This window comes from Pogoniulus pusillus, chromosome 4 (assembly GCF_015220805.1).
Source record: "Pogoniulus pusillus isolate bPogPus1 chromosome 4, bPogPus1.pri, whole genome shotgun sequence".
Taxonomy (NCBI): Eukaryota; Metazoa; Chordata; class Aves; order Piciformes; family Lybiidae; genus Pogoniulus; species Pogoniulus pusillus.
The window spans coordinates 25,785,536-25,899,223 of record NC_087267.1 but is presented as its reverse complement, the minus strand read 5'-3'; the positions used below and the strand labels follow the sequence as shown (position 1 = coordinate 25,899,223).

The 113,688-nt window shown below is 40.4% G+C and overlaps 3 protein-coding genes across 7 annotated transcripts; 2 read left to right on the top strand and 1 right to left on the bottom strand.

Moving 5' to 3' along the window:
* Positions 1–5,641: 5,641 nt before the first annotated feature.
* On the bottom strand, positions 5,642–32,725 carry MLC1 (modulator of VRAC current 1). 2 transcript variants are annotated; one of them, XM_064142425.1, is made up of 13 exons: positions 32,317–32,725; positions 27,785–27,922; positions 26,905–27,088; positions 24,736–24,825; positions 22,189–22,242; positions 21,997–22,098; positions 15,313–15,414; positions 13,624–13,695; positions 13,038–13,154; positions 12,047–12,103; positions 10,581–10,703; positions 8,765–8,932; positions 5,642–7,092 (listed from the first exon to the last, which is right to left on the bottom strand). In XM_064142425.1, exons 3-13 carry the CDS (start codon positions 27,082–27,084, stop codon positions 7,018–7,020), a joined length of 1,140 nt encoding a protein of 379 aa, XP_063998495.1. In that variant the 5' UTR covers positions 27,085–27,088; positions 27,785–27,922; positions 32,317–32,725; the 3' UTR covers positions 5,642–7,017. The 2 variants fall into 2 exon arrangements, with proteins under 2 accessions (XP_063998495.1, XP_063998496.1); XM_064142426.1 differs by lacking the exon at positions 22,189–22,242 and having other exon boundaries at positions 21,997–22,083.
* Positions 32,726–32,966: 241 nt separating this feature from the next.
* MOV10L1 (Mov10 like RNA helicase 1) lies at positions 32,967–64,031 on the top strand. Its single transcript, XM_064142424.1, has 27 exons — positions 32,967–33,048; positions 35,323–35,507; positions 36,142–36,298; positions 36,681–36,793; positions 37,480–37,670; positions 40,208–40,345; positions 41,404–41,645; positions 41,756–41,957; positions 44,702–44,896; positions 46,123–46,234; positions 47,319–47,496; positions 48,562–48,632; positions 49,462–49,553; positions 50,759–50,817; positions 51,332–51,444; positions 51,697–51,793; positions 52,751–52,929; positions 53,411–53,557; positions 54,141–54,262; positions 55,052–55,151; positions 56,086–56,250; positions 57,354–57,527; positions 58,171–58,320; positions 59,825–59,932; positions 61,587–61,724; positions 62,486–62,577; positions 63,033–64,031. Exons 2-27 carry the CDS (start codon positions 35,340–35,342, stop codon positions 63,040–63,042), a joined length of 3,513 nt encoding a protein of 1,170 aa, XP_063998494.1. The 5' UTR covers positions 32,967–33,048; positions 35,323–35,339; the 3' UTR covers positions 63,043–64,031.
* A 21,289-nt stretch (positions 64,032–85,320) lies between these two features.
* Positions 85,321–105,659, top strand: PANX2 (pannexin 2). Of its 4 annotated transcripts, XM_064142429.1 has the most exons (5): positions 85,321–85,765; positions 86,293–86,608; positions 100,494–101,945; positions 102,893–102,966; positions 103,820–103,908. In XM_064142429.1, exons 2-4 carry the CDS (start codon positions 86,383–86,385, stop codon positions 102,922–102,924), a joined length of 1,710 nt encoding a protein of 569 aa, XP_063998499.1. In that variant the 5' UTR covers positions 85,321–85,765; positions 86,293–86,382; the 3' UTR covers positions 102,925–102,966; positions 103,820–103,908. The 4 variants fall into 4 exon arrangements, 3 of the variants coding, with proteins under 3 accessions (XP_063998499.1, XP_063998497.1, XP_063998498.1); XM_064142427.1 differs by lacking the exon at positions 102,893–102,966 and having other exon boundaries at positions 85,326–85,765; positions 103,820–105,659; XR_010302109.1 differs by lacking the exons at positions 85,321–85,765; positions 100,494–101,945; positions 102,893–102,966; positions 103,820–103,908 and adding exons at positions 96,403–96,535; positions 96,969–97,071 and having other exon boundaries at positions 86,519–86,608.
* The last annotated feature ends 8,029 nt before the right edge of the window (positions 105,660–113,688 follow it).

The following is a 113,688-nucleotide window of genomic DNA, read 5'->3' as shown; positions in this document are numbered from 1 at the left end:
ATTGCTGATTCCAAAAATTTTGCAGAATTGGATACACACTTGGCCCACTTCAAGACAGATCACTAATATAAATCTACCATTGGTCAAGTTTGTTCAAGAAGCATTATGTGGAAATAACAGTTATGACAGGTCTATCACCAGACACACCTAAGCAGGCAGACAATTTTGTGACTTGTCACTTAGGAGCTAAGGCACAGAACTTCACATAGGTTTCTACCTTGGCTACTTATTTACAGATGAGCATGTCAATGCCTAAGCTACAAGGCATCTCCCTGTCATATCCACTCTGGAGAAGTTCTAGACTTCTGTGGAGTACAAGAGCCACATTCTCACTACATTTTGCAAGAGCAGTCTGTTGGTCTCACCAACACAGAAATGTGTATTTTATAATAATAATTTGAGCTGTACTGAGATCATGAGCCATGGCCAACACAGTCCTATAGCTCCTCTTTTAGCTTAGTGTGCAGTCATACTGCCTTCACCAGGCAGCAGACATCATACCTCAAGGCCATTCACATGAACCACAGGACAGCTGAGTGTTTATAAATTAGCACCTTCTTGTCAATTTGGGCAAGCCGTGGAGCAGAGCTTTGTGGTGTGCTACTGTCATTACAACAAAAATATTCACAATGATTCAGAACTACTTGGGAGCTGCACTTTCCCAGTAGCGTGCCTACATCTCCTGTCCAGCATGAGACTGTGTGGCTCTCCAGGGTAGGCACTCAACAGAGGGTACCAGCAGGACACCTAAGTCCCACGGAGCCCCAAGACAGGTTAGTGAAACGGGAGCTATCCGATGTTCCTGTATACAGCATGTTAATACTTCGCTGTCCAAAAATATTCACTCCTTATTTCATCTACGTGATCCAAGGGGACTCCCACTCTCTTCCCCAACCCTGTCCCTTTGCTATAAAAATGACAAGTATTCAACAATGTCAAATATAACAGTAGATAGCACCTTAGGAGCACTGGAAAGAAAAACAAAAAGAAAGCAGGGCATTTGGCATCAATAGCAACTGGATTAAAACCAAATAACACACAACTTAGATCCTCTAAGCACATGAAGGAAAAGGAGGTTTTCAGGAGTAGTTAATATGGATTCACCAATGTGATAGCCTCATTCTCAGCAGAACTGGATGTTAGAAAACATTTATTTACTAAAAGAGTGGCTAGGCATTAGAATAGGCTGTCCAGGGATGTGGTAGAGTCACAATCCCTGGAAGTGTTCAAAAAAAGTGTAGATATGACATTTTGGTACTTGGTTTAATGGTCATGGTGGTGTTGGGTTGACGGTAGGACTGAAGGATCTTAAAGATCTTTTTCAGATGAAACAATTCTATGACTCAGTGAAAAATTGGCCCACTATGACTGTATAGCAATAAAACCCAACACTTTTACTAGGAGGGGAAGATTAAAGAGAGTTATCATGACAAATAGGTAGGTAACAAACATATACTTCAAAATAGAAAGCCTACAGACAGGTACATAACCTTACCATTAGATTACAACTGTCACGTGGTGCTTCTTACTGCAAGGTATTTTTCTTACTAAAAAAAAAAAAAAAAAAAAAAAAACAAACAAACAAACAAACAAAAAAGAAAAAAGAAAAAAAAAAAACAGTTAAATATCAGTGTTACACTATCATTTGAAAGTCTACCAGGGAAATCTGGGAACACAATAAGGGCAACTCTAGAGGACTAAGAAACAGGCAAGAGACTGACAATTGTTAAGACATTGTACAACAGAAGCTATGTGTTGCAGGTCAGTTCAGTGTATCTCTGAGCACAGAGAAGGAACCAGGCTGCTTTTATCATAGAGATGGAATGGGGATAACAATGCCTTGGCCAGACTCAAGCATTTTCTCTGAGGGGAGAACTACTGCTTGAACCCCTGCGTTAGGAAAGAACTACCAAGCAAGCATCCTAAACACATCAAATAATTTAGAGAGGGCAAAGATGGTGTTCTATGGCTCTGGAAGAAACACACACACCATGAGATCTGCTGTCCTATGTACATTTGCCTGCTTTGAAAATTAGAACTATTTTGCCTTGAAAGAGATATTAGGTGTTTGATTTTCCTTAAGACTGGTTCTGTCTACATCAAAAAGTTATACTGAAGGAAGAGACCAAATTCAAGTTGTGTGGTTTTACTTCTGAATCAAGCCAGGAGTATTTCACATATACCGTGTTAAGTCTTATGGTTTTCCCACGGAACAGTATGCAGATAAATTTGTTTGTTCTGAGTAACTCTTCTCTAAGGCAAGCAGATGTTTAGAGCAAAACTCATTTATTACCACTGACCTTCCCAGACTCTTCCCAACTGTGAAGATATTCTGTATCCTAGTCATCTCAGTTTTGCTTCCTAGCAGCTACTGTAGGATGGTAATGAGAAGCTAAACTACATTCATTGTTCTGTTCCTTCTATACCTTGTACCTTCTGTATTTGATTATGATATTCAAAAAAAAGGAGGTTAACACACAAGAAATACTGTACACAAAGACACCAGTAGTTTCTAGAACTGAAAGTAACCCTTAACCCTCTGGAAGGACTGAAATGAAAACTCCTTTCCAGGTATCAAAATTTCACTGAGGTCAGCAGAGTAAGATTTCCAATTTCAGACTGCATTAATACCAAAATCAAACAAGGAATAAAAGTTGAGTAGCAGAAAGAATAGAAGCTGCTTCACATCATGTTTTTTCTCATCATGTCTAGGAAAACCCTTTCCTAGAAAAGCATGGACCAGCAAATGAGAGTGACATGGGAAGTTAGATGCCACTTGTGTCAGTCTTTACAATCAATAAAGTGATGCAATGCAGACCTCAAAAAAGGGCTTGAAAATGTTTTAAGTGTCAATAAGACCAGTATTGGTAAGATAACAACATATCTGCTGTCCTGTGCTGTACCATCCCAATCCTTCAGCTGAACATGTCTATCCACAGTGTAAACTGAATAAAGAAACCAATGCATCTTTAAAACTTCTGAGCAAAGAGTGATTTTGTGTGATTTTTGCGATTTGGAGTTTTTTAGGCAGATTATTCTCAAGTATCACAGGTGTCCTGGTGGAGTTCAGTGTAGTAGCAGACAGTACAGAGTAGGCTCAGATTTTAATGCTCTTTTTTAGCTTCTCTTTTCAACCTTGAACTTCGGTGTTTATATAGTGCAAATAAAACCATTCTGATTTTATGTAAATGAGATGTTGGAAAGAACATAAACACAAAAAAATCTAAGATGAACCATACTGAAATAAATGAGACTCTTTCCATAGCCTTCAATGGAAATGGGTTAACGAGCAGCAGAATATGACGAATAATTTAAACCACGACTGTTGGCAGAGAGTATCCTGAGTTGAGCCTGAGTCAAGGCCTCTACCTAGAAAAACAAAATTGGACTAGTTGTTCTTAATCCGGGTTATTTGTTAAATAACAAGCTTGGGAACAATCAAGAACCAATCAGGATCCATGCACCATCAATATAGACCAACAGGAAAGAGAGGCTACATCCTGTACAGACAGCACAGAGGTACAGAGGCAGGAGACAGCAGAGGTAGGAGGCACTCCATCAGTATCTCCCCTCTGGTGGAACTTCAGAAAAGAAGCAATGCCAGGGCACCCTCTAGCAACTCAGCCCTTACAGAAGCACTCAGCCTCTTGTAGCTGCTGGAAAGCAGGGCTGGTAATACAGAACACATTTCCAAGTTCCTTCTGGATGATTTAAGTCTCATGGCATAAAGCACAAGGCTATGCAATATAAAAGAGAAAATCACCCAATGTATACAGACATTTAACGTTCTTATTTTTCCTCTCAAGAACCCTAATGAACTTTGGACATCTGGATTTCACCCTCCAGGGTTCACAATAAGGAGAACAGAAAAGAACAAGGCTTCTTTAAACCTAAACGTTTTGCACTTTGAAGAAATGGCTGCTACCAAGCACCTTTATAAAAAGTGTTTTTTGGATTGGGAGCTACATCAGATTTTAAACCTGACTCAGGGCATTTTTTTTTTTAATAAACTATTATCTGTTTCACAATTTTTCTCCAGAAACAGTTTATGTTTACTTGACAAAAAGGAATAATTATAACCTGTTCACTAAAGGGATTACAAGTTTTGAAAAAATGAAACAGAAACATTAAGTAGAAAGTAAATATAGAAAAAAAAAATCAAGAACTCTGATAAGTATTATGCAAGGGTATTTTATATCTGTAGACCTCTCTTTTCTTGAAAAAGTACAAAATGACACCAAGCTGGGGCAGATGTGGCTGGGTTGGAGGGCAGAAGGGCTCTGCAGCGGGACCTTGACCGCCTGGACAGATGGGCAGAGTCCAATGGGATGGCGTTCAATAGCTCCAAGTGCAGGGTGCTGCACTTTGGCTACAACAACCCCATGCAGAGATACAGGCTGGGGTCGGAGTGGCTGGAGAGCAGCCAGACAGAGAGGGATCTGGGGGTGCTGATTGATACCATGAGCCAGCAGTGTGCCCAGGTGGCCAGAGAGCCAATGGCATCCTGGCCTGCATCAGGAATGGTGTGGTCAGCAGGAGCAGGGAGGTCATTCTGCCCCTGTACTCTGCACTGGTTAGACCTCACCTTGAGTACTGTGTTCAGTTCTGGGCCTCCCAGATTAGGAAGGACACTGAGATGCTTGAGCGTGTCCAGAGAAGGGCGACGAGGCTGGTGAGAGGCCTTGAGCACAAGCCCTATGAGGAGAGGCTGAGGGAGCTGGGATTGTTTAGCCTGGAGAAGAAGAGGCTCAGGGGTGACCTTATTGCTGTCTACAACTACCTTAAGGGTGGTTGTGGCCAGGGGGAGGTTGCTCTCTTCTCTCAGGTGGCCAGCACCAGAATGAGAGGACACAGCCTCAGGCTGCGCCAGGGGAGATTTAGGCTGGAGGTGAGGAGAAAGTTCTTCACTGAGAGAGTCATTGGACACTGGAATGGGCTGCCCAGGGAGGTGGTGGAGTCGTCGTCCCTGGAGCTGTTCAAGGCAGGATTGGACGTGGCACTTGGTGCCATGGTCTAGCCTTGAGCTCTGTGCTAAAGGGTTGGACTTGATGGTCTGTGAGGTCTCTTCCAACCTTGGTGATACTGTGATAAAGCAGTTTTTGCTTATATTTGATGGTCATAACCCGGTATCAACAAAACACAGATTAAAATTAACTAGCCAACACTAGCCTGTTTCCACAGACATCTCTTTCTTCACTGCTTAAACCTAGCAGGCATGGTTTCCCCTCACATGAATCTGATTCATCATAACGTAGTCAGCTCTATCATTATTATTTCACTCCTTTGCTCTTTTTCCTATAAATATAGGGGAGAAAAATAGTTCACTGTGAAATACCTCACATTAGTATTAGACAGATAACACCAGATCAAGGAAGAGAAAAATAATCCAAATCTCAACTTCTGAAGACACTCTAAGATACTACTATTCATAAAATGGGTGGCACTTACATTTTCTTCTGTCAGCTTCTCCCTGAGGGACTTCCCACTCAGAAATGAGCAAAAGTACTTCTATCATTTGAAAAAACAGGAAATCATTACAAAACCACATCAGTTGCCAGGGAAGCCTGACTACTTTAGTTTCTGAAACTAATTTAATTATTTTTATCTCATGGACTCTCTTCATAAACACAAGAGACTCAGATCACAACACACAATTTTTTATTTCAGAAACTCATTTAACTCCATTTGTAACTGACAGTGATCTACATACAAACTGATTACATGGTCAATCTGAAGTTGTCATTCCTGGCATGGACCATGTAGAAATGCACTTTTTCAAACAGGGAATGGAGATGAGAAAGGGCCTAAGACCCAAAACATAGGCAAGGGAAGGCACAAAGGAAGTACTAAGCGAAGACAAGTACCATCGTCTGTTGATCTGTGCTCACTGAGGTAGAAATCCAATTCTACCTCGAGTTGGTATGAAATTATTGAAGAGGACCACTAGATGTTTACAGTGTGCTCAACTGGTTAACTTAACCAGCAGGCAACTATTCACTTTTTGTAATAGATACATCTTCTGCCAGTTTAATCAGACACCAGTCACAGCTAGCACAAGGAGAGAGGCCAGAGGAAACAAGCCCTTTCAGAACTGCGTTAGATCAGCTAGTTCACCTTGTAAAAATCTTTCTTTGCAGCTGCTGGAGACAAGTGGTAGGAAACATTACACCCAGCTTTAAAAAAGGGTGAAAAAGAGGACCTTGGAAATTATCATCCTGTCAGCCTCACCTCTGTCCCTGGGAAGATTCATGGAACAGGTCCTCCTGGAAGCCACACTGGAACATATGGAGGACGGGGAGGTGATTCAAGACAGCCAGCGTGGCTTCACCAAGGTCCATGTCCTTCCCGTGTTGAGGGTACCAGAGCTGGATGTGTTGCTCCAGGTCTTACCTGGAGTAAAGTGGCAGAATTACCTGCACACTCAGAAAAAAAAACAAAACTCTCCCCTTTAACAGCCCAGAAATGGAAACTTAGTGTAAAGAAATATTGTAGTTCTACCTCTCCAATTAGCATATTAATCCACATTCCTGAGTTTCCACATAATAAAGACTTTTTTTAATTTATATATTTATATAAAAGCAATGAGACACAAAACAACTTTACAACTCCTACAAAAGTGAAGTATAAGCAAAAATATCAATTATGACTTGTACTCATAACTTTACAAAAGCATTTATCAGTTACACTGACCGTGTAACTGCAGTTATAACAACCTCCTGCAACCACACAAAGCCTGCTACATACCGTCATATTTTACTTTGCTATCAGCATAAATCCATGTGACAAATTAACTTTTTTTCTAAAGGTTTCTTCTAAAGCAACACCAGAATACAGACATCAACAGAAAAGATAGATAAGTTAAAATATTATCAGTATACTTCAAAAGTATTAGAAAGGCACATTATTTACTGTGTTATTTCTTAGCTCCTTCTATATTGCTGTTTATAAATTGAAGACTTCTTAAGCCTTAGTTCAAACAGTTGATTTACTGTATTGGCTGCATTTGCACAATCCAAACTACTGAGCCATCTGTACCACAACTGCTTTCCAGGCCTTGTCTTTGTCAAAATCCTTTAAGGTGTTATTGGGAACCTAAAAGTAAACAAGTTTCAGACAATGGAAACACAAAATAATGTTTTGGTTAAAAAATAAAGTTCAAGCAACTACATATCTAAGAGAAGCTAAGAGAATATAAAAACAAATAATTACAAGTAATTACAGTCAGAGCAATTAAAATATTCTATTCTGTAGATTGTATGGTTTTGTATATTGAATCATATGCATTTATGATATAAAAAATAATAGTGTAAGTTGTGTAACACTTGAGATATGAGTCAAAGAAAATTGGCCAAATTCCTATTTTAAACCTGTTACTTAGGACATTTTCTCAATATTTTCATCAAAATGTGATGGAAAGCCCTAGCACCTAAATCACTAAGGCAGAAGTAGGCCCCTACAGTGCAACTGAAGCAAGATTTGTCCATATGTACTCAAACTAAGATCTTTCCTAAGAACAGTCCTCCAAGAATGTAAAGGGACCTAGAACTTCACCTGTATTATTTCTGTGTTCATATTGTTCGAATACTATGAAGCATGCAAAGAGGTGTTGCTTTTCTGGACAAAGTGCTTTTTTTAACATTTAACACACACTCAATTTCTCAGTGACTCACAAACTAGGAACACTTGTGTAAAAAAAATTGCTCAGCTATGCTATGACCTATGCTCCAAAATGTGACTTGCCAGAGTGAAATGCTGCTGTATTTCACCAATTTCATAGAATGCAACTCTAAGGACATAGATTCAGAAAATAAGCAACCTAAGCTGAGTACCCTCAGCATCCTGAGAGGACATAATCACTTGACCAAATTTCACTCCCTGCTCCCAGTGCTTTCTATTCAGCACTGTTTCAATGCAGATGCTCTTGCTAGAACAGGGCCTGAATCCAGCTAATCTAAGCTACTGTCTCCTTGTCATTAAGGATACAGCATTTCATACAGCAGAAGTGAGGAAAGCTGTAAGGACTACAGGGCTGTGATAGAAGACAGATGTATTTAACCTATGCAGGCTGATGAAAGCTGGGCTCCTCCCAATTCCTGAAATAGTATTTTAGCCCTGAATGAAGTGCTATTAGTAATACTGGTTCCACCATGCTTTAAAAATGTAGGTGCCACTTCTGTATCTGAAAAGCGCAAGAGTAGGAGAGAAATAGCAGTTCTGATCTTTATCACCAACTTTGGTAGTATAGTTAGGACATGTAGAGACCTGGGATTCCAGGCACTTTCCTCTGCACACTACGTCACACCATCCAGCATGGGCACCCACTCACTAAGCTCACCAAACTTTGTTCTTGCAATTCAAGTTCTTAACTCTTCCCATTGAAAGTCTAGGGAACTTCAGAGAATCAATTGAGCTTAGCAAATTCATTTGTCTTTTCTATAACTTTAAACACATAAATAGTGATTAGCATTCTGTGGAGTACCATTTTATCTCAGTACAATGCTGAACCTTGCCTGTGATGGAGATAAACAGAACCAAAAAGGGCTTTAACTTCACAACTCTTCACAGGATTTACAGATGCTGCATTTGTTACTGTCATTTAACCAGCAAAATATGATCTTTTTATTACAAAATTCACCACTGCCTTAACATCTTTGCAATTATAAAGAGTTTTTAATTGTAATCTAAATCAAGTAACACGAAACATTAACAAAAAAAATCTTCTAAATATAGATTTAAAAATTTTATATTGGGTACAAATATTTACCTCTGTTGTTCTGTATTCCTGCTTTTTAACCTGTGATGCTGTCCATGATGCATCATGTAGTTTCATTTTTGTCTTGTAATTTACACACTGTATTACAGTTCCAATAGTAAGGCATGCTTGAATTAGTAGCATCAACATCAGAAGCAATAGGAGTACATCATAAGATTGCTGAAAATACAGATATTAATATACTGTTAACTACTTGAGTATTTTCTGCAGCCCCCACCCCCATATCCTTGGGATTTGTATCTAGATTTCTTGTTAACTCAAATTACAATTTAAAGTTTACATCAGCATGAAGCTAGAGTTAATTCATTTCAGTGCCTGAGTTTGCTCAATGTAGAACAAATCAATACTTTTAAACAAAATACTCATTTACCAAATGGTCTTTTCCTCTAGAAACAGAACAGAATTTAGGAAACCATCCTTTAAAACACAGATCTTCACTACTGGTTATGACCTGAGCAACGTCACAGCTATGTCTGCATCTGGTCTGCTGCCTTGATGGCTCTGACCTTGCCCTGCTGACCTGAATTCCTGGCTGACCTTGCATCTGCCTCACTATTACAGACTTGTCTGGCAATCACTGAACTACTGGCTGAACCTGAATACCATGGCCAGACCTGTCTTTTTTCCTCTCCCCTCCCTCCCCAGCCCCCTCTCTTTTTTGGGTACTGTAGTACTGCTCTCCTTGCCAACGAGAACGCTCTGCCTTGATCTCACCTTCTACTCCACTGTTCACCTTCCTTCGCAGAGCAGCCCACTCTTGCTGTGTCCAGACACAAAGGAGCATAAAAATGTAAGAAATGCCCTGCAGGGTCACGCCAACTGTCTATATACAGTCCAGTCTCCTGTCTGTGTAACAGGAGACGCTATATCAAAAGGACATGTAAGCTGTGACCACTTCCTGAGGTGCAACAACATATTATGCTCTTCCAGAATCAGAACAGGAATTCATACCCAAAAGCTAGTTTTAAGTCACTGAGGCCCCAGTTTAATAAACATCTTGCCTCTCTTCTAAAAAATCACAAGACTACTTAAGGACTAGGAGATACTAGGAATCAAGACTCTTATTGACATTATTTTAATCCACACAAATGGTCATTTGTGCATCACCACAGACTGCTGAACACCTGGACTATAAAGTCCTAGAAAGCTCTTCAGCAATGCACTGATAACACTTCATATTGAAATGCAATATGATCTGCTATGATCTGCAAACCCTCTTTGTTCTCTGCCCAAATCTAGCTTTTGAATGAATCCAGGTGTAACCTTACAATCCCAACTGTTGGCAGAAATCCTAAGAAGTAAACCCAGAATCTTTAATTTATATACTACAAATGTATTAAAACATACAGAAGTCCAGCGTATTATCTATTATTTTTACTGATTATATGAAATAACATCCATTTTTTTCACTGTGATGGTGAGAGAACACTGGAACAGGCTGCCCAGAGAGACTGTGGAGTCTCCTTCTCTGGAGACATTCAAAACCCACCTGTATACGTTCCTGTGCAACCTATTCTAGGTGATCCTGCTCTAGCAGGGGGCGCTTGGACTCTATGATCTTTTGAGGTCCTTCCAACCCCTAACATTCTGTGATTCTGTGATTTTTTTAAAATACAATTCCAAGATGGTAATAGATTTAACATACTTTAAATCATAACTTAAGAGGTTTTAAACAATTTCCATAACATTTTATTAAGATTGCTTAATAAGGCAGCACCTCGTCCTCTTACACTTACTAACTCATTCTTGTGTTGCCACTGTAACTGACAGACGTTAACTTTTCATTTGCATTAACATACATACATACTTTAACAGCAGGCGGATAATTTTTAAAGATGTCAACAACTTGCATGATACTGAAGGATAAGTATGCAGAAGCAGTGAACAACAATGGAGAGGTAACACTGCTGATGGCAATCAGGACCTCAACCTAAAAGAAAAGGAAAAAAATAATTAAAAAGTTAAATAAGGGAAAAAAAAAACAAGTAAGTTAACACTGATTTGTGAGCTTTATCTCCCTAAAGCAAGCACAAGAAAGTGTGTATCAAATATTACATATATAAGACAGAATATTAAAAGCCATCCACACTGTGTGAAGATACAGATGCAAGCTTTGAATAAGCTGTTTCCTGTCCAAAATACCATTTTAAAATCAATTTTCCATTTAATACAGATGATGGGGATTTTGTCTGACTTTAAAAGTGCTTTTCATATGCAGACAGAGGAAGCAATACCCAGTTTAGAGAGACACTACAGAAGTATGACCTATTCTTCAATTTTTATGAAATAATGAGAGTTAATAGCAGATACTGCAAGTTTACAATATAAAATAAATATTGTGCCTTTCTACCTTAGTAGCAGAAAGGAGCCTCTCACGTCCCCTGGTGGGCAAGAGGTATAATTGAAACTAAGAACCTCGTTTCAGTTTTAATGTTTGCATCTGCTAGTTATTCCTGAAAGTGTTCTAGTTTTGCCTGTTCCCTACATATATAAACATCCAAACTGTGCATTTCGAACATTGTAAAGAAGTTTTCTGTTGAGATTTAATGTTAATAAACAGTTTTCATAGTTATTAACTATGTTATCCAAGTTATGCTTGGATATCAAAATTAATATTGATTATTAGTTTTGCACAATTCGTAACTATGCAAATACAATTTAGTGCTTTGAGGCAAATTTATTCTCATACAATAGCAGCCAAGGTTTCATTTAAGTATCATCCCTACTGACTTTCAGTTGTGGTCATGATTCATTATTGACTTACACATGGTTGCATGACTGTAGTGTAGAACAGATGTTTTAAGGAGTCTAAACTACACATCTGGGACAGTCAAGGGAAAAAGGCATTCTACTGAATATTCTTAGTCCTTGTTGCTAGTCATGAAATCAGGAATTTAGTTAAAATTGGCTCCAGGTCCAATGCAGTCTACACATCTAATTTTCCTCTTACAGAAACCACAACTCATAATGAAAAGGACCTCTCTGGTCAGAAGCATGGAAGCAGTTCCAGGCATACCACATGACAGATGTTATTTTCCTACAGTAATATCCATTCCCAAAGACTCAGAATGAAAAACCCACCAATTCACCCTTAATCATTTTCTAAAATCGGTGGAATTAAGTCTCCAAAGATTTCTTTCCTTTCAGCTTTAAATTATGCTTCATATTTCTGTTACGCTTTGCTGCAGGTAACTGAATACAAGTAAATACAAGCAGTATCAAATAACACAGACAGGCTTTCCCAGCATTATTCCAGGAATTTTACACACTTACCAGACATTTACTTGGATATTCAGCAGCTACATGACTTGCAATAGCACTTGGAAAGCACTAAACACAAAAGCACAACAAAAGAAATATTTACCTACTTCAAAATTACAAAAATTATAACTGAGTTAGAGTGATTCCCACTAGTCACAGAACACATCTTGAATTTCCTAAAAAGGTAATACTGTACAGACTTGTTATGACAGTGTTAGGAATCAACTAGTCAAATGGAAATAAAATTAATCCTCATTTAATTTTCATTTAATTAGTAGTGTGTATTAATTCTATACATACTGAAATATGATTATCCTCAAAACTTGACACTTCTACATAAAAACCTAATGGACCCTACTGAACTTTGGGAATTTCAAATGCTGAAAAACTTTTTCATTATCTTTTTTCCCCTTCATGGTGAAGGATTTTTCAGATATAGGAGCCATACATAAATATAATGTTCATTGTTTTCTCTCTCAGCTGGGTAAATTTGCAGTAAGCAAGGGTAGCACAGCACCCTCTGTAAATCCATTGCTCCTAGGCACAGTGATAAGAGTTACCAGTTAATTTCAGGCTCTTAAGACAGTTAAGGCTAACAGACTAAAGATGAAATGCCAAGGATTCTACCATGCTGTTGCTAAACTGAACATTTTGTTTTGCAGCCCAAAACATTCTAAAACCTAGGACTTGTCTTACAAAGCACTTCACTTCTAGTACCTTTGTTTTATTACTCATTTCCATTGTATGGAATTGAGGCCTGAAAATATATCAGAACATTTCGTAAGAACCAAAGTATTGTAATTCAAATTAGAACAACATATTGCATAAATACATTAAATATATTGAAGCACTAATTCTTTTGTTAAGCTGGAATTGTCAATTAGTATTAGTGCCAAGTAAGTATTCCAGCAGGGAGGGAAAAAATTATTTTAAATTAAAATTTTATACATGTATAAATCAAATACAATGCTTTCAAAGAGTACCTTCATTCTGCACTACTTACAGCAACTAAGATCCAAAAGAATGTTACTGAAAGATATGGACCTGAGACTAAAACATCCATATTCAAAGCAATTATTCCACCAAATACTGATGAAATTCCAATAATCACCTCAATTACCTAAAACAAAGAAGAGCAATCAAGTTATTAATAGTGTATTTGAACACCAAATTTCCTATTTGCATATAGAAAGGAACTCACTGGAAAGAAACAAATATATTTATGCTGTTAGCTAGCATGAAATCAATATTTTTCTGATCTAAAATATGGCAGAACTCCAGCTGGCTTAAGTGAAAGCAAGAGCAGTTTCATTATACATATTTATACTCTCATTTATTAGCTCAACTGAACAACAGTTCAGTTTACACTATTTATCATTAAGTCATTAAGAATCTATTACACATGGCAGTTATCATTTATCCTGCAATATTCTAAAAGGAAACATTTTAAGATATAGCACTCATTTCCGTCTTTATTCTTCCAGCTCTTACCTACACTGATCTCTTCCTGGCTTTAAAGGAGCTTAGCACATAGCACTTAGAAAGATGAAAGAACAAATTGATTTGATGAAAGAAAACAACACACTTACCGAGTATGACTTTAGAATTCGAGTAGGAAAGCTGACATTGCTCAGAATGATGTTACTCTCATATGCAGCATTCTAAAGAATAAAAAATCATGATCAAAAAAATAACACAATGTAATTCATTTCTTTCTAATACCCTACACAACCTGTTAGAGATTCTAATAGTGGCACACAGTGTGTGGTTGGCCTGTCAGAGATGACAGTGACAAACTGCAGTGTTCACCACTGTCGGACCACATCAATCACATTAAAAACCAATGAGGTAGTCTCAGATCAGCTGTTACACACTAGCCCTTACACAGTGAAATGTGGTCATCTCGTTTCCCTTTTCCACATACTTCCTTCCTGAGCTTCCAAAGTTTATTCATGTGGGTAAGCAGTAACTGAGGACAGTACACCACGCTACACTTTATCTAGCAAGCAGTACTTTCTCTGAAACACAGAATGGCACAGCATGTTTACTTCACTGCTACCTAAAAGAAATGGTCTTGTAAAACAGTAAGGGTCAGATGTTGGAGAGTACCTGGGACTAAAGAAAATTTTATCTATGGCCCCAAACCCTGAAATCAATAGTCATTGTCCAGATATCATCAAACTGACAAATACTTTCATAGAATCATAGAATCAAGCAGGTTGGAAGAGACCTCCAAGATCATCCAGTCCAACCTATACCCCAGCCCTATCCAATCAACTAGACCATGGCACTAAGTGCCTCATCCAGTCTTTTCTTGAACATCCCCAGGGACAGTGACTCCACCACCTCCCTGGGCAGCCCACTCCAATGGCAAATCACTCTCTCTGGGAAGAACTTCCTCCTAACATCCAGCCTATACATACCTCCGCACAACTTGAGACTGTGTCCCCTCATTCTGTTGCTGGTTGCCTGGGAGAAAGGACCGACCCCCACTAGGCTACAACCTCCCTTCAGGTAGTTGTAGACAGCAACGAGGTCACCCCTGAGACTCCTCTTCTCCAGGCTAAACAACCCCAGCTCCCTCAGCCTCTCCTCACAGGGCTTGTGCTCCAGACCTCTCACCAGCTTCGTCACCTTTCTCTGGACACGCTCCAGTATCTCAACATCTTTCTTGAACAGAGGAGCCCAGAACTGGACACAGGACTCAAGGTGTGGCCTGACCAGTGCTGAGTACAGAGGAAGAATAACCTCCCTAGTCCTACTGGCCACACCATTCCTTATACAGGCCAGGATGCCATTGGCTCTCCTGGCCACCTGGACACACTGCTAGCTCATGTTCAGCTACTATCTACCAGTACCTCCAGGTCCCTTTCTGCCTGGCTGCTCTCCAGCCACTCTGTCCCCAGCCTGTAGCACTGCTTTCTCCACACAGGCTTGAAAAAATCATTGCTAACATGCATGAAGATCACAATATTCTAGTGTTTCATATGCCATTTGTTTTCATTCTGCAAAACAGACATAGAACATTTGCCTGTTCCTAAGATATGCGAACAACCCTGTGCTGTATAATTGCAACAGGTCATTTTACAGAGGGTTCATTGTACTCTTAAAAGAGGATAATACTGTTTATTACAGTATTTGTATTTATTGTTCAAATCTAGCTTTACCCTGTAGTATAAAGTTATATCCTAGAGTTGCCAGTAACATGTTAACATATGTAATACAGAAAAAATGCATTTAACACAGAAATAGCAGTTTTAATCCTTAATGGTACCTACTTTCTTTCTTGTACAGCAGTCTTCAGTAGATCTAGCTGAAATGATCACAGTGGTTGCCATGAAAATTTCCAGCAAAATGAGTAGAATCAAGTTGAAATTTATCTGTCAATAAAATCCCAGACACAGATAAGTTGCATCTTACATAATGAGATAAAAAGGATGGGGCAGTATTCAGCAGGCTATTTTTTGTGAGACTTAAGAAATACCTATTAATTACATAATTGTTAATTGGTTTGATTCTCTATGGATTTCAAGGATAATGCTTGGCTGTCCTCGTAATAGGCTGAGAATGCCTAAACTAAGAAAGAGACATTTACTTCACTTATGGGAATAATCTGCCTGAAGATTTTTATCACTGTCTTCCAGAGGAGCACTAAATGACAAAGGGATAATTGCTGTGTACGTCTGTATTTTGCAGGACTTTCCATGTGAAAGAAGAATGCTGCAGCAAATCGTAGGATATTCATAGGAACAGAAGGAGGACAAACAAAATGTGGTGCTTAGATGTGGTGCTTAGGTATATGGTTTAGGGTGAACCTTATAAAGTAGGGATATCGGTTGGTGATCCTGGGGGTCTTTTCCAACCAGAGTATTTCTGTGAATTTATGACAAACAAGACTGATTAGCCCAGGAGTTAAGGAAAACCACTGTGAACAGGAGGGCCCCAAGCACCCAACTCCTATGCTGCAATTCAAATGGTGATATACAATGTCCAATGCTGAATGAAAAGACACTCCAAATAATTGGGCCCAAAAATCCTAGCTCTGTGCTCTATCCAGTGCTAGTAGAGCACTGACAAACAGTCTAACAGACTACATTATTGTGCAAAAACACAGATGCTGCCATTCCTGCTGTCACTGCTCATCTGTCACTGCTCATCTTCAAAAGACAGGTAAGTGAATGGAATACTGACAATTTCTTTTTGGTTACTTCTTATCTCATGAAAAGAGGTAGATACTCACTATGCATGGCCTGAATCTATATCTAGGAACACACAGATTAGGTGGAGCGGATCTCTCTCTCTTCACAAGCACCATATCTTACCACTGGCAGCTGAAGAAAACATTTGGTGCTTAGATTAGGCCATTGACAAAGCACCAGAATTTTAGACACAACTGACTCCAGTCAGAACATACACAATTATAGAAAATGTCTATTCAGTAACTTAGAACAGAATTACATTGTTTCTTCTCTTCAGACCTGTTTTCTACATGATCAGATTCCAGTTTGAAGTTTCTTGCAGCACATGTTTTGAAAAAGATGATAAACAGCAGAATTGAGAGACTTTTTGGTCACTAAACTGGAAAAAAATGGACTTGATGGGTGGAGCACTCGCTGGATAAGGAATTGGCTGGATGGCTGCACACAGAGAGTGGTGGTCAATGGCACAGTGTCCACCCGGAGACCAGTGACAAGCGGCACCCCTCAATACTGGGACCAGTGCAGTTTAACATCTTTGTCAGTGATATGAACAGAGGAATTGAGTGCACTCTCAGCATGTTTGCAGATGACACCAAGCTGTGTGGCACAGCTGACTTTCTAGAGGGCAGGGATGCCATCCAGAGAAACCTGGACAGGCTGGAGAGGTAAGCCCAGGCCAACCTCATGACATTCAACAAGGGCAAGAGTAAGGTCCTGCACCTGGGTCAGTGCAATCTCAAGCACAGATACAGGCTGGATGGCGAATGGCTGGAGAGCAGCTCTGAAGAAAAGGACCTAGGGGTCTGGGGTGATGAAAGGCTTAACGTGAGCTGTCAGTGTGCACATGTAGCCCAGACAGCCAACCGTGTCCTGGGCTGCATCAAGGGAAGCATGGCCAGCAGGGCAAGGGAGGTGATTTTCCTCCTTTACTCTGCTCCTGTCAGACCCCATCTGGAGTTCTGTGTGCAGTTCTGGAGCCCTCCACACAAGAAGGACATCAAACTGTTAGAGCAAGTCCAGGGAAGGGCCATGAAGATGATCAGAGGGCTGGAGCATCTCTGCTATGAGGACAGGCTGAGAGAGTTGGGGCTCTTCAGTCTGGAGAAGAGAAGGTTTCGAGGAGATGTTATAGTGGCCTTCCAGTATCTGAAGGGGACATACAGGAAGGCTGGGGAGGGACTATTTACAAGGTCTCGTAATGACAGGACAAGGGGTAATGGGTTTAAACTTGAAGAGGGGAGATTTAAACTACATGTTAGGAAGAAGTTCTTTACAGTGAGGGTGGTGAGACACTGGGACAGATTGCCCACAGAGGTTGTGGATGCTCCCTCCCTGGAGGTACTCAAGGCCAGGCTGGATGAGATCTTGAGCAACATGTTCTAGTGGGAGGTGTCCTTGCCTATGGCAGCGGGTTGGAACTGGATGATCTTTGAGGTCCCTTCCAACCTAAAGCATTCCATGATTCTATGATTCTGAGCACTGAAATTCATCCTTTTTAGAAAACCATAACTTGAACTGTGTGCCTTGCAGTACAAAATGGACTGTACAGTAGTACTAGAGACACAAACAGCAATAATTGTTGTAGTGGTAAGTTTCTAGGGAAAGTGCTAGCATGAAGAATAAATACATTATTGGCAAAAGAAGAGGTGTCAAGCACATGATGTGCAGAACAATTTCATCTAGCCTGTAAATTCCCATTATTTGGACACAGGGCTGGTACTGACATGGGCTGGCAAGGACACACTACACAGTGCAGTGTATATACAAGTCTGAGTCCAGAAGCACTGTAATTAGCAGATGGACTAGCTCATTGTGTGAGGTATAAGAAGTAAATAACAGAAATTTTTAAAGTAATAGTAAATAAATTGTATTTTTTAATTTAACCTTTTATTTTCCAACTTTTTTTCCCAGTATAACACATCTAGAATATTTGATAGAGCCTTCCGCTTATAAAATTAATTCAATAACTCTATGCCAAAGAAAAATAATTTCATCTCTAGTTTTGGGAGATTAGATTTTTTAAACTGAAATACAGGTAAAGCTAGAAGTAAGTACCTGTTAATGCCATCTGTAACAACAGGAAATTCAGTATTAGATTTATAAGCACCAAAGAAAATTATCTCTACAGTCACTACTGCACATAATATCTATCACCAGATGTAGAGAATCAGGTAAGTTGTGTCCCTAATCACCTTTTGTGATTAAGGAACACACAAGTGCAATTGAGCAGAAAGTAAATTAGCACAACCTTAATTCAATTTGCTCTAGAACCTGCATCAAGTACTAAAAATGCAGTTCACTGAAGCTGTATGAAAAGGTTGAATTAATTTCAAAAATAAATAATAAAAAGTTCAATACAGTTGCTTAAATGCCTATTTTTAACATTACTTAAGATATCCTACAGACACCTGCACAGGTCTGACAAATAATGACAGAGGACCTAAAGAATACTGATGCCCTCTTGGACCTTGGACCAGTGGCTGAAGGAACACAGGACAAGCCAGCACATACCTGGTGGAGACATGCTTATGATTTAGGTAACCAAATCAAGCACCTATATTCCAGTATGTATGTGCATCCACACTGCCTATGCTTTCACAAATGTTAGTGGAGACTTACTCTATATAAAGAGAAGCAACCCCAAAAGCAACTAGGTAAATCAGTTGCTAGAGGTATGGTTTGATTATATTTATGCTACTACTGATGCTCGAAATACTCAAGCATACTGAACATGGCTGCATGAATGGGATGTATGACACAGGACTGGGACTCTCAACTATGTAGAGCAAAAGCAGCAGTCAAACAGAGTATCTCACAGCACTTCTGAAATAAGAGATGTCTAAATTCTGGCCTGAACTGCAGTAGCCATCATGAAAAAGTTTCCACTCGTTTTTGTTCATCAGCCTTCTTGCTCTGAGAGCTGGGAAGAAACAGGGTGCCAGAAATGGCAGTTTGCACCCTTTATGCATTGCATCCTTCACATTGATAGTATGCTAATGACAGAACTACACCCTACTGGAGTAGTGTCACAGAACCACGGTCTAGGACATGGCTTGTATTTTATATTCCAGTTATCTATGTAATGTAGTCCTTTCTAAGGGAGACTGGGGGAGGGGGGGAAGGGGAACTAAGTAAGAACTTTGCACTTGAACATAACTAAATTTAAGCTCTTGACAAAAGGCCAGCTCAAAGCTTCTCAAGAGCATAATTAAAAATTATTTTGTCACACTGGGGTTCATAACAAAGCAACTACTTATTATGGTGACAAGATGAGTCTCTTGGGCCTGCCTTTCCTTGGCAGACCCTAGCCCTCCACTGACCTGAGAGTACTGTGATTCTGTCTACCAGGGAAGGGAATGCAAAGGGCCTGGCAGTCTCTAGTCACATTTCGCTGTTGTTTTCTCTAAAAGTACTTGGATTCATTTCTAGTATTTGAACTCTCTGTCAAGGAAGGGAAAAGGAAAAAGGTAGTACCACCAGTCCCAACAGCGTAAGACACTGCAGCAGTTAATGCATGAGAGATCTGCTACACTAGCAGTAAGATAGCAAAGGCTGTGAAAAGAACTGACTGGTGTAAATGGATCTGAAGCCAAGGGGGCATGACATTATCCCCTCGAATGCCGGGCAAAGTCGCCCAGATCTAAAGCCAGTAGTGATGAATTCAAGTGATCTGACTGTCCAGAGTGTTAAATCTCCACAGCTCTGATTGACTGCAGTAAAGAGTGCTTCACAGAAATGTGAAAATAGGCTTAGATACCTAATTTTTGAAGTTGATTTGTAAATATTGGCCTAATATACTGGACTTCCTAAAGGAAAGTAAATACAGTTCAATAAGAAGCTCTGCATTACTGAAATCTGGAGCTAAATGGACAATATTAAAAGAGCATGAATAACTCCAAAGCAAACTCATCTATCTGTTTTTCCACTAGAAAAGGCATTTGTTAATAATGCTCATTCAAATCAGCTATATTATTATACAGAGCCATTGCTACTGATGTGCTCTCAGTATCACAATAGCTGATGTGATAGTGGAGGAAGAACTGAACATGAAAGCAGCCATCAATCTTGATACAAAATGTATGATGTAGCTGTATCAATTACTGCTATTCTGTGATAGTCTATCATTAATAGTCATCAATGGTAATCACAGTATCATCAGGGCTGGAAGAGACCTCACAGATCATCAAGTCCAACCCTTTACCACAGAGCTCAAGGCTAGACCATGGCACCAAGTGCCACGTCCAACCTTGCCTTGAACAGCTCCAGGGACGGTGACTCCACCACCTCCCCGGGCAGCCCATTCCAGTGTCCAATGACTCTCTCAGTTAAGAACTTTCTCCTCACCTCCAGCCTAAATCTCCCCTGGCGCAGCCTGAGGCTGTGTCCTCTCGTTCTGGCGCTGGCCACCTGAGAGAAGAGAGCAACCTCCTCCTGGCCACAACCATCCCTCAGGTAGTTGTAGACAGCAATAAGGTCACCCCTGAGCCTCCTCTTCTCCAGGCTAAACAATCCCAGCTCCCTCAGCCTCTCCTCGTAGGGCTTGTGCTCGAGGCCTCTCACCAGCCTCGTTGCCCTTCTCTGGACACGCTCAAGCATCTCAGTGTCCTTCCTAAACTGGGGGGCCCAGAACTGAACACAGTACTCAAGGTGTGGTCTAACCAGTACAGAGTACAGGGGCAGAATGACCTCCCTGCTCCTGCTGACCACACCATTCCTGATGCAGGCCAGGATGCCACTGGCTCTCTTGGCCACCTGGGCACACTGCTGGCTCATGTTCAGGCGGGTATCAATCAGCACCCCCAGATGCCTCTCTGTTTGGCTGCTCTCCAGCCACTCCGACCCCAGCCTGTATCTCTGCATGGGGTTGTTGTGGCCAAAGTGCAGCATCCTGCACTTGGAGCTATTGAACGCCATCCCATTGGACTCTGCCCATCTGTCCAGGCGGTCAAGGTCCTGCTGCAGAGCCCTTCTGCCCTCCAACCCAGTCACATCTGCCCTCAGCTTAGTGTCATCTGCAAACTTGCTGATGACTGATTCCAATACCTGTTGCTATGTCACTTACATGTGTAATACTCTTATGTAGTATAGAGGTCTCAGAACATTCTACCATAGTTAAAAACAAAAAACCAAACAAAAATTTTAAAAAAAGACAGACACAAAAAAACCCCAAACAATAACCCCAAAAAACTACCCTGTACTTCTGTTTGTCTCAAACTATCAAAGGCAGATGTTAAAAAAGGTTATGCCTCAAATTCAGGGAGCAATTGCTGCATTCGCTTTGTTGACGATATACAAGAAAACCATAAAATATTCAACTGAAGTTGAACAAGAAGCAAAAATATCCATTAAAAAGGATCCAGGAAGGGATTTACTTAATCTGATGATGAAATGTGCTAAATGTAGCACTCTGTGGGACACTGCCTCAGTGCAAATAAACCCTACGAACTCTAATCTACAGACAAGCTCATTAATATTCATTTTTCTCCTCTGACTTTGCTCTTTCAAAAAAGTAAAACCCAAACCCAACAAAACTTGCTACAGTCAATAGAAAAGTAAAGTAGAAGGAACTGGATCACATTTGAATATCTAATTAATGGTTACTGCTAGATGATCTCACATCAAAGACCCTCATAGACAAAGCAGGAATGCAGAGGTATCAACAACAATGTGATTACATATGATCTCCATTCAGCTCACCTTCTTTTAATTTTTTTTTAGCAAAGGTAAGTGCAGCATAACTTAGTAATTGTTTTAGGAACTTACATTTATAGCTGATGGATTGAGGACAAGTTTGCATCCAAACCAAACTAAACACGTTGTTGTAACAGCAAATGTAGAAACAAACAGAATCTGAAAATTTGGTATCTGAAAAACAGTTCTGAAATTAGTTTCTCCCTCATTTTAATAACATAAAAAAAAAAAAAGTAGTGATTACCAATACATTTTTATACTTACCACATTAATTTTATTCCTGGCTATAGCAAAGCTCACAACTGCTGAAGGAATACACTGGGAAAATTAAAAGAGAAGACTAGTGGGATATTCTGCACAAATGATTTTTTATATATTTCTATACATGTATTTAATTTGGTCTGAATTCATATTTCAGTTAACTTAGACAAGCAGAAGATCAGAAACTCTGAGGAAAGTTTGTTACTACTGTCTGAGCTCATAATTTGCAACTGGTATCTGAGGACTACAGGAGGCTTAAATAGTCTCCCACATCTTGCTGTTTTGAGTAGCTACTCAGCACAATGTGATGAGTAAAGACAGTCTTTTCATGAGGCATTTCATGCCTTTGTTAGTTTGAATTAACACTAGAAGGCCAGAGATCCTTGAGTAGAGAAAGAAAAGCAGTGCTACTCCCAAACTGGGCCTCCACATTCCTCTAAACAAAGTCATGGCTGTGTAAGCTGGCTGGTCTCAACACAGTTCTGAAGGACCTTGCAAAAACTGCTCTGTCAAATTACCCTTTAAGATTTATACCGAGGATCTCCACTGTGTTCACTTGGAACCGTTTTTCTATACTTCAAAGCAGGGCTAAATGAAAAAATTATGCATAAATGAAAAGCTTCACAAAGTAACTTTTCTATCCCTTAGCTGTTCCCCAGCACAATAGATACGGTACCACTACAGATCTAACTCTTAGAGAAACACATAATGTTACAACATTCTAATAAACTAAAAAATACATTCAACTTAAATTAGTAAAAATGTTTATGTATTAAATAATTAATTACATAACAAGCACTGCATTTCTTTACTAATTATCTTTTCACACATCTGAGAACTGAAGGCTTAACAATGGAGCCATTATAACTAATTAAATATGGACGTTTAAAATTCTTGGCAGCACTTCATTAACATTTAAATTACCTGTATTTAACATAATTAAAGCATCCTTTTATGTCCCAGTACCCAAAAAGATGACATGACTATGTTTAGGCAACTGAACCCTACACAAGATGATTAAAAAAGTCGAGAGCTATTCAATTCATGCTAACTAGACACCTGGTGGTCAGTTGACTTTATAACTATCTAGGCTCTTCCAACTATGCTGACAACGGTATGTGTAGTAGGAGCTGCAACACCTTGCTTACACACAGACGCTCAAATGGACACCTCTTCGACCACAGCAAGCCTTTCAAATCCAATGAGATAACGTTTTGCATCTACCTGATCCTTGGAAATTCTCAACAAATAGAAAGTTCAAGGAGGCAAGACTTGGGGTACAAAAAGAAACATCTCAGTAACTAATGCTATTGTTGCAGACAATAACACATCAGTGAAGATAGTAACTTCAAAGGCTGCTTCACCTTTATTCTAACCGCTCTAGCAGAAACCAAAACGACAACTCATTCACAGAGCAACTCGTGGGACTTATTTAAAGTAAAGCATGAGTCTTCCACCCAACTTAAATCTGAAAGTCAAGTTGTGACACTAACAGTGACAGAATAGAATCCTGGCATGAACAAAGCAAGAACATCAGAGTCTTTTAACACACATGTATTTAAAGTGTAGGTTAACAATATACAATATAGTAGAAAATCAAAAAAAAAACCCACTAAAATATAGTAAAAATTACTGGACTTTGGGAAATGTCAGATATTTTTAATGTACAAAATAATATTCCAGAGAACTTTACTCTGCTTTGGTACTCAGATATGGCAAAATAAACTGAAAAAGTAATACGGTGAAGCATAATCTGAAACATATTTTAATAGTACTTAGTCAGCAAATTCCCTAAATATGTAACAACACCTTTTTTTTGTAAAATCAAGCACAGAAAAAACATTCATGCAGATAACTACTGCATGCAAGCAGGGAATGAAAATGGTAGCACAAACCAGTTGTCTTTATGACAACTGCTATTCCCTTAACATGAATGAACATGGGATGAAAACCCATTTAATGAGCTCTTAAAAAGAATTAAATTTTGCATGGATGTTGGGAACTGGCTGAAAAATGGGGGGCACGAGCCCCTAGAAGCTTGTACAATCAAGCCTTGGATGTGAGGTCTGAGCATTGGAGCTGCAGTAAACCACAGTGCTGTGTGTGAAGAAGTTCAGAGGAATTTGTCCTTGAGCCTTCTGATAAGCAGCTTCTGTGTAACTGTGTCCAGAGTAGGAGGGAAATAGGAGGAATATGCAAATTGCAGTATCTAGGTGCACTAAATGCTTTTGCAGTAACCACAAGTAGGGAGGATCATGCATATTCAAATATTTAGATGCGCCAAATGCTAGTGAGCAGTACCACGTTGCATGCTGCGTGTGCTCACTTTTCTCACCCTAACTGAAGTATGTGCTTTGTAATTTGAAGTCTGATGCTCTCAATAAACCACAGATTGCTTGGACAGCTAACTCACATTGAGTCATCTCCTTGCTTTCCCATTCCCTTCCACGCATGGATGGAATTATTAGTAAAAAGACAGAAGACAATAAATCCACAAAAATTTACTATTGGTTTTGCAAACTTCCACATCAAATAATTGAGAATGCTTACTGAACCTGCTGCACAACGTAAATAATCCATTTCAGATGGAAAAATATTTCCCAGATATAGTGAAAATCCAGAAGTAATAAGGAGGCAAGTCTGCAAAGCAACAAGTAAAATAAATTTATGTGAATAGAACTATTTTTTTTAAAAAGCAACTAGTCAGACAGAAACCAGTAATGTCTTGCAAATTAATCTACCAATGAACATTTTTAAATGGGGTCTTTTGAAGAAAAATGTAAAAGCTCTTAAGTTGTTTCACTCATTTCCAAACCTTAATATTGATCAATACGTTCAAAATGTTTGAATCAAGCATTGTGCTATGACTTGGCAAAATATTTAATAAAATGCTCAAAAGGTAATCACAGTGATCAGTGGCAAAAATGTTTCAGAAACATCAACTAAGCCTCTATTTTGCATTCTTTGCTTGGCTCCACCAACATTCATTATGCATATGGAAAGAAGGGCACTCACCAACTACAACAAAGTAACAAAAGTAGTGTTAGGATAAATCGATGAAGATTTTTCCACCTACACTCCTGCCTCACTTCAAACCCTCTTCCTGCTTTGGTCTAGTGGCATATACATAAATGTTCAACTCTTTCTACTCCTTTGCTAGCTATTTGTTTTTTTCATCATTATCGAAGTCAAACTCTCAACAATAAATTATTAGCATAGCTAGTAAAATGTTTTCTTTTTGCTTGTCATCCCTCTAAGTAGGCATTTCTTGGAAGGAGCTGGGGAGAATGAGAGAGAATGACTCTTATTTTATTTGGGTGTTGTTTTTTTTTTTAATAGTACAAAATTATGAAAGTCTTTGTCAAAAAAAACCAGAAAATAAGGATCGCATACATGTGTTTATAAACACAGATACAGCAAATTCTGGCAAACCTGAAGAACAGTATTTGTAGAACACAACCTGAAACTGTGCTTGAAGCACACTGAATCATTCCTATGAAAGAACATTTCATCCTAGCAGCCACTTTGATGTCACTCTGTCACAGTTTGCAACTTTTCCCTGAAGCAGATGGCTCTGTTCACTATAACTTCTATTACTCAGCATGCAGATTGTCCTTTCTGGACAGTCTTTCAGAAGAGTTGAGAGAGCTTAACCACTTAATACTTGGGAGAAAAATCTGAATGGAATACTTTGGATTAGCTAATTAATAAAATTCCACTTTCATTTTTCCATAAAATTTGTGCTTAACACAGTTTCAGCAAATGATCACTAAACTTTAGTACTTCAAGTCATTCACAATTCAGAAAAAGATCTTAAGACAATTGCCCTTTCTGACAATTAAGTTTGAGAAAATTTAACGCAAAGAGAGACAGCTCTTCTTGTGCTCTATTTTTATATAGCAGTATACTTGAAAAGAAATCCAAGTTTTGCAGATTGCCAAAAATGAGAAAATCTTCAGCTATTTCCATGAAAATAAGGCAGTACTTCTATTCACTGTGAAGAGGAATATCTTATTAACACTGAATGATTTTTAGCTCAATAAAATATAGTCCTCAAAACACACAAGCTGACAGAAAAAGATCAAATTCTAATTGCTTTAATAAATTTTAACTTGGCTCAGAACACAAAGAAGCATATGATGTAAACGCAACATGTCCTATGACTCTAGTAGTGACACAGAAATTCAAATCACTGTGACATTCATTTAAGACACACAAGTATATACCTCACAACATAAGGATTTTACCAAATCACTACATGACTATTGAACCCTGAATGATACATGCGGCAACTCAGTACCATGTAAACTATGTCAAAGTAACTCATAATACATATACATATAATAATGCATGTTAAAGGAATATGTGTGATCAGGATACTTCACGTCCTTTACCAAAAGGCACTTCTTATACATACAGGTTGTTATTTACCTCTACCACTTAGTCTCTGTTTATGCCACATGATTAATATTCAAGATAAAAATCAGCCTTCGTATAGTATCTTTGATTACTGAGTAGAGAATTATCCAAAGAATACCATTAGTCAAGGGTTACATCCTAAAATTTCTATGTTCTTTTCTGTACAAATGTTTATATTCAATACTTCAATTTTGAGTCCTTAAATGATGTGAAACAGAACAGATTAGTGGGCACTAAGGCCTCACATACATTGTTTAATTTTGCATCATTTACTTTATCAATTACTTGAAAAATACTTACTCCCATCAGCAAAGAAAAGATCCATGTTCTGTACCTAAAACAAGGATGTAGCCTCTTTGACAGCTGAAGGTCACTGGATTTGGTATCTGGCATATAATTTCCATTCTCTTGTTTTCCCCGTTCCAAAGTTGGCATCCTATCATAGCTGAATTCTTCTCTGTAACCGTCTTCCCTGGTCATAACACTTCACAAAGGCAATTAAATAATAACAAAGAAATTGTAAATTATGAAGAAAGACCACATATATAACTTAGTTCCCTAACATGCTCAGATCAGACTCAAGCAGGATTTCTTCTACTTAAGATAAAATAAATAAAACCAGTATTTAGTTATGAACAGTAAATACATTTCAAACAGCAAGTATTTTAAGAACTTACTGGTATACCGTAAGTAAATGACATCCTCTAGCCACAGTTCATAATAAATATATAAATATCAACAAAATGGAAGTGTTTCTATCTATGATACTTCAATAGTCTTTTATTTCAAGATATAAGAATCATTTTGAAAGTTCTGAGTTTGACCGTAAGTCTATAAGCAAAACTCTGCTCTTGTGGTTTTTTTTAATGTGCCTTTTTTTTCAGTCTAAGGAAAGAGATTTAAACATTTTTAGATTTCAAGTTCCAGTTGATTTCAACACTTCTTATTAAGTAGCTAAAATGACAGACTTCACTACAAGTCCAGTGAACTCATAAATTCACAGTAACTCAGTCATAGCAAACTGTTTCTAATTTACCCAGTATCAACCATTTCTCTTGTTCACTTAACCCTTTTGCATTCATCTCACTGCTTGACAATCTGTTCAAATATCTTGAGGAGTATCTTATATTAAAACTAAGTTACTGTGGATTTTTCAACAATTAAAAACATTCGTACTTACCTTCAACTGAAAAGTTAACTGTCAGTTTAAAACAGTCCTGTGAACACAGCTGCCTGTACACTTTGTGATATTCTCACCGTTCAGTGAGTCATGCCGTCTTTGAAAAGTTCTCCCTTACACTTTGGCTTTCAACAACATCTATTCAGATACGGAACAAAAGCACAGCAAAAACTTCAGTTAAGCCAAGGGAACACGAAAATGCCTCCTGAATTTTAATTAACAGAACACACTAGAAAATGACTGTACTACATTCTCGTACAGCTGCTTCCAAATCCGACCAACACATTTTAAAAGTTTCCAGTCTGTTTCTCATTTGAGTACTACTCCTTACTTGGCATCTTAAAGCCTCCCTCACACTGTATCAGCTTTAGTTATTATAATAGCCAATGATAAAGTGTTCAACAATCCAGTTCTTGTTTCAAAAAAGCAAATGCTACTTACAATGCAGTATCCTCCTAGAATAAAATTACAGATAAAAACTCAAATACCCCAACAGATTGGGAGGTTAGAAAGTTGGAGGTTAGAAACCTATCAAGAAAATTGTTTTCACTGTAGAACTCTGCACTACTTTTTCCTACAAACTCTAGTTTTCTAAAGTGTTCAGACAAATACTGTACACTTTGATCACACTGACATTCATACTTACAGAACACTGTGATGACTAAACACATTTTAAATCTAGCAGGCAGCAACGACATGCAATGGGCAGCGTACATTGGACCTAGTCCTGCTTATTAAGCAGTGAAAAAAAGAAAAGAAAAAAAAAAAAAAAGAGAAAGAATGCTTTTATCTTGAAGATGTTGGCACCTTGACAACTACAGCAATGACAGGGTCTTTTGTCTAAACTTTAAATACTCTTGTAACCAAAACACAATTAAATCTTCAGTACTTTGAAGGGCATCACCTTTAAAGTATGCTAGAAAAAATTTAGAGCAGCATTACTTCTCCGTTTGTACACTGTAAATTCTTCTCTTCTCATAATGTTGGCCAATACTGAAAAAACATTAGAATGTTGCAGTTGTTTTAATAGACTGAAACATGGAAATGAATACACCATAAACACCAGTAGACTTATCTCTAATCTGTGCAAGAAAGGAAGAAAAAAAAAGGAACTGTGTAGCCAAGCAAAACGGCCATAAGTAATTAAGGCCTTCTGTTCCTCTGTTCACAGAAGAAATGCTCTGCAAATACGCCCATTACATGTAATGTCTCAAAGACTAGGATTTAGTGGAAAATAGGTAACACTTCACATCTTTTTCAGTGAATGTTAGGTACCAGTTTGGTGTAGTATCAACTACTGTAGATATAAAACAGAATCATATTTTATCCCTTTTACACAGATTTATGGAGATTAGCCTAATTTTTACATAAAGCTGATGACATATTCAGGCATTTACTTATCTAATCTTTTATTAGTAAGAAGAATTTAAGAAGTTCTACAGCACTGAACAAAGCAGGGTTCAAACTTATTCACAACTCCGAGTGCTTCGGCAGCGCACCTGAAAGCTCCCCTGTTAAGCATGGCACTAGAGTGTTTTCTCCGGTTATGCTGAAATTCCTTCTGCAGCCCCTGTGGTGCACTCTCAGTATTTGACTTTTTCCTCTTCATACAGTGATTCACCACAGTTCCTGCATCCTCTGTATTTGGCATTCACACCAAGAACATCCAGAAAATTCAGTTCATTTTCTATTCTAAAAACTTTCAAAGGCCCTTATTTTAGGCTCCTTTCATTTCGCATTCCTGATTCCATAAAAAGTCTTGAGTAATTTTTTGTGTACACCACAAGGCAATACCAGATAGCCAGAGTCAAATTCACAGGCCAAAACCTTATGATGCTAGCTGAAGTACAAACAGATTTCTCCCAATTCTAAAGAGTGTGTTGGAAATCCATACAAAGACTGCAGGAAATATAACGATGTCAAGAGAACATTTAAGGCTTCTATATTCACAAATCCACAAATTAAATGCTTTTACTCTAAGCTTGGCCAAAAGATATCATGGGATGACAAATCACATCAAATCATGAGAGGCTATGCAGAACCGCTGAAATGACCATCAAACAAGTTCAGACCGCCTGAAGCAAATATAGCAGATAGTAGGTCATTTGTCACTGCAGTGCCATTGAAGCATCACCTACCAGTAACTAGCAAAGATAAAAAAAACAGATTCACAATTATAACTGATCTGCCAAAGGATGATATGATAAAAAGGTTCATAAACTTCTACAGTGCCTACTTCTGTATCAGTAATTAATTTTAGAAAGTGCTTTTTTTCCTGGACTAGTTTCCCTAGGACTGCACCCAGGCTCATGCTTTAGGTGTTTCCAAATCTAAATGCAAAAAAAAGCATCTGAAGCTCTGGCAAAAGTTTTATTTACCATGCCTATCAATCCTTCTTCAGGTTTTTATTAGCTATACTACCTATATGTTCTCTCACACAATATATAACTACACTATTTTGGCCATTATCTGTATTCCTTGCTCAATATTTTAATCTCTCTTAAAATCAGCTCTTTGAAGCATTTTATTTATCTGTAACTGACTTCTCAAACCTCATTTCTCAACTCATGTTTCGAGGCAAGAGCAAAATGTAGGCCAAATAGCTCCAAAGGTACGTCATGCTCCCCTACTGTAATACAGCCTTTTTTTTTTTATTTAGTCTTTAATATGAAGAGTCACCTGAAGAGCTTAAACAGCTTTGGACATCATATATATTTACCATGGTATGCTACTAAAATAAAAAACCTTTCTAATTTTATGAATAAACAAATCATGTTAAGATTTCAAAGATTGAATACTGATCTTTGTTTCTTTTGCAGCAAGATTCCCTAGAAGCACAGCCTGGAAGGCTGTTATAAATTACAGGATCTTCATCCATGTCAAACCTCCAGAAAAACAATTTCTTTACCTGTCACATTTTTTGCTTACCAACATTTCTTTGCTAGTGCTTCACAAGCATCTTACATGGGAAAAAAAGCTGCAAGATATTTTAAATCAATGTATCTAAAATTGGAGGCTGTCGCTCCCTCAGCATTTTTTCTAAAAGGATCACTGACTACAGACAACTCTCATACATTTCTTCTCCCAACACCATCACCTCAACTACTTCAGAGCAAGGCATTAGAATATGGGTGTAATTACTGGCAACCAGGATTTCTTCTAGTCTAGAAACTACAGAGAGAATCATAGAATCAACCAGGTTGACCTCCAAGATCATCCAGTCCATCCTAGCACGGAGCCCTATCCAGTCAACTAGACCATAGCACTAAGTGCCTCATCCAGTCTTTTCTCACAGACCTCTGTAAAATTGTTAACAAACTGCAATCTACTCCTTGCCCCTCTTTGCCAAAATTAGGTAACCATATGAGCAGAAAAGGTTGCATGAGACAACAGCTACTGTAGTCTCAATTTAATTACAGACTACACTGTCTTTCCGCGACAGTCATATAGTACTTTCCCACAAAAGTATGGATCTCCCTGCCCAAATTCCTGAAGTCACATCCTCCAGCAGTATTATGTGGCAGTTCCTATTGAAATTACTGGGACGTGGAGCTTATCAACAAAATTATGCTTTGTGAAATGCTACTTGCTAAACAGAAAAAACACAATGGTTATACTAGACACTCAAAGTATATTGTGCTAAGAGTAGTGGCAAAATTATCACAGTATCACAGTATCACCAAGGTTGGAAGAGACCTCACAGATCATCAAGTCCAACCCTTTACCACAGAGCTCAAGGCTAGACCATGGCACCAAGTGCCACGTCCAACCTTGCCTTGAACAGCTCCAGGGATGGTGACTCCACCACCTCCCCGGGCAGCCCATTCCAGTGTCCAATGACTCTCCCAGTGAAGAACTTTCTCCTCACCTCCAGCCTAAATCTCCCCTGGTGCAGCCTGAGGCTGTGTCCTCTCATTCTGGTGCTGGCCACCTGAGAGAAGAGAGCAACTTCCCCCTGGCCACAACCACCCCTCAGGTAGTTGTAGACAGCAATAAGGTCACCCCTGAGCCTCCTCTTCTCCAGGCTAGACAATCCCAGCTCCCTCAGCCTCTCCTCGCAGGGCTTGTGCTCAAGGCCTCTCACCAGCCTTGTCGCCCTTCTCTGGACACGCTCAAGCATCTCAATGTCCTTCCTAAACTGGGGGGCCCAGAACTGAACACAGTACTCAAGGTGTGGTCTAACCAGTGCAGAGTACAGGGGCAGAATGACCTCCCTGCTCCTGCTGACCACACCATTCCTGATGCAGGCCAGGATGCCACTCGCTCTCTTGGCCACCTGGGCACACTGCTGGCTCATGTTCAGGTGGGTATCAATCAGCACCCCCAGATCCCTCTCTGTCTGGCCGCTCTCTAGCCAGCAACAGGTTCTCTTCAGAGCCACAACAGCTCCTACATTAAGACATATTATTAAGCCAAAAAACCACCCAAAAACAGCCTTATTTTTGCCGTTAGCCAGGTTTACAATGTTCCAGTTTATTATTTTGAAGCTGGCAGCTACTGAGCTACTAGGGATTTAACAACATGCCACCTGCCTGTGCATACTCCATTTCATCGTGCCGAACTCCGTGCCAGACCTATTCCCAGGGCCACTGAAGCGCGCTGCGGGCGGTCAGCCCGCGTAAGACGGCAGCCTGCCTCGTGGTTTATCTGCTCAGTACCCCTCGCTTTCAGAAACGTGGGAAACGTTTAATGTGTCATGGACAGAGATGCAGACAGCAGCTCCATCCAACAAGCTGCATCCTCTCCTGTAACTTTTTTTCGTAAGGGTCAGCGCGGGGCGGGTCAGCGACAGAGCGGCTCTTTCGCGGGCGGGAGCAGGGGGCTCCGCGGCTGGCGCGCCTCGAGCCTGAGAAAAGGCGCTGAGGCGGAGTGAAACAGCGAGCGGCCTCCGGCCGACGCCGCGCCGGGGCGCGTCCGCCCCAGCGCAGTACGAGGGCCGCCGCGCCCCCGTGCGCTCGCAACCCGCCCCGCAACCCGCTCCGCAACCCGCGCACCGGCGGCGGCGAAACACCAGAAACTTCCCCTCCTCGCGGCACGCGGCGCGGGCACTTTCACGTGACCAGAAGCGAGCAGCCCAATTGGCCAGCCGCGGCGCAGGAGCTTGAAGCGCGGCTGCAGGAGAAGGCGCCGGGGGTGCGTCTAGTCGTTTGCTGAGGCTCGGCGGTGTCGCTGTGGCGCCATGCTTGGGCTCTTTTCTAGGGTGCTCTCCTATTTCTGGAGACGTGCAGACGACAAAGAAGAAGAGGAGAGGTGGGCAGACTCAGGTAGATTCCTGGGCTCGTTATGGGCTTGCAGTGCCATATGCAGGGCTTGCGTGTAGCTTCAGGACTCTCAGAGTGTTGGTGGTTTCGTTATCCACGTGAGTGGGGCTGAGTGAAGACCTGTTTCCTTAAGAACGGAAATCATGAAAAGAAGACAGTTTATTTTACTAAAGAGCATGTGGGATTGCATCTAGCAGCACTCTTTTTGCTGTGCTTTGTGAGTAGACAGATTACTGTTACTGCCTAGGATATAGGGCAAGATACAAGAGAAGAACTCCGGTGGCCTGTGAATGCTTTGGGTCTCCTTTTGTACCACTGTCTTTAAATTAAACCTTCATCTTTCTTAGGTTCCGGAATGGGATAAACCTTCATCTTTCTTAGGCTCTGGAATTGAGATAATAGTGTAGCTTTGATATTTTGAGGCTTCAAAATGGTCTATGGTCAAGATTCTTTTAGTAATGTTATTCAGTGTAGCAAAAACTGTGGTTTATGTTTTTTAATACAGAAAACAAAAAATATTACTTGCTCTAGTAATCGTTATTGTGTGTGTAGCTAATATGTTAGAAGTTTTAACTAGCATACTTTAAGCCTGAAGTTGCAGTGCTGTACTGTTGAATAAAGTCTGTGTGCTATTTAAGTGGAGTCTGCTCCAAATCCAGAAGACTCAAAATGCCTAGTTATGCAGAGAAGCAACACCACATCTCTGTGAACCCGAAGAATTACTTTTTTTTATAATTTCTTTACCTTTCCTGTGTTCTCAGTGTGAAAATCTGAACTCAATGCTGAGAATTTTCTTTTGCTGTGAAAAATCTGAAAAGTAGTTATTGACCCAGAGGCTTTTCTGGAGAAGCTGCTTAGCTAGTTGGTATACTAATTCCATTGTGTGTGTGTATACATACACACACATATATTCTTTCTTTATAAAGAATCATTTCTTTATAAATACACTAACAACAAAAGGAGGGCTAAGGGTAATCTTCGTCTTCTATGGGATGAGGGGAGAAATGTAATGACAAAGATTGAGGAAAAGGCTGAGGTACTTAATGCATGCTTTACTCCAATCTTTAATAGTAAGATTGTGTGTTTGCTGTGTTCCCACAACTCTGAGCTGGAAGACAGGGAGGAGAATGAAGGCACTATTAACTCAGGGGAAGTGGTTAGTCACCTACTGCACCATTTAGGCGTACCCAAGTCCGTGCAGTCCATCCTAGGGTACTGAGAGAGATGGCAGAAGTACCAAGCCACTTTCCATTATTTCTCAGCAGTCCTGGCTAACGAAGGAGATCTTGGTGGACAGGAGAATTACAGCCTTCTCCATCTGATCCCAGTGCCAGGGAAGGTTAGGGAGGAGGTTATGTTTTAGCCATCTTGTAGTACCTACAGGACAACCAGGTAATCAGGCCTGGTTAGCATGGGTTTATGGAAGGGGAGGGCTATATCTTTTGACACTGTCACACACAGCACCTTCCTAGGAAAACTGGCTGCTCATGGTTTGAACAGAGGTACTCTTCACTGGCTAAAAAGAGCTGGATGGATGGCTGGGCCCAAGGCGAAGTTTGTGAATGGAGGGTAAACCAGTTGGTGACTGGTCACAAGTGGGGAACCCTGGGGCTCAGTACTGGGGCCTGTTCCCTATCTTCATTGATGAAGGTGATTTAAATTCCCTCATCAGATCAGTTTTGCAGTTTACACCAAGATGGGAGGGAGTGCTGATCCACTTGAAGGTAGAAAGGCTCTGCAGCATGTTTCAGACAGGCTGGATTAATGAGCTGAGGCTAGTTGTGTGAGGTTTAATGAGGCTAAGTGTTGGGTCCTGCACTTGGGTCACAACAACCACATGCATACTGCATGCTTGGGAAAAAGTGGCTGGGAAGCAAGCCAGTAGAAAAAAAAATCTAGGGGCATTGATCAGTAGCCAGCTGAGCATGAGCTAGCAGTGTGGCCAGGTGGCCAACAACAGCTTGTCTTGTATTGGAAGTCATATGGCATTAGGACTAGGGAAGCGATTGTTTCTCTGTACATGACATTGGAGAGGCTGCACCTTGAGTACTGTGTTTAGTTTTTGGCTTCTTACTAGAAGAAGGACATTGAGCTGCTGGAGTGTGTCCAAAGAATAGCTTAAATGTTTAAGTAATTAGCTGGCAGCTGTTGGTATCTTAGTGGAATAAGAGAATGACTTTTTGAAAGAAGGGATAGCGCTCTTAGTAGCATTCATTTCTTGTTGCAGTTATTTAAACAAGTGATTTGCGTGTGTCAACACTTTTCCTTTGGATGCAGGTGACAAAGAATTAAAAATGGTGCAAGGAGTAGTGACTAGATTTTGCCACGATTATGGGATGATAGATGACATGATCATCTTCACCATGGATGCTGTTACAAAAAACAAGCCGCTGGCTGTTGGGCAGGAAGTTACTGCCACTGTTGAAGAGGATAGAACATCAGGTGGCTTGAAGGCCATCAGGGTAAGCTGTGAAAATGCATGGTAGTCTCAATTTTCTCTGTAAATTCTGTCAGACCTTTTGGAGGTTATTATAGTTTAACCTCAAATTCTACAAGACAAATTCTTGTGTTTGCAGAGGGCTTTTTAAGCAAGCAGTTTGGGGTGGTGATAGGGAGGCTCCATAAAAAGCATTTCTTTGTATTATTGTTTTAAATCTAATTATTAAAGAATGACTAAGGGGCTGTGAAACACATAGTGTTTGTGAATAGAATCGTGAAAACTTGCTTTCTGCAGTGATGATGTTCTAGTTCCATTTGTGTACAAGCTGGTTGCTGAGTGGGGGTATCCTCTTGTCAGTATGAAGAGAAGTCTTAAGTAGACGTAAACCAAGGGAAGCATGAGAAAGATTTAACAAATCAACATGTAATTTAGTAGCTGTGAGTGTTGTAGCACACAGCAGACCTCTTAAAAGAGAAATTGCTGTTTGTTACTCATGTTTTCTGTGTACAAAAATGAATAGGTACAGTGAGGGTAGAGTTGTCTGATGAGGTGCTTAACTTCCATATACAGTTGAAATTCTGATATGTATTGTAGGAGTAGATGTTTAACTTGGAATTCTAAGACTCAGCTGTTTGAATGTTCATTTGTGCTAATAGGTAGATGCTGTCCAGAATACGTGGGAAAGCTGCACTTCTACTTATGATGCTTCTGAACTAAATATGAAGATACTAATCGGCAGTATTACCTCTCTCTCTAAGGATGGTGGCTATATTAATCAGAATACTTTTTTTGCAATGGAAAACGTCTGTGAAGGTGTGTAGGGGCTTTCTTGTTTGCTTTTCCTTTATTTTTTATGTATGATAGAAATATCTTCTTATGAACTTGCAGTCAGCATCCAAAATAGGTTCCAGTAGAGTATACAGAGTGAAGCAGAGGGATTTGAGTGAAGAATGCTACCTGTTCATTCTCACTGAGCTTATGTTTACATCACTACATGAAAATTGTTACATGTAAGCAAGCATCTCTTGTGTAGTTCGTCATAACCTGCTGGAGGAAGAACTGCAAAGGGAAAATTGAATTCAGTGGATTTGAATAATGCATGGTTCTGGCTAGAAATTTTATGTAACTTATGTATGATAGTTGCACAGACTTCATCAATAGCAATTCAGCTTCAGATATGTTCTGTTTCACTTAGGCTTCAAACCTTATGAAGGTGACTGGGTGCAAGCCAAGTATTTTATTAACCCAACAACGTGGAACAGTGAAGCAGTTGATGTAAAGCCTTTGAGATACAAGCGAGTAGACAAGGTAAATGTTCTGTTCATTGATTTTTGGCAAGAGGAATCTCGCGGGAGGTGATATTTAGAAGGTGGATTTAAGTTGCTAAAGTTGGTAGATCTTCTATAACGTGTTTAATTAAAATGTTAAACATATCAACTCAACTTTTTATAGGATTATTTCTAAAATACCAAAACTTAAAAAAAAAAAAAGATACATTTTGGTTAGAACTTACTAGATTGTGGACTGATATGCTTACTGTTGGACGTTAACTGCTTGTAATGAGGATGCATGGGTTTTCAAAATGTTTTAAAGAACTAATTACTGTGGAATTTAGTATTTTTGTCTGCTTAAAAACAGCCATTGTCCTTATAGGTAACAATTTACTTTCGTTAAAATATTAGATTTATTATATGTTGTATTTGACTTAACTGTGTAGATTGAATATTTGCATGTCAAACATAAGAAAAAAAATACCTTGTGACTGTATTGAAGTATAAATTAGATAAGTACTTGTGTTTCTTTACACTTTTTTAAAATCTAAAGGCAAGCAGGGTGATTCCTAGCTTAGAGCTGTATGTTTATCTCCCATGAACAACTGAAACCACAGAATTCAACTCTGTTAATGCTAGAATGACTTTTGCAGGGGAAACTATGTAATGGTCATGTGTGTGTTAGCTTAATATCAAATAACACTGAACAGCCAACTGTTACAGGTTCGGATTTCCAGCATCTGGGGAAGAAGTGGTACAGTAGATGAGAGTATGTTTTTCACTCTGGATTCACTGCAACTTCCTGATGGCTATTCACCTTGTAGACATGATCTAGTGAACACGGTTGTGGTGGAGAGCCATCGGTCCTGTTATATTTGGAGAGCTCTTTGCTTGGTGCCGGTCAGCCAGCATGGGTAATATTCTTTGATTCTTTCCACTTAACTAAAAATTAATTGTTGCAGCTTATATTTTCTTGTGTCATAAGTAAGAAACACTGTGAATTCTTCACTAGTTGAACAGGAAGCATTGATAGATTATTTGGAAGACAGTGTATGATATGACATGGCCCTTGCTTTTTGTTCCTTTCCATAAGGTGGGGACACCTGTGCTTACTAGCGAGGCAAAAGTAGTAGCAGCTGAGTACAGGGCTATCACTAAGAGAGGAAGCAAATTCACCTACTTTTCTTAGAAAAATGCCAGGCTTGCATTCTTTCTTCGGTTTTCAACATAGATTAGAGGAAATACATTCTCAGCAAAACTGATGTAAAATGGATGTTTCTTTAATCCATTTTGCTTAAATCATAGTGATTCTTCATATACCTCTCCTAAACAATTATTTAATGACCTTAATAGCAGAGGTTCATTTGGCTTACAAATACCAAACTGCAAAGATCTGCAGGTGTTTTACGTGGTATATGTCACGTGAGGAAGATCTGAATACATTGCATTAAAGGTTGGGAAAAGTAGATGATACTCAGAATGATGAAGCAGCAGAATTTTGTGAAATAAATTACTGCTCAAATGTAAAATGGACAGTAGCAGTTCTGCAACAAGAATCCAGAGTTGAGCTTAAGTGACACACTCAGACTTAAGCACTGAGAGTGACAGTATCTGCAGGTAATAGCCCTCTTTGTATACTTTTGAGCTGTATTTGTATATTTCACAGGGTGCTTGGCTCCAACAGGGCTTTCATAGGATTACCAAGTCTGATTCTGCAGGAACTGTTGACTAATTGGAAAGTCCAAAAAAGAGCAAAAAGGGTATTTGAATACCTCTCAAATACTGTCTGTGGAAGAACTTGCCTTGTTCCATCTCTAGAAAACACAGTACATTTCAGAGGAGCTATGTAGAATGAAATAAGCTGTTTTTCACTGGAGATAACATATAATATATTGAAACTGTAGCTAGGTGAAAGTTGAAGTCTTTACATGACTTTGCATAATTTAGTACAATTTGTTCACCTGTTTTATTTACTTATTTTTTCAGTTGGACCTATTTTTCATTATTAATTTTATATAGATTTATTATTACTGAAGCCAAGTTACAAAAACAGACCTTGGAGTTGATGTCTCACTTCTAGCATATTTCCTACTATATCAGAAAGTTGAATCCGGTTCAGCTGTGCTGAGAGACATCTAGTGGGCTTTGTTAGGAAATTGAGGCAGCTGATAAAGAACAGCTACAGTCATTTTCTACTTTATTAGATTAGATAACTAAGGAATATTTAAGATTTGTAAATACTAGAAAGATTATTAACATATTTCCATGCCCCTTTAAATGAATATTTTCTTAATTGTAGAATAGAAACCATTTTTTCAAATGGTTTCTAGATACAGCTGACACTAAGGCTTGGAGTTCTAGTCACTGTCTCTGATAAGGAAGACCATTTTGTTTAGCTTTCATAAGCATTTTTCATCAATAGGGTGTGTGATAGAAGTCTCAAGGGTACTTTTTGCTTTTCAGCTTTTTAAAATTTCTTCTGTGTTTGCTGCCTTCAGATGGTATCAGTAAGAACACAAGTGCTTGGTACATGTTGGAACATTTCCAGTCTAGTCATTTTATCTTTTAAGCTCCAGTGCTAATCAAGTTTCTTGCTAAGAAGCTACTCTACATTGTGTCTTGGATCAGCTCCCGGAGAGATCCATCACATTCAGCTCTCTGTGATGGTTTGGGTGTTCCCCGCCCCCCCCACACTTTATAAAGCACCCAGACTAGGCTCAGTCGGCTCTGGAAATATAAGTGAAGCTATTTATTTACAGCTAGCACAATATACAAGCAGATGTTTACAATATATACAGTTATATACAAAAATATACAAGGTAAAAAGTAATACAGAAACACAACTCTCATCCCAGAAACCTGAGTCTCCAGGAGGGGCACTCAACCACCCCTGCACCTTCCCCCTGCCCCTCTCAACCTTATCCCAGTCCCAAGGAAGAATAGAGGTTCAGCCAAGAGGTTAAGAAGCAAAGGTGAGTGGAGGGTGTGTTAGAGAGATGTAGCTCAGTCAGAAGCCCAAGGCAGAGAGAGTGGGGAAAAAAAATGGTGAGAGTGTTATCTGATGTTTTCCTTTCTTCTTCAGCAAGACTCTGAGGGGAGTAGGCATCACCATTGTTTTCCTTTCACAGCCTATGATCTAGTTCTTCTCACCAAAACATTCTAGCTAGCTTCAAACTAGCACACTCTCCAAGCCAGACTAACTACCTTCTCAATTTTAGCTTTTTGCCCAAAGTTTTTTGAGGGTTTATTGTGCTGATGACCAATTCAGCTGTTTAAGTTAGAAAAAATAATCTAATTGCCTTGGAAGAATAAATAGCTAAGAAAAAGACGAACCCTCTCACGTGCTTCCTCCTAAATACTGTGACTGTGTGTTGGTATAGTGTTTCTTAAACTTAGGATGAACCGAAATCTATTTATCGTTCAAAATTGCTAGCTAAAATTCTTTTTGCAGACAATCTCACTCTAACAGAGTCAATTTGGATGACCCCTATGAAATCCTAAGGAGAGACAAAGGATTGGAAGTACCAAGAATGACTGATTTTGGAACACTGAAGCAGGGGGAATGTAAAAGAATGATCATTTGGATAGAGTAAGCCTTTCTGATTTTTTTTCTGAGATAGCTTTCTTTCCATCACTTTAGAAGGTACCCCAGCTAACTCAGACGGGCTCTGGGAATATAAACGAAGCTATGGTCTAGCCTTGGGCACTGTGGTAAAGGGTTGGACTTGATGATCTGTGAGGTCTCTTCCAACCTTGGTGATACTGTGATACTGTAATATACAAGCAGATATTTACAGTATATACAGTTATATACAGAAATATACAAATGAAAAGTAATACAGAAACACAACTCCCCTCCCAGAAACCTGAGTCCCCAGGAGGGGCTCTCAACCACCCCTGCACCTTCCCCCTGCCCCTCTCAACCTTACCCCAAATCCTAGGAAGAAAAAAAGAGGTTCAGCCAAGAGGTTAAGGAGCAAGGTTAGTAGCAGTGAGGTTAGGGAGATGTAGCTCAGTCTGAAGCCAAAAGCAGAGTGAGAAGATGGTGAAAGTTATCTAATGTTTTCCTTCTTGTTCCCATACATCTCAGCGAGACTGTGAGGGAAGGAGGCATCACCAATGTTTTCCTTTCGTAGCCAATTATCTACTTTCTCTCACCAAAACATTCTACCCTGCTTCAAACTAGCACAACTTGGTAGTCTTTAAACCTGTCTCTAATACAGAAGCCTCTCACAGTTGAGTTTTGTAGTTCATAGTCTTCAGGTAATCCTCAAATACTATGAGGTTAAAGACTGTTTTTAGGATAGTATTTTTATGGATAGTGCTTAGAGACTCACCATTCCAGTATCTGTTTTCAATCCTTATAAAATCCTTTCTGAAATGAGAATTTAAGTAAATGTTTTACTTTGAAGCCTGTTTAATGAAAGATGACAATGTATTTGTGGTTTTAAAGGTCCCTTGTGTTAAGAGCTGACCACATTTTTTTTTTTCTATTTGCTTTGGGGTTTTATTGGTTGCTTTGGTTTTGGGGATTTTTTTTTTTCAACATCGATGCGCACAGTTGTATTTGACTTCAGGTGGAATTACACCTCTCAAGAGCATTAACTACATATTTAATTATGGAATAAATCATGTAACTACTTCTAGGAATAAAGGAAGTATTCCACAGTCCTTAATCTGCTGCAGATTAGCTGGATGGGTGAAAGACAAGCAATTCAGTTTTCAGATTCCTCAAAACTGTGAGAACAGTCCAGAGGCCCATCTCTCATCTTTTCCAATAAATGAAGAAACCCTTTCAAAAGCTGCAATTAATTCATATAATGTCAGTGGAGAAGCAACATATGAGTCATCGAATAATGAATCCGTTATGAAGAATGGAGTCATTCCAGGTACAGCAAAGTATTGCCATTTGAAGCTGTTATCTTCTCAGCACCTATAAATTTCAGAAGACTTCTTTATGTTAATGAAGCAATTGTGGTAACAAATTTTTATCTGTTAGCTACAGGAGGAATTAATTCTCAGGATACACATTTATCAAGTGCAAAAGAAAACTTCCCCATGGTGAAATGTGAAAATCTACATGATGAAAACAGTGAGCAAAGAGATGATGTGGAACAGCCAGTAAAACATGTTGATATTTCCAAAGAAGTTGTTGTACCACCAGGTGGAAAGATACCCATAGTGATCATATGCACAGCTGTGTAAGTATCTTCCCATTGGTTCTGAACAAGATAATGACAAGAAGTCAGAAAAGCTGACTTGGTTCACATACTGTGGGCACAGTTCGTTCTGGTGTAGGATGATTTAAGCTAGTACATAATAGTAAATTACATGGAAACATTAGATCTTGAAGTTAGTTTTTAATGCTTGATTCTGACTTTTGCTGAAGCAAAACTATAGTAAATGAAGAAATAACAGAGTGGATAACTTCTCTGAATTCCAGAACTCATTGCTCCAAGAGCCATAAAGCTAATATGAGGGCTGAGCCCAGAGAGTGGTGGTGAATGGTGCCACATCCAGCTGGCAGCCAGTTACTAACGGTGTCCCTCAGGGATCAGTGCTGGGCCCCATCCTTTTTAACATCTTCATAGATGATCTGGATGAGGGCATGGAGTCACTCATCAGCAAGTTTGCAGATAACACCAAGCTGGGAGCAGATGTGGCTGAGTTGGAGGGCAGAAGGGCTCTGCAGCGGGACCTTGACCGCCTGGACAGATGGGCAGAGTCCAAGGGGATGGGATTCAATAGCTCCAAGTGCAGGGTGCCGCACTTTGGCCACAACAACCCCATGCAGAGATACAGGCTGGGGTCAGAGTGGCTGGAGAGCAGCCAAACAGAGAGGGATCTGGGGGTGCTGGTTGATACCCACCTGAACATGAGCCAGCAGTGTGCCCAGGTGGCCAAGAGAGCGAGTGGCATCCTGGCCTGCATCAGGAATGGTGTGGTCAGCAGGAGCAGGGAGGTCATTCTGCCCCTGTACTCTGCACTGGTTAGACCTCACCTTGAGTACTGTGTTCAGTTCTGGGCACTCCAGTTTAGGAAAGACATTGAGATGCTTGAGCATGTCCAGAGAAGGGCAACGAGGCTGGTGAGAGGCCTTGAGCACAAGCCCTACGAGGAGAGGCTGAGGGAGCTGGGATTGTTTAGCCTGGAGAAGAGGAGGCTCAGGGGAGACCTTATTGCTGTCTATAACTACCTGAGGGGTGGTTGTGGCCAGGGGGAGGTTGCTCTCTTCTCTCAGGTGGCCAGCACCAGAATGAGAGGACACAGCCTCAAGCTGCACCAGGGGAGATCTAGGCTGGAGGTGAGGAGAAAGTTCTTCACTGAGAGAGTCATTGGACACTGGAATGGGCTGCCCGGGGAGGTGGTGGAGTCGCTGTCCCTGGAGCTGTTCGAGGCAAGGTTGGACGTGGCACTTGGTACCATGGTCTAGCCTTGAGCTCTGTGGTAAAGGGTTGGACTTGATGATCTATGAGGTCTCTTCCAACCTTGATGATACTGTGAATATCACACAAAAACTTTGAGGAAATCTGTTTCTTCCAGTCTTGGTACTTTGATGTCACATTCATATTGCTTCATGCCTTGACCTGAAGCATGTCATAGGTCCTGACATATTAAATGGAGGTTATGTATGCTGAAATGATGAAAAAGCTTTATTCCTTGAAGGCCTAACTTATGGAGGAAGTGGCTTATGGATGTTAGAAAAAGCTTGAAAACCAAGAATCCTTTGTACAAATTACTTCATGGATTTAGTTAAGAATAAGAAGTCTTTGTGGGAGCTCCTTCAGAATTCAAGTAGGAACCTCATGCTGGAAAGCTCACTTTCATGTACTTTTCTGTTGCTTTGAGCTGTAACTCTACAGCCACTGATCATAATGTAGAAGTTGAACGGAGGAAAATAAGGTCCAGTGATTTAGTTCATCAAAGTAAGACTGCATTAACTTTCACACTACTTTTGTTAGTATTTTTAATAGGTACAGGGTAGAAATTTTCTAACAGAAAAATCTAGTACAGCACAATCCACAGGAAACTCCATGGGAGGTTGCACCATGAAGCTAACAAGTGCTTGCTGGCCACTTAAGAGACCACAGAGACTCCAAATTCAGGCCATAATTCTGGACAGTTCAGTGTCTGTACTGAGTTTGTGTATCAGGGTAAGCTAGGATATATCTTTGACCTGACGTGAAAAAGTGGTACTCCTGACAGAGTGGAATCCTTCTGGGATGTGCTTGTTTCTGGCACATAGTAACAATGTTGGACCGTGTAGTTAGCACTGAGGAGAGAATTGGGCTCTGGGTACTCCTGAGATGAGTTATTTTTTTGTGATTTCAGAGCAGGGAGTCTGTTAGATGTCTAACATCTGAACAACTTGTTCCCTCTGAGTTGTTTTTCCCTCTGTCACTCCCCATCACTGCTTACATATGTAATGCATTTTTCAGAAATAAAGGATCTTTCCTAGTTCCTCTACTTACATGTTTACAGTCACTGTTCAAGTCTGTGTAGCCTTAGGCAAGGTGGAGCAAAGCTGTTGCTGTAGGAAGTGAAGGCCTATGCTTCAGGTTCATTTGATGGAAATGTTTGGATAATCTTTTACAGTAACATTAATTCCAAGGTACTCATTGGGAAATAAGTATTCGTGCTGTACCTGGTACGATGAGGGAGTTGGACCTTGCTGTTTACCCAAGATTTTGATGAAATTGGAGTGGATTTTTTTTCATCTGTTTGGGTTTTTTTGAGTTTTAATTATTTTTTTTGTTGGTTTTAATTATTTATATCTGATTTGAACTCAGGGTGGAGAGCAGGTATCAGGAATTGCCCTACGTTACCATTTCTCATATGTTACTGAAATAATCTACATTTTTATTTAAAAAAAGAAAAAAGTTATAGGTGTAGAAAATCAATTGTGAACTTGATGGTTTTAAGAACAATTTCTGCTTACTTGAAGAAATCCTGGGTACAGTAAAGAACTCCTGTTGCTTGGTTTTTCTGACGTTACTGTTGGACACTGTATTGAAGCCACTGTAACAAATGAAGAGGAATTACTAATAGCACCCGTGAAACCATTTGCTCTGAGAAGGCCTAAAAATAATCCAGAACCTCAGCCAAGCAAGACAACAGTGATCGCCCCTAAATACAAAAGGTACTATGTATTAGAGGAAAAATAACACTTACCTAATATTGGTGCATTTGATACTGTTATATCAGTGTAATGCTGAGAGAGAATGTAAAATTGGGAGACTGTAAATTGTATATTGTAAACAAGATGATCGTGGGCATTACTGATAGAAGAGAATGTTTTAGTAATGAACTGCTCGATTTCATGTATAAAATGATACAAAGTGTCTCAGGTGCTGCCTTGGTGGAAGGAAATTGATGCTTGCAGAAAGGAAAGAGATTTTAAATGGTGGTTATGAAGCAAAGTCTTAAGTGAGGGAACTGCATTGCCAACAGCTTTCTGTGGTTTTTGTTGTTTTATTTAAAAAAGTAAATCTGCTGGCTCTTCAGATATAGAACTTCAATAGTGATTGTAACAATAAAAGCAATAATGGAGACCTGTTTAATCTAGGTCCGAGCAAGCCCATCTGAACCAGAAAGTGCAACTGAATGCAGTGAAGGAAGGCATCCAGTGTGTCCAGAGATCTGCCATTCTTCCTATGGCAGGGAGATTGAAGTAGATGATCTCTAAGGTCCCTTCCAGCCTAACCTGTTCTATGATTCCACTGAGGAAATGTGATAAATAAGACTAACACTTTCATAGTAATCGACAAGAAACAACTGTGTAATTAAGAAAATAAAGGAAAAACAGAAATAGTTTTCTGTGAGTTAGTGTATTAGCTCATAACTGTGTGAACTGTTTACAAAGGAAGTTTCTCAAAAATGTAAAAGGTATCAGCCCTTAAAAATATATATGGAAAAAACCCTAACCTTTCCAATGATGCCTAAAAAAGTGAGAAAAAGAAGAATCTTTGATTAGCTTCTGTAACGTCCCCGTATTAATATATTTCTACTCTGAAAGTGGAAGTGAGAAGTGACACTGAGAAGGTGTCAAACTTTTATCAGATGCCAGTGTTTCCTATTTTTCATTCAGAACTTTTCCTTTTGCAAATAAGCTTCCATTATATCTACAGTATTTGCTTAGTTAGGAAAATAACCCTAAATTCGAAATATAGGCACATATTGTACTGGAATGCTTTATTTTTCTTCCTGATACAGCAAATTTCTCAGTTGTCACTTTAAAGAAATTATTTGGTCTGTCATGTTTCATGTGGTTTGGTTTTACAGCCTGGTGAAGCAGCATGTTAAGTAACTGGGTTGCACATATCATTCAGCATTCTGAAGTTGTATGTCATATACTTTTTCTTTCAGAACTTTCAGAAAGTTGCCAAGCTTCCTCCCACATTATACCATACCAGATGAGTTAAGAAAATGTGTGGAGCAGAGGTTAGACATACTGACCTTTCAGCCTCGCCTAGCAGAGGTATGCGGGTGTAGGTTTGTACATTTTAAGTATGTTTCTTCAAGCTGACCTTAATTTAACAAAAACTCCTAGCCCTTACTGTAACAGAAGATAAGTAATTCCGTTACCAAGTAGATTTAAGACTTGAGTCTGTATCTTGTAACTTCTATGGCTTTCAGTATGTCACAGGATCCAAGCTTACAAGAGTGTGGAAGAGTAAATGAACAACTGAAAACAGAGTAGAAATATACTAATACGGGGGATGTTACAGAAGCTAATCAAAGATTCTTCTTTTTCTCACTGTTTTAGGCATCATTGGAAAGGTTAGGGTTTTTTCCATATATATTTTTAAGGGCTGATACTTTTTACATTTTTGAGAAAGTTCTTTTGTAAACAGTTCACACAAAGCCTGAGTTCACAGCATTAAGGTAGCAGATTAAGTGATCCTCCTTCAAAAAAGAAATATAACTCTGCAGGTGCTGAAATACTATACTGATAGCCTGTCATTAATGGTGGCATTTTTTAACAATACCATGTTCTGCCTAGTACAGAAAGCCCGACTTACTGGCCTTGTGTTTGAGTGAGAAGGTGTCAAATAGAAAGCATTTGGTTCCAGTAGTCGTCGTTTAGATAGAGCTTTTGTACTGTTGGAGAATGCCTCCTCAGAAAGATGCATTGATCTTTGAGGGAGCAGGTTCCGGTTCTTTCAGGTTGCTGTAAGTTGCATAATCATCAGCTAGGGCAAAGACAGACAACTCTCTCTGCCCTGTGTATATAGATTTCTGGGATTGCTGAGCATAGAATTCACTTTGTAGAGAGCTCCTGGATTCAGGTGTTGAAACCTGCCATTGGAATAGAACAGACTTTCCTAACTCTTCAGCTGACTGGCTATTGTGTCTGAGATCCAGGGATGATGCCGATTCGACTTTGACTGCTAGGGGAGTATAAAATATTAGCTAGTGTATAAATCTGTGTATTTAGGTGCATTAATTGTCAACCCTGTTGTACAGTCTGTCTTTAAAAGGTGTTTTGCATAGTGTTAAAAAGAACTGATTCCATATCTTGGTGTGGAAGCTACAACAATGTGTACTGTTCTGTTTTTCAGCATCTTAGTCTAGACAATTATAAACCCAACTTTTCTACTCTCTTGTGGCTTGAAGAGATCCGTGCAGAAATGGAAATAAAAGACTTCAACATGAGTGGGGTTACTCTGAAAAGGAACGGAAACTTCCTGGTGTTGGAAGTGCCAGGAGTGGAAGAGGGCAGACCTCACTTGGTAACAGGTAGTAGAGATAAATGTGAGATGAAACTAAATGTCACTGAGGCACTTGGAGTTAGATTTCTAGCTCAGACGTTAAAAAAAAAAAATTGGAACAGAGAAACTTAGAAGTGGAAGAGTATTGGAGTCTCTGAATGGAGAGAGAAACATTCCAGGGATAGGCCATAAAATGGCAGCAATGGGTAGGTTAATATAATTTCATTGGAGCATCAAAAGCTTTATGGGGAAGCACAGCTTGTACGTGCTTTTGCTGCTTCTGCTACGCCTACTGCTGTCTTTCCCCACTGCTGTTTTGGCTGCTGCTTTGCTGCTTCGCCACCACTTGACCCCATCCCCATCTTCTTTAAGGTTATTATATTCTGTAGTAGTTTATTGTCCTTATACTGTTATATTTAAATTGTAAAAAAAAAAGAATATTTTTTTCTGACTTTCCAAATTCTGAGTTGTAGTGAGTTTACTGTACTGGGAGGGGGGGGCCTCTAACCCATCTCAGGCATGTAGTAATTACTGTGAGATAAAACTAAATGGCACATTGATCAATATTTTCAGTGCAATAAAACTTCCTTATTCACTTTTTTAAGTAAGTCTTTCACAGAGTTATTAATCTAAGCTGGTAGACAAGGGAACTGCACTTAGTATCTCAGTGTGAGTCTTACTGGCAGCTGTCTCAGGCAGCATTGCATGTGTCTGTCTCTATGCATGTTCTAATACTTTGGTATTTTTTATGTACAAAAATCAAGACTATTAGCGAAAATGTGCAATGTAGCAATAACTTAAAAGACAATATGTTTATCAGACAACCTGGGAAAGTAGTTAAAACCAAATTGAAAATCTCAGGTAATGTGCAAGATACCGTTTTCTTGCAGTGCCAATATTAGGTGCCTTTTAAAATGCGGTATACATCTGTATATGGCATTTCAGAGCAGGCACTTGAGGCTGAAGTAACTGGTGATGTTAGTGAGCATCTCTCATCCTGCAAATTCCTAATTTAATCATGCAAAAGTGCCGCAATGAGAATTGTACTGCTCCTTTTAACAGTATGCTGTCTTTTAACTTTGTTTGCAATTAGGTGACAAGGTGATACTGAAAAGTCAGGTTTACTCTGAGCATGCAATAGAGTATGTTGGCTATATTACTGAGGTAAGCAAGGTGTATCTCCTATTGAAAATACTGTTCAGAGATTACAAAGGGCTGGCAGTTTATGGATCTGAGTAGTTTAATCTGACTCTTGAAACTGGATTTGTTTCATCTATACTGAGTGATACTTTTATAGTAGTTTTGACTTTTTAAGACTTAGGCTTTCCTGTTCTTTCTAGATCATAATCCTTACATGATCTGAAAGCACTCAATCTAGATGTGTAATTGTCATCAACTAAGTTGAGCCTGCTGCTGTTATTCATATGTGCTGCAGTCATATCAGCTTCAAAAAAATGAAAGTACTAACTGGAGCAAAGTATTATGGGGCTTGAAGTTCAGATTGCAACATGGGAGGCTTTTTGTTCTGGTTGCTTGGTTTGGGTTCTTGTATATTAGCTTCTTTCTGCAGGCATGGTGGCAGAGCAGGTGGAAGTTGGGCAGCCACTTTTGGATTTCTGTTTTATGCTGGGTTTTTTTCCTGTATTTCACTATGTTATTTCAGCATATAGGCTAAGATAAGGTAATCATGCATTGTATTAAAAGATTAATTGATTAATTCAATTATTAGCCAAGGTAATGAAGTGTTGTGATTTATGACATCTCTTGTTACATTAAACTTTTATCTCAACTCTGAGTTTTCTGTGTTACTTTTCCCCTCACTTTTGTGTTGGGCAAGCAGGGAGTTTAGCCCTTGCACTAAACCAATACAGTAATATGTTGCTAGCAGGCAAATCTAGATATTCTTTTTGGAGATGTTGGGGGAGCTTGATGCTTTCAGAGATTCTTCTTTGTGTTTAAAGCAGATTTTTTTTTTTTTAAATGTTTACAACAGATATGTAATGAAGATGTTACTCTTGCACTTAATGCAGACTTTGAACAGACTTACAACTTGGAACCTATGGATGTAGAATTTGTTCATAGCAGGTATTTTTTTTGTTTCCAAAAAGCATTTAATGATTCCTCTAGTAAAGTGTGGTGGTTTGGTGTTTTTTTTTTTATGTATGTGACTGTCAGCTGGTTGGTTGGATGGATACAAACGGTGAAGATCTTTCACCTGTTTCTCTCAACACATTTTTGCCGCTGCATTTATTGGTGAGAGACTGCAACCATAATCACTATGTACAAAGAATTCCTCTCATAATCCTTTCTAGATGATTATGTGAATGCCAGGCAGTGAAATTGCAGGGGGAGGGTGGAGGGATGATGAGGTGAGATGTTCTCTTCTTGGATCATTTTTGTGGTGTTTTTTTCTTGTGGGAGTTACGGAGCACAAGAAGATGACTATGATGCAACAGTGTGCCCTTGTGACTAAGAAAGTCAGTGGCATCCTGGGGTGCATCAAGAAGAGTGGCAAGCAGGTCAAGGGAAGTTTTCCTCCCCCACTACTCTATCCTGATAAGGCCTAATCTTGAGTACTGTGTCCAGTTCTGGGCTCCCTGGTTCAGGAAGCACAGGGCACTGCCTGAGAGGGTAAATCAAAGGGTTGCAAAGATTATTAGGGGACTAGAACATCTGTCTTGAAAGAAAAAGCTGAGAAAATTGGGACTTCTTATCCTAAAGAAGAAAGACTAGGGTAGATCTTATAAATGATTATAAACACTTAAAGGGTGGATGTCAGGAGGATAGGGCCAGGGTGTTTTTAGAGATGCCCTGCAACAGGATGATAGGATAATGGGTACAATCTTGAATATAAGAAGTTCCATCTAAACATGAGGAGGAACTTTACTTTGAGGGTGGTGTAGTCACAGTCTCTGGAGTCATTCAGAACCTTCTTTGATGCCATCCTGTGCAACCTGCACTAGGTGACAGTTCTGCTTTAACAGTGGATCCCCTCCATCCTCAATCATTCTGTGCAAGATTAAGTCCAGAACACTGGTCCTTCTTTGTCGCACTGAAGAGCAAGAGAATATATCTATCAGTGGTTTTCACAGCAAAGCTGTTTGACACCTGTGTCGTGTATTTCTGAATAGATGCTTCTTTAAAGAGTTGAGTGTTTTCATGCAAAACTCCTATATTTATATACACTGGCACACAGTAAAAAATACCAGATAGGTTGTAGGTGTGTGCTGCTGTAGTTTATGAAAATGTAAGCTTGTACTTTAATCTACAAATTTATATTCTGACAACAGGCTTCCTAGCAGGAGATGCCACTTGGCAGTTGAGCAAGCCGTCCACCTGGGTGAAAAAGGTATGCTTCAGTTGACTTAAGCTGCCTAGAGGAATTTGTAAGGAATCTTGTTTTGTATCGCTTTTGCATCAGAGTATAAGGAGAAGGCGACGTTGTAGCTTGTTCTTAGAGGAGTTTTTTGTGGGTTTGGGTTTGTGGAGTTTTTTTAGTAAGTGTAAAGTTGGTGTCATCAGAATGATTTCCTTTGGCGATCATGGGGGACAAGAGTGGAAACAAACATTTGAAAAATGCTTGAGCTAATAGTTCTGTAAAAACAGTACTGTTAAAATAACAAAGTGGCATGTGATGTTTTGTTACGTCAGTTTATTAAAAAGCACTGACTTCCTCTTTTTATGGTTGAGTGGAACAATCTGTGTGAACTTCATGGGCATTCACCAGTTTCACATTCTAATGAAACACTTTTGGTGACTTGAACAGCCTGCCCTGTCAGTACTAATGTGGTCAGTGAAATATGAAAACTGTTTGTGTGGCTTTCACATTTATCTGCTTTCTCATTTCTCCTCTAAATATGAAGTGTTGTTTCCAGAAAAGCTTGTGTTAAAATCACCACAAGCTGTCAAGACCCAGAATACTACTGAGTATTGTGGCATTGATGACTTTCAGCAGTGTTCCCAGCAAGAAAGTAAGGTATCTATTTTGTAAATGTTCCTTAAAAAGCTGAATACTGTGCAGATGAGTACACATGGCCTCTGCAGCAGTCGTTAGAAAGGAATTACATAATGGAATATCAAAGAACCAAAGTTGTATGCTGCTACTTTCTTACATGCTTTCGTTTGTTGCCTGGGGACAGCAATGTTGATGCTAATGATGATACAATATGCTGCAGTTCACTAACACTTTATGTTTATAAATGCATTTATCTTCACTTGCCATTTTCAGGTCAAAAAAATGCAGAACAAACAGGCAAAATGCATGGCATCAAGGGAGATGGACATAACAGACGTGACAAGAATAGCTGCACAAGAAAACCAGTTTGGTATGCTTCAGTACTTAAAGTATTAACAGTTCAAGACTGCAGTCACTTCAATAAGCCAGGGCTGAGTAAAATACCTTTTAGATGTCCTCATGCTGTCTTCTAAAGCCAGTACTTTTCTAGAATTTGTCAAGTACTCCTTGGAGATTTTTTTTTGGTAGATTATTTAAACATCTCTAGGTTACATAGTAATAGAATAGTTTGGGTTGTAAGGGATCTTTGAAGATCAGCTAGATCCAGTGCCCCTGCCGTGTGCAGGGACACCTTCTGATAGAACAGGTTGCTCAAAGCTCCATCTGACTTGGCTTCAAAACATATGGGGAGAGGCCAGCAAAGATCTAGTGATACATTCTGTACTCCTAATTTATCATTTCCTTGCCCTTTACTTGTAAATCTTTGCTCATGTTCAAAATTATCAGTTCATAACTGGAATGCTGGCCAAATAAGGTAATTTTTATCACTTCTTAATTTCTTTCAACATCCTCCTGCTGTAGAGTGGGTTACCTAGAATGTACTTCTGTTCAAGGGTTGCGGAATACTGAAAGAAGACAAATTCAGACAGGATTAAGAAAAAAATGTCAGTAGTTCTAAGTTACTGCTGGTCATCTCATACTGGTGTGATCCCTGAGGTGTACCAATTACTGAAAGTTATCAAAACTTTGCTGTTCTGTGGCAAAAAAAGTGAGTTTGATGCTAAATTTTTTGAATACAGTTTTTACAGGTGATTGCTTATGTAATCAGGCCTTTTCTGGCTTTCAGTTTTATTACAGATTTAATGCACTTCTGAGAAGTTAATACAGTATTTTCCACATGCTAGTCTATGAAATTGGAGTTTTTGAGAATTTGTTAGTTGTTACCACAATTTTTTTTTTTTTAATTTGATGTGAATTGGAATTGCTTTAATCTGTGTATGGTAAATATTTATGTGGAGTTCTTAGTGGATGCTTGTCTTGATTATAGTTGGTGAAACTGTGACACTTAAACAGAGGAGTGGTGAATTTTTCAATCCTTTGTTGAATGAGCAACAGAAACTGGCAGTGAAAAGGATCTTGAGTGGTGAATGTCGTCCAATACCTTACATTCTCTTTGGACCACCAGGAACTGGGAAAACAGTAACAGTAATTGAAGCTATTTTACAGGTAACAGTGGATGACAAATCTGTCATCTAATTTTTTCAGTGGTGGAACATTTAGAGTAATTCTGCAAGTATTGTCGCATCTTATTCCCAAGGAGTTTTCAAAGTACTCTAACATAAGTTTTTATAGCTCCATGAAAGGAAAAAAATTTGTGGATTCGACAGAACTGCTGAATGGTTTATGTGCAAGTCTTTTTGTCTTTAAGGCTTTAGTATCTAACATGATTATAGTAGTGCATGATACATTAATGAAGCACAGGTACGCACCAACGTGGTAGCCATGAATAAATGCTTCTGTCTGTAGTCTCAGCTTCAGACTACTTAGCCATGACTTCCAAGACTGGTGTTCTCGGACTGCGAAAGGATGAATGACCCTTATGTTTATGCAAAACTCTTTGGGTTCTGTGTTCAGTGAAATAAAATGGGCATGTTTGAGCTATTGCTGCTGCTCCAAACAACCTTTTATATATCCATCTTCAATGTAGATACATCATAATCTACCAGATAGTCGAATTTTGGTTTGTGCACCATCAAATGCTGCAACAGATCTGATATGCTTGCGTCTGCATGAAAGCAATATGTTACAGCCAGGAGCTATGGTCCGAGTTAATGCTAGCTTCAGGTCAACAGAGGTAAACATTACTGATATCTACCACTTAATATTTCCATTTTGCTCTTAAAGTACTAATTTAGTAATTAGACTGGTTAGCCACCTTTAGGATTCAAAATACAAACATACTACTTCAGTTTTTCCAAAATATGAACTGGAAAAAGTTGATTATAGTCTCCAATTTGATTGTATGAGCTTAGAATCTTAACCTCTTCCCTGCAGTGCTTAACTGTGGTAAGGTGCTTTAACTTACAAAGCAATTCCAGAATCTGTTACTGAAGTCAAGCCTTTGTCTCCAACACATCAAAAATTAAGCAAGTAGGCTTGTCGTCCTTGTGTAGTACAGGCATTTTGTGGTTCTTTCATGTATATGTATAGATTTATATCTGTATATGAAGCACGCAGATCTTCAGATTTCATCCTTACAATAAAGAAAACACAGATGTCTTGCATATGTACTACTTTGTCAGGCAAACTGAGAGTTCATTTTGGCATTTTAAGTGTGTTGCTCAGCTCCTAAAACAGTTTTCAGTGGGCTTTTTTAAAACTAACAAGTGTTTGAGTAGAAAGGGGGGTTGTTTTACAAAACTTTTTTTTTTCTGCAGCAAATCGATGACAAAGTGAAACCTTACTGCAAAGATGGTGAAGATATTCAGAAAGCATTGTTGTTCAGGATAATAATTGTCACATGCAGCAGTGCAGGAATGTTTTATCAAACAGGAGTAAGGTAGAATACTATAGCTATGCCTATCACAGAGATAGTTGGATGCTACAAAGTCTGGAGTTTTTGGATAATATTTGTGCTGTAACTTGAGCTGGTTTAATACAGTTTGTTGCATGTGCTGCCTCTGTTTTGAAGTTGTCTTTCTAGTAAACCACTAGGTTTTGGTAATGCTTAGACACTCTCCATGGTAAATTTAAGAGTTATTTTGAATAATGATAAAAAATGTTGATACTAACTTACCCTACATTACCAGTGGGAGCCTTGGAAATATATTGTTAAGTGTCACTTCAGCTCAAAACGGTTGTTACACTAAAAATTACATTGTGTTTGGCTTTTTTCAAGTCATCTTTACTAACTGTAAGCAATCACCATGTCAAGTGCAGTTACCTGAAGATTCCTCTAATTTTAACTTTTTTAAAAGGAGACTGAAGCCTAACAGTCGTTTGTGAGAAGCAAAGCTTGGAGATTGCCTTTGCTACTCCAAGTGTATTCTAATTCAACAGCTCAAGAAAATTGAGTGTGAGGAAGGCTTTTCTTAGTGTCTTAACATTGATATGAATCTTGCTCTAAGGCACCAACTAATAGTGTATGTCAGAGTATGTAAGCAAAATCAAAGTTACTGTGTGTGCTTTTTATGTTATCTTGAAAACACCCATCTTTCTTGGGTGGTGGGGTGGAGGCATGCATGGTATACTTGATAAGGGAGTTAACAGAATTGCTCTGAAATACAGGGTGGCAAAATGAAATAATCTGCAAACAGCCCTGTTTTGGGTTCATGTTACTTAATTCTAGGCTTGGACACTTCACTCATGTGATTCTGGATGAGGCAGGGCAAGCAAGTGAACCAGAGAGCTTGATTCCTCTTGGATTGATTTCAGAAGCTAATGGACAGGTAGTTATTGTCTACTGGTAACTGATATGAAAAAAAGTTGTTTCATGTTTTTTTGGTTTTGTGTGCTATTGTGCTAGTTTGAAGCAAGCTAGAATGTTTTGGTAAAAGAACTAGATAACAGGCAGTGAAATGAAAGCAATTGTGTCTCTTTGCTCACAGTCACGCTGAGAACTCTGGGAAGAAGTAAAACATTCTCCGTTTTGTCTTTCATTTCTGCCTTTGCCTTCAGACCTAGTCACATCTCATTAACTTTGCTCCCACTAACCTTGCTCCCTAACCTCTTGGCTGCACCTCTATTCTTCCTGAGAACTGGGGTAAGGTTGAGAGGGCAAGGGGAGGTGTTGAGGTGGTTTGAGAGCCCTGGGGACTCAGGTTTCTGGGAGGGGAATTGTGCTTTTATATTGTTTATTCTTTGTATATTTCTGTGTATAATTGTATATACTGTAAATAGCTGCTTGTATATTTGCTGCTGAAAAATAAATAGCTTCATTTATATTCTCAGAGGCCGTCTGAGTTAGCTGGGGCAAATCCAAAAGTGTGGGGGGGCGGGTTAATGCCCAAACCATCACAGCTGTGTAAAATGCATGCAGTCATTTCCTACAACTGCATATGGAATTTTGAATGCTTAGTAATAAGTAGTACTCCTGCACAACATCCATGTCCCATACTTAAATTGTTTTGCATGTTAAATGACTGCATTGCTAAGACATGATTTGGTGTGTGGGAGATGTCAAAATAAAAGTAGCCTTCAGAATTTAAGACAACAATGTACTTCTGTCCTGGGTCTAGCCCTCATTGCAAACAGATTCCTCTTTCCTTGAAACATGTCATACTTGATATAAATTGACCTCGGAATTATGAAAGGTGTATGTTATTGAAGCTACTTTTTAAATAAATGTTTTAATGAAAGATGTTTTTTTAATTGCATATGCAGGTAGTTCTTGTTGGAGATCCAAAGCAGTTAGGGCCAGTAATAAAATCTCAAATTGCACTGGCTTTTGGATTAAATATATCCTTGCTGGAAAGACTGACTTCAAGAGAGCTGTATCTGAGAGATGAGGATGCTTTTAGTACCTGTGGAGCATATAATCCTTTGTTGGTGTGTACAGTGATTCTTTTTTTTTTCCCCCACCTAAATCAAAAAGGAGAAACTCTAGTTTCTGCTGTTTCTTTACCACCTTTTTGTTTCCTGATGCTTAGTGATGAGACTAGCCTAAGCATTAGTTCTCCAGGAAGTCTTGATTATCTCGAATATATCCTCTGAATAATAATACTGAGTCCTTCAGCATCTTAAATACCCCTCTTTGAAGTAATTTTCTATTAGGCAGGAGTCAAATATGGTACACTAAATAATGGCTTAAAATTTTCTTCCACCTCTGTCCACTTTTACCATTAACTTCATCACTTAATTTTCCACAAATAAACAAGAACAACAAAAACAAAGTCTTTTCTTTAAAGAAAATATTACTTCTGCAAATTTGGTTCAGAAAGGGAGAAATAAACTGTTTCTTTAGCACCTCTTCCTCTGAAGGATAGCTTCCCAAAACTCTTGTGTAATGAAGTATCTAAAGTCTGTGGGAAGTGGCAGAGATAGCGTAATATATCAGTGAACACAGATGTTTCATCTGCTTTTAAGTTTTGGCTGAGTCTGAAATACAAGGCTACAGGTAAACTACCAAGATGACTAGATAACCAGAGAAGTCAAGTTCAACCTTCTGAAAAAAACTGATGTGCTTGCTCCTAAAATCTGTTATCGCAAACTTGAATTATTTGGTCTTTATGCAGTGCGTAAGATGAATTAGCATAAATGAAGGCAGGAGGTGTGAGGGCTTTAAGGATGCCATTGGACTTGAGTATCATGTGTTTCTCTTTCAAGGTGATTATTACTTACTGGAAGGCTCCTTTCAAGGCCATTCTTTTATTTAAAGGCAAATACATTTCTGATTTCTAAGGCTACCTTCTGTCAGCCTTTCGAATGCTCTTTGTCAAGACTTCCTCAAAAAAAAGTTTACATCCATGGAAACCACTTTTTATTTGGTATTTGAAGATCACATCTGTGGTTTTTGCCTCTAAAACAGTTCTTCATCAGCTTCAGAAAAGCGTTAGAGAATTATAAGATAGTATCACTTGGGAGCTATGTACTATGAAGTCTCATGTGTAATTATTTGTTTCAGCTATGTGTTTTGTTTTCTGTCTCTGCAGATCACAAAACTTGTAAGGAACTACAGGTCACATTCTGCATTGCTTGCCTTGCCATCTAAATTGTTTTATCATAAGGAACTGCAAGTTTGTGCAGACAATTCAGTAATAAATTCTCTGTTGCACTGGAACAAATTGCCCCGAAAGGGATTTCCATTGATTTTTCATGGAATAAGGGTATGTTAAATGTTCATGTAGTGAAAGTATGAATAAGGAGGACTGATAGATGTTTGATGATGATGTGGATGAGTTAAAGGGCTAGGAAAAATGAACTAAATTTGTTTTGCAATATTGTAATTTCCTGACCATCTAATCTTAGAAACCAACTATTTGAACAGCTGCCCATTGAAGTGTGTTGTGGAGCCATTTTGATACAATTTTAAATTCAAAGCACTTTGACCAAGATGGAGCTACAGTAACCTGCCTTTGGATTGCTTTTGATGAGTTTGTTGTATTAGAATGGACTCAAGCCGCTAAAATTGGAAGATTATTAAGTTTTAAATAGGTAGGGCGAAAATAGCACTTTAGGAAAAGTTTCAGTATTCCAGTGGTAATACTTGCTTTTGAATTCTTCTACCTTGCACAAAAGCAAGATACCAACTTAACCTAACACTTTTAAATCTCAACTCTGATTAAGCTCCTTTGCACACTTAAAGTATTATTGCCATACAAATTGCCCAGCTTAAAAAAAATTTAGGTGATGCTTTTTTTTGTCAGAGTATTTAGTAAAGAACAGGATGTAATTTATTAATTTATTAATAAATATGTAGTCATTTCTGTACATGGTCTTCATCATCTTGTTTCCTTTCCTCTCATACAGGGCAATGAAACACGTGAAGGTCGCAGTCCCTCGTGGTTTAATGCAGCTGAAGCAGTTCAGGTAATGCGGTACTGTTGCCAGCTTGCTACAAGTGAAAATGCTGCAGTGTCAGTGGCTGATATTGGAGTGATTACACCATATCATAAACAGGTATAACTGATGTCTAAGACCTTCAGAGTTGCTGCATTTCATCTTGTGGTTTTATATTGTGGCTGTGGTTTAAGGCAGGGAGGCTTATCTCCAAACTTCATTGCTACATGTTGTATTACAGTGTATTCTCAATTATAAATGATGTTTCTATTGAAACCTAGAAAAAACAGCAATGGCATTCTACTTTGTTTTAAAAAGCAAATCTTTAGAGATCTGCTGGCCTTTTTGGAGATGGAAGAAGATTTTTCAGTTGTTGGGAGTAAGGAGTGCAAGTCAGGAATTTATTAGCCAACAGCTTGAACAGCAATCTGATTCTGTCACTTTCTGAACTGAGGAGTGGAACAAAAGGGGAATGTAATGAAGTAGGTCTCATGTCACCTTGTTATGGCTTTGAGGAAACTAGAGGAATTAGGACTTCTTAGCTGTTGTGTAGTCAGACTTGCGGTTTGTGCTGCTATTTAAACTTGTAGAGGATGTTGAATGTCAACTTCAAATGTCATGCTTTGTTTTTTAAAACAGTCATAGAGTGGTTCTATTACATATGAGATGTCTGCTTTCATTTTAAACAGAAGAGTAACTCTCATTTTCATAGGATGCTCTGGACAGTGTGCATATTGATTTTCTTGATGCTCACATTTCCATGTTCATAACATTGGATGCTTGGGGGAAACAGGTGTGTGGGAAAGATCAACCCCTTTTGATGAAATTGCACTTGCAAATTAGTGAACTCCTTCACCTATCCTATTGGTCAGGTGTATGCACCTGCCCATGTTTACAGTTACTTGTTTTTCCAAATATTTTGTATAGTATTAATGTGACTGAACTGTTACACTCCCTAAATATTTCACAATATGTGGTAGGATGAGCCTGTCATGTAAGACAGATAATGTCTGCTTCACGCAAGTCAACTTGTGTTGCAGGAATGCTGGTTAGAAAGTAGTCATTGACTATAGTCCTCATCTTGCAGACAGGCAAATTCTTTGGTAAATTCTTTGGAGCGCTTAATGTACAGTCTCCAAGCAGCCTGTAGCAGATGGCATGCTGATCCTGCACATAGCAGCATTCCCATGTGCAAGACTCCTTGTTTTCCTTCCTTTTGGGGAGGGTACTTGAGGTCACATCTTACCTCTGCCTTCCACTCAGCATGATGCAGCTGGCAAGCAAACGTAGAATCTATGCAGAGACATCTTGAGGGGTTGGGGATAGCTGCCTGCCTTTCCATATGTGGTAATCAGCATTTGGATGCAATGCACACTAAGATCTGGGTTATTAAAAGTCTGATTTTCTTTAGAATGTGAAGTACTCATATTTATATTTGTGTGATAGTATTCTGGAAAAGTTACTGCTTTAATTTACACTATTACTAGTGAACGATGGCTAACCTTGCTGTGGGCGTTGCCTGTGACATCTGTATTATATCACATACTTGTCAATGTGCTCTGTTTTCAGTTTTGAAGGAATTTGCTCAAATAAAAATTCCATCTCTTTTCTTTTTTTTTGCTAGGTGGAAAAAATTAGATTTCTTCTGAGAAGTATTGATTTGGCAGACATTAAAGTTGGCACAGTAGAAATGTTTCAAGGGCAGGAGTATGCAGTTATCATCTTATCAACAGTATGTATATTTGTTGTGGTCCTTAGAGAGTTTTTGTATGTGTATAATTGTTTTGGTTTTGATATAGGACTTTGCACAATGAAAAGCTCTATGATGCAGTCTTCTGTGACATTTTGATGGTGCACTTCCACTACTGCTCTGGTTGTATTACAGGGATACTAAGTCTTTTCTACATGCTGTGTTTTTGAATGTGGAGCTATCGGTGTGTTTGAAAAAAAAAAAAGGGCCTGGAGGAAAAGAAAAATCCATGCTGATTTTTCTGCTCCATCAGTGCACTAGTCACAGGCCATCATTTTAACAGTATGATTTAGACTTGGTTTTGGTTGAGTACATCTATATGAATATGGAGGTATAAGGCCATAAACTGCATCTCTGGAGATTTTTAGATAATCACACAAATGCAGAGGCGTTTAGATTCACTCGTAATAAGTGGCTCTTTCCGAGAAGTGCTGACAAAAGGGAGCATTCAGGAAATATGGGAAGATGCAGGTGTTTGGCAAGATGTATGTGGATTTTTGTGGAGCCCATACCTTGCATTTGACAAAGGGGAAAAATGCGGTTATGTCACAAAGTACTGGGAAAGAGTTGCTCTTTGTGGAAGTTGGCAGCCCTTGTCTCTCACCTTTTTGCAAACTTGGTAACCAATACGCTTCAGCAGATTTCTGTTTCCTAATGTCAGATCGAATGCAGATGAGACAAAGATGTAGTCATGGTTTTCAGGCAGTTGACTAGAGTATGGAAATCCTGTCTCTAGCAACTGAAAAATTATGCTTCTGAAGATGCAGAGATTAGATGCAGATGTGTGTCAGCAGCCTCTCAGGTGCTAGATACTGTTCCAATGTATGCATACATCCCTTGTATTTGAATTCACATGGAAGCCCTATAATGGGAATAACTACAACAGCTTCTTTATGTCCCCTTTTTCTGTCCTTTGCATTCTCAGGCACGTAACAATATTGTCTAGGGCTCCTGGTGGGGTTTTATTTTGTGCTTCTAAGGAGGAATCACTGTGAAGTTGAGAAGTGTAAGCAGCTGATAAGTCAGCTGGTAGCCACTGAGGCTTACTGCAAATAGCGTCTTGCTAACAGAATATGTGATACTAATCCTTCATGTTCTGAGACAACATCCATCAAATATGCTGTTGTAGACACACTGAGCTCCTGGATGTGAGTGAAAATCTCTTCTGGATTAGTGGAAAAGACAGTTTGGGAAATTAGAGAAAGGCTAACTCTTCATCCTTTTGAACATCTGCAAGTGATACCAGTTCAGTATACACAATTCTGTCTGAGGATTTAGGCTTTCCTTGGTGGGCATTATTGGCCCAACACAGCTGTGTTTCTGCAGTGTGGAATTCAGTTCAGAAGGCAGAAGTCTGCATACACTAATTTTACAGATGGTAATGTGGTTTTGGTGCAGTAAGTGCTTAGAGCATGGAGTTCCAGAGATGTTTGTGACTGTCCAAAAGTGTACAGTACAGACAAAGCCTGTGTAAGACTGATGGGAAATAACTAGCTGGCTGTCATTTGGGCTATGAAGCTAACTTGTGCATTGCTGACACTGAGCTGTGGATTAATACAGTAAGCAAATACCATATTACTTACACTAGGTATGTTGCTTTCTTACTCTTTCTAAAATTATTCATAATTAATTTTAGGTGCGATCTCAGGGAGGTCTACTTGGCGATGACAGACGCTGTTTGGGGTTTCTCTCTAACCCTAAGAGATTTAATGTAGCAATTACTAGAGCAAAAGCTTTGCTGATCGTCGTGGGAAATCCTCACGTTCTTGTGAAAGTAAGTTACAGGTTTGGATCTTTGAGAGGCATGTGGTGTTTGCCACAGTAAAGGCATGGTTTGGAGAGTTAATCTGATGTGAGGGAACATCGGGCTAGGATACTAACAACTAGTATGCTGTCCTTGGTCTGCATTTGGGAATAGCCGAACTCCATATGTTCCTATGAGCATGAACAATTCAGGCACCCACACAACAGGCTTTCAAGCACAAAGAAAATCATAATGCTTATCTGTGCGTACAGGGTCCTGCCTTCTTTTTCTGTAGAAGGGGTCAGACCCTCACTGCTGAAATTCAGAGGCCTGTAAGTCTCATAAGCATGTCCTGAATAAGCTTAGGCAAGCAGATTCTTAACAAAATGCAGTTGCCCCTTTTTAAATGGAGGGCGGAGGAGAAGTGATTGTTTCTAATAAATACGACAGTCTGCCAGTGAGGTGGTCTCCTTTTGAGCCTGTCCGGGGTCCTGCCATAAGAATAAGGTAAGCTTTTCATAAGCCATGACACATCTTATTAGATATTAAGTTGTTAAACCCACAGAAAGCTGTATTCCAGAAATTGTCTGAAGAGAAAGTTTAGTCTCCTTGTATCTATGTGCAACAACTGTAACTTAAAGCAGCCATAGATACCTTCTTCCCATGGCACGCCACACTTGCACCATTTGTTCTGGTTTTGGAAAAGATCTCCTGAACTCATGTGCCATGTCAATCGTTTGAAAATTGCCTTCAGAGCAGTGTGATTTAAACTAAATATCCTTCTTTTGCAGGATCCCTGTTTCTGTGCACTGTTAGAATACAGTGTAACGAATGGAGTTTATGTGGGTTGTGACTTGCCTTCTGAGCTGCGACACTTGGAGCAGTGAGTGTCTGGTCTTCACTTTGATAGCTATGGATCAGTTAGCAGTATTTTTAAAGCGAGTATCCCTTGAAAGAATGATAAATACAATGACTTGTGATATCACAGTAGATTTGATTTTCACATTAAGTATTGTAAAACATAACATGTAATGTAACCATGTTTTCTCTCATTCCATAAGAACTATTGTTGACTGGTATTCCACATATCCCTAAATAATGCATTATGTATTTGACAATAATAATTGAGGAGAAATTTTTTTGGGGGGTGGGGGAAGGAGGAGCAGGGGAAAGGTTTATGGTAACTTTATTGTAATGAAGAAAGTTTACTTAATTAGAACATGTCACTAAAAGGGACATTGCTAAATGGGTATTGTCTACTAGATGAACCTTCTTAATCAAAACTGCTGTTCATGGCAAGGTAAACAACATTTTTATCTCATTTTCTTTATTTGACAGGTGTGACTAATTTTTCAGTGTTAAAGATGTATTCAGTCCTCATCTGCATTGAAGCTACAAATACTTGACAGAAATTCAGTCCTGAGCAAATCCAGCACCTTTTGTACTTGGGAAAAGGCATGTGTTCTGCCTCCTAAAACTGGACTGTGCCAAGTATCTTGTAATTATTTTATAAATTCTTATCATATGTGGCATTTATTTTTCTGGAAGAGCTCTTAGTTTAAAGGGCAAGTAAACATTTTGAGGGGAAAAAAATGGCTGGAGTTGAAACTCAGAAGAACAATGCTTTAAAGTGCTTCTAGAGGAATGCTTGCCTCACTGATATGGCTGCACAAACAAGCTTACACTGTCTTCATATTGAACACCAGGAAGAAGGAGCATTTCTGTTCTTGCTTCTATTGTAATGCATTTAAAACTAATTTTGTGGTTTTCTAACCCTTTCACTTCACCCTGTGTGCTGCTGCCTATTAATAACTGAAAACCTGAACTGTGATACGAAACAACATTGTCATCCTTCTCTTGCAATGTTTCTCATCTTTCTGCATATCCAGATGCTACTAAAAACCTTGTTTGAAGAGAACTACCCATTGGAATCGTACAGCACTCGTAACTCAGAACAATTTCTTCTGGCAGCTTGATGGGCAGGCAGAGTTGGTTGTCCCAGAGGTGTTAGCTTCAATATGCTAGTCATCTCTTTCATGAGGACATATGGGCTGATGAGCTAGAATTAGGAAGAAGGGAGAAACCAGATTGAGTTCTTGCTATTGGTTAAAATCATCTTTCATTTTTACAGTGACAGAAATTTACATAAATTTCATTTAGGATATGTGGGGGGTGGGGGGGAAGAGGATCAGCTACTGAGTGCAAAAGTAGCAATGGAGTCACAGGAGAGTCTCTTTAAGAGGCAGTCAAATTAAGTTTTACTTTGCATGAAAACCATGTTGCAGTTACCTAGTTCTGTTTTTCTGTTTTCAGGAATTAAAATAAGAAATACATCAACTGTTGTCATGTCTGTCTCTGATTTATTAATTCTTTGTCTTACTAAGTAATTACAAAAGAGATAAGGCCTATGTCTTGAGGAGCACACCAGAGGTACATCAAGGCAGACAATACAGGAACACTATTACAGATTTTCCTTCCCCTGCTTCCCTCTAAATATTTGTATTAGACATAACAATCTTCAGAAAAGCAAGAGACTAAGAAAGAGGCAGTCCATAAAGCTGACAATTACTGAGCCAATTTAACATAAGCACTTAAGAGTTTAAATACCTTCAAAATACTTGTCAAGCCATTGGAAGAGCCCAGAGATTTCCGTGCCAGAATCAAAGCATGTGTTGCTGCACCTGTTTCAAATGGCTCTGAAGCATGTATCTGCATTGTAATGGTCTCAGCCTTACAGTGATCTCAACAGAACAATCCTGTGCCATGACAGCAAGAGTTCACTTGGATTGTCTTTGCTTTTTGAAAGAAGTACCTTAACTTGTAGGTGGCTGCATTTAGATCACAAATAGAAATATGCCCTCCTAATAGTATTTTAGAATATGGAGACTTTTCTGGTGTCTTCATCTTTCTAATTACATTTTTCTACTGACTGTTTTTAATGTTTAAGTGCCTCCTAAGTTGGTGTTACCTGACCATGTTGGTGCAATGTAGGTCAGGTTACCCTACATCACTATTTGATGCAGGAGTTGCTGGGCAAATATTTTTGTTTAATTTGTTATTTTCAGTAGTTCCACATTACTTCCAGCTGTTTAACTGTGCTTTATCTTAAAAAATATAAAAGTTACGTCCCTACCAACTATTTAGCAATATTCTGAAGGTCAAACTGCAACCCTATGAAGTGAGCCTAATGAAAATCACACCAGCTCAGTGCCATGCACACCAGACTTCATACATAGGGTATGTGTATTTTTGCATGTAGTGGGAGCTGTGTTAGTCCTTCCAATTTTCATAACCCTGAAAGGAAAAAAAGAGGCTGTAGCTGCAACCTGTATTCAGTACCTTGTGTGATCATGTTTTTTTCCATAAGGCACATTACCCTAGTGAAGACACTAGCTCAGGGCAAGAAATAGAATTTACAGTGTGCAGGCAACTACACTTGCCATTTACTGTCTTCTGCAACTTTCTTTGACAATGTTAGGAGAAAATGTCTGCTGTGAAAGTAAACCGATTTACATCTGCTCCCTGAAGACTGTTTAGATCTTACTATAGAAAAGGGCAGTAGTTATCAGCTCTGTAACTCTCCAGAGGTGTATTGCCATACTTAAAAGGGCATGCTGCTCTTCATAGTCAGCCTACCTCAGCCACTGACCCAGCAGTCCATGCTGGAAGGGACAGGTGCTGGCATCAGCAAAGGCAGGAAAGTTCAGCACCTGCAGCACTGTTCTCATGCTATCAACTGATGCAACTCATTTGACTCTTCCAGATACCTGTAGTCTTGAGGTTGTGCTGGAGTGACCTGGTATGAGACTTGATGTTTGTCAGATGTGGTGATTTTAAGGTCTAGACCCCAAAAAATTGCTAATAGTCTAGTAAACAGCATGGGACTTGTTTGCCAGTGTCTTCAGTCATATTTCTTCATCCAGTGTAATACTATTAAGCTTGTATTTTAAGTGTGTTGTACTGAGCATCTCTAATTACATAAAAAGTCATCCTAATTGCATTCCAGGTAAGTGTTACTGAAAATGGTAACTGTAATGTTACCCCTTTGCATTTCAGAGTGTCCTGAAATTAAATAATAAAAATGATCATGTGCTTACTCTAAGCATGTGTGGCTTTTGTGGTAGTGTCCTGTACATCAGCCTCATTTGTATGTGGAGTCATTGCTACCGTGACAGAAATCTAGCAAGAGAAAATTTAAAGGATGAGTTTTAAGTGACTCACTGCAGAGTAGTACCTGTAGTAAACAGATTATCATAAACCCCTTAAATTTTGGCATAACTTATTAAAAATATACTCATTATAGGCAGATTAATGCTGTCATTTGTAAATTGCTGTGTAATCTTTATCCAGATTAAACTACAGATCTGCCTGGGATTGAAGTTAACAAGATTTAGTCTGGGCTCCAAAGCCAATCTCTATTGTCCTGCAGTCTGTCTGTAGAGATAACCCAAACCATGTTTCCTCAGCATGAGAGGAAGTGTTAACAGTTCAAGATAGCTTTCCCTGCTCCTTCATAGTGTTTGCATCAATCTGTATAGCTGAGCAAGAGCAAGTGCTGCTACCTTTAGTCATAACATCCTGAAAAAAAGACTAGCACGTGATGAACAAAACCTGGCCCTGCATGCACCATGCCAGACAATATATGCTAGTGAACAGTCTCTTGGCAGTGGTTTGAACTGCATGTTAATTTACAAAATCAACATGCTTGAGACCACACTGTTTCCAACGTTTTAACAGTAAGTTATTCAAGGAAACAGCTGGAAATCATCTCTTATCTCCCACAGTAGGTACACTTAATCTCAGACAATTCATTGCTCTAAAAGTACATTCTTGCTTCTATTAGTCTCAAGTGCATCAAGCTCATCATTACTTCCTATAATGTGAAATAATTTCAGATCCTGGAACAACTGTTCCAAAAAATCTACGTTTGGGGAATTCCTTGTGCTCTTACTATAACAGAAGCCTAGCATTTCTAGGTCTCTCTATTGGTGGGTTTTGTACTGAGAAAATGTGGCTGGAAACCCATGACAAGCCATACTTTGTCTACAGGTCTGAGGTAGCAGGTGTCTGCATTAAAAAACAAAAATTCCAAATAAAGCTTGTGTCAGCAAGTTGGTTGTCAGACCAACTGCTCAAGAGATTCTGATGTCATCTGAAGATAAGGCCTAAACCCAAAGAAGGTAATTCACTCATGTCATTGGAATTCAGGCACTCCATGCTTAAAGAACACTATGACTTAAGCTTGTGAATAATCTCACGGACTTCAGGCTTTTTGAAAGTGATTTGAGAAGCAAAGGGAAACTATTTGTTTCCTTTTTTTTTCTCCCACATCTTTCTGTGCTGCAGGTAAAGGATGTTTGTGGAAGTCTCAGTGCTGTGAGTGTCTCAGAGGTAGGGAATTCATGGTATGTGTCATGGAGGCAGGGAATTAATGTGCCTGAGTCAGGAATTACAGAATTGTTTTATTTTCCTGTAGCCCTGCCCTCAAACTATATACAAAACTAGTTAGGTTTATTTACAGATTCAGTTTGGTAGGGAATTTCTTCAAAAGGATGTTATAGACAAATTTAGAGGTTTAGGAAGTCAGGAAATGGAAAAGGCTAAGCCATAAACATGGCTTTACCCCACTATCAATCAGGCTGAAGCAGAGAATTAGGGGAACAGCAGGTCTTACTCATGGAGATGAGATAAGGATTCAACAGTGATCCTGGTTGGATTCCTCTGCAGAAGCAGCCTTCTGATGCTGCAGGCAATATCCAATAGTATAGATCCATGCAGCAGAAGCCCAAGGCGAGTGGCAGAGCCGCCAAACTCAAAAATGTCTTGAGCACTTCTTCCATGAGTGGGATGATTGTGGAATGATGTTGCCTTGACAATGGCAGGGGAGAGCCAAACTGTAAGTGTCTTCCCAGTTCAGAATAGCAGCCAGGAGGTTGGCTGCTGATATGGTCTGAGAGCAGCCAGTTTGGGTGCTACTGTCAGCTCTCTCAAAGGAGCCCTGGGCTTGCCAAGCCTGCAGGTTTGCACAGAATGATGCAAAAGTGGGGAGAACCATCCACAGGCAGGGACGGTGTAAAACTGAGAACTATGCAAAAAAAGGTAGGTGCCATCCAAAAACAGGGCCAGTCCAAAATGAGAATTCTGTCACGGCAGGAGCCTGTCCTGTTAGGCATTTTATCAAGGTGGGAACCTCATCTCCCTTGCTCTATTTATGCTTTTCTAGACAAAGTGTCCATTTACCATTTTATAATAGGTGCAAAAACCCAGCCACCCACCTGATTCCAGCACAGGCTTCCACGTGGGTCAGTACACGTGAAAAAAGACACCTTTTGCTGGTCCCCCTTCAAGCCTGCAGGGTGGGGGGAGAGGAAACAGTTTCACACCTTCTCCTCATTCAAAACCATGGGGTGGGAGGGGGGTGAAGAAAAAGGGAATTTGGAGTACTCTGGAACAGTACTCAGTGAACAGTGTGAAAGTTCCATGCAGCCAGATCTGTGGGACTGTTGTTAAACACTGAGAACTGCAGAACTGAACATGAGAGCATGAGAAATGAAACCATCCTAGTTTCCAGTTAAGAGTTATCCCAACCATTACTTAAAAATAAAAAAAGGTACCTGTATGCTATTTGCAGATGGAAAATTCTTAGTATTTTTGATGCTTTGAAAAACAACTGCTTTAATACAGGTGCAGTCTCTGCATAAGGACATTGTCCTCCCTCCACTGACTGCAAAGGAAGGAATTCCATTAATGACTCAGGAATATATATATATATATGTATATTTTAATTCAGAAAGTGCATTGTGTACACATCAATGTATATTTGCATGCATGGGACTGAAAACTTTTAAATAATGACTTCTGGTCAGGTACTGATCAAATCCCTCCCCTTGTAGCAGTCTATTACAGACTGATGGTGAATTTTTTAATAGCTGCCTGCTTATTTTGTGGTAGATGTTTGCAGTGTAATAATCTATTAATGGCTGAGCGCTTCCATTAGCACGGACAGAATGAGGCAGAATTCCTCAGCGATTCTTACACCTCACTGATACCATCTGTGTCAGCAATATCTGGGGAGGCATGTACCTCCCTTTCCCTAGCAAAGTAAGACATTACCCTACAGACTGCAGTGCCTCAGACTGACCAAATCCATGGCATTTGAAGGAAGTGCAGACTTACTTAACTCCCACAGCCAGCAGCTTCACGGACAGAGTCACTGCTGCTTTCCACTGAGTGATGCAGAGCAAAGTTTACACAAGCACCTTGTTTGTTTCCTCAGGTACCCGTCAGGTTTTTGCAGGTTCAATCAAGGTAATCCTTACAGATGTTTGCCACTATGACATTTTAAATATTTTTTTTTCACTTTCATTTCTTATACTAATTTTTAAAAGTGTGTTCATACTGCAGTCAGATAAAAAAAAATACATCATGATCTAATACTGCAAAAACTACCTTTCCTTTTGTGGCTTTAGGATCATGATGAACAACTACAGCCCACAGATGCTCAAGCTGCATGCCCAAAGGGCAGCATCAGACTTTCTGCAGATACTACCTGTCTTGCTTGACCTGTTTTTCGCTTGACTTTGTTTTCTGATGTGAAATTGTTATTATATGCTAATTTAATTCTGCTCCAGCAGAAGCTTTGTTGAATAATGTAAGCCTGTTTTTTCCATCCAATATCTGTGCTGTTGTCATTGTGCTATATCTAGCAGCTTGTGAATCAGCATGACAGTTATTAGTATGATGTAATTTTCAGTATAAAAAAAAAAATACATATTTTCTGTCTTCTGTATGCCTTCAAAAAGTCCATCAAGCAGTTATTTCAGTTTGTCAACCAAATTTGTACCTTTACCCAACTGTATTTGATATGATTTGCTTCAGATGTGGGTTTTGGAGTTCCCAGAGTAACACCTGCTCTCAGCAAAATCCACCAGTTATAATAAGCTGCAGAGGCAATATGGCAGAGCCACTGGATCCTGCCAACAGAAAATATTCCATGATCTGACATTAGCAGGGTTAGGAAGAAGCCTCCCTACTGGGTAGTGCCTGCCCTCATCTTGTTGATTGGCATTAGTGATGGTACTGTATTCAGCCTGTAGTTACCCATGTCAGGACAGTCACCCATTGTAGCTGTGGATAAAACTGTAGTGTTTTTTCTAACTACATGGATTTTTTTTCAGGGCTCAAGCAGTTGTTTAAGTTCAGAACTATACAGATTATTCTTAACTCCTCGATAAACTGTGTGGAGATTAATTATTAGTCTCAATTTGGTGAGTTTTTTTCACACAACTGGTTACTTTTAACAAGGTCTAGTAGGTAACTACAGACCCTTACTCCACCATCTGCCTTCCAAAGGAATTGCTAATTTAGTGCAATTCCATTTTCTGCATTATATTAAACAGCTTTGCCCTCCCTACACACTCTAGTGTGCATGGCTCTTAGGGCTTCATCTATTCCAAATTTATGTAAGGAACTTCACCAGTTGTCTTCATCTCAACAAACAAAAGAGGGTTGATCAATAATTGTATCTTAGAGTATAATCTGACTTCAGCAGTAGGGCATTATGCCAAAGTCAGTATTATATAATATAAAGCAGCATAATGGCAAAATATTCAAGCTTTGGTCTTCTCTATTCAGAGGTAAATAGCTCTGTACAGTCAATACTGAAGAGCTCCACATTATTACAGCCAGATGACAACAGCACCCGACAAGAGCTCAATCGGCCTGGAGCCTGCTTCTGCCAAATGATCATAGAGTCACAGAATGGTCTGGGTTGAAAGGGACCTCCAAATGTCATCTAGTCCAACCCTGTCTGCAGTCAATAGGAGCATCCTTAACTAGAACAGGCTGCCTAGAGCCCTGTCGAGCCACACCTTGAATACCTCCACCTCCCTGGGCAACCTGTTCCAGTGTTTTACTACCCTCATGGTAAAGAACCTGTTCCTAACATCCATTCTAAATCTACTCTTCTCTCATTTGAAGCCATTGCCCCTCGTCCTATTACCACAGGCCTTTGTAAACCGTCTCTCTCCATCCATTTTGTAGCCCCCCTTCAGGTACTGGAAGGCTGCTATTGGGTCTCCCCAGAGCTTCCTCTTCTCCAGGCTGAACAACCTCAGCTCCCTCTGCCTGTCTTTGTAGCAAAGGTGCTTCAGCCCCCTGATAATTTTTGTGGCCCTCCTCTGGACCTGCTCCATCAGGTCCATGTCCTTCCTATCTTGAGGGCTGCAGACCTGGACACAATATTGCAGGTGAAGTCTCGCCAGAGCAAAGTGACAATCACATCACTCGATACGCTGGCCATGCATTGTTTGATGCAGCCCAGGATGTGATTTGCCTTACCAGCACACGCAGGCTTGCCAAAGCTGATAGCACAAGAATTAAAAATGTTTTGCTCAAGGCTACATCTGTTACATTTGGAGGATTACAAGAAAGCCCTTGTTATGTTGATAGATGAGAATCCAGCTCTTCAGGAGCTGTGTTGCATGTAATCCTACCTTAATAGCTCTTAGGGGTGATATCATTTACAAACAAAATGTAGCCAGGAACGTAGGGACATGACTTGCAGCAGCTATACAGCACTAACACTACAGTAGCTCTCAAAGGCCTCTTTTCCTTCTAGGTTTGGGCATCTTTCCAGATGTAACAAAGACATAAAATGCTACCCATGTAACATAAGGTTATAAAATAGGTTTAGCTTGGAAGCAACCTGTGGAGATCATCTAGTCCATCCTCCTTTCTCTGAGCCTATCCCGCAGGGTCAGCTCAGGGCCATATGCAGCTGGGGTTTTAATAGCTCCAAGGATGGAGAGTCCACAGTGTTGTGGAGGCAGGGAATTAATGTGGCCGAGTCAGGGATTTATATAAAAACAGAGTTATTTTATTTTCCCAAAAACTCGCCCCCAAAACTATATACAGAAATTAATTGAGTTTTAATTACCAGATTCAGTTTGTTTGAGAAAATCTACAGGATACCATAGATAATTTGACTGTTTTGGAAGTCAGAAGTTGGAAAAGGCTTTTAGCTATTAAATTACAGCATTTTTCTTAATAATAATAAAGTTGAGCCAAACAACTCACAGTCAGGCTGGCTGAAAAGGGTGGACTGCTGCTCATCCTCTCGGGTTCTCATTCAGAAGCCGCAAGAGGGTCGTTAAGACCTTGATAGGCATTAATGGGTGAAGCAGTCCTTTGGGGCAGAGAGCTGGGCTCTTTCTGTAGAATCTATCCAGGCCAGGCGAGGAGTGGGGGAGAAGTCTCAGGCAGCATGAACGCTCAGGCAGGCAGGATCTCTAAGGCAGGAACCCCAAAGGCAGGAAGTCCCCCAATATTTATACCCTCCCTAGACAAAGAGCAGAGTTACCACTTCCTAGGCACGAGGACCACAGCCAATCCCAGCCCGATTCCAGCGCAGGCACTGCACAGAGCACCCCTCGTGCCGGAAGGGGCCCTTGCTCTCCCCCTTCACGCCTGCAGGGCAGGGGGGAGAAACAGGTCTGTTTGTGCCTTTTCCTCTCCCATTCAAACCACAGAGGGAGAGGAATTCAGGGGTACACAGGACTCCAGGACACACAGTTTCTCTGGGCAGCATCTCCCAGTGTTTGACCATTGTTACAGAAAGGTTTTTTCTCACACCTAATTAGAATTTCTGTTGTTCAAACATACCTTCTTATAGGAAGGTAAAAAGAAGAATGTTTCTTTAATAAACTAATGAAAGAAGATAAATAAAGCCAAATTTAAATGTTTGGGGTTGTTTTTATGAACTATCCAGAGCAAGCAGCAATTGCTTATGACCTGTCTGGCAGGATCTGTTTGCAACTTTGTCCTGTAGGGGAGGACTGATAACTGCTGACTTACCTCTGGAACAAGACAGGATAAGTATTACTTCAAACCTTTAACAGGTCAATTTAACTTGTGGTAATTTTAGGCATGAAATTTGTTTGCACACCATTTTTACATTGTCAGTAAGACTATCAGGGGATGTAAATTACAGAAGATATATTTAATATTCAGGTTTTCAAATGTAGTTTTGCTTAGTTTGGGAGCCTAAGAAGCTAGAATACTACAGATAGACCAAATATCTAGGTAACACAGATGCAGACATCATGGCACTGCATGCCCTGCATGGCATTGCCCAGCACCCCAGATTCCTGGGATTCTAGTTCCTGTGCCTCCTCAGGAAAACCCAGGCAGGTTTCTTGCCTTTTCCTGTGATGGTTTGGGAGTTACCTACCCCCCAACTCTTATGAAATCACCCAGACTAGTCTCAGCCAGCTGGAAGTTAAGGGATGAAGCTTCACATTCACAGCTTAGCACAATATACAAGCAGGTATTTACAATATATTACAAATATATGTAGCTATATACAGAAATATACAAGTTAAAAGTAATACAGAAACACAACACACACACACACACACACAGAAATCAGTCCCCAGGAGGGGCTCCCAAGCACCCTTCCACCTTCTTTCCACCCCTCTACCTTATCCTCCAAACTCACCTTACGTGCAAGGTGAGTTTGGAGGATCAGCAAGGGGGGGTTAGAAGTAGAATTAGTTGGGTTACACAGCCAAAGCCCAGGGAGAAAACTGCAGGCACTGACTCCAACAAATAGAGACTCTCACACTCTGTCTTATCTATGTTTGTGTTCTTGATTTTATACATCTCAGCAAGCCTATGAGTGAAGTAGATATCACCACTGTTTCCTTCTCACAGCCTACAATCTAATGTTTCTCATTAAAATATCCAAATTAGCCTCAAGCTAGTACAGTTCCACACCACACCTGAGCTACTAAGCTCAGTGTAGAGCTGGAACAAGTCGACTGCATGGAGTAGAAGGACTTCACTGTCATTTACTTCTAAGTGATGGGTACTTTGGTGGCAGCAATAGTTCAGATGCAGCTCCTGGACATCCTGAAGAAGACTACTGGACACATGCAGATCAGATCTGCAACTGGGAACACTGAGTTTGCAGGTGCAAACATCATGAGGTAGTGAACAGACAGCCTGCTAGAACATACTAAATCTGGCTTACGCAGGACATACATCACTGGGTAGGTAATAGGCACAGTGTGCACACAGAAGTTGTGAGGATTCTCATCTGTGCCAGATTTCATGCACTTCTGTCAGGGCAAGAACAGGTACGCAGTGGTCCTACCATGGGGTGCAGTGTAGGTGATTGCTGCTGCTGGACTCAAGCTGGTCCTGAATGGTGCAGGAGTGTCTTTTCATTGTGCTTGCCTAAGGTAGTTGTGACAGTTTGGGTGTTCCCCCCCCCCCCCCCCACTTTAGAAATCACCCAGACTAGACTCAGCCGGCTCTGGGAATATGAATGAAGTTATTTATTTACAGCTGGCACAATATACAGGCAGATATTTACAGTATATACAGTTAGATACAGAAATATACAAGGTAAAAGGTAATACAGAAACACAACTCCCCTCCCAGAAACCTGAGTCCCCAGAAGGGGCTCCCAACCACCCCTTCACCTTCCCCCCTGCCCCTCTCAACCTTACCCCAGCCAGTCCTAAGGAATAATAGAGGTTTGGCCAAGAGGTTAAGAAGCAAAGTGGGTTAGGCCAAATGGAAGGTGAGGTCAGGGAGTAAGATGTTGCTCAGCCAGCAGCCCAAGCGAGAGTGAAAGAAAATGGTGAGAGTGTTAGCTAAGGTTTTCATTTCTTCTTCAGCAAGACTGTGAGTGAAGTAGACATCACCATTGTTTTCCTTTCACAGCCTGTAATCTACTTCTTCTCACCAAAACATTCAAGCTAGCTTCAAACTAGCACAGTAGTGTCTGTGGCATCAATGCCGATCATTGCTGACTCTGTTTCTCACATGTTTCTGGATTCTAATATTTTTGAGAAGTGATGGAAGAAGTTTTCCTCCTCTGCTCTTCACTTCAATCACTTCTGAATCTCTGAGCTGAAACTTAAGACAAAATACTCATGATAGGCAATAGTCAAAGCTCATTCAAAGGGGGAAAAAAAAGATGACTGTGAGTTCTTGCACAGTAAACCTAGATGATTTCTCTATTTTTATTCATTCCTTTTGTTGCTATATTAAAACCAGCTTTATTAGCTATACTAGGCAAAGTACTGGTTTTATTCAGAGGTTGTATTCAGTCTTCTTCCAAAATTTATGCTTTGGCATCCATGAGAAAATATGCCTACAACTAGAAAAAAATGCCAGAATATCTCCCATTTATATGTGCCCATTTGCAAACATTAGACAGAAAATGCCACTGAAGATCATATTCTACTTCTGCATTGCATTTTCTGTGGTGTTTTCTTCTAACAATAAAGAATGTCGCCAGCTAAAGTCGTCTGGACACTAAGTCCTTCCATTATCTGGTTCAGTTTACACTGGAACATCTCCTGAAGACAGTACTCAAATATCTAACATCATCTGCCAAAAGATGTGATGAAGACTGCCAGACTCCATAACTAACTATACAAAAAACAATTTGCCTTTTGAGGCAGGTGCATTTTAGGAAGTATCCACACATCTGCACCACATATATGCTGAGCTTGAGACAAAATCCCATCACTCCAATGCATGTTGTCTTGCCTATCAGGCCCAAAATAAATGTTAATGGTGCCCATGCTGTGTCTTATGGCAGTTGGTAGGGGCAAATCCACCCTTTCCATGTGAATGCAGCACTGTTCCCAGGACACTTCCCTGTGGTGCATTGTGAGACTGGGATTTTCTTAGTAGGCTCAAGGGCAGAAGTTATGTAAGTCTGCCAAGACATATGGCTTTTCAGGGCCTGCACACTGTTTGATTCTGTCTTTACTGGCAGTTGTGGTTTGGAACACTAGATCAGAGAGACAGTTCATCATTATGTGAAGGCATTGAGTATGGAGACTGAACACAGCATCTGATAAATCTGCTGCATTCCCATTGATCAGCCCTTAAGGAGCAGCAGAACAAGAGGCAGCATTGTAGGTGGGATTTTATTGCCTTGGTGATATGGGATGAGCAGTAATGGCTCCATAGTGTCTGGAGAATGCCATGGTTCTAAGGCATTCTAGTCTTTCAGGGCCCTGGCACATGACTGAAGAAATCCATTCATTGCTCAGCAATTTTACTTTCAATCTAGTACATTTAAAAGATTCAGAGTAGGCTTGACCTGTGTATGTGGAACACGAAACCAAAATGGCAGTGAATTGAAAATCATACGGGCATTAAGACTGCAAAACTGCATCACAACTTGCTTTTGTCACAGTCTGTTACTGGAAAACTTGAGGTGGTTTAGATTTGTTGGTTTCTTTTTGGTGGTGCAGAGCCTACATATTGGTGGATCCCTTAAACAATGTGCCCTCTTAAGAACTATAGACTTAAGGGTAAAGTAGGCAACAGAAATTATAGATGCCATATGTGCTTAAATTCATGCCATACCTGACGGTTCTAATGAGTCATTACTCCCTGCAAATGTGTGGGCTGCTTTGTGGATTGTGAGCTATTGTTACACATGTGCTGATAATTTACAGATTTTGCCATTTGGGGCTGTTGGTTTTTTTCAGTGCTCCTGAGATGAGGACACTGTTAATCTTTATGGAGTATTTTGTGTCTAATTAATTGCAAGGATTTAGGTAGTTGAAGGCTTTTTTTTTTTTTTTTTAACAGAAAAAATACCAATTAAAATGTAAATCTCTGTGATTGCTGGCTTGGGGACATGGGGACCCCTATAATTGAACTGTGTACATTACTCATTGTTTCAAGTATATTAACAATAACATGTTGGCACAGCTGCTCCTCATTTCTTTACAATTAAATGGACAGTACCATATGCTAAAAATAATTATGGCCTGTATTAATTTTATCAATGTATGCAAGGAGGTAAAATAGTTGCAAAGTTATAATAGCTGACTGATAACACTAATTTACAGTCCCTAACAAAAAGACTACAACCCGTATAAAGAAAAACTGATAAAAATGCAGGAGTTTCACTTACCTCTTTGTCTCTCTTCATCTCCTTTCCCTTTCATGTCTTTATTTGCACATGTGATGCAGGGCTAGGTAGAGACTACCCAGATGAGAACTATTTCTCCCCTTCATTTGCTTGAGTGGAATTGTCTTCACTCTGCAGTAGCAAAAATGGAAAGCCCAGATTAACTCTGTGAATCATCCGCAAAGGAATCTGCAGTGAAAGGTATAAGCATTGCTCCAGAACAAAACAGAGATCTGACCCATGCTGCAGGGAGAGGACAGCTGTGTACTCTTAACCCTGTTAAGAATCACAGATCTACAAGAAAACATGCTGGAAGTTGCTTACTGAGGTTGTGAACCAGTGTTGCTGTCCCTCACGGTGGACACTTTCCTTCTTTTGCTACAGACCTGCATGAAGTTTTCTGCTCTGTTCCTCCCGCATTTTTTTACATCCTGGAACAAGGCCTCTCTCTCTTGTCACTGCAGCAGCATCTTCCACACCTCTCTTCTGGCAGGGCAGCAGAAGTATGCCTTCTGGCAACACAGCTTCTCTTCCAGATCTCAGAGCTCTGTGCAGAACCTTCCCAGCTAGAATTCCTTAGCAAACATGCAAGAGAAGGAATCCCTCCAGTACATCCTTCTTCTGCACATCAAGATGTAGAATTAAGGAAAGCTGATGCACAAAAATAGCAAGAGAACAACGGAGCATAACTGAGTGCTCTGTGTCACTGTAAAATTACATTAGTGTTCCTTTTTTTTTTCATGAAAGAAAATTTTGACATCTTGTAGCAGAGTAGGCAACATGATAATCTAGGGTTTAGAACACTTCCCCGAGAAGTGAAAAAATCTGAACTTTAGGTTCTCTCTAACCTGAAGAACCTAAATCTGTACTTCTCAATCAAATGTCTAATCATGATACAAAGTAGGCTACAGCAGTGATGTTTTCCATCCATCTTGCTGAAGCAGAGCCAATGTGCAGCAGAGAGTGCAAGATTAATGGGACCCCAGAGAGGGCACAAGCAATCAGGCACCTGTGCATAGCACAGCAAGATGAGAACTCTCAGCAGTTTATGATTTCTGGAGAGTTCTGTTCCTTGCTCTAAGTGGTGTTTATGTATTTTATCTTGTGATGCTCAAACAAGTAGGACTAGAGGCAGAAATCAGGGCTCTTACCCCTTTGCTGAGGGTTTAATGAAAGAAAAATAAAGCATCATTGTCTCATCTGGACTCCCTTGTTCACATGCATTTGCATTACAGGTTTACTTCAACTTCAAATGCTCTTTGCTACACTGAACTGGCATTATGATGGCCTTCCATGTGATACTTAATACCACTGCCTAGCAGGACAAAGCCTTTGCTTTGCAAGCTTCAGAGTGGAATTTGAAGAAATCTTGCTGACTGCAAGCCACGCTGAGCAATTTTATTGTTTTTGTTTTGGTGAAATAAGAAATTCTGAAGTGAAAGACAAGAAACAAGCCATCCTCTGGTGACAGAAAGATACAAGCATGAAGACACCCATAACTCAACACATTTATCTCTTTAGTCTCCTCTGAGTAGTACAAACTGTCTAAATTCCAATACATTTTTAAGAGGCTGGGTTTTTTTCCTTGGTGATAGTTTCTGTACTTGGTGGATTCCATCTGAATCTCTTCAGTCTTGTGTTGCCAATTTCATCTCCAGGTTCCATGAACTATCATGCCAAACCTTTCTAATAATGTATGCATTTCCTCCCATGAACAAGATGCATGTGGTTGCAGTCTTGGCCATGGAAGTGTTTCAGCAGCATGCCTCACTGTCTTCGGCTGCAGTAAAGAGCCCCCACAGAGCATCCACATTTGGACTCCACATAGCCTTTTAGCATGCAGCACTGTAAGTTCTCTTTACTCCACAATTTTTAATGCCACAATGACATTAAAATAAAAGCACAAAGTCAATGCTGCAAAAATTCCCATGTGACGACAGGACACAAAAGAATTCCCTGTTTGGTTTTCTTGGTTGTTGTAGCAATCTTCAGAAAATGAACTGAATGGGTTGCCCAGATAGCTGGTAGATGTTCCATCCCTGGAAACGTTCAAGGTCATGTTGGATGTTCAGAATGTCCCTACTCACTTCAAGGGGATTGGGCTAGATGACCTTTAAAAATCCCAATCCAAACCATTCTAAGTAAGGGTTTTAGCTTTTTGTATATAAAATAGCTTTTGAAGTAATGATCATAGTATATTATGTATCTGACTCTTCTTTAGATTGGAAACCTAACATGTAACTGATTAATAGTTAGAATGTTTATTGATCAATTAACACACCCCAGCCACTCAAGTGCATATTTGCACATGGCAAATAGACAGTGCAGAAGAACATTAAGAGAATGTCCTGATACTTCAAAGCTGACATGGTAATAAAAAAGAGCCCAGGCCACATGTCTTCCTGAAACACATCTTCTTTCCTCTGCACAAGAGAAGCTGAAGCAGAAGCAGGCAAGCAGACAGGAGAGCAAGCAGACAGCCAACCCAGTACCTTGCTGTCACTGGCCAAGCTTGCAGGGTCAGCACCATCTACCGCCACCTGCACAAGCCTCCTTTGCTGAATGTGTTACTAACACTCATGCAGGAAAAGAGAAAAGGCCCTGGAATTGGTTCTCCAGGTATTTTAACAAAGCTATGTGCATAATCCCCTACCTCCTCACTTCATCTGAAGGCAGGGAGCAAAATTTGCTTTTGATCACTCACTTCTGCTTCAGAAATAATATATAGCACAATTATCTGAAACTTTGACAGTCCAGCTGAATGGAATTCCCCTGGGAACTGTGAGGACAAGAGACAGAAGGTCTAAAGACAACATTAGACCAATACTTGTTGAAGACGGTCATCTGAGTTAATAGGGATGAAGAAAAAAGCAGAGGCATTCAATACTTTTTCTGCTTTACTCTTCAACAGTGCTGATAGACCTTGGGCTGCCCAGTCCCCTGAGCTGGAGTGCTGTATTACCTGAATGTTCACAAGTCCATGTAGCCTGATGGGATTCATTGTAGAGTGCTCAAGGAGTTAGCAGACGTTATGGCCGGACACCTACCGATCATCTATCAAAGATCTTGAGAGTCTGGGGAGGTCGCTGATGACTGGAAACCAGCCAGTATTAGTCCCACCTACAGAAAGGGCATGAGGGAAGACCCAGGGAACTACACACCTGCTAGTCCAACCTTAGTTTCTGGGAAATAATATGGAGAAAATGATACTGCACACAATTGAAAGATGTGTAAATAATAATGCCATCATCAGGCACAGTCAACACAGGTTCACAAAGGGAATGTCCTGTTGAACAATTTTAAATCCTTCTATGATAAGGTCACTTGCCTCATGGATGAACAGGAGGTTGTGGATGCACATTTTCTAGATTTTAGTAAGGCTTCTGATACTGTCCTTCACAGCATCCTTCTGGACAGATTGTCCAACTGTGGGATGAGTGAGACCACATGCCACTGCAGGAAGAACTGGCTGAACAGGGGACAAAGTGTTCTAGTGAATGGGGCTGCATCTGAGTGGTGGCCAGTCACCAGCAGTGTTTCTTGGAACTCAATTCTAGAGCCAGTTCTGTTCTGTCAGTGGTCTGAATGCAAGCATTGAGTGATGCAAGTGTTGAGTGCACCATTAGCATGTTTGCTGATACCCAAGTGTGAGGTGCTGTTGAATCTCTGAAGGGGCAAGATGCCTTGCAGAGGGATCTATTTAGAATGGATGACTGAGCTACGATTAATGGGATGAAATTTAGCAAGACAAAATGCCAGATTCTGCATCTCAGAGAAAGGAGAGAGTAATGCCGGGCACAGGTATAAACTGGAAGAAGAGTGGCTGGAGAGCTGCCCTGCAGAAAGGGACCTAGAAATGCTGGTTAACAAAAGGTTCAATACAAGTTGTCAGTGTGCCTTGGCAGCCAAAAGGGCAAACCCCACCCTGGGGTGCACTGAACACAGCATAACCTGCCAATCAAAAGATGTGATTATGCCATTGTATTCAGTCTTGGTGCAGCCTCACCAGCTGTGGCACTGTATGCAGTTCTGGGCCCCACAATTCAAGAAGGGTGTGAAGGTCCCTGAATGTATCCAGAAAATGGCAGCAAAGTTGCTGAAAGGGCTGTGAGGGTTGAAAGGGCTCCTGTAAGGAGTGACTAAGGACTTAGTGGTGTCTATTTTGGAGAGAAGGAGGCTGAGGGGTGATTCCATTGCTCCCTACAGCTTTCTGAGCAGGAGAGGTGGAAAGCAAGGTGGTGATCTCTTCTCCCTGGTGTCCCGTGACAGGACACATGGGAATGATTTGAAGCTGTGACAAGGTTTAGACTGTGCACTAGGAAGCATTTGCTTTCTGAGAGAGTGGTCAAACACTGAAACAGGCTTCTTAGGTGGTCAATGCTCCAAGCCTGTAGTGTTTAAGAGGCATTTGGATAATGCCCTCAACAATATGCTTTAGTTTTTGATCAGTCTTGAATTGTACAGACAGTTTGGACTGGATGACTGTTGTAGGTCACTTCCAACTGATAGTCTGTTCTAAACAATTTCAGAAGAGATCCATTAGAAAGGAGACACATACTGCTGCAAAAAAAGTATTTCCCCAATGTCAGCAACAGTATCACATCTTGCTGTTCCAAATCACTTTTTCTTGACAGGGAGCATAAATCCTCTTCTGTCAAAGCCTCATCTCAATGCCAGCAGCCATAACCAGACTGCATTGTCAGCTGCCACTTTTCACTTATCGTCTGGCATCTCACTTCACTTTACTGCCAAAACCCTCACCTCAGTGTTAAGACCCACTGTCACAGCTCACTGCCATCTGCCATTTCCCATTGCCAACCCTATACAGTCTCATCTCACTGGGTGCATCTGCAAAGGCGTGACTATTCTTACCAAAAGCATGACTGCTGCTCACATAGACAGACCTGTAGTACCTGCAGAGCTGTGGCTCCACTAACTGCAAACCTAGCCTAGCGAGAGCATATGTGCAACCACGGATCTGCACAAGGGTCACACTACCCACACACCACTGCTTGGTGAGCGATGTGACTCCCAAGCTGGGCTAACGGGGTAAAGACTGTGTGGATTAGTGTCACAGCTTTGACTGAAAGCAAGAAACACAGCTGCTTAACAGGCTTTTGCTCTTCCATGATTTTACCAGGAAAGCTGCATCCTTTCCATAAAAACATCCTGAGAGACTGCATGAAGGATTCATGTGATTGATGTTAAACCACTAGATGAAAAGGCAGCAATAGCCTTGGGCACTGTGGTAAAGGGTTGGACTTGATGATCTGTGAGGTCTCTTCCAACCTTGGTGATACTGTGATACTGTGATACTGTGACTAGCAGGTGACAAGGACAAGGACACCATGCAGTCACCCTTGTGGAAACAGCTAAGATAGGACAAGCTGTAATGTAAGAGACAGTGCATGGGGTGTGTGTGTGGGTGTGTGTGTGTGTGTGTGTGTGTTAAACTTTGGATACGTACAATATGGAAATGATTTCATCTCAGTTTGAAGAGGATATCTGCATTTGGTCACACTGCACTGTAACATTCAGTTACTTCTCCTACATGATTCAGGAGTAGTGCTCTGCAGTATCTAAGCCCAATGCTTTCATGTTTGGATAAATAAAACTCACCCCACATCTTGAGTAGTGAATCCTCTGCTTAGAAGGCAAATCCCTGATGCTACAGGTCACCCTGTCAAATTTTGCAATCAGTCTCTCACTTCTACTCTTTTTGTTTTAAATTTGCAAATTTTCAGAACTTCAGAAAACAAGATATTAAAAAGGCACACACTTTACTTTCAAGAATCTATATATTTCCCTATGATAACACCAAATGATTTATTCAAATTGTCTAAAATAATATTCCTTTCTTTATCTTTTCTTAGAGGTAACAAGAATTCATTAACATGACTTTCCACTTTGATTTGTAAATCAAGTTATGACCCTATCATCATCTCGTGAAATATTTATTAGCTCAGGATTATTATCACAGCCTGATTATTGTCTAGATTATGCAGCAGCATACATGACAGCATTCTGTAACTGAGAAACCCAGCAATGGTGTTTGTCTGTAAATTATGACAGAAATTTTCCATGTTCCAGTTTCTGCCCTACTACACACTTCTGTTTAGCCACATTTTGGTCTGGCAGCACTGTTACATCTTGACTGTCTCTTTGGCTTGCTGTACAGACATACTCTTGCCAAGCAAGATTACAAAATCAATATGATTAAATCCAATAATGGTATCATAATGAAGCAAGCTTCAAAAGAAATATTTAAATTACACGTGGATGTCATATTTATTTTACAAGCAGTGTCTGATTTATGGTTATTTTTCTATGCCAGTAGGATTTCCTGTATATTAAGTATGGAGCTAAATATAATTTAGGAGGGAGATATATTTCCATGATGCACATGCTTATGTAGATAAGAGTGTCTCATGAAAATTAAGTATGTTTGAAACAAACTGAACAAGGTAGTTTTGATATGACAGGCTGTAAATGTGTGAAATTCCTTAAAAGAAGAGGGTGTGGATACCAGAAATTCATACAGTCTCATCAGGAGACCAGAAAAAATACTCTAAGAGACTTTCTGGGAGTTATTACACCATCATAAGCTCAGGAAATTCCCCAAACGTAGTTGGAAGTTAGGACAGTGTTAGGGAAAAGCATCAACACAGGGTGCCTCATTTTTACATTTCCTTAATCATCCAGTTATAGCCACACTTGGAGAGATAACAAGGAGCTAGATGAACAGGAGATGGCTGCTCCTGTGTTCTTAACATTTACACCTTCCTCAGAAATGGTTACTAGAGGCTGGCATTATTTGCCCATGGGAAAACTTGAGGAAGGAGCTAGAATGGTGGCCAGCATCTAAATAGAAGGCAAGGGCTTAGGCAGCAGAAGATAGGGGGGAAATACCACAGGAAGCATCTGAAAACAAAACAAAACAAAACCCCAGCTTGTTCTGAATTAAGTGGATGGGTAAAAGAGGAGACTCAAAAAGGAGACAACAAAGTCAGGATTAGGAAAACAGCCTTTCAGCAACATTCTCAATGAGAAGGACAAGTTGTTAATAGCAATAAAAGCATAGTGAAATGATTACAATGTTGAAAGTCTGTGTGTAAATTTTGCAGAAGATTAGCTGTATTCAGGTTGCCAGTTCACCCTGATCAGTATCATCCCCCTCACAACACTAACAAGTGTGTAAGGATTTTCAGTTGTTTGCTGTTGGAATGGAAACCTTGTTATTAGGGGCTGATAAAATACATGAATACCCCAAATACATCTATGACAAGAGAATTTGGTGCATCTGTCCCTCCATAGACAGGAAGGATGGTTGGCTTGAGACCTAACTCAGCAACTGTCCCTCCATCTCATGTGTGGGAAAGACCTGTACTCTGTTCTCACACCACTCTACACCACTCGCTGCTCTGCCTGCTCTCCTACCTTAGATACAGTTGGTAACCACAAAATCTCTGCATTGCAAGTATTCACTGTACCTGGACAAGGGCATGACAAGACAACACCTCTTTTCCCTATCTTCTGGCCATGAGGCAGATACTGAATACTGAATCAACAAGCCAGAGCCTAAGAAGGGTGAGGAGCAAGGAAAACAAAACCATCATTTGATAGTGACAGCTTCAGGTTTAGTACTTCCTGGAGCCTTCTCATCCTCAGTACTCTTCAGGAGCATGCGGTACTGACAGCTTTGTGTGTAGTTCCTAGGATCCTTCATCGGGGCTGTCACTATCACTCTTGCCTTGCATGTTAGATCCCTGCCTGAATAGGACCCCTGCCAAGAAGTATTGTTTAAAGCTTAAACTTGAGTAACAAGCAGGACCATATTGCTCATAGTGAAAGGAAAAGAAAGTTTGAAGGCAGAGATGAAAATCTCTGCCTCATGCTGTGCTGTAGATGACAACTGCAAATGTTTGAGGAAAGTGCCAGCACTATTTGTTTAAGCATATCTCTGGTTTTCATCTAAGTACTGCTAAATATAAAACCCATAAACAACTTGAAAAGAAGGAACAGTGACCTGAAGCTAACATCTGAACGCCATAGCTGTTGGCTATGATGCACCAAGTATGTCTTCCTTTGATCTTGTGTGGTCCAGCTTTTGCCCAGAGTTGTAATATATGCTCTGTCCTCAGACCATTCCAGACGTAGACAGCAAGGTCTGGTCACCTTTGTGAAGATACAGACCTGAACATCATTAGGCTGAAGAAAGCTGAAAGCTGTTCTATGCATTTCTGGCAAGCTCTCTACCCCTCGGGCTGCTTCACCAGACGTGACTAATCCCACATCTGATTTAAAATCGAATGGTTTCTAGTGAGCGCACCTAAAGCCAGGAGTGAGCGTGTGTTCAAGACCTCCAGAGAAGGGCCCGTTTGGGCGAAGGTTTCCCTCTTCCGCACCCCCACACCACCCTTTGCAGAAGCCACGGCCCTGGAGGAGGCTCCACCGTATCCGGCGTCGTGGGCTGCGGGGCTGCTTGGCAGCAGGAGGGAAGAGGGCAGGGGAGCCCGGGCCTCCTCCTGCCAGGGTCATCCGCCTCGGTACCCCCAGGACCCCTCCCGACCTTCCTTTGCTCTCCACCCCCTCCGGTCTCGGTGCCCCTCACTGCGCGACAACTACAGGCACGCCCGCTCGGCCCCGCGCGCCCCCAGCGCTGCACTGGCGCATGCGCGCTGCTGCCGCGCGGTGCCTCCCGCGAGGACGCGGCTGCCGCTGCCGCCCAAGGCCGGGTTTGGGGCCGGCGCCGCAACGTGTTGCACGCCGCAGTCTCGCATGTGTTGTGCTCGTACCGGCTGCTTGCGGCCGCGCCGCTCCCGGTCGCCGTGCTGCGACAGCAGGTCCCAGCTCAGCAGGCTCCAGCTGTTCGCACTAAAATCTTAAAAGACCTCTGAGTTCTCGCAATTGATTCCGGTGCTGCTCTCGCCGCTTTCCCACGGCTGCTGCAAGCCTCTTCTTGAATTGCTCTGTACGCTACTGCTGCTTGGTGTAATCGGGCATTTGCATGCTAAGCGCCAGCTACCCGCTGCAATAAGAAGCGCCAACACATCATTCGCCTCCGATCTGGAACGATTTTATTACTTCTGGAGGTGCGAGGATCCTTTGCCGGCCTCGGTCCAGTGTAAGTTTATTTGCGGGTTTCGCTGTTATTTACAAGTCACCGGTTTTGCTCTCCATCCCCTGGGAACCGAAGTTGCCATGTAAATACCTTTTCCCTTGTCTGCAGCACTTTTAAGAGAGGCATCTCCAACCTGTCTTGTTGCATGGGTATTGCACAGCATTAATCGTGAAGTGGGGGCAGCATTTAATTGCATAGCTGTCACCGGGCAGCTCTCGTCGTTGCCCGCCTCTCATGACATTTCTCTGCGCGGCTGAGGGGAGGGGGAGGCTGCCTTGTACTGCACAGCTCCCGCTGCACTGCTGCTGGAGTTGCGGCCGCCCAGCTGCAGTGTTACTCCATCCCGCTTGCACCGCTGTCCCCAGGGCTACAAGGGTGGGCGGGGGAGCTTCCCGCAGGGCTCGGCGGGGGGCCGGGGGTAGCGGGAGGCCCCGCAGGGGCAGTATCTCACCAGCCCGAACATGGTACCGCTGCGGCAGAAGTGCCCGACCGCCGCCCCGTCGTTACCGCTGTCGGTGTTGTCCCCGCAGGCCGGGCGGGCGCTGCCCGCAGCCAGCCCGCCGCAGCGCGCCGCCCGCCCCCCGGGAGACCCGGTGGCGTGAGGCCGCCCGCCGCCGCTTATGCAACACATCATCGATAACCACCCCGACATGGCCACCGCGCTGCTGGCGGGCGAGAAGCTGAAGGAGCTCATCCTGCCGGGGCAGCAGGATGACAAGGCCGGCGCGCTGGCTGCTCTGCTGCTCCAGCTGAAGCTGGAGCTGCCCTTCGACCGAGTGGTTACCATCGGCACCGTCCTCATCCCTATCCTCCTCGTCACCCTCGTCTTCACCAAGAACTTCGCCGGTAAGGGCGGTGGGGTGCCCTCGGCGGGCGGGGTGGGGCGGGCGGGGCCGTAGGCGCTGAGGGGACGGTTGCCGCTCCTCGCCTTCGCGCCTCAGCGGGCAGTAGCCGCTGCCTTACAGCCGCCAGCGCTGAGGGCACCAGCTGCTAGTCTCTTGACGCGGGCAGGGGAGCACCTTCCACTGTCGTTGTTGGAAGGGACCCAGCCGCCGCTGCTCGGTGAGGAGCCCTGAGTCGCTGGCCTGCAGGCATGAGCGGTGTGGAGAGGTGTCCACGTTAGTGTGGGCAACACGGGGTGCGGTTTTATGCTCCTTAAGGTGGATCCTGGACAGGTGCCGAGCTGGACTCGGTGACTTAAAGCATTTGTTATAGTGTTAATCTAGGTGTCTGTAGCACGAGTGTTTAACTGGCCTGCTAGAAGGCAGATGCTGTCGTGGAAACTTGATACAATATATGGAGACCCATGCACGCTGTGCTTCACCATATTGTGGTAGTGGAAATCGCTGCTGTCTGTTGAGAGCCTACATCTTACATGCAGCCATTAACAGTTTTAAGGGCCTGGTCTGATTGGCCATTACCACCTGTGCTGAACCCTTCCAAACTAGGAAGGTCAAGTTTTTATGTCCCTTGAAAAGTACTGACCCAGTGAACTTAGGACACGTTTTGGGCCGTTACTGCATATGTAAATATTGTTTTACTTTCTGAAGTGCAGACTTGATGATGGCAGCTGTCAGTATGTAACTGCTTTTAGGGTCCCATGAAGCTCCATGCTAAAGATCCACTTGAAATTATTAGTACTTTAATGTATAGGGCTGACCAGGTGGTCCTGCTTGTGACGGTAGTGGAAGTTGGCTGTATTCAGTCTAAACATGTGAGAATTACTCTTGCTTTTGCACACTGCTTTGGGATTGACTTCCAACGCTTACGTATCCTTAATACGTTTTTTCATTATGAGGCAAGGTTAAATTGCCTAGAAGAATAACTGCTTGCAAATGGTATCTTGACATTTTTCTTAATTATAGTTGAAACCTTTTCAGTCTACCTCAGTGTTTAAGAAGACAGTTATATAGCTCAAGATCTCCATCCATAGTTAATGTCAAGAGCCTCATTTTTTTGGACAGTCATCTGGAGGAATCTCAAAGAGACTGCATTTTCAGGGCATGTTGAGCTTGCTGAACCTTTGAAAACTTTCTTCATAGTGTCTGAAAAGCAGCATTCAAGGTCACTTTTGGTGGTACTCTAGAACACAAAAGGTTGGGGATTTCTTCCTCTGGTGTATAGAGAAGTAAACTAACAAAAAGGCAATCCTATAGAAACTCAAGAGTGCATACCTACATAAATGCTCATGAAACTGCATGCCTCCATATCTTCATGCTGTTTGAGGTGTATGGATTTGAACTTCACCATGCCTAAGGATAACCTTTGGTGCAGGAAAGGTCATGCCCCTTCATGTGTGTTCCTTTATATTCTGTAAGTTTCCCAGCAAAAGCCCTTTGGTGACTGTTTGTGTAGACAGCAGTAACTTGTTCTATGTGAACAAATCCTCCAAGACTGCATATTGCAGAGGAAGCCTCAATTCTGAGAGACTCAGATAAATACAATTGATTTCCCTTTCTAAGTCTAAACTGAGGTCCACACAAGTATGCAGAAGAGAAGGGAGTGTGCTGAACTCCATTTAAGTGTATGCTGTGGAAGGATTTTCTCCAGGCTGATGGTTGTGCTCCAGATTTATTTTCCAGATCTACCAAAAGCAGTATCATTTTTGTCTGCTTACAGACCATGTATGTGCATTTGACCTAGTAAGGTAGAAGTCTGTACTGTACTGGGGCAAAGCTTATAAGACAACACAGAAAACACCCTTGTGTCTGTGGAGAAATATGAGAAAACAAACATCTGTCACATGATGATGTGTGGGTTTTTTCAGATGATTTGCAGTTAAAAAAATTATAAAAAGGGGAAAAAAGATAAAAGGGAATGTAATACAAATGCTCTAAGGGTATGGTGAAGCTAAATAGATTCCCTTTTGAAACTGTGTTGAAGAGCTCAGGATTAATGGATTCAGTTCAATAGTAGAACTCTGCTGTTAACTTTTATCTGAAGAATCAGGTGTTGCTGTTACCAAAACAATGTGTACCAAAGTCAAGCTTGTCCAGAGACACTCAGGATGGCTATACCAACAGTTCATCTGGATACATTCTTATTCCTGATCCTGTAGTTTGTGTCATGTTTCACTCCTGCACTGCTGTCTTTGCTTGCTTTGGATACCGCTCCCTGTGTGCAATTTAATTAATAGGTATGAAAAGTGCAAATTTCAGTGACAAAATTGAATAAGGTTCCTGCTGCTCCTTCAGCTGTGAATATCATAGTACCTTTGAAACTTTGCTTTGGACCCTTGTGTGCATCAGTTACTGCTTCAGAATAGGAAATAAAACTAATAACGCTTAGCATTACATCTGTTTACAGCATCCAGTGTAAGCCATGGAACACTTACACTTTACATCATGCCACTAAACTGACAACAACCCCCTGGTTTGGGGTCTATACCATCATATTTAATCAATGTTGGTAATGATTTTGAGACAGTGGTGTGTGCTCTTGAGATACAAAAGTGTAGTGATCAAAAAGCAGTGGTTTCTCAAAACGTCTTGCTTTGGATTGGAAGAAGCTGCATGATTAGTGCATTGAGGGAATAAAAGCCCGTGTACTTCTCTGATCTACCTTTGAGTTTGTGTGTGGGATCAAGCACAGCTTAAAGCATAGTCAAGAGCAACTGTACAGTCTGTGCAACAAGTGTAGTGAGGGCTGCTTCATGGCCAAGTAGTGTGGGCATCCTGCTCTGGGAGTCTGCAGAAGGCACCTGGGTGTCACAGGAGTCCCTGGGGATGGAGGCTGTGGTGAAGCATGTATGAAAGCAGAGTTCAGCCCCACAACAGAGGACAAAGACTGTGTTGTTTGTTTAAAAGATTAACAACCTTAAAAATCATTTTGTTGGTAATATAGTACATTGTATGCTGTAGTTCGTCCATGGGTGAAAATAAAGTTATTAAATTAATTACATTGTTCTTGTGCCATGGACAAAGTCGTTCTTTAGGTAAATGCATTTGCAATTTCATGTAAGTGATTTGTTTGTCTCTGTAGTGGAGTGTCCTGATATTTACATTGCTTTTGAGAAATTAAATCACAAATTTCTGTCTCAGTAACATAAAGGGCAAGACCTAATTTTTTAGCAGATACTGTGCTGATTTTTTGAATAAATCATAATTCAGTTGAACTTCATGTATTACAAAAGGCTTTAAATTAAATTTAAATTAGGTATTGCAGTTTTCTTCTAATACATATACCTTAGAATCATAGAATTGTGTGGGAGGAAAGGGACCTTTGAAGATCAGCCAGTTCTAGCACCCCTGCCATACGCAGGGACAACCTTCACTAGTTCAGGTTGCTGAAAGCCCAGTCCAGCCTGACTTTGAACACTTCTGCTGATGGGAAATGCACAACTTTCCTGGGCAACCTGTTCAAGTGTCTCACTGTCCTTGTGTAAATAAGTTCTTCCTTACGTCTAATCTAGATCTGCCCTTTTAAACTGAAAGGTTTAAAACCGTTGCCTTTTGTCCTGTCCCTACAGGGCCTGGTAAAAAGTCTTTCTCTGTCTTTCTTGCAGGCCCCCTTTATATATTGAAAGGACATAATAAGGTCTTCCCAGAGCTTTCTCTCCTCCAGGCTGATCAACTCCTATTCTGTCAGCCTTTTGTGGCCCTCCTCTGGACTCACTCTAGCAGATCATTCTTTTATCAGATCTTGACTACTGATTTCAGTGGAGACAGAACTTTGCTCTGATAGCTGAAGTGAGATGCGATTCTTACACTGGCCCCTCTGTGAAGAAATGCATACAGCCTTTCTTTGCATTTCCTAAACTTTCTTTAATAAGAGAAAAGACAGTTACTTGGCTACCCATTAACATTACAGTTTCCACACCTTCCAGTTCTCCTTTAATATTCCTCAAGCAAACCAGTGTGATTTCAGAAAGGACACCCCCAGAAAGTTAAGTAAAATAAATCCATGTGCTGTACTTATACTGGGCATAAGATCATCATAAAGCCATTTAGAAGCAATAGTCAGCTACCCCACATGAAGAAAGTCTACAGGAGTACTCATAAAAGAATGAATATTGTTCCCCTTTCCAAATGTTACCCATGGACAGTCTTTATATAAATCAAGGACATCCTATATTTGGGAGTCACTTTTGGAAGAAGTATTTAGGGGAAACTTTTGGAGATGTGTTTCTCTAACTCATTGGATGTATCTATAATTGGTTTTGCAGAATCACAGGTCTCAGAAGAGAGTACTTACAGTGAGGCAGCATAGGCTAAAGGAAACCTTTCCCTTAGAAGTGTTCTCGTTGAGAATAACAATGTAAGCAGTTCATAGTCCCAAGGGGATTTAGATATACTCTGGTTTTGTTTGGAAATTACTGCTTTAAATGTAGAAAATTGTTTTTTATTTAAATATGAACACTAAATGTGTTTTTATTTCTATGAGAACCAAGACATGATCCCTGTTGTGCCCTATCTATTATCAGGCATCTTCTGGAGCGTTCATGCTAATGTATATGCAGTGCTTTGCAAAGCTCCGTGTTTGTATTTAACTTGTTACAGGTTTGATTTGTCATACCTGAAGATGTAGAAGCCTGAGTTTCATTCCCTAGCAGCAAAGTAGAAGTAAAATACAACCACTGTGAACAGGGAGTTCAGATTTAGTAGTACTGTGAAGGCCCAATGCAGGAATAGGTGACTATATCAGGTATTGGCTTTTATAGGAGCAAATTGTAAGCCCGTGAGTATAGGTTGTCACTTTTGTCCTTCCATTTTGTCTATGTTGAAGCCTAATGAATTGTTTGCATTTCCACAATAAAGGGTTTGATGTGCTTTTTCTTTCTTTGTCTATCTTTTTTTTAAAGAAAGCATTTAAAGTGTTTTCAATCTGAAGAAGCCTAGCTTTAGATTGCTGTTCAGTTAAAAAATGGTAAAATGCCAAACTTCATTTACATGTTAGCAGCTAAGGCTCTAAGATACATTATTCTAGTCCATCTAGCCTGTGTCAGTGTCCAACAGTTTATTTTAGTGATGTTTCAGTATGTCCTATCAAGTCTGAGGAGGCCTTAATCTAGATTAAAAGGAATTTCTCTTTAGTAATACTACCCTTTCACTTTCACAGCCTTTCTTAAATACACAGAATGCAGAGTATTGTTAGACTGCAATGTTTGTTACTGCTTCAAAGTGATTATTTGGTGTTTCATGTGGTTTTCATGTTTTCCTCTACCCTTCCTGTTTTTACCATGGAAATAGTGCACACAGATCACAGCCATGCGTGTGATGCTGTTTGGTACTTAATAATGGTCTCCACCAGCAAATCCTGTATTCTGTCCTCCTTGAGTGGCAGTGATGCAGCTGGCAGCAGCCTGGTTCAAGTGAAACATATCATGGCACTTGCTGAACTTCCAAGACCGTGTTCTACAGTCCAGCAGAAGTTACTTGGCTTTCATGATGTGTTGTTTAGTTTATTTGCGTAGTTTAATATTCTTACTAAGTGATTTAAATATTCCAGTTCAATGTTGTGGTGTGTTCAGAAGCAACACAAACAGTTGTGTCTTTGGGAGTTTCTCTGTGTCAAGCAAATCAGAAAGTGGGGACCCCAAGGGAGAATATCTTGCTGTTTCTGTTAAATATTATCTTCATAATACTGAAATATTTCGGTTTCCAAACTTTCAAAGGCTTTAGGACTGATGTGGTCAACTACAGGAATTGCTACGTTGCATTCCGCTTGTATAATGCCTCTTACCTTCTATTCACAGTGAATTATTATTTCTGTATTGCAGTCATGTTTGCTTTTCTCACAGATGTTAAATACCAACACTTTATTAAAACAGTCATCCAGATGATTTTTATTAAAAAGCCAAGCTTTGGCATTGATTTTCTTGATGGATTTATAAAACAGTGCCTACGAAATATCAGAAAGTTACTTATAAATACTGTTATTTCTATGTCTCTTAGCAGTTATGTAGCTCAGCCCTCTACCACTCTTCTGCTAGAAAATTCTCATGAGGAAGTAATGGAAGGAGACAGTAAGTTAAATGACTGAAGGGTCAGTTCAAGTTTTTCTGTTTTCTGATTTGTAATCATTTGGCATAAGCAATGCTTACTTCACGGTGTAGTACAGTCTATGTGTGAGTTCAGTGTCTTTATATGCACTTCATCCTAGAATATGTTTGAAATAATATTTCTGAAAAGTTCTCTATGATAAGATGGAGTTTTCCTTTATATTTCCAGTGAACTTTTCTATTCTCTATTGCTGCTTCAAGATGTGGACAGCATATTTATATGTGCTCACTTACATGACTTATCTATTAGATGGCTTCCGAGCATTTTTTTCTCTTCAACTGTACTTAAAAACAACATGAAGTAAGAAAAGGAAGGTGATATTTTTTCAAGTGATTATTGTAGTGCTAAGAGTGCAGGGCCAGGTTGTTTGCTGTACCCAATGGCACCAGTGCAGAAATTGTTTCTGAGGTGGAATTAGCTCCAATAAGAGAATTTAAGGATTGTTAAAAGAACCAAAACAGTATAAGCAACCACAGGCTGGCTGCAGTTCAGCTGCTGACTATTTGCACTGCTGATGAAATTTTTCCCAAAGGGTAAGAGGAATTCATACACACAAACATAAGGTATGCACAAGATACACAAGCTGACTTTTCCATGAGTTTTGGTCATTTAAATATTTGCAGTTACACAGCTGAATGTTGAATAGGAAGGTAATCTTGTGGAAATGCATGAGCCTCACATGTAACCATTCCACTGCAGTTCCTAGCAGATACAGATACACTTTTGTCATTAATTCAATTTTTCAGACTTCATTGACACATACATTTTTTCTTTCTCATATTACATTTAATTACCCTGTTTTCACTGTTACACCCTTCATCTTCCCAAGCATCGTGTATGTGAGGAGGTCCAAAATGTGAATGAGATTTATCTTAGTACATGCTTTCAGATAACTTCAACAAATGGAACAGATGGTCAAAAATATTTTTGTTTAGGAGCTACTTCGCCCATCTTAGTCAAGATGCTTTGTGAATGAATAAAAGTAAGGTCAAGACCATTTTTCAAAGTGGTGCTGGAGGGTTTTTTCTCCCTAAACTGGGTAGAAATGAAGCATCTATGTTGCAGAATAAATCTAAACTTGTCCTGTTTCTTAGAACTGTAAAATCCTCCAAGAAGAATTTGCCTTACTACCAAGTTCCTTGGGTTCTGTCAGCAGTACAGATGAATGCACTGGGTGCCTCCTTAGGTATTTGATTGTGCAACTGGACAATTTTGCAGCAGACTGGCATGATTCTTGTAGAGATTCACTTTGTTTTCCATGAAACAGGATTTATTCTAAGGAAAACACTGAAATCTGTGCATATATTTCCATCATCAGGGATTTTGTCCAAGGCACGTATTACATCCTTGCATTTGAATTGGGAAATAGAGCAGTTTGTTATAATAGCAAGATTTGGGAATTGGTTTGCTTTTCTTCACTGGCACCGTGCCTGTCATGCACATTTTAAGTACCAGAGCAGCAGTGCAGCCAGGTGCTGAGATGCGTGGTACATTTTTTGCAGCTTAGGAACTCAGTGACTATTTTGGGAACATTTTAGTTCCCGAAGTAATCATCTGAGCATTTTGAAACTGAGGTGTTTTATTCTCTGTGGGATCCATGACCTGTTGAGGAGAGCAGGAGGCCTCCACACTGAACTGTCAGAGCCTCTGGGAGCCTTTGGAGACAGATTCTCCTGGCTCCATACTGGTGGAACAGAATAGTTCTGATACTTAAAAAAAATTAAGAAAAAAATTCTCTACGCATGGAGGAACCAGTTTTCCAAAAAGCAGTAGACTAGCTATCTCTGCTTCCAAAATAATGTGATTAAAATAGCATCATTACCTAATAAGCTGACTATTGGTGAGTTTGTTTTTTTAATAAGTTTTCTGGGTGCTGTGTTAATGCCAAAAGGTGCTTAATAGAAGACTTCTTTAGGGTTTCTTTTAGTTGGTTGTTTGGTTTGGGTTTATTTTTTTGTGGATGTTGTTTTTTGTTGTAGGTTTGGTTTTTTTGTTGTTTGGGGTTTTTTTTGTCTAATAATTAAATAAGTCATGCAGTAGAACAAACTTGCTGTTTCCTGATGTTTCCTGTGTTTGCATTTTGCTCCTGACCCTTGAATTAGGAAGCCAACCTTGTCTACACATCAGTTCCAATGGATTTTCATAATTCATTTCATTTCGGCATTTACATTTTCTTGCAGTTTGCTTCAGCTATTGTTCTGGTCCACATTGTCATAGCGTCCAAGTGCTTGTACAGTTCCTTTAGGGTTCCACCTCTAGACAGGAATTTTTGAGTTGCCCAAAAATATTTTTTTTTTAGAGAACATTAACACACTTATTTTCACACATTACTTCTTCTGTGCAGATGATCTGTACATCACCAAAATTCCATTCACCTCCTCATGTAAAGACTATATAATAAATTAATATTATTCAGATCTCTTTTGTGGGATTGTCTGCATGGCTAACATTAATTTATTATATTTTGATGAACAGATGTTTTTTTAATTCAGACCTAACCTTCTCTCAAACCTTACACAAAGTACCATTATAATATATAAGCATACCTCTATGTACAAATGTAATCCCTTCCAGGTGTTTTCTGTTTTCACCAAATAGTCAGGGTTGGAAGAGATCTCAAGGATCATTTGATTCCACCCCCCATGCCAAGGTCAGGGATACTTTCCACTCGATTGGGTTGCCCAGAGCCACATCCAGCCTGGCCTTAAAAACCTCCAAAGTGCCACCACCACCTCCTTGGGCAACCTGTTCCAGTGTCTTGCCACCCTAGTAGTGAAGAACTTTTTCCTAATGTGTAAGATAAATAGAATCATAGAATCATAGAATCAACCAGGTTGGAAGAGACCTCCAAGATCATCCAGTCCAACCCATCATCTACCCTCTTCTAGCTTGGATCCATTCCCCCTAGTCCTATCACTACCAAACACCCTAAAAAGTCCCTCACCCAGAGTCAGAGTTCTCTTGACCACAAGGAGACATGCTCCTAGTGATGTTTAACAGTACAGTCACTATAAAGAAGTTCTCTTTCTAATAGTGTTACTACCATACTGCATGGCTATCATATGGTGGATGGTAGCTCATCACTGAAGAAACATTCCTCTGTATGAGCAGTTTAAGAGATTTCATTTAGGTGTTTCCTCAACATCCTTACATCAGCTGCTGTTTTTTAATAACCTTCTCCAGCAGACTTCAGCATATCAACCAAGTAGGAGTAGTTATTTTGTCTCCTGAATAACCTGCGCAGGCATTGCTTGCTGGTAAGTGAACTTCAGCATACCAGCTCATTTTAGAAGAGCCAGTGTTTATTATATACAGGGAGAATAGTAAATTTACACATACACTATGAAAGTTCAATACTAATTCAGCAGTTCTGCAGATCCAGAATATGTGCAGTTCAAGCAGCAGTCTTACAAGGAAACAGATCCAGCTTGTAAATAGGGGGACATCTGCTACTGCCCTTAAGTTGCAAAATTGCAGTTGTGTCTGTGGGGAACTTATCAGTCTCGGAAAATGGTTATCTACATCTCACATATTACAATTAATCATTGTATAGTATGGGCCAGTAAAACTTATTAACAGCAGTGGTTTCCTGATTCATTTCTTTAGGGACTTTCTTTTCAAGATTTTTTTCTTAAACAGGACAAGTGGTTTCAGAGAGTAAGCAAAAAAGGTTATACCTTACCTTGTTGATCTTGGAGAAATTTGTACCTTAGGAAGACCTCATGGGCATGGAACCTATATTCAGATATGAAAAGAATATTCCCTAAGAAAGGTAAAGGTTTTGTCTTTTTGGTTTGATAAAAGTAATAATTCTTAATAATTAGTTTGCTAAGTTAAGGCTTAGTTTGATGATTGTTTTCCTACTCATATGAATAAACCAAGACAGTGAAATAGGCCTGTGTGACTGTAGTTGATAGACAAGAGTAATTTTAGTAATCCATCCTCATGCTGTACTAATTTTGACCCTTTAAATACCCTTTTAAGTACAGTATTTGAAATAAAAAAGCTGGTTTTTCCCTTTGGCTGTGGATTAATTTGAGTATTAGCCAGCATTTGTTAAAGTCACATTCATAGAGGGTTAGGTACTACTTGTGGACTGTGTGGCTGAGATGAAAAACTTGTATACTGGTTAGATAACATTATACTTCCTTAGAGTACATTTCCAATCTCAGTAACATGAATGGTTTTTGTGCTTTTTTTTCCAGGGAGAAGAGGATCCAGGACATTTCTTCTTTTCAGTTCAAAAATTACTGGAAAACTACTAAATAAATTATTTCTGTTTCTCAAAATAAACAGTTTCCTACCTGCTTTCTTGTGCAGTCCTTTTAGTACCCCAGTGAGTGAGGCATATGTGTCTGATTGCTGACACATATACGACACGTTAGGAGAGCAGTATGATAAGGACTATCCTTGTCAAATACTGGTAATTATTGCTGAATTCAGGGAGTTTCTCATTTATCTTGGCTTTTAGAAACTTGTGTTCTGGCATCCAATGGGCAAGGAGATTTAGAGATCCTACCTAAACACTGAATTTCTCTTTAGGGTCAAGTGGAGAGGACTGTTAAAAAAGGAGTACGTCAGAGAACTTGTCTGGCATACCAGCTTTTTTGCATAGGCAGGGTGGGCACCAGCATGAGGATGATTTAGCAGCTCTCTTCAAGAGGGTAGAAAGGCAGCTGCTAGGAAGCACTAGGCTCAGAGTGAGTCTGGAGTACATTTAATTCAATAAGTATACTTACCAGTATACTTACCTGATACTTAACTCAGGTCTCCAGCAGAAGGGTTTAAGCACTTGCCCAGGAGCTGGGAGATCCAGCTTGTTTGGCAGCATCTAATCACCACTTCTGCTGCCTCTACCCAATGTTGGGCCATAATGTTCAGGCTGAATGTTTTCTTCCAGATCTTTGAAGAATTTTTTGCACAAGAGGCATAACAGGCATAACCTTTGTCTTGGTGTATAAGCATGAGGTTTTGGGGTTTTTTAATACTTTCTGAAAACTATTTTTTTTCTGTCTGGCATTATAGAATTTTGCTGTTCTTTCTGTGTTATTGAGTTCTTGCACTGGAATGCTGAAACTGCAATTCAGTTGGAAGATTAATGAGGTGTGATTTCTTTTTTCAGAGTAAATTCCAAAAGTTGGAAGTCACAGGAGATATACAGAATGTATTATGGTTTATACTTTGGGTGATTTTTTATTTCACTGGGAATACACTAAGTCTGAAAAGTTACTTGCCCTTCTATGTAGGAGTATATACTATTACTAGTATTTTCCTTTCTTACTTTTTAAGGTCTACCAAAAGTCATTGTATATGTGTTATCCATATATATTGCAATAACTTCTCCTTATAATAACGTTTTAGAAGCTTGAAAGTGACCCTTTCTTCAGAGACACACACATGCCAAATTTTATGCACTGTGAGTAAACCCCTTGGCTTCAAGGGAACTGCCCAATTCATGAAGTCACTTAGGAGCTGGTCTGACTTTTTACAGTGTTGAATACAAAGAGATTTGCATTGTTATCTTTATTTTGAAGGGGCAAGTGAATGTTTGTGTTGGCTGACATTTGAATTTGGTATAGTAGGAGTGGGAGCTTCTACCCGTAGGAAGCATACAAGCCTTTCTTGGAGCTTTTACTAACAGGCAGCAGACTCGGTAGTTCCTATGTTCCATACTTTGCCTTCACTCCGTCTTTTCTTACTGTTCAGGTTCTTTTTTTTTTTCAAGATGTTTTTTGAGCATGGCCCCTTCATTCCTCTTCCTACCTTGGCTATCTTCTTGCAATCATTTGCTCTCTTTTGTTCTCCTAAAGTATGCCCTTTGTGCTACAATACCTACTGCAAGTAATTTTTCTCCATTTAAGTAGTACTGATGGGATGAGACAGTACAGAATGGAGCATGTGAAAAACTTAGCTATCAAGGGATTTTAATTTTTCAAGTGACATAATCAGTTCTATTACACAACTAATTCTGTGTTGTTTATTTCATCTTTGCATGTCCAAAAAATAGTGAGATGCCTTTCATATCTTACCCATGAGACTAATTTTGTGGACTTCCAGAAGCTACGTATGTGCACAGTGAGCAGGATAGAGTGTATATTTCTGTATAGCCGTTGAAAACATCTGATGTAGTGGTCCTGTGAGGACCTAATAGTACTGAAGAAGGAAAAGCTATGCTTCCTAGTATACATCTTTATGCTCAAGTTGGTATAAGATAAAGCACAATATACCTTATAATAGTAACATCAAGGACTCTTTTTCCAATGTGGTAATTATTTCTGCACAGCATTAGTATGGTGTTGCTTAGTCTCTTTAAAATTATTCAAAAGGAACATTTCCTGGGAAGGTAGGTAAGTAGTCCTAAAGACAGGATTTGTTCTTAAATATTCCTAGTGATTTTCCTCTAAAAGTCTGTTGAATTTCATGTTCTGGCATGCAGCTAAACCGTTTGTGTAAGTGGACCTAAGGGCAGACCTTCAGACTTTGAACTTACTGAGATTTTACTCTGAGCATCAGAACTAAAAATCTTGCGGTATACCTCAACGCACAAAAGATGAGTTTAGTATTCCAGCCACCAATAATCATGGTACATTAGTTATCTTACTGGTAGTTTTTCATCTTTCATGGGGATGCATGTGTGGAAATCACAGATATGTCCCCTCGAGCCACATTTTCATTGTTTGGAACTGGCAAAAGACTACTTCGGATATGATGATTTTGCTCTCTGGGTATACTGGTAGGAGATTCTGTCTCCTGGGCTCACAAGAATGTAGCTATCAAGGACAATGGAGAGAGATTATACTTATGGGTTTAAGCCTAGACAACACTGAGAAGATGATTATTCCTCACAGCCATAATAATATCTCCTAAGCCTTTAAAAGCAATTTTCCTTACAGCATCTTCTCTTAACTGTCTTTTCCTACACAATTGAACAGCTATACTATATGCAATTAAACTGCAGAGTCTTGTGGAAAAGTTGTGTTTCGTGGTGGCTGGAGTGGTTACATGAAGAAGAAACCTAAAATGCTTGAGGGTTTTCTGGGTGAAATAACAGTATCAGTAGAAACTTCCTATATTAAGTTAAAAGCAAATACTTTCAACTGTATTGAATGATCCAGTGTCAGACCTATGATTTTAACTCTCATCAACCTTTCTTTAATGCTGCCTACCTATCAGGAGAAGGCTGTAAAATAAAAACAAAAACCTACATCTGCTGTGATGGGGATGCAATTGACTAAATGCTTATATGCCTTTAAGTTACAATTAGCAGACTTTTTTAATAAGTATTAAAAACATTGCTTTTGGCTATATCTAACATTTCTCTATTTAGAAGTATATTTAGCTAGGATGAACCTTAAAATTCACCTAAATGAGCCTTTTAGCATTTGCATGTAACATCCTCAGCTACTGCAGAGTGGTTATCTTGACTTTTTATCTCTACAGAGTTTAGGCCACTGTTGCTTAGGATACCATTCTGAGAGAGGTAGTTAAACTGAAATACATATTTCTTACTGACATTTTTAGCTCGGGTTAATTTTAAAACTTACAAGTAAATGGCTTTGCCTGGGGGCTTGTGAAGATGTGTGCAAGCTGAGCTCTCTAATAGACATGAGGGATTTAATGGTCATGTAAAGATACAGTAAAATAAAATTCATGTAATTTGAAATGTTTATTTTCCAGAGCTCCTTTTGTAGGTTAAATGCACAGCAGTGACTTTTCTCTCTGTTATACAGAGGAGCCAATATACTGTTATACACCACACAACTTCACCCGCGATCAAGCCTTGTATGCCAGAGGATATTGTTGGACAGAATTAAAAGATGCCTTGCCAGGAGTTGATGCCAGCCACTGGCCCTCCTTGTTTGAGCATAAGTTCTTACCTTATGCACTGCTGGCTTTTGCTGGGATAATGTACATTCCAGCTCTGGGCTGGGAATTTCTGGCTTCCACCCGACTGACTTCAGAGCTTAATTTTTTGCTTCAGGAGATCGATAACTGCTATCACCGTGCAGCGGAAGGGCGGGCACCAAAAATAGAGAAGCAGATTCAGTCCAAAGGCCCGGGGATCACAGAGAGAGAAAAGAGAGAAATCATTGAGAATGCAGAGAAAGAAAAAAGCCCTGAACAGAACTTGTTTGAGAAATACTTGGAAAGAAGAGGACGAAGTAACTTTCTAGCTAAGCTGTATCTTGCGAGACATTTATTCATCATCTTTTTGAGCATCATACCGATTACATATTTATCCACCTACTATGCTACACAGAAGCAAAATGAATTTACATGTGCACTAGGAGAGCCTCCAGACAAAACAAGCAGCTCCAAATTACATATCAGAGTGAACTGTAAACTGCCATCTGTCCAGCTCCAGCGGATTATTGCTGGTGTAGATATTGTTCTCCTCTGTTTCATGAACTTGATAATCCTCATCAACTTAATTCACCTTTTCATATTTCGCAAGTCAAACTTCATATTTGACAAACTGAATAAAGTTGGAATAAAGACCAAAAAACAGTGGCAGAAGTCCCAGTTTTGTGATATCAATATTTTGGCCATGTTTTGTAATGAAAATCGGGACCACATAAAGTCATTGAACCGTCTGGATTTTATTACGAATGAAAGCGATCTGATGTACGACAATGTGGTGCGCCAGCTACTTGCAGCATTGGCTCAGTCCAATCATGATGCCACTCCAACCATGCGTGATTCCGGGATCCAAACAATAGACCCAAGTGTTGATCCAGCAGACATTGATGCTAATGAGCAACTCATCATTAAGAGACCAAGGAAGAAGATGAAATGGATCCCCACAACCAATCCTCTTCCTCAGCCATTTAAGGAACAGTTAGCCATTATGAAGGTTGAAAATCATAAACCTGAAAAACCGAAGCCTGTGCGGAGAAAAACAGCAACGGACAGCCTTATAGCTCCTTTGTTAGAGTCTGCTGCAAAAACCTCACAGCAATCCTCCACTCATAAAACTGAGTCAACTGCTATCCCAAGCACAAGCACTGAAAAAAAACACACGCGACACTTTTCCTTGGATGTTCATCCATATATACTTAGTAGCAAAAAACCCAAGCCAGAGGTTCAAGCCATCCCCTCAATGCCTACGTCAAAAAGCCAAGAGGGTGGATTTTTAAACCAGGAAGAGAATGTCGTAGTACATGTTACCTCCTCTCTGAAAGGTACAGTATGCTGTAATGCCCATACCACCTCCACAGGCCCTTGTTTTCATAGCAATCTTCAGGAACTTAAAGCTTATCTGAAGTGTTTGACCTGCCTTGCTAGATTTTGAGAAAGCTAATAATCTTAGGTCTTACAGGCACCAGAAACAGAAGTTCTTTCTCTTTAACAGCTGTATGAAGGAAAAGGATTATTACAGGCAGAGCTGTATAAAAGAGCCTGAAGCTGTTGGTGCAGGTAATTATTAAGATGTAAGCAGATTTTCACAATTATGAATGTGGTCATGCCTTGCCAAGGGCTCCATGATACCCTTCCTGCTCCACTAGCACCTGTCATGTTTCAAACCTGCCTTAATTTAAAGTCATATGGAAGCTGCCATGTCTGGTATTCTGACCAGAAATAGCCACTTAGAAGTGTGTGAGAAACTGGTAATGGCAGTTAAAGCTGCCTATAGAAAAAAATTTAAATTGCCTGTTCTTAGGGGCTGCCATGTGTTTGTCACCTAGGCAATCACAATTCATACCTTTGATATTAACCATGTTTTAAAACCATGCTTTAAATTGCCCTTTGTCTCATGTGGACCAGAGAATGGATGGTCTGAAGTGTGGGTGCTGGTCAGGAGATTCAGGAATTCTGCTATTCCCTTCCTGTGTGACCCCACAGGAGATGCTCTTTGTGTGCCTCAATTTCCTCTTTGCATCTTGGAAACCCTGTCCCTTTCTTACCTCAAAGGAGTGTTTTTAATATATCAATAAGCATTAGGTACTAGAGTGATGGGGAAAGCCATATGAGCATTAAGAAAAGTGACAGATCAGTAGATAAACTGATAGACAGATACTTTGTTTACTTTTGCAAGTTAAGCTACTGAAATAAGAAAGAAGCACTATGCAGTTGAAGTTACAGAAAGATTTGTACGTACTTAAAGCAATGGCTCTCATCTCATTACAAGCCAAGACCTCCCCCTGGGCTTCGACAGACTGACAGCTACCGTCACCCCACTGCCCAGCAAAGAAGTGATTTGAGGTATAAAAGTTTCTGTCACTTCCAAATCCCTACACTGCTTAGAGCCCTCCAACTCCCCAATGTGCATGTGAGCTGTTCTACAACATTCCTTATCTAGTCACCTGCTCTGATTTCAACTCCTCAAAACTACTGGGGTTTTCTGGTCTTAATTACCTTCATCTAAATTAGTGCTTGAGATATTTTAAGAGCAAAAATAATAACTGTAGTTTTGGGGCTCTGTTACTCCCTATTCCCATTTAAAAAAGAAATCAGCTTTGCTTTTGAGTTAGACCTACATTGCAGTCCATCAGGTAAGGCGATGCATAATTTCTGGAAAGAGACATCAGTTAATGACAAATTGCTGAGTTCTTTCTGAAGACAGGTGGCTTACAATGTGTAACCACTAGTTTTTCCCATCTAAAGTATCAGTGTGTTTTGTATTCCATCCTGTGGATTTCAACAGTCATAACGTTTGTCAAAACATTAAATCAAAACATTTAATTAAAGAGAAAAACCTGCCAGACTGTAGAGGAGAGTAAAAGATGCTTCTCAGTTGGTTTTTGTTTATTTTACAAAAAATACCATTCATGTAAGGAAGCATGAGCATGCATAAGTAAGAGTGAGATTTACAAAACCCATTTGTTTGTCCTTTTTCCCTGAGCTTACAACCCTGTGGTTTGGGTTTTTTTTCAAACAGTCCTGCTGAATTTCTTAAAGAGTCCCAAGAAAATTAATTTTTGGGTCCAGTCCAGTTCCCACTGAAATCAGTGCCAAAACTGCCAATGACTTTTATGGGTTCAGGACACACCTCTCTGGTGGACTGGCAGGGTGACAGATGACTTATTTTGTAACTGTCTGTTTTGTTTTCTTTCAGACACCCCTCATCCTGCAAAAGATATCCTATACTCTTCTGAGACATGCAGAACTGTGCCTGCTGCTGGGGCTTTTGTCACATGTAACCACAATCATATAGCCACAACTGCTGCTGCAACGAGTATGACTTTGAACCAAGTCAAGCCAGAACCAACACCTGCACTTAACTGCAACCCAGCCCACCCTTTGCTGCATATCAACACGCTGTATGAGGATCACGAGGAGGAAGTATCAAACATAGTAGACAATGGTATTCACTCACCAACTGACACTGGGGAAATCCTCTCCATCCCTACTCCAAAGCAGATAAGGTTGGCAACATTTGATGAACCAATGGCAATTGTGAGCTCGGTGGAGTACTGAAGACCTCGGGCTCCACAGCTGCACCCTCGTGGCCAGGCCCAAAACCACTGCAGTGCGGACTGTGGTCAACTCAATGATGCAATTCACTGCATGAGCATGGAGAGTTTTCACACAGAGTATAGCTTTCAGTAATAACACCAAGTGATTTGTCAGGATCACATCATGAGCACTGTCAGTCATTTGCAAAACAGAATAAAGAAAATACAGTTGAAATAAACCTTTAACACCAAGACAACCATTAGCTCTAGCTCAACTATAGCTTCCTGATTTAAATGGGAATTAGCACAATTTATGAGCATTAAGAGTCTGATGGCATGCCACATTAATTTTAGTGAGTGTTTAAGTCCTTTGCAAATGGAACCAGGATCACTGATTAAAGTTAAAACAAGGTGGAGGTGAGGTATACTTTTCAATGGCAGCAGTTAAGTAAGAGTTTTTTCCTAAACTGAAGATTTTTTTTCAATTCAGGATTATGAAAAAGTTATATGCAAGCAAAATTTTTGTTTGTTTCTTTAGCTCACTAATGCTGGGCTTGATGGAGACTTACCTGAAAGGGCCTTACTACCACCAGCATTTAAGTGCAAAAAGATTGATACACTCAGTCTCCTGCATTTATAAATGGAAATATCTGAGGTATGCCCTGCCCTTTAATGTGCTTATATGTTTGATGGAAGATGATGAAATGAAGAGTTTATTTTTTTAGATATATTTTGCCATGGGAAAAAATTACTTTAATAACTTTTCAAACTTCTTCCTTTTAACAGAGTGTGTAGAAGAGAGTCATTGTAGCTGCTTATTTTTTCACAGTGTATTTATGAACCAAGTTAGAAACTTCATGGGTGCTTCGCTCATAGGAAAAATCTTACAAAGGTTTGTTATAAAATATCTCAAAACCAGCAAAATTGTTTTCAAATAACACAAAGTTTTAAAAATCTATGAATGATGTCTGCAGACTTGGACAGTCCTTGATACAGCAAACAATTAAACGCCATAGATGGCACCAGAACAACTCATATGTTTAAAGCCAAGCACACACTGGAATTACTTGCTGGATCTGGACTGTAGTGCAGGCAGACAATAATGCCATGGTATGTGCTGCCACTCTGATTCAATATTTGCCTTCCTTGGCTCAAAGCACATCTTCATGCCCATCTTCCTATAACTACGGTATGTGCAATTTAATAGAAAATTCTAGTATAACTAAAACATCTATTAAAAGTGTGTCATGCAATAACCATTCTCAGCAAAATTATAGTGAAACAAAAAGTGACTGTGTTAAAATAATATTCCTAGCTGCATCCAGAATTATGGGCTCTGTGTTTGCTTAAAAATTATGTATAATGGTAGATAAAATATGCAGCACAAATGTGGGACTGAGATCTTGAATTTACTTTTAATTTATTACCTCAGACATGGATATATTATACCAATATTTAATGAAAATAGCACTGAAAATAAATACCTATTATTCTGAATAATTTAATGTGTACTACTTCCTAGCTTAATTGCATACAACTGGGATTGTATTACAAGCAGTAGGAGGGACATGTAAAGCCACCATTTCCCCCTACATAACTTCAAATTCACCCAAGCTTTTTGGCCTGAACAGACGAATACCAAAAAGGCAGCACATCACAGGACACATACTATGGACAGGGGAGGGGGCGCTGGGGACAGCTGACCTGTAACACCCGATACATCATGATACAGGACAGCATAAAGCTAATGAGAGACATGGAGCTTGGTCCAGGGAGCTGGGAGATGATGGCTGCAATGGCTCCTGCTGGCTTGTCTCCTTCCATCCCTGGGGGCATTGAAATTGCCCCTGTAGCCTGCAGCAGAGCTGTTTGTGTGAGGCAGTTGCGGGACAAGCGGGGTTTGAGCAGTTTGTATGCTGCTTGTGGCTTTAGGGCTGTATGCTGGTCACCGGTCTTTTAACCCACCCTAACACAATCTGTAGGGTGTTGAGCATCACTGCCTGCATGACTAATAAATTGGTGTGACTTTTTAGTAACAAATCTTCACCCATGTAGTCAGGGCCTCATTCTGCCCCAGGTACAGGAGGAAGCTTTCTTCAGTGAGAGCCTAGGAGTGGAGCATCACTTGTGATGGTACTGCAAACAAGCTCTACCCAGCCTGCTGGGTAACTGCCATCCATTCAGAGTCACCTGAAAGCAATGACACGTGGAGTCTTTGGAGGTAAGCTGAATGTCGCACTACATCCTATTTCCTTAGATGAATATTGTAGTTAGATTTTTTTTTTTCAGGCAAATTAAAACCATTGTAGTTCAGTACTTGCTAAACAACAATAAATAATTAGAAAAAAATATGGAAAATTGCCTTCAGAAAATCAGGAACCTTGTAACAAAAGCAGAGTGAAAGACTAGGACCCTGAGGCCAGATTTAAAGAGATGTAACTCCCTTATGCCTCACTACTTTAAATTGCTGGAAATCAGCATGGTGAGTTGAGCTCCTGGTTGCAGGAGCTCAACTGACAATGTTACAAATGCATGGGGAAATCCTTGGGGGTGCCCCTTCACTCTTCACTTAATATTGCACATGAGCAGTATGTTAGATGAACAATAGGTCTGTAGCAAAAGTGCTGTACCAGTGAAGCTGTACATCACTGTCAGGCAAAGCAGACTTTGTGCTCAACTAAGGATTTGAACTCTGTGTAGTGCATTGCAAATAGCAGCATTCAGTAACTGGAGAGATTTTTATTATTCAGAAAATGTAGGGCTGGGTTCTCAGATAGGTACAAATACCATCCCTGGAGGTGTTCAAGAAAAGACTGGATGAGGCACTTAGTGCCATGGTCTAGTTGATTGGATAGGACTGGACTGGATGATCTTGGTTGGATAGGTTAGACTGGATTATCTTGGAGGTCTCTTCTAACCTGGTTGATTCTATAATTCTGTGAAATACCAATCTAATAAGGGTGGTGTCTCTAGGAAGTATGGCTCACTAAGGTGCACATGTCCCCTGTTCATTCAAGACCAGGACTGAAGTCTGTGTGGACACACCGTCATTCTCTGTAATAATTTTTCTATTGATCTATTAGAGCCCTTGTAGAAATCAATACCAGGCTTGACCGGACCAGCTTAAAGAAAGAAAGGAAAGCATATAGCTTTCCTCATCCCTGGGACATAGAATCATAGAATCAACCAGGTTGGAAGCTAAACTCAGAGAACACTCACTACTCACTTTTCCTATTGCACCATCCTCTTTCACAAGCTGGAGGCTGCAGATATTAGGCACTCAGTTCTAGGTGTAAACAAACCAACTACTTACTAAGGGCAGAATGGTGGCCCAGACACAGTATTTCACTGACCAAGCAAACAGAGCAAGTGCAGCTTAGTCGTGGCTGATGTGGGGTAGGTAACTTGTAAGCACACAGCAAACACTGCCTTTCTGGACTGAAAGGAAGATATTACTGTTCCACCAACCGAGAGAAACTTACCTAAATTAAATGGCTAAGATTCGAAGATTCACAGATTTCATTGGGTTGGAAGGGACCCTCAAATGTCATCTTGCCCAACCTACCTGCAATGAGTAGGGGCACTTCCATCTAGATCAAGCTGCCCATAGCTATATCAAGTTTGATCTTGGATATCTCTAGGGATGGGGCCTCAAAAACATCCGTGGGCAATCTGTTCCAGCATTTTACCACTCTCATTGTAATGAACTTCCTCTTTATGCCCAACCTAAATTTACCAGTTTAACACCATTGTCCCTCATCATGTCGCTACAAGCCCTTCTAAACAGCCCGTCCCCAACCTTCTGTAGGTTCCTGTTACAAATAAGGGAGAATAAGGCATGATTTTTTTTAAAAATTATTTTTATTTGTTTCTTTGGCTCTGCCTCCCTTGTAATGTGATACAAAGGTTATCAAGTGCGGCCATCCAGTGAGACTTGGACAGACTGGAGAGCTGGGCACAGAGGAACCAAATGAGGTTCAGCAAGGACAAGTGCAGAGTCCTGCACCTGGGAAGGAATAATAAACTGCACCAGTACAGGCTGGGAGGTGATCTGCTGGAGAACTGCCCTGTAAAGAAGGACCTGGGAGTCCTGGTGGATAACAAGTTATCCATGGGACAGGAGGGCCAATGGAATCCTGGGGTGTATTAAGAAGAGTGTGTCCAGCAGATGAAGGGAGGCTCTCCTCCACCTCTACTCTGCCCTGATGAGACCCTACCTTGAGTACTGAGTTCAGTTTTGGGCTACTTAGTTTAGGAGGAACAGGGATCAGCTCAAGAGTCCAGCAGAGGACTACGAGGATGATTAGGGGACTGGAGGGCATGCCTTATGAGGAGAGGCTGAGGGACCTGGGGCTTTTTAGTCTGGAGAAGAGAAGGCTGAGAGGGTATTTAATAAATGTTTATCTGAGGGATGGGTGTCAGGAAGGGGACACACAGGCTCTTCTCACTTGCTCCCTGTGATAGGACAAGGAGTAATGAATATAAGCTGCAGCACAGGAGGTTCCACCTCAACACAAGTGGGAAATTCTTTACTATAAGGGTCACAGACCACTGAAACGCACTCCCCAGAGAGGCTGTGGAGTCTCCTTCTCTGGAGACTTTCAAGGCCCATATGGATGCATTCTTCTGTGACCTGAGCTAGATTATGGTCCTGCTCTGGCAGAGGGGCTGGACTCAATGATCTCCTTGGGTCTCTTCCAACCCCTGACATCCTGAGGTCCTGTGAAAGGTTCAGTAGTTCAGTTGGGGGTTATCTTCACAATAGGAATGGTTACAGATTGTTTGAGAATAGTTATTTGGAAAAGATAGATCCAAAAGTAGCAGTAATACCCCACTTAGAAAAGGAAGGAATTTCCCAGGGACTTAAGCATATATCAGATGCAACACCATTTCCTGATTGTGGGAATTCCTCTTTTCATTCCCTTTTTATCAGAGAATTATCCTGAACTGCTACAGCTGCTTAGTCCATGTGTGTGGTGAGGGAAAACCTGAGAGAAAAAGGTTGCTCACTCCGCAGCTGACCTGTTTTTAGGAAAGCCAATTCTAATTTTGCCGAGTGTCACAAAGCAGAGCATTCCCAAAGCCCAGACAGACAATAAAAGTGGGCACCAAGAACAGAGAAAGATCTTTCCTTTACCCAGACTTGAGGTCTGTGCCTTACGATGTCTGGCAGGACATGTGTCTTGGGGAGTGGGTTCATACAAGTCTGCTGATCCGCAGCCCTTGGTTGAGGGGAGATGTTTCCCCTCCCCCCCAGCTCCCTTTATCTCAGCTTCTCTGCTTCCCCCCATCCCGGCTTGGCGGGGTGAGGCTTTGGATGCACTGCCACAACTACCTTCAGATATTGAAATTCGCCCATTTCTTCTCTCCTGTTGACACCAGCTCTCCATTCTCACTCCTCAGAGGGGGGAGCACTTTCTTTAACCTTTCTCTGATGGTCGGTGTACCTGTAGAAGCCCTTGTTACTGTTTGCATCCTTTGCCAGCTTCAGCGCTATCTGTGCCTTAGCCTTCCTCATCTTTACACATTTCTTTAGCTTTAATGATATTAGCATCTCTATCTGCCTGGGCTCTGCCTAAGGGTTTCAGCTTGGCAGATCAGATGACTCTCATTCTCCAAGGCTGCTTTCCTATTTACTTCACTGGGAAATGACTGCGTGTTGAGAGCACAGAAACCCCTTTCTTCAGGGTACACTGAATAAGAATGTATTTGACAACCAAATAGGAGAGACAAGTGTGTCAGAAGCATCTTTTGAGCTTTCTTTAGGCTGTCCAAACCCAGCAGGACATTAGCCATTTCTGTCTCACAGCCAGCTAGTGAAGTACTTCTGTTGGGATTTGTTTTAGTACTGTTCAATACTGATGTTTCTAACATTTAGCTGTACCGAATAAATGTGCTCACACAGGTTTTTATATATAGCTATATACCTACAAATTCCCTATACACATGTAAATATGTATCTGTTGCACAGAAATATTCATCTCTTATTCTTTGTGAATAAGCTATACTTAGTAGTTTCATTTCTCTTCCCTTAATTTCTCATTATCATGCACTAGGCCCAACCCAGCAACATGTCACGTGGATCAATCTCTGCGCTGAGAATGCAGCTGACAGCTATTTTGCACATCCTTTGTATCTCCAGAGCTGGCTCCCAAAGCCACAAATGAACCCAGGGGCAAGTAAAGCAGAGTTGAAGCTCCTTTTGCTTGTCCCTGGTTAACAATCACCAGGTTATCTGCCAGTTAAAAGTACAACAGGGATAGTACTCTCAGGCTCTGTCTGAGAAAGAGATGCTGCACTAAGGTTATTTCATCTCTAGCTTTAGGAAAGTTGTTCAGGCTTGCATCAGAAGGAACACTAATGAAAATCCAAGTCTGAGAGCATGAGCTCAGGCTTCTAAAACCACTCACTGAAAACTGGAGACAGCCTTATACACACTTCACCTAGTGCTGTGTAGGAGAAAATTATTCCTGTCATATCACAGTCATGAAAGAGCATTAATAGGAACAGTGAAAACCAAACCTTAACCTTTCAGCAGGAAGCTTCAAGAAACTAGAAGAGCATGTCATTGTTCCCAGCTTATAGATTCATACTCTGAAGCATAGGAAAAGAGAAACAAAACCCCATATTGTCCTGAAGAAACTTGGGCTGTGTCTGTACTACCTAATCTAAAACAGACCATTGCCAATATAAGCACATGAGGACATTTTTCAGTGATGGAGGAAACCTCTCTGAATTCCCCAGCAGAAAATGTCTTTCTTTTTAAATCTACCAGAAACATTGTAAGATAGCAGTCAAAGGATATTTTTCCTTAAAGAATTAATGAGTTTTCTTATTAAAATCATACTCTGTGACTTTTAAATAGGACAATTAATTTTCAGCCATCCTCCAGTATTTTCTGGCTTTTAATAAGGATTATTCCACTCCATCTGTAAACACACTGTAACTAATGGGAAAACGTACTGCGTACATTATTCACTATCAACAAATTTTCAGCTTTTGCTATTCTCTGAACAGTTTAAAAGTGTTTTTTAGCTGTTCTGCAACATTGTACCAACAGAAAAAAATATTAATTACTCTGCAGCTCAGATTCAAGGAAGCGCTGGCCTGCCAGTCCTGTTGTTCTCAGTGACTATTGATGTTTCTGACTTGATGTTTTACTGACTTGCTGTTCATTCACAGAATGGATTTGCCTGGAGTTGGAGCCAGCTTAAACTGAAAGAAATTGTTTGGCCTCCTGCTGAGCTCTGGAACAAAGAAATTTACTGACTCTTTTGGTTAACTAGAAATAATGTTGCTTTGTAATCTCAAGGCTCATATAATTCACCAGTTTAGCTTTCCAAAAACATATCCATGGAGTGCACTGAATACAATAAATCCCTGGCAGAGGAGCGCATGATTCACAAGTGAAATACAATGTCTTGCATGAAATGGACAGAAAATCCCATCTCCTCCACTGCACATGCCTGCCTTTAAAGAAAAATTACATGCCTAAAAGATTATGCCAGGTTTTGCTCTTAGCGCTTTTCTACTCTGTCAATAAAGCTGTGGTAGTTTTCAACAGTTATTGCTCTGGAATAACAAGCTGAGACCTGGGGGCACACAGCAGAGATGACAGATGGGTACATTTTGTTGCTGAGGGAAGGAGCTTCTGAGAGCAGTTCAGGAACTTGTTTTGCAAAGTGATGGATGTGTTTATCCACACAAGCTTGGAGAGAAAACTGTACTATTTGTCCTCTCTAGACAGTCCTGCAGACTTCATGCTGAGAGATTTATTCTGTTATTGGGAAGGCCAAAATGATGCAAAGGGGTGACAGGATGCACAGAAGAAATTAATAGCTTGGAGAAGGCTCCAGGGAGACCTGATTGCAGCCTTCCAATACTTAAAGAATGTTTATAAGAAAGATGGAGAAAGCTTTTTTATAGGGCCTGTGGTGACCGGACAAGGGATAGTGGTTTTAGACCAAAAGATAGACATAAGGAAGAAATCATCCAAAACTACACAGCTGAGAGCTCGAGGAACCAGTTATCTCAGCAGAGCAAAGGGTGCTTCATATGACAACAAGAGTGGCAGAAGAATCAAAGGTGCTTCTGAGAGAACTCTTAAATGTCATAAGAATGTCTCCAAGGCAGTGGCAGAGAATACTGTAATGCCTGGCAAGACCCTGGGAGAAGTGGCACAGAGATCACAGAGGTACTAGAGCACCTCTCCTATGAGGAGAGCTGGGACAATGTATTTAACTTGTCGGGTAGGCAGGTGGTGGCTGTAAAAGGAATGGTATTCAATATCTAAGCTATCTGCCTCTTGCAGAACCCTGATTCCAGGCTCCCTAGCAGCCTAGCTGCTCTCCTGGACACTCCTCTCAGACCATCTGAAATCAGGTGTATGTTGTGAAAAGAGAGCAGCAACCTGGGAAGAGGCAGCAATATAATATATATGCAGATATGTATTTTCCCATCTATGTTCCAGATTTTTTGCAAAAGTCTGTTTAACTCTTCTACCCACAGATTTGTCAATGTCCCTCAACAGCAGGCAAAGAGTTTCTCTACAAGCCTGTCTTTACTTACAAGAGTTGCTGGCTCAGCCTGCCACTACCTGATTTGTTCTAAATCATCCGTTTCAACTCAAGTGCTGGGAGGCCTGGTCTCCTGCCATAAGTCCTTTTGTTTAAACAAAGTCTTATATTAAAGTAACCACAGAATGGGAACCACGAGCAGATCCAACAGCAGTGTCTTGGAAAGAGACACTTGGACCTAAAGTAAAAGCTATTTATTTTCCTTGTTTTTCTTTTTACCATCTAAATGCAGGTTTAAGTTACAATGAATCTCTGGGAAACACCAGAGAAAATGTGGGCTAGCATATGAAATGTCTTCTGCAGGCACAATCTTTTGCCCTGCAGACCAAGTATCAGAGTATCAGAGTATCATCAGGGTTGGAAGAGACCTCACAGATCATCAAGTCCAACCCTTTACCACAGAGCTCAAGGCTAGACCATGGCACCAAGTGCCACGTCCAATCTTGCCTCGAACAGCTCCAGGGATGGTGACTCCACCACCTCCCCGGGCAGCCCATTCCAGTGTCCAATGACTCTCTCAGTGAAGAACTTTCTCCTCACCTCCAGCCTAAATCTCCCCTGGTGCAGCCTGAGGCTGTGTCCTCTCGTTCTGGCGCTGGCCACCTGAGAGAAGAGAGCAACCTCCTCCTGGCCACAACCACCCCTCAGGTAGCTGTAGACAGCAATAAGGTCACCCCTGAGCCTCCTCCTCTCCAGGCTAAACAATCCCAGCTCCCTCAGCCTCTCCTCATAGGGCTTGTGCTCGAGGCCTCTCACCAGCCTCGTCGCCCTTCTCTGGACACGCTCAAGCATCTCAGTGTCATTCCTAAACTGGGGGGCCCAGAACTGAACACAGTACTCAAGGTGAGGTCTAACCAGTGCAGAGTACAGAGGCAGAATGACCTCCCTGCTCCTGCTGACCACAGCATTCCTGATGCAGGCCAGGATGCCATTGGCTCTCTTGGCCACCTGGG

What these genes read in the sequence shown, in the direction of transcription:
- MLC1 (XM_064142425.1), bottom strand. Translation starts at nt 27,084, where the DNA reads ATGACCAGGGAAGACGGTTACAGAGAAGAATTCAGCTATGATAGGATG. An exon ending in GAATTCTAAAGTCATACTCG is followed by an intron (nt 13,155 to 13,623) that starts GTAAGTGTGTTG and finishes TCTTTGTTTTAG; the next exon opens with GTAATTGAGGTGATTATTGG. An exon ending in AGGAATACAGAACAACAGAG is followed by an intron (nt 7,093 to 8,764) that starts GTAAATATTTGT and finishes GTTTACTTTTAG; the next exon opens with GTTCCCAATAACACCTTAAA.
- PANX2 (XM_064142427.1), top strand. Translation starts at nt 86,383, where the DNA reads ATGCAACACATCATCGATAACCACCCCGACATGGCCACCGCGCTGCTG. An exon ending in CTTCACCAAGAACTTCGCCG is followed by an intron (nt 86,609 to 100,493) that starts GTAAGGGCGGTG and finishes TCTGTTATACAG; the next exon opens with AGGAGCCAATATACTGTTAT. An exon ending in TGTTACCTCCTCTCTGAAAG is followed by an intron (nt 101,946 to 103,819) that starts GTACAGTATGCT and finishes GTTTTCTTTCAG; the next exon opens with ACACCCCTCATCCTGCAAAA.
- MOV10L1 (XM_064142424.1), top strand. Translation starts at nt 35,340, where the DNA reads ATGGTGCAAGGAGTAGTGACTAGATTTTGCCACGATTATGGGATGATA. An exon ending in GTGATCATATGCACAGCTGT is followed by an intron (nt 41,958 to 44,701) that starts GTAAGTATCTTC and finishes GCTTACTTGAAG; the next exon opens with AAATCCTGGGTACAGTAAAG. An exon ending in TTTTATCAAACAGGAGTAAG is followed by an intron (nt 54,263 to 55,051) that starts GTAGAATACTAT and finishes ACTTAATTCTAG; the next exon opens with GCTTGGACACTTCACTCATG.